The 144,179-nt window shown below is 34.4% G+C and overlaps 1 long non-coding RNA gene across 1 annotated transcript; it reads left to right on the top strand.

The window, feature by feature from the left end:
- Nucleotides 1–47,768: 47,768 nt before the first annotated feature.
- Nucleotides 47,769–120,640, top strand: LOC149550623 (uncharacterized). Its single transcript, XR_016354537.1, has 3 exons — nt 47,769–48,112; nt 49,171–49,376; nt 120,424–120,640. It is a non-coding gene; the product is annotated as an uncharacterized LOC149550623 (long non-coding RNA).
- Nucleotides 120,641–144,179: the final 23,539 nt, after the last annotated feature.

Raw genomic sequence — 144,179 nt, 5'->3', positions numbered from 1 at the left:
TCATTTCTTATATTTTCTTGTGTGCCTGATGGAGGTCTTGCAATTGGTTCGGGTTGTGGAATTTGTTCTTCTTCTTGAGGAGGGTTTTGGTTTTGGGGTTCTTGAGGGTTTTGATGTTCTTGTGGATTTTCTGGTTGATTATGAACATTTCCTGATAAAAAATCAATTGAAATTCAAATAAATAAACAAATCTAAATGAAATTTGTAAAAACCCTACAAAAGGATATAAAAAACTTACAAAACAATATGAAAAATATATCAAACAATGCAAAGTTAGGTTTATATCACTTACGACGTCGTCGTGGGTGTGCTTGTGGTCTTGGATTTCGTCGACAAGGAGGTATTTTGGCAAATGGTGGTGCAAATGTTGAGTCTTCAACTCGCGTACGCGCTGCTCGCTGTAGGAGTAGAAGAAAATGCTTATGAAAATGATGGGCTGCGGGTTTGCAGCCCATCATTTATACTTTTTATTTTTTAAAAGTGCATACGCGCTTTTTAAAATAGTAAAAAAAAATTTCCTTGTCACCTTTTTGGCACCACAACTCAGTGCATATGCCCAAAAATAGGTTTTGAAAGGACCCAAAACCTTTTACAAAGAACAAAGCAAGTGCTATAACATGAGATAAACAATAAAAGCCTAGGAGAAATTGTGCATGAACACCAAAAAACTAAACATGCCAGAATAGAAGGCCCTAAAACATGCAAAAATAAATGGACATTAAAAAGACAACAGAGAGACAACAACATGACAGTTATAAAGCTTTCAATAGGTCAGCTACCTAATCAACTAAAATATTCATGCTAATAGTAGAGGCCTTGAGCTTGTCAATTTCTTTATCATTAATTACCTCTGTTTTCTTCAAGTTTTCCCTTGTGCGTTTGTTGGGCCCTTGATCATCTTTCACCTCCTTTGTACCCTGATTTCTCCCCTACTCTAGCTTATCCAGCAAATTCCTGATATTCTCTGCATCAACTTTCAAGATGAAACATTCTATGTGCCCTCAACTTTGTTCTCCAAAATGTCCATATTCTTCTGCATGTCCTTTATTACTTGATCAGTAGCTCTATTTTTAGCTTCAAGAGGTGGGATTCTCTTCATCAAATTCTTAACTTCTTTAGTGTTCCCAATCACCTTCGAGAGCCTATCCATTAAATACTAGCCAAAGTCATCTCACCCCTATTTGTTTTGTTGAGATGCTCAAACTCCCTTCTTATATCTTGCATTTGTTCCTTCATAAAATTAATCTCCCTTCTCATATACATAGATAATATTATCAATAATGTAAAGGAATAAATATATAATAGATCTCCTAACTTAAAAATAGCTTTCTTAATTATTAAAAGATATTACCTATGATATCACAAACATCATGTAATTTACCCCTTACAATTTCGAGTTTTGTTTGTCCTCCAATTCTATTCGGTGGTCCTTCAACCATGTATAGATTACCTTATAGATTTAGAAGCACAAGTATCATGTTAATATCATATGTTCCTCTCCTTCTTTATTACCGGTACAAGCTCTTCTTTGGAATCTTCTATTATTATTCAAGGGTGATTATTCCCCCCATGACGTGATAAGCATTTCTAAATCTTTGTTTTTAGTGGTAATGGGATTGTGTATTGGTTTCACTATGCTCCTTATCTGTGTTTGTGTGACAACATCAATGTTGTCCTTGGTGTATGCTCGATTATAAATAAGAGGTTTCTATATCCCCTCGTTTTGCATAGTACTCGTTCTTATATTAATTTAACTCCATCTATATATATGGTAAGTACCATTTAATAATATTTGGCCACTACCATTGACTGTGCTATGGATGTGCTCGATAACGGGTCAAACTTTATAATCACTTCTCCTTTTCCTATCGGGTCGGCTACTACACATCCACTTGATAATGTCTCCTTATTGGTCTTGTCAATCAATGTGGCCACTATTACCACAGGGCATGTACAATCTGTCTCTGCCATTGTAGGGTTCTCAGGTGAGTTTTACGTCAACTCCTTTGTAGTCACTTATGCCTTCAATAGTTATTATTTTTGTACAACTCTTGTTTAAATGGTGATCCTTGACTGGGTAAACTCTTATGATTTCTACTCCCGATTGGACTACCATTTTTCATGTTATCCTTTGATGACAGTCTCGGAATTGCAAGACACCTCTAGTTCAAACATAGACTTCTTGATTTATGGATTGTTCATTGTGATCACTGACTTCCTTGCCTTGGCATAACTTCATCCAGTCAGCCATCCCAGTACTTATTTTCTTATATTGTCTATTGTCTTACTCTCACATCTATCTATGCTTGACATATTTTAGTTTATACTTATCTTTTCTATGTATGCTCTTCGAATGTGTCAAAATCTTATCGACTATGAATATTTCAGAGATATGATACAAATGAATAATGGATTGTCCAACCTTCTTTAATCCCTATGCACACAATTAATGTAACATTGTACATGATTAGAACCTCCACCGCCTAATCCACGTGTGCATCCCTTTAAATATATTATTTTTGGTTTATTAACTTCCTATCTACCTTATTTACATTTTATCTTCTTCCACATTGGAAATGTGCTTGTCATTTGTATATACTATAATTTTTGATCTTGCATGTATTCGATGCCCTCCCTTAGATGTTATCGCTGCTACTTTGAAACTTAAAAAAAAAAAATTTATTGGTTCCAATTTCGATATGAGTAACCTCTAATGAATTTGGCACCACTTATTTGTTTATTGGTTCTAAAATGGGATGTTGTTTTCTTTTCTCCTTGTGCTAAATGGAGGATAACTTTCAATTTTAACATGCTTTTGATGATGATTGGTATCCACTTGTATCCGATTTTCTTCCATCCACAATCCTATAATATCCATAAACTATACTTTAATTATTATCATTAACTCTTAAATTGATGAGATTTCAATATTGATTTTTATCATGAACTACTATTTTTACTCCTTATTGTACATAGGTAAGTAATGATTTTCTATGTGTTTGCAGCTTATACAATTCACTTCTTATTGTGACTAAGTTACTTGTATCTCCTTTGCAATGGGACTTGTGTTGCTCATCACTTCTTAAAATTATTCTATGTGATATTAATTATAATGATTTTATCACTCTCCTTTATTATTAAGAATGCAAATTTCACTGACATTATGGTTTACTAGTCTCCTAGCACATATATCGAGTCATTGATCATTAGCATTCAATCAAGAGGAGGTGTCACTATGTATGAGTGAGCTATAGCCTTTACATTACCCATGAATCATACTTTAGAAGGTCACGCTAGCCAGAGTCTAAGCTCAAATTTGTGGCTTGATTATTGCCAGTTTGTGAATCAAGCTTTTCAACAATCATAGTAAAAGAGGAAACTAATCCACTTGTCTTTCCAAAAAAAATTCAATTTTGATTTAAGCTCACTTAGAACAAGATTCCATCAAAGATTTTGGTCTTTGGATGACACATTTCTTTCCATCCTTGGTGCTTCATCTCACCAATTATTATTTCCTCATCATCGCACTTGTCATGCTTTATTTAGCTAAAATAGCTATCCATTCATCAACTTTTTCTCATCTCTTCAAATGGGATTGCAGGCACAAACAATAGATGTATGGGTTATGAATTGTTCTAATATTTTTTAGTGTCCCTTACAACTATTGGTCATATTATATTATGTCTTTACTTTTTAAGTTTATCCTCCTTAACTTATTATATTACTTTATGCTTCCCTCTCATTGGTGTGAATACAAATCAACCAACCCATATTCAATGATAAGTGATGAGAATTCTACTTTGTGGAGCTTCCCATACAAAAGGTTGACCTTCATAACAAATTTTGGAAGCAATCAATAAATACAAAGGTTTTGAGAAGGATGTTCTTGCATCGCTCAAAGATGCGAGACTCACTGCCTTCATCATCAATTTCTTTTGCACCACCCTAATTGAAACTAGTGCCAACCTGAACATCCCCACATATGTCTCATCAACCATGTCATAAATAATGTATAATATATAATTTTCTAGTCCATATATGTTAAATTCTTCTTTTACATTGAATATCATTGTTCACAGGCTTCACAGATGTTGACTAAACAATGATTTTGCTTTGATGAGATCTTTAATTTGATTCTCCTACCTCCTAAGCAATTTATGTTCAAAAGGATGTCAAGATAACTTATTTTATATTTTCTTGTGTTCATTATTTTCTTACATTTGCAAATTGGCTCTGATACCAAGTTGAATTTTTGGATATGCTGCAAATTTATTAACACTGCCATTTATGTGGTATATGTTTTTCAATGCATCATCCTCTCACATTTATATTGAGCATACGGCAAGAATAGAATGTTCCTTCATGGGACATGTCTATTTAATAATTAGATAATTAATGTTAATTATATATATTACAATAAACTTAATATCTCATATAAGATCAACACAAAAATATAAAAAATAAATACATCTAAATTGACTAAAACTTTAACAAGAGGCAATGAATGAAGAAATTTAACAAATAGAAAAGAACAATACCTTGTCTGACATACCTAGACCTAAGGATAAGAATGTGATTGGAAAAAAATGGATATTCCAAAATAAGTTAAATGAGAAAGGAGAAGTAATAAGTAACATGACAAGGCTAGTATGCAAAGGTTATGCACAAGAAGGTATTGACTATGGAGAAACTTTTTCCCCTATTGCAAGACTTGAAGGAGTTAGAATACTTATAGCTTATGCTAAACAAAAGGGATTTGATGCATATCAGATGGATGTAAAATAAGCTTTCTTAAATGGAATACTAGAAGAAGAAGTCTACATTGAACAACCTAAAGGTTTCATCAATCCAAGAAAAAAAGAGACATGGTATGTAAACCTCACAAAGCTCTATATGGACTAAAGCAATCTCTTAGGGAATGGTATGAAAGACTTCATGGACATCTAGTAAGAATTCATTTTGAAAAGACAAATGATAATAGTAACTTGTATATAAAGGAAGGACCATAGGACAAGATATTGCTTACAGAAATATTTGTAGATGATATCATATTTGGAGGACATAGGATGTTATGCAAGTCATTTTGTGAAGAAATGAAGAAATAATTTGAAATGTCTATGTTTGGAGAGATAAAATTCTTTGTTGGTCTACAAGTTCATCAAATGAAGGATAGCATATTCATCACTCAGTCAAAATACATCAGAGAAATATTGAAAGCATTTGGAATGGAAGATTCCAAACTAGTTGGAACACCTATGTCTACTAGACATAAGCTTTCAAAGAATGATGATTCAAAAGAGGTAAATCAGACTACCTACATATAAATGATTGGGAAACTTTAGTATGTGGTACACACCGGACTTGATATTACATTGCAGTTGGCATAGTTGCAAGGTTTTCTGCAAATCCTAAAAAAATACATGATGATAGTAAAAAGAATTTTGAGGTACTTAAAAGGAACTGGAGAATATGGTTTATGGTATAAGAAAGGAGAAAATATTGAGTTAAGAACCTTTACTGATGTAGATGGGGTAGGAAGCATTGATGACAAAAGAAACACTAGTGGAGGAGCATCCTTTCTTGGAAAGAGATTAGTATCTTTGACAAGAAAGAAGAAGAATTGTATTTCTCAATCAATAGCAGGGGCAGAGTATGTTGTTGCAGGAGTCAATTGTTCTAAAATAATATGGATCAATCAATTATTATCATGAATGAAGGAATAAATCAAGGAACCAATGGATATCTATTTTGATAACACAAGTGCAACCAATATAGCCAAAACCTTGTGATGCATATAAAGACAAAACACATTGCAATCAAGTTTGATTACCTAAGTGAATTGGTTCAAGAAAAAGAGGTGAGATTAGAATATGTGAATGCCAAGGAGCAGATAGAAGATATATTTACTAAGGCTTTACCTAAGGATGCATTTATGTATCTAAGAGGTAAACTAGGGGTTATTCCCTTATCTGATGCTCACTAAAGCACAAGATAGTGATGCATCAACCAAGTTCCATTGAAGATCTATCAAGTTGATGTAGATTATCACAATTCAAGTGTGAAATATAGAGCATATTGCATTTGAATCAGTATAAAAGGTTCATAGTAACTTCAAAGTTTGTATCCTTTGGCATTTGATGTCAAAGAGGGAGAGGTTAGTGTCAAGGAAAGGTTGATGTCAAAGAGGGAGAGTTTTGTATCTCAGAAGGAAAATATTCAAATGATAGAACTTAGCAAAGAGGGAGAAAATGACAAATGTACACAACAAAGTGATAACAGATGTAAATCTAGGAAAAATCATCGATGGAGTTAGTATGGATGAGAATTAAAATAAAACTAAGGATATTATCTAATTACTCAATGTTGATATGAGATTGTTTTGAAGTGAAGAACCTATAATGGAATTTTTTTTTTTTTTTTAATGATGTCAAACCTACTACTTGCTGGTGAGACAATTTCTTTGGTCTGAAAGCTATCATTTAGTTGATTGATGAAGAGGATTAGAAAAGAGTAGATAACAATAGCACCTAGAGAAAGGTTGAGTTATTTTTAATGTAAAAGAAGCACTAAGACTGAGTAAGACATTGATAATATAGTGTATTGTTTATCTACTTAAAGTTTGCAATGAAAGATTACTCAAGTTAAGACTAGAAGAAGGTTACGTAAGAAAAGTGTCTACCAAGCTTTGTCAAGAAGTCAGTGCAAGCCAAGCAAAAATTAGTGGAAGCCAGGTGATAAACAAGAGGTACTGAGAAAAGATGAAAAATAATGCAAGCTGAGTGATTATTAGTATATACCGAGTAAAGTTTAGTTGGTGCCAACCATCAATAAATGTTAGTGTTGGTCGAGTGACAAAATAGTATAGTTTTCGAGTGACAACAAACAGTGTTAAATCAAAGATTTGATGAATCTGATCCAACTATTTTGTTTTCTTAAGTTATGTAAAGTGTGTGGAAGATAACTATGATGAGGTGGTAGCACAAAATTCACTGTAAACTATTTAGAGGTGAATCCAAGGAAGATTGTAGAAGAAGTTTCTAGAGGAACATAATGGAATAGTGGGTAGATTCATTGTATCCTACCTAACCCTACCTAATCCTAAAATGGACAATTATGGTTAAGTGGAAAAAGACCTTAATTATCCATTTATAGAGATAGTTGGTTACAAGCAAAGGCTATCATGTGTGAGAACCTAAGGAGGAAAAGGAGTCTAGGAGGAAAAGTGACTGTAGTTGACATGCAAAGAAAGAAGGCTTAAGAGTATGAATGCTTGAAGGATGAACAAGCTATCAGAGCTGAAGTGTGTGAATGCCAAGCATAATGTAGGACTAAAATAAAGATTTGTAATCTACAAGTGAGTTGTAATTTGTTATCAGATCAAGCCTTACTGTTACTTTCTAATCATTGTATCAGAACAAGGAGATCTGCTTAATCTGAAGACTAATAAAGAATTTAATCTCACCAAACATAGATATTTCCAATTCCCTGTTCATTTGTTCTAAAAAATCTTTGCATAAATCATCATTCCCTGTAAACAAAGTATCATCCACAATATCTCTGCCAAAACAATCTTGTTATCTGGTCCTTCCTTGATATACAAGCTACTATTATCATTAGTTCTTTGAAAACCAATTTGAATAAGGTAGTTATGCATTCTCTCATACCATGCTCTAGGAGCTTGTTTCAGACCATACAAGGCTTTGTGTAACTTGCAGACCATGTCCTTCTTGTTTGGATCAACAAAACCTTTAGGTTTCTCCATGTAGACTTCTTCACCAAGAATACCATTGAGAAATGTTGATTTGACATCCATTTGATATACCTTAAATCCTTTGTATGCAACATATGCGAGTAAGGTCCTGACACCTTCCAATCTTGCAATAGGAGAAAAAGTCTCTCCATAATCAATTCCTTCTTCTTGAGAGTAGCCCTTACATACCAATCTAGCTTTGTTTCTTGATACCTTACCATCTTCATTCAACTTATTCCTGAATACCCACTTTGTTATTAGGCCTAGGTACAAGAGTCCATGTTTTTTTCTTCTCTATTTCCTCTATCTCTTCATTCATAGACTCAATCCAAATTTCATTTTACAATTCATCATTGACATTTCTAGGTTCAAAATCAACAAGTAAACAAGTACATTTTAGCTCACTTCTTGTCATAGTACCTTCAAATTTGTCTCCAATAATTTAATCTGGTGCATGATGTCTCCTGACATACTTGGCTAATACAAGCTCCTTGCCTTTTGAATGAATTGCATTATCATCCTCTTGCACTTCAACTTTAGGTTCTGGCTACTCTGACTTGGTAGGCATTATCTCAGTAGCTTCAGACTATGACTCAAGTCCTTGTGACTGGGTTGGAACTTCTTGCAACTCGGTGACTGAGGAAGACTCAGGAGTAGAAGTTGCTTGATTGATAGATGTATCTGGAAATGTATCAAGTTCAATGAAAACAAATCTCATGTAATCTTCTGGTTCCTTTTTGCTTTCTTCTTCAGTCCTTTCTGCAAACTCATCAACTTTCACATGTGCACTTTCTATGATTTTGTGAGTAGACAAATTCAAACATCTATATGCCTTACTCTTGGAAGAATATCCCAAAATTATACCTTCACCACCCTTCACATCAAATTTTCCTTTTCTAGATTATTTCAAGATGTAACATTTATGTCCAAATACTTTTAGGTAACTTACATTGGGTTTATAGCCATACCATAACTCATAGGGGGTTTTGAATGAGTCCTTCAACTATACTCAGTTCAAGGTATGAACTACAGTGCTGATAGCTTCCTTCTAGTATTTGATAGCAATGTTCTTTTAAATCATTAGAGTCCTTGCACAATCCATCATAGATTTGTTCGTCCTTTTAGCTATTCCATTCTTGTCGGGAGTTTCAAGATCTGATACCTATCTTTTGATCCCTCTTTTAATGCAAAAGTTATTGAATTCATGGGAGATGAATTCACCACCTCTATCTGATCTCAAGCATTTCATTCTTTTTCCTATTTCCTTTTCTACTCTAGCCAATTACCATTTGAATTTCTCAAATTCTTCTGACTTCTCTCTCATATACATAATAGTCATCATTCTATAGTAGTCATCAACAAAAAGAATGAAAAGCTTTTCTCTAGTATAGCTCTCAATTCCAATAGGTCCACACAAATCAGTATGAAAAATTTCCAAAATATCTTCAGAATGATTATTTTCACTTTTAAATCTAGTCTTTCCCATCTTACCAATCTGACAATTCTTGCATAGACCAACATCAGGTTTCTTTATACTAGGAATGCCTCTTACTTTTTTGAATTTTCTTATCTTTACCATGTTATCAAAGTTCACATGACATAACCTTCTGTGGCATAACCAACTTTCTTCAACTTGAGCAATAAAACATGAGCACTCACCAAGTTCAAGATAAAATAAGTTACCTTTTGTTTGTATGCCTGATCCAATTAGCTTTCCTTTGCCATCCAGCAGTCTTGCCTTTCCATGCATGAATTCTACCTTGAATCCAATATTGATTAGCTATGCTCACTCAACAAATTATATTTTAGTCCTTCAACCCAATAGGCATTATCACATACAAGTTCTTTGGTTAATGAGATTCTGCCTCTTCCTTTTATGCAACAAGGTTCATTATTTCCAAACCTCACACTACCACCGTCATAGTCTTCAAAATGTTCAAACTTAGTTTTGTCACCAGTCATATGATGAGAACATCCATTGTCTATGATCCATGTATCATTTTTTCTCACATGAGAGATAAGTGCCATCTTATCTTCCTCATTATCATCAGATTCATCTTTCACAACAATATAAACAATTTCATCTTCACTATCATCAGAATCTTTAGCCATAAAACATATTTTCTTACCTTTGTCCTTGAATGATTTGAAGTCTTTCTTGCCATTGCACTTATGACCTTTCTTTTCATCCTTGCTTTGCTTGTTTGGGCACCTAGCAGCAATGTGACCAATTTCCTCACATGAAAAATAGATTAGGGGAACCTTACCTTTGTATTTCTTTTGCCTCTAGAATATTTCCTTGCTAGTAGAGCTTCAACTACTTCAAGATCACTTTCAAAACTTTCTTCTCATTCTTCTTCACTTTTTGACTGGGATTTCTTTATTTTCTTCTCTTTTTCCTTGAGTGAAAGATTGGCTTCAAATGCAGATTCAATGTTCTTGAAAGCTGGAACATAATTATCATAGTTATCTATCTCAAATGTAGTCAATCTTCCTACTATGGCATCCAAATTTATCTTATGATTTGCTTCACATCTTCTTTCTTGAATTGCAGATACTGTAATTGCATAAATGGGAAGCAATGTTCTAAGAACTTTATGTACAACTATTTCCTCTTTGATATGTCCTCCAAAAGCTTTGATTGCACTAACACTTGCTTTGAATCTTTCAACATATTTGGAAATGTTTTCATCCTCTCTCATTTTCATCTGATCAAATTGTCCTCTTAGACTTTCTGCTTTCGCTCTCCTTACATTGCCATCATCACCATAGATATCCTTCAGCTTGTTCCACATTTCAAAGGTAGTTTTGCAGTTCTTGATATCATCAAATTCTTCATATCTTAGGGTAGATGCAATGTCTATCATCATGGTATTATGAGTCTTCTTCTCAGCAATATCATTAACAGATAGTGTGCCAGAAGGAATTGTTTATTCTTCATAAAGGTATTTCAATCCTATATCTCCAATGGAAGCTAGATGAAGTCTCACCAATCCTTGCCATGCTGAAAAGTTATCCCTATTAAGCCTTGGAATTTCCCTTTTGTAAGACATCCTGATCTTTAGCTTAGATCCTTGAAATCCTTCCTACAATCACGAAAAGCTTTGATACCAATTGTTGGAAATATAGATGGAGTAACTGCGGGGGGGGGGGGGGGGGGGTGAATCAGTTTCCACAAAAAAAAATCCACAGATACCTTAGATGTCTGATAAAACTAGTTACTATTATCACTCGATAAACATACAGAAAAATATTGTAACTTGGTAGATGCAATATATGTTGACTTGTTACTGATCTTTAAACATTCATAGTGATTGACATGCAAACATAAAAGAAATAACATGAACACATGAGACACCAGATTTAATGCAGAAACCCAATATGGAAAAAACCACCAAGTAACTAGCTACTGATTTTCACTCTTCTAAAGTGAGCTTTGTTAGGAGCCAACTTGGTTAAAGGTTACAATACACACTATTAGGTGTTACCTTGTTAGAGGATTCAATCACCCTGTTAGGAGTGGCCTTGCTAGAGGTCTTTAGAAAATTTTAATATAACTGTCACCTTGTTAGAGGATTTACAAAATGGCTATTAAACCAACTCTATTAAGAGATTCAGAAATCACTGCTATAATGGTGACAGAGTAATAATGAATAGACTTGAATGAGATGCAACTAAATTTTTGATACAGATCTCTGTTCTACTCCACTAGATCCTCTTTGATCAAATAAAACTTTTCTACTCCTGAAGGATATCTGACCATCCTTCAAAGTTTTCTCACGCTTTCTTCTTTAATCAATATAGTTGCATGCTCACTCATTACACTTTAGAATTCTCACCTTGACCTTTTATTTATACTTTACAGATTATCAAGTCAGCCCAATTACAACTTACAATTATCAATAATCATTACATCATTCGGCTACAATCATTACTTAAAACAATTAAACTTTATTTATTAAAATAATAAAATCCTTCATTGGCCGACCTTGCTTGATAAACACTATTCTAGAACTGATTTCTAGTGTTAACCAATAGAGGCTTGATTAATGCTGTGAACTCTGCAAAATCCTTTGGAAACTGAGTAAACTCGGTAAACACTGATTTTCCTTTGTTAACCTTGCAAGCTTGGTTAACATTGACTTCTACCACAAAATCCTTTGGCACCCAAGTGAGCTCAGTAGAAACTGTTTCCACAGAGTATTTTCTAGGAACGCTTGATAGACACTGAAATTTGCTTTGCTGACCAACTGAGCTCGGTAGACACTAAGAATTGCCTTGCCGAGAAACTTAGCTCGATAGACATTAATAGATAATAGATATGAAATTTGTGTAACACCAAAGACAACACAAAATTGGACAATTTTATCCAACATCAAGACCCCCCATTACAACATACATCAAGTATATACAAAAGAGAAGTATGAGAAGGACAAAACCCATAAGAGGAAAAAGTCCCCCCATAAAAGAGAAGAAGAAGGAGACAAGGTAATCCCACCCTCCCCTTAAATATAGAGTGTTGATCAGTGATAGCCACTCCAATGTAGAAACTAATCCATGACTACTGAATAATGTTTCTCCCTTTTGGAAGAAACAATGTCAGAGGTATAGGTGAGATGCTTCCCCTATGTATAGAAAGAATCTCAAAGATGAAGGGTGCCTTTGAAACTTTCTCAACTATCCCTGTGTCAATGTTGATGGTTGCTCCTTCCAATACTGCTAAAAAGAAAGAGTGCAGATCTATCAAGAATGAATGTAGAACCTATCCCAAAGAACAAACTATCTCCTCAAATGATAAAGAGACCTTCTGCAAATGTTGTACATAATGATCCACAATCATATCAACCTTTGAAGACTGATCATGTAGAGAATGGACAAGAGGGTCAGAGTGAGCCCTCATGATAATTGAAGAAGATTTTACTTCATCAAAGAGAAGATGTAGATAATTAAAGATGTCTCCGAAATATGATATGTATGACTTCACAAACAAACCTAAAATATTTGTCAAGAAGTCATCCACTGATGTTGGAGCTGGAAGACAAGGTTTACCCTGCTATGCAGGACCTATCACTGTGGCAATGGATGAAGTATTCACCTCAACAAAGAGAAGACAAATATCATCGATGATGTCTCCCACATCTTCAAGGTGAGACTCCACAAATAGCTCTACAATATCTATAAGGAAGTTGTCCCATGAAGCTAAAGTTGGAAGACATTGAGGTTCCTGCTGCACTGAATCAAAAGCATCTATGGTTGGAACTGGATCAGTAGTAGCAACATAAGCATCAAGAGGTGTGATCTCATCTGGAGAGGATGCAATTATAGATGGAGGTAAAAGATCTTTTGGGAATGAAGGAATGTGTGGATCTCCATACATATCCCAAAGATAGATCCAAATATCATATAAATCAGTTGACTTCATGTCATCAAGTGAATCCATAACCTCCATATCCATATGTAGAAAGAGGGTACAATAAATGATGGAACTATTGTCACCATTGTATGAAAGTCCTTTCACATATGGCAATGCATTATGTTGACTAAGATAAGTGAGAACCAATTGACTTCACTGCTTATAGTTTTGTGTTGTCAAGGTAATTAAATCTTCCTCATCCATGATGTACTAATCAATGTACCCCCTAAAATGCAAAAAAAAAAATCAACCCCCCTAATGTATGATTTGGTGCTCTATATATAGTGCATGTACAATAGGCCACTTGTCAAAATGTACAAAGTGGACATCTAATTTTGCTATATACAACTACCTTTTGAGGCTCACTAAGCACTGTAGCTTAGATGTACAACAATTTTGAAAAGTAATCAAAGCAATACAATGCAGAAAAGGTCCTAATGTTGAAAGTGATATTTTTATCTATATAATCCTATAATCTAATTGCAAATCTAGAAAGAAGACAAAAAAAAAACTCTTAAAAAAAATGGAACCTAAAAATGTGTCCAGATGAGTCCGTACTAAGCATTTGAAGTTAAAAAAATTGAGAATTGCGATTTGCAAAAAAATTCAAGAACATAGAGCTCAAACATCCTGCACCAATGTGTAGATCATGAAATTATACCCTAAAACAAAAAAAAATGCTCAAAAAAAGGAGTCCATATGAGGGAGGTATCATTGTTTGAAAATCACCTCTGTAATTATTTTTCCTGAATCGCTGTCGTCGTGCCTCCAAAAATCAAATGACTCTAATTTTCACCTCAGACGTCCAATTTTGGTGAAACAAAATTCAATTTGTGGGTTTTTTGACCTTTTAAATATGATGCCAATATCTAATTGGCACCAAAAAATTCCAATCTTCACCTACTAAAAATCTCTCCTCTACAGGCCTGATGGCCAAAAAAAATTTGAACAAAATATGCAGATCTGAAAAATAATGCAGAGAAATTGCAGAGACTGAAATAATAAAATATGCAGATTTGAAATTTAAATTCAGAGATCTAAAATTATCATACCAAATTTGAAAATTGAGCCTTTGGGTGTCGGTTTGCACATTTTTTTTTGCCTCAAATTCAAATATGGCCTAGGGTAGGCAAATTTATAGTCAAAATTCACTGAATCGACATTCTAGATGCAATGGAAAAGTCTGCTTTGGTTCTAGAAACTCCCAATGACTGTAATACTCTGGATATGGGTCATTGTGTCCTCCGAGAGGTGAAGCAAGAATGGTCTCGAATGATTATGTGAAGAGAAATTCCTTCAACTTTGATACCATGTAAGAATTTGGTATAGCTCTAATACCATGTAAGAATTTGGTATATCTCTGATACCATGTAAGAATTTGCCTTAGGGAAAAATCACCCAAGATCAAGGAACTCAAGCACAAGCACAACAGTAGACCAACAAGGTATGATCAAAATAACAATATCCAAAACTGATTTATTGTCATTCAATGTTTTTTCATGTACAAGTACACTAGGAGTGCCTATATATAAAGGCCTCTGGAATGCTTCTAGAATGTCTAGGAGTCAGCACACTGATAAGTCTTACAACAAAGCACATGTCCACCAAGTGTGGATTATCCTCCATTAGGCATAGGATTAAGTGCGATGATGAGAGGATAAGCCTAGAAAGGTGTATCATGCAAAATTATGTTGTAGACACCATGTGCTAAAATAGGAGTGTGAATAACTGTGTTGTCTACATGACAACTTAGTTAAATATGAAAACTCTAGTGTTGTCAACATGATAAATCATAAAAGTACACAAACTCCTAAGTGTCAAACTAATAAATAAAATAATAATTCATTGACCTAAGTAAACTTAAGTAAAGTGTAAATAGTGAATACTTATTTACACCAACACATAGACATCTCAAATTCTTTCATCATTTCATTTGCAAATGTCTTACATAATGCATTTTGTCCTCCAAATATGATATCATCAAATATTTTAGCTAGTAAATTTTTTTACCTCCTTCTATCTTCAAGTATAGATTTTTGTTGTCACTAGTCTTCTCAAAACCAATCTTCACAAGATAGTTGTACAATCTTTCATACCATGCTCTGCGAGATTGCTTCAAACCATATAAAGCTTTGTGCAATCTACACACCATTTTTTTTTGTTTGGATCAAAAAATCCTTTAAGTTGCTCAATGTAGACCTCCTCTTCTAGTATAACATTCAGAAATGTTGACTTAACATCTATTTGATAAACTTTGAATCCTTTATAAGAAAAATAAGCAAGTAGAGTTCTTACTCCTTCTAGTCTTGCAATTGAGGCAAGTGTCTCTCCATAGTCAATTCTCTCTTCTTGTGCATATCCTTTGCAAACTAACCTTTCCTTATTCCTTTTTACTTCACCATTCTCATCTAATTTATTTCTATATACCCACTTTGTTCCAATAACATTCTTATCCTCTGGTCTTAGTACTAGTGTTTAGGTTTTGTTCTTCTTAATCTGATCAATTTCTTCTTTCATGGATTGATTCTAGTCTTCATTCTCTAATGTGTACTTCACTGATTTAGGTTCATGTATGCTTAACAAACATGTTTCATTCCTTAATCTATTCCTTTTCATTGGTCCATGTTCTTTTTCTCCAATGATTTGTGCAACATGGTGATGTCTTCTGACATATTTTGATAATCTTGGCTCTGTTCTTCTTTCTTCAACAATAGGTCATTCATGAAGTTCAATCTCGGGTTAATTGTGTACTTCTCTATCAGGTAACTCAACATTCCTTTCTTGTAAAATGATCTTGGCATCAGAATGTACCTCAACTTCTAATTGTAACTCAGCTCCTGAATGCAACTCAACATCCATTGTATGTGACTCGACAGTCATTGATTCTTATTGATTAGCAACTTGGTTCACAATATCATCAACATTAGCAGACATGCCTTTATAGTAGTACATAAAGGTTTTGTAATTCTCAGGTTCCTTCTTTTGTTCATCTTTGGGTATTTTTGTATATTCATCAATTTTTACATTTGCACTTCCCACAACTTTGTTAGTGTTAGTATTTAAAAACTTATAAGCTTTACTTCTTATGGAATGTCCCAGGAATATATCTTCTTCACTTTTTTCATCAAGTTTACCATTTTTTTGTCCTTAAGAATGTAATACTTGATTCCAAATACCTTCAAATATTTGACATTAGGTGAGTATCCATACCATAATTTAGAAGGTGTGAAATTTATACCTTTCTTGACTTGTACAAGTGGTTCAAGGTATAGACAGTTGTACTGACATCTGCTCTCTAGTATTTCAAAGTAACATTCTTCTCCATCATCAGTGTTCTAGCACAATCCATCACATATTTTTTCCTCCTTTCAGCTATCCCATTTTGTGGAGGGGTCCTCGGTGTAGAAGTTTGTCTTTTGATTCCTTTGTCATTGCAAAATTTATTGAATTCATTGAATATAAACTCTCCACCTTTGTTAGAATTTAGACATTTCAAACTATTACTAGTTTCCTTTACAACTTTTGCTAGATGCCACTTAGACATTTGAAAAGCATCATATTTTCTCTCAAAAAAATCGTTGTCATCATTCTAGAGTAATCATCAACAAATAGAATAAAATATTTGCAACCTTTGTAGCTTTGCAAATAAATTGGTCTACATAGATCAATATGAACTAATTCCAAAATTCCTTTTGAGGTATGAGTCTTACTCCTAAAACTAGACTTTTTCATCTTGCCTAACTGATATTATTTGAAAATCACATCATCAGGTTTCTTCAATTTTGGAAAACCTTTGACTATTTTCATCTTACTAATACTAAACAAGTTGTCAAAATTTACATGACATAATCTTTTGTGCCATAGCCACATATCATCAAATTGTACAACAAGACAAGTAGCTTTAGTCATGTCAAGATAAAAAAGATTACCTCTTTTCTGATCACCATTTCAAATGAGTTCTCCATCAACATCATAGATCATAGCCTTCTTATGTTCAAATTCAACTTTGCATCCTGAACTATTCAATTTTGATGCACTCAACAGATTATAGTTAAGTCCTTGCACGTAGTAAGCATTATCACACATGATATTGTTTGTTAGTCTTATTGATCCTTTACCTTTTACTGGCCATGGTGCATCATTACCAAATCTAACACTATTTTTATTGTAGTGCTCAAGGGTAACTAACTTACTTTTTTCACCAGTCATGTGATGAGAACATCCACTATCAATTATCCATATCTCACTTTTGGTTACATAAGATACTAATGCAGTTGCCTCATCTTCATTTGAATCATCTTTCATAGAAACATAGACAACTTCATCATCATGATCACCTGATTCATCATTAGATTCTTCTTCAGCAATGTAACAAGATTTCTTTTCCTTGTCTTTATAGCCTTTGTTACTCTCATCTTTTCTACTTCTGGATTAGTCTTCATTTATGTTGTTTTTCTTCTCAGGACATCTTGTTGTAATATGACCAACTTCATTACAATTAAAACATATGATGGGCAACTTACCTTTGCATTTTCCTTTGCCTCTGTGAAATCTCCTAGCCAATAGTGCTTCTAGTTATTCTAGATCTTCATCATCTATTTCACTATCACTAGCAACATACTTGACCTTTTTCTTTCCTTTAGGTTCTTTGAGTGTCAATTTAGCTTTGAAAGTAGAATCAATATCCTCATATTTGAAATTATTAAAATTTAAAATTTCAAAAGTAGTGAGTCTACCAACAAGTCCTTCAAGGGTTAGATCACTACCAGGAGTACACCTTAGTTCATGTATAGAAGAGACTCTAATAACATACATAGGTAGTAGGGTTCTTCACACATTGTTGATCACAATCTCATCTTCAATAATTTCATTTGCTCCTCCAGTTGCATTTACATCTTTTATTCTTGCACAATACTAGAGTATAGTCTCACCTTCTTGCATTCTCATTTCATCAAATTTTCCTCTTATACTTTCTTCTTTGCCTCTTAGTGCATTCTGTCTCCTCCATAGATCTCCTGTAGGGCATCCCACATTCATTTAGATGTACATGTTTTGATGTCTCCAAACTTTGAATAGCTTAGGGCAGGTGCAATCTCCAACATTGCCTGATTGTGTTATTTTTTTTTATTTCAGTTGTTCAGCAGTTAGGGCTCCAACTACTTCAACATGTTCAGTGGTGATAGTTATCTATGCATAATCTCCAAGTCCTCCTAGATGTAGGTTCATCAAAATTTTCCATGTAAGAAAGTTTTCCTTAGTTAATTTGGTCACCTCCTTTCTGTACATCTTGATCTTTAGCTTCGAGTAATTTCAAACATTTTCCTTCACAAGCACCAAATGCTCTGATATCAATTGTTGAAATGATTTAGAATAAATGAGAGGGGGGTGAATCAGTTATCTAAGGTCCAAATGTACAGATAAAAATTTTCAATACTTAACAAATAGATGTGCATTCATTGATTAGATCATCCAATATCTCAAACCTTAGTATATTAATATCCTAGGTCAAATGAACTTTGTAGAAATGTAAACATGAAATACCACAAATTCAATCACAAAATTTGACACAAGGATTTTATGTGGAAACCAAATTTGGGAAAAAACTAGCAGTAACTTGCAACCAATTTTCACTCTTATGAAGTGAGCCTTGTGAGGAGACAACCCTATTAAAGGTTACAATTCACACTATTAAATGTGACCTTTATTAAAGGATTTCAATCACCCTATTAGGAGTGAGCCTTGTTAGAGGACTTTAGAACATTCCATTAGAATGTCACCCTGTTAAAGGATATAATTATGACTATTAGGTCAACCTTAATCCAAAGGATTTATCTACACTAATACACTTGTTAGAAAATAATAGTAGGACTTGATCTGATAACAAAATAACTTATTTACAGATTACGTATCTCTTATTCAGCTCTCCATACTACTTGGCATTCATTCCCCTTTGTCTTTGACTGCTTGTTCACCCTTCAAGCCTTCATGCTTAGTATGCTAACTTTAGGTTCATTCCTTCAGCTACCATATGAAGCAACACCTTGCTCACACACTTCACATAATTGCTTCTATCCTAGTATCTCCTTATATAGAGAATTTTGATCTTTTGCCACTTCATCACAATCACCCTTTTTAGGGTTAGGTTAGATTCATCTAATCTACCCTCTTTTCAATTTTGTTCCCTTCTAGAAACTTCTCTTACAATCCTCTTCAAATTCATCTCAAAGCTATTTATCTATAATTTTGTGCCACCAAGTCATCATACTTATCTTCAACACGCTTCACACAATTTAAGAAAACAACTATGTTAGCTCAGATTCGTAAAATCTTTGATTAAACTCTTTATACTGTCACTCGACAATAAAATGTTGTTTTCTCGACAATAACTATCTTCTGATGCTTGATCAACTCTAGGTTTCTCAGCATACACTAGTCTTGTTGGTGCTCAACACATACTAAACTTTCTTTTCTTGGCACATACTAAACTTACTTGACACATATTGAATTTCACTTTGCTTGACCATAGCTAACTTTTTGATTGACCTAAACTAAATTGCTTGGCTTCCACTATTTACTCAGTCAAACTTGGGAGACACATTTCTTTGCTTAGTCTTCTTCTTGTATTTGCTCAAGTATACTTTCATTGTAGCCTTATGTAGATAAACAATACACTATATCATCAAAGTATTACTTGGTCTTAGTGCTCCTTTTATACACCATATAACTCAACCTTTTTATAGGTACTCTTGTTATCCTTTCTTTTCAAATCCTCTTCATCAATCAATCAAATGATAGCATTAAGACCAAATTAACAATTTCTCACCACCAAGTAGTAGGTTTGATGTTAGTGACAAAATAATGATTGTTCCCATGATAGGTTTCTACAATATCCTTCATTTCTATACTTCAACAATCTTCTTTTTTAACAAGAGGTAGATGGAATTGACAAAAGAAGAAATCATGATAGAGCTAATAAAGGCAATTAAGAAACTTGAGCTACTAGAGGGTGATGCTAGACCACTTGCCTTCATAACAAAGAACCGGGATTAGGCCTTCTAGCACATATCATCATTCCACCTCCCCATGTAGACACATAAGATTTGACTCCAAAATATTATCAGATGAAGGAGGTCATACTGGAAAAATCCATAATGGATATTGCAAAAGTCTTGATTACCATGAGCCTCAAACAAGTGTTTTCACACCTTGACAAGGATGAATTAGAGATTTTAATTTTGCTAAAATAGAATGAATTGTTGAGGGGATACTTAAATGAAGTGGTAGGTCTGAAAGACCTTGCAAATCCTGAAATTACTCTTGGAGTTGCATTGGAAAGAAAGGAGATAGGGCCACAAATGGATTCATTTTTGGACGCTTGCCAGAGGTGGTGTCACAGTTTTGAGGAAAGGGGAGTGCAAATAATACAAGGTAAGTTGAACCTTCTGCACAGCATCTAGACTAATTATGACAAATCGGTTGCCATTATAAACTAGGATTTTGGGTTGATGGATGAAGTACATACCTAGGCCATTGATTTAAAAGCACTAAAATATATCAAAGGGCAAAGGTACTAGATGCTAATGGAGATATATTTGGAAGAGGAATTAGATAAGTTAGATGATTGGATAGAGAAGATATCTTCAGGAAATAAAGTCATGGAAGGACTATACAATGAGATTCAGCGAATAAAGAATAAGGCTCAAGAGCAATTTTTGGAGGCGGATAAATACTACAACACCGCAAGCCTTGAGATTTTTGAAGATGAGTCAAAGAATAAAATTTCCTTCATGCAAATAATTGTTCAATAATTTAGGGACTCATTTGAAAATTCTTCATCTAAAGATGATATTAGACAAGCATTCAAAATAGAAGAAGCATTGTTAGAACTAGATTCTAAGCTTGAGGATTTTGCTAACACGAGGATAGAAATAAGTAATTGCCAACAGGTAGTTTAAAATAAATATAAGTCATTAGATTTACCAAAGGCTAATAAAGTAATGAAGTTCATAGAGGAATTCAAAAGTAAGCATCCAGACATCATTTTGGTATAAAGGGGAAGAAAACCCAGATGTTGGAAATCAAGTTTTGACACTTAATTTTTTTATAGATTTTTGGGTCCTATCACCAAAGTGTGATTTTTGAAGGTGCACTTTTCCAAGGTGATTTTTTTTGTAAGGTGTGCTGACAGTGAACTTCCAGTTTCTAATTTAGAGTATTCTATGCATCGAAAACATGTTTTGACGATAGTTCAACTGTTAGAGACACCAAGAGAATATCAAGCTTTCATTTTTAGAGCTCTCACTGACTCCCAAATCATCTCATGGCTTCTATCTTCTTATATTCTTCTTCTTTTATTTTTTGAAGTCATGTAAAGGCTCATGCACCCATTAATTGAAATAAACAAGGCTGTAGACCTACTTATTTAGAGAGTTAGTTAGTATATAAATAACTTTATTTTATTAGTTTTTTTAGCATGAGTTGCATTAGAAGATATCTTATTCCTAATGCAAAGGGAGGAAATGATTTCTTTTAAATACATGGATGTAATATGTATTCAAGGCTGATATTTTGATGCAATAATATATGATATTAGTGCTTTCATTCTGAGTGAAGTAAATCTTGTTGGAGTGTGTTATTTTTGTGAATGCATGTTCATCAGTAATAATGGAGCTAATGGTTTTATTGCATCGTTATAATTGTGTGATCTTTTAGTTTTGGTGTTTGACTTATATTAAAAAATTCTTCTATTGTAACAAATTGGAGAAATGATCACTATTTTTCTTGCATAACATTTTATCTTGTGTGAGCACACTTTTTGTGGCCTCGCAATTTGATGAAACGTGAAACATCTTTTAGTTTTTATTGAAGTTCCCACCAAAAATTGCATCAATAGATTTGAGGAAGCAATGCTCCTAATTTCATTGGTTTTCTACTAGATTCTTATGATAATTCAATTCGTAGATGTGTTGTTACTTTGGTTTATGTCCGCTAGGAATTTCCCTCTCAATAATTTGCTTCAAATCTCTTGTTACTCTATCTTTGTTATTTCATTTTCAAACACTTGGTTAAAATAGGAATTCATATAGTTGCATTGATTAGAAATTGCCTTCATCATAAAATAGAAAATACAAAAATATATCTCTTTTGTGGTTACATTTCAACAAAGTTGTGTAGATTGGTGGGTACCAGAAAAGGCCTCCTTGTGAACATTCACATTTATCTTCAATTGAGTTACCCAGTAGGTTGCAAAATAGCCATCTGAAACCTCAGAGTTGGTCCTGCTCAATAGAAGTGGCACTAGGAGGGTCAAAAACCATTCTACCAAAAAACCTAAGTTGTTGTTTGAAAGTTCTGCAATTTTTGGAAGTTCTAAAATTTTCCAAGTCTATCATTGTTGGAAGGTGCAATTTTTCAAGGTGTTCTTTTTGGACGTGTGCTTTTCAGAGGTGTGATTTTTGAAGGTGTTCTTTTTAGAGGTGCACTTTTTCAGAATAAACATAAATTGGAAGATCCTGATCCACCATCTCCATTTTAGCGAGCTTTAAGTTCTTCACCCAGTGGATGCAAGTTCCTAGAACTCAGTCATTTTCACATGTTTCATAGTAATAAGGGGATACCAAGAATTCTACCACTCCCATTTCAAATTTGAGCATATTCCTCAATTCTACCCTCGAACTTACCTCCAACTATCGTGTTTCCTAATCCTCCATCCATGGATTTCTTTGAAAATGTAGTAGATTCACCAATCAATTTGCAAGGTCCACTCAATGACCTTTCCAATAACCCTAAGAAATTCTACCCAAGCTTCATCTAATGCAAAAAATAGACAACTAAGGATCACATTAAGGTTTTCAAAGATATATGCAATTGAAAATAGTTTCAACAAGAGAATTTGGTCCTTCATTTGTTCCCATGTACATTGGGAGAGGTTACATTTAACTAGTATATGAATATGCTATTGGGATCTATTTAAAACTAGGAAACGTTTGAAAACTTGTTCTTATATCAATTCAAAACATTCATCAATTTGACTGTGATACACCACCAGTTCATATCTAGTGAAAGGAATCAAACAGAGACCATCTCATGCTTCAATCATCACTTTTAGATGACATACCACAAGTTGGAAACCCATTACACCATACTAGTTGCGGCTACAATTCAGATTTATCTAAACTCTATAGACCACCTCACTATTATCTTTGTTAGGAGATTTCCTACTACATATATTGACACATTAGAAAAGGTCTTCGAAGAAGTAGTCACCTTTAATAAATAGGCTAACCTTAATGGAGGAGAGATGATGGTTCCAACTAATACCAGTATGACAGTACCACCATACCATCATGGAGCACAAGTGATGCCTATTCAATCCATCCCATTAACTCTAATACAACTAAGATAGGTGCTAGTTGTGTCAACTTTAGATATAGGATATGAACCTCCAAAAGTAGCCTTCTTTGAGAAAAAGGCAACACCATCCACTGAGGTAGAAAATAATGTCGGAAATGAGCTAGACAAATGAAAAAGAGCATTTCTTAGATAACCAATGAGCTAACTTGTCTAAAGTTTTCACAAGGGAAGAATAACAATTTCCAAAAAAACAAATGTGACCCCTTACAACAATAACTATGGTAAAAATTACAAGAAGAATTTCAACGGAAATAATAATGCAGCGAATAATTTTCACCCCCTAGATCGTAACAAAGGTTTCCAAACAAAGAATTGAGAATGGAATACCCATCCAAACAATGGAAGTATCCCAATAGACAATAATAACAATTCTCAGTTTGTGGACATCAATCAACTAGACACCAATCAAAACATATCCAATGATGGTGGGTCATTTTTCAATGAAAATGAAGAAGTGAACCAAAATTTGTAGTACACTAATAATGAGTCCCCTATTTAGTTCAATACCATGTTGTTAGAATCTTATGGTTCTCCATAGAAACCTGAAATGGGAGACCAAGTCAAAGAGGAAATTATCTTACCATTCAATCAAGAATCAAACCCCAAACCAGTAGAGATGTTTACTTTTCAGAATGAAAATCAGAATAATTACAACGTACAAAATCAAAGGAAACCCATGACCGATGGAATCCCCCTCAATTGTAGCCAACACCTCCAGACCTAAGAGTGAATAATAATTTGGCGTCTCCAAGAGCACCCTTTTTTGGACACCAAATTCAAACCAAGGAAATATACTTACAATACTAAAGAATCTTGCCTAGTCAACTAAAAAGTATAGTGCCATTGAAAAATTAAAGAAGACCATGATATGGTACAAAGTTGTCCCATTCAAAGAGGAGCTTCTTGCAATGTCATGCCATTGTCGATAGCTCAAAAGTTGGGAGTTAGCCCACAACCCACAAATCAAATAGTGATTCCATTTGACAAAACAAAAGTGAAGGTCATAGAAGTATTGAAGGGCATTCCCATATAGTTGATTATAGACCCTTGAATCCAAGATATCATAGACATACACATAGTGGAGATTCCAAAAACATACAACCTATTATTGAGCAGAGAATGGACCTGATGCCTAAGAGAATGGTTCTCAATTGACTTCACCTTGTTGTGACTACCTTGAAAGGGATTGAATGACCTAATTAAAATAGACATCAAGCCAAAACTAAAGACAATGATCAAATAGTACAATGCTCCAAATGAAGTACCATTTCTTCAACCAGACTTAGGCTCTTATAGGATAATGACTCTTGACATAGCTTTGGTTGGAAAACCTGATAAATCAGATGCGAGATGACTGAACCCTACCTCATGGGAAGAAATTGTGATTCAGTTCATAGATAGCATGGACAAAAATTTATAGTGTTTAGGGAAAGAGGCAGATCCAAATATCTTTCTCCTTATAGGATTTTGCAAGTTGCATAAGGTGAGTCATTCAAAGTTTGAATTCTTAGATTCTCAAGAAGCAATTACTTGGGCATTAACTTAGATAACACAATATACAACTGGTTAGGCCACAAGTGAAATACCCAATGGTAATTTAAGTCCTATGTGCATGTCTTAAGTCACGATAATGAAGAAGAGGTAAAGAAAGATCTAAATGTATCATATAGTGGCACCTCTTTAGATGGGGGCGCTTTATCTTCTCCTCTATTAGGGATGATTAAAGTTCTTAGAGGGAGATGCTTTGTGAAAGGCCAAGGGTGGATCTCAATGGTCATTCAACCTAAACCAAAAATTGATAAAATCACAGAGTTGATTGGAGAAATTGAAGATGAACAAACGAAATGGAAAATCACTATATCAAAGGTAAATAGTATTAACTCATCAAGCCCAACACATTAAATAATGTCATGGGTCCTGAAGAAACAATTCTTCAAAGTCCAAGTGAAAGAAAATATTCAGACAAATAAACACAAGTCAAGGAAACCAAAAGAACAACCAATATGGACACTCAGGTTTGATGGTTCTAAATGAAAATTAGGAGCTAGAGCAAGTATTGAACTAATTAATCCCAAAGGTAGGTCTTTTTATGCTGCATACTGTTTACAATTTAGGTGTACTAACAATATTGTAAAATATGAAACCTTGATCTACAAAACTTTTCTTTTCATTAGAAAAGGATGTCAAAAATCTCATAGTTAAAGGAGACTCTTAGTTGGTGGTTTGACAAGTCAAATCAATCTATTCTTGCAATGATAGAAGACTACTTGCTTATCAAAAGAGAGTTTGGGACTTGATGTAAGATTTTGAAGCCCTAAACAAAAGATCTATTCCAAGAAGAAGAAATGTAGTAGTTGATGCTCTTGGAATCTTAGCCAACACATTAAAGCATGTGGAAAGAATGAAACTCAAAATATTTTTAGTAGAGCTTGTGGCTACCCATCTATTTCAAATAAAATTACTAACTTCGAGGTCTTCCAAGATGATCATCATATTTTGGAGTTCATTATGTGCAATGGTTTATTCAAAGGACAAGAAATCGATGACACACCCAATGAAAAACCCATAGAAGATGAACTAGAAGAGGAAGACAAGATCATAAATTTGAAAACCAATACTATTCCTAAGGGGATGGTGTAGTTGGAACATATCTTTGACCAAGATGAGTCAGCACGTAGTAAGAAAACCATTGAACAAAAGAGAATCAAAGAATGTGACTCTTATAATATAGAAATAGAAAATGACCCTAAGTTGGTGAGAACTGGGAAGGCATGTAATTTCCAAGAATGAGAAAGTATGCTCCAGTTACTCAAAGAATACAAAGATGTCATTACATGGAGTCATGAAGATCTCAAGACATATGATTTTGACATCATCACTCATGATATTCCATTAAATCTTGGTGCTAATCCTTTTTCTCAAAGACAAAGACTACTAAACCCCATCATTGAATCATTGATAATGAAAGAGGTCCAGAAGTTGCTTGATGCCAAGATTATATTTCCTATTTGATATTCTACATGGGTTGCCAACTTGGTACCCATAAGAAAAATGACTAGAGAGCTTTGCCTTTGCGTAGACTTTCAAATTTTGAATCAGGTATCTTAGAAAGATAGCTACCCTTTTCCTTCACTTGATGAAGTATTACATATTGTAAATGGGTCTAAGATGTTGTCTTTTCTAGATAGCTTTCAGGATATAACCAAGTAATGGTAGACAAGGAAGATATATTAAAGACAACATTCATAACAAAATGGGATATATTTGCATACAAAAGAATGCCCTTTGGATTAATCAACGCTAGAACTAGATTTCGAAGAGAAATGTATGGGACATTTAAGGGATTGATAAAAAAATACATATAGTTATCTATATAGATGACCTAGCAGTCTTTTCAAAAGAGAGGAGTACTCATATTTCTGATCTGAAACAAGTTTTCAACCAATGTCAAAAATATGATATATCTCTTAACCCTAAAAAATGTTCATTCGAAGTTAACAAAGAAAGGCCACTAGGTTACATCATTTATGAAGTTAGTATTTCAATTTGATCTTGAAAGGATAGAAGCAAGTATAAAGTTATTGCCTACCCATAGTCACAAATAGCTTAAATCTTTCTTTGCGAAGATTAATTTTGTATGCAAGTTCATTAATGGGCTTGTTGAGATAGTTCACCCCCTTAAAGACTTACTAAAGAAAGGAGTGAAAATTGATTGGGATCCTAAAGTCAAGAAATCTTTTGAAGATATCAAAGTGGCTATTTCCACGACCCCAATACTTGTAAATCCTAATTATGAGTTACCTTTCAAAATCTATTCTTTTTCTTTAGAACACTCATGTGTAGGTATCCCCACACAAAAAATAGATGAAGAAGATGAGAGACCTATCATATTCATGAGCTTCCCATTAAAGAATTCCTAATTGAACTATTCCAATCTTGACAAACAATCATTCACCCTTTTAAAGGCAGTCAAGAAATTTCTCCACTACATACTCATGAGTAAAGTATATGCTATTGTGTCAGATGCTATAGTCAAATAATTGTTGATGTAGAATGAGTTAGGTGAAAGAAGAGGAAAATGGATGGCTATAATACAAGAGTTTGATTTGGAAATTCAAACAATGAAGCTAGTGAGCGGATAGGGACTAACCAAGATGATAGTTAACAATGAAGAACAAATCATAGTATCTCAAGTAGACACTAATGAAGGAATAATCATAGATGTTTGTACAAAGATATTGTATACTACCTCTTGAAAAATCAATACCATCAATGGATGAATAATTCCCAATGCAAAGGATTGAAAATTAAATGTGAATCCTACATGCTTCAAGATAGGAAACTCTACAAGAAAAAATATGAAGGGATTTATTTGAAATGTTTAGGATGTGAAGGAGCGAGAGAAGTACTAGAACAATATCATGACAAGTACGACACTGGACATGGATCAATGAAGGCTATGACCCATCAAATTTTGAGATCAGGATACTTTTGACCAACAATTTTCAAAGATACATTTGAACATGTATGTTCATGTCACACCTGCCAAATAATTGACAATCCCAACTATACCATTGCAACCAGTATTTGAGGTATGCCCCTTTTCCAAGTGGGGCTAGATTTATTGGACATGTAAAACAACCATCATCAATAGGACATACATTTGTCCTCACAGCTTCAAATTATTGCACATGATGGACTGAAGCTAAAACTTTGAGAAATTGTATACGAAAAGTGGTCACTAACTTCCTAGAAGAACATATTTTGACTAGGTTTGAAATGTCATTCTTCATGGTGTGTGATAATGGGTCATCTTTTGTGTCAATTTTTCATACACATGGGAATTAGACAATCAATTCATAATCAACTTCTCATCCAATTATTATCTCCAAGGGAATGGCGTGGTCGAGTTCACCAACAAGAATTTGATTTTAGTCATAAAATGCTTGCTCATGGAAAATCCAAAAGATTGGTATATCAAATTGAAATATGCATTATAGATAGACATGGCCAAGATAAAGAATACTTTGGGAACATCCCTGTATCTATTAGTCTATGCCTAGCAACTAGTGTTCCCACTCAATCTCAAGATTCTAGTGTTGAAATTCATGAGAGGGTGTGTTGAGGATACTAATAAGGTCCAAATCAGATTAATGAATCTCTTGGAATTGAAGGAGAAGAGGACATAAAATTTAGAACATATGTCAAATCATTAGGTTGTCATAAAATTTTGGTTTGACAAGAGAGTCACAATCAAATCTTTCTGAATCTCAGACCTTGTTCTTCTATGGGATAAGGAAAAGGAAAAATCATACACTCATTCAAAGTGTCAATTGTTGTGGATTGGTCTTTATCAAATTGTAGAGATTCTAGGGGATAATACATTTAGGCTAAGTAATTTACAAGGGGAATTGGTCCCATTATCAGTTAATGGCCAATTTTTGAAACATTATTTCGAAGCCTAATACACACAAAAAAAGGTTATTGTTTGTCTACTTTCAACATGTGTGTTTTCTTTTAGTTGTGCATTTGATTTCAATTGTGTGTTTTATTTGTGTTTGTGTTGTTGAATATATTGTCTTCCCCTATTGAAAGTTAGATAACTTGCTCTACACCCAAGATGGGAAACCAATGAAACTCAAACAATTGGGTAAATATTTCTTTAACCATTTTCCTCTGACATTGTCAAATGAATTTATATTTAAAGAAAAATAAATACATACACACACTTTTACCAGAAAGTTCCTAAGGATCTCTCGTGCACTATTGGGTATGGAGGTAAAATCTACAATTTCAAATATGTAAAGTGACTGAGAAACACAAAGTCTTCCAAGTATTGAACAAAACTTCAAGGAAAATTGAAATATCTTAAATGCATAAAATAGAGTAAGAACTAAGAGTATATGAACAATAAATTAAAATAGTAATCAATGTCATGAGTTATCAACACAATGTTTCACAAAGTATCTGCCACATTGAAGTTCAAACACAAAGTCTTGAACTATAATATGTATTAATAGATATATAAATGTGACTTCCAATCCCAAACTCTTAAAGTCGGCATTCACATTATCATCTTTACTTTCCACCAATTACCATTAAAAGGAGAAAATGTAATACTAATATTAAGACTATCTTATCTCTACCTAACAACTAACCCTTAATCATTTTTATGTCCCAGCATATATAGTTTTAGAATCGGATAGGCCTCCATCAAAACCCAACCATCTCAGTTACAAATAGTTACTAAACATAACCAGTTAAAATAGTTTTAAAATGTGAATTCAAAAAGGAAAACCACCATGCAACTAATTTTCTTCATCAAGATTATCATCCTCCAACATGGCCTACTTAACCAATTTCTAGCTCTGAAAAGTTCCTACACTCCTAGGCTGCATGAGAGTATGGGTTCTTTAGGCTGAATATTTTTTTACCTACAAGTGTCCTTTTTCCACTTCAGCTCCTTAATCCTTTTTCTTTGTGTAGGCATGAGTTCCTTGTTTAAATACAACATAGACTCCATGTTGGCCATAGTAGTGAAATCTCAAGAAATAGGAGTGTCACTGTCACTGATCTTGAACATTGTGTCCTTGAAACTCTTTCTTAAGGTTTCTGAATCTATGTTCCCATCCTTGAATTGTAGGATATTGGTAGGGTTAATTATCTGCATGTCCTTGAGGATTCCTTTATGCATCTCTTCGATCTCATTCTCAACCACTCACATTTCCTCTAAGGCATCTTGGACTCTTTCCAACTCATGTTTCTTTTCAATATGAAAAGCATATATAGGTCCACAGTTTTCATGTGATTTTCAGAGAGGAATTTCATCACACCATATTTTCCTACCTCATGCACTTGGAAAACAATTGTCTGACATCAAATTTGATCTATTTCCTAGATAGGAATGAGAGTTTGGATTTCTCCTAGTAGCACCTCTCCCTCTGTGTCTATAGTGGTAAGATCCAAGATGAATTTATCTACTTTCATGACAATAAGGTCCAATCATTTATTGCCTCTAGAAATAGTCTCCCTCTTTGCATCTGTTTAACCAATTTTTGGCTCTCAAAGGAGTTATGATCAAAAGAATTTGGAACCTGGATTAAGGGAAGTGTGCCAACATTCATCAAGGAATCAATATATTCATCCATAGTAATGACTAGTCACTTCAACTCTCTCTTCTCCTTGCTATCTTTTTCTAATTGATTCAATATGCGGTCAATTGAGAACTTAAAGATGTGAATGCCAATGTCCCTAGTAAGGACTTCCAAATCCATGGTGGTGACCTTAAAATATTTGGCTTCTAGTTCATATGAACCCTCTTTCTTCTTATAACTAGTCACCTTTGCTATTACCTTCTCTGTGATAGGATCTTTGGTTAGGTGAGCATCATTCTTTACCTTGTTCTTGGAAACACGAGTGGCATATTTGGTGGCTATATCTTTAACATGCATGGAGACGAGATTGAAACTATACTTTGTATTCATAGAATTAGATAGCTAGGGAGGTATGGTGTTAGCAACTATCACCCCTTCGTTGGTTCTAGGGGTAGTCATGAAACTTGACTGAATCATATTCATAGTACCAACCAACCCTATATCTATCTCTTGATTATCTAACAATATGAGATCATCTCCTTTATTCTACTCTTAATTCATAAGATTGGACCCTTGAACTAATGTCTGAACTGACATTGTAGACATAGTTTTGGACCTAGATCTAGGGGTTGTCAGTCGATTTGGTGGTATCACTCCTTTATTCCTCCTAACTATAGGAACACAACCTACATCATCGGATGAAAGGGAGATGTCAAAAATCAAAGATTTAGAGAAAAAAAAAAAATCTTTGTAGGTTTTTCAATTTGGATCACACTAGTTGATTTGGTTCTCTTTCCTCTTAACCAATTATCTATGCACTCTAGAATGGATCTAGACCTGAGGTTTATGGTCATCCTCCTAATCTTTGCTCCAATCAACCTGGGGTTGAACTTGTTCAATCTTTTCTTTATAACCTAGTTCAATGACTTCTAAACCATCTTCAATAAGCCCTTCCAAATTGAACTTCTACTTTAGTGAGGTATTCTAAGAAAATTTCATCCTTGAGTGGTCTCTTTTAGTGACCTCATGTTTATTGTTGTAGTCTTCCCACAAATCTTCAAGGTGAGGCACTGGCTGAAATTGATTTCCTATACCAAGCACTAGTCTTACAAATCTCTTCTTATCAAAAACCCCTTCTTTCTTGGTAAAACCCCAAATTAAAGTTCAATAGGTCACTCCCAATTATTGAAGCATTGATCATTGTGTTGCTAGCTAGGGAGCCCAATTTAATGGGGAATACAGTTTCCCATTTCCCTTAAGGAAGGTTGTCTTTAACTACAGAGAATATTTGTCTGCATATTTTGGCTAGGACAAAGCAATCCAAAGCATAACTCATTAACTTAATTGGTTCTTCCTCAAAACCCCCTATTCTCAAATAGGTGAACCTAGGGAACTGAATGCATAAAATTCAATAGGTTTTTAGTAATCTTTGAGCTTCTAGGGACATCCTTCACATGGGGTCTTTAGAAAGGCTGAGGTGTGTATTTCCCAAAAAAATATAATGTACTCTCCTAAAATCCTCTAATACTCAGTCTTTCCTTAGCAAGGGAAAATACTGATATATTTTTATGTCCTCACTCTAGGGTTCATGAGGAATAGCTGTGAGGTCACTAACGCATGCAAGACAATAATTTAGATAATGTAACATCCACTCTTCAAAAACCAAAACTTTAGCTGACCCTCTTGCTATGTGCAACAAAACTATCAAGTAGTGTATATTGGGTTTCATGTGATCCTTAGTGAGCACTTTAAGTAGTCTTGAACCTCCCCTATAAAAGGTTTTTGTCCACTTCATGGCCATCTGGTTATGATACTTTGAAGGGTTTTCTCAGAATTGAAGTAAAGATTGGGTAGGATTGTATCTCACAAAGGAACATTCTAGAAGTTTTAGGATAGAAAAAATGGTCTCCCTGGTAATAGACAATAAGGGTTCCACATTTTTATTCAGTATGCTCTTAGCTTTGATGTCATAATGGTCTACACAATATTGGAGTAATTTTGGGCTTAGCAATGCAGAAGGGAAAATAGTTGCTTCAAGGAGACCACTTGTTACGACTTCCAAACATCCTTTAATCTCATCTTTCTCTAAGAATCTTTCTTTTAATTTCTCAACTTCAACTCCCATTAAATTAGTATAAGAAATTATAAGGCTTTGGCACTCAAGACTAGAGGTATTTTTGAAAAAGTGCATGACGAACTTCAATTTTAACCAAAAAAAATTTCCAAATCTTTCCTCTGAAAGAAAAATGACATTACAGAAATAGAAAGGAAAGATTTTTCAACCCTTACCTTTAAGCCACTGAAAAACTAAAATACTTCTCTTTCTTCTCCCATTGTTCTGCTCTTGATTTCTCATAGAGTAGGATAGAAAGAAAAGAGCTTTAGACTTGGTTTTAAAGGAAAGAAAGCATACCGGGGAAAGTATTTCTGAATGATGGAGTTTTAATCATGATATTATAATGGGAAAGTAAACACACTTCGAGGAATCATGATGTTTCTTCATTAAATGCTTATGTGAGGGAAGTGTCCTAACCATCATTAGTATTCTTCTAACAACACGATTTAGCTTCTAATAAAATATTTGTCCTTTAGCATTTTCTCCACTTACACCGCTAGCTTGTTGCCTATACTAGGTGATAATGATTCTAAGAAGATGCTTACTTAATCATCAGGACGTAAGCTCTTATGCCTTTAGGACAGTTTTCTTGTTAGAAATTGATTACATTCTTGGGTGCCGATTCTCAGTGTTAGATTTTCTTTGAACTACTTTGAACCAAGATTTAAAGAGGTTCAAGGTGGTTATGAGGAAATCCAATGACATCTTTGGTAGGTCCCACCTACAAAGTGAAAGTTAGTTCAAAAACCTTTGGTTGAACCATTTTGAACTACTTTGAACCAAGGTTCAAAGAGGCTCAAAGTGGTTCAAGAGACTTATTCACAAGGATTTTGAAACAAGGTTCAATTTTATGTTCTTAAGTCAAAACAACATCTTGAGGGGAATGACACATAGTTCAAAAGGAAGACTTTAGCAAGTGAAAAGAAAAACAAAGGATTAATCATGGTGACTCAAAAACTAGGGCTAACAATTTGGTGTGTTTGTTTTCTTTTCGATCTAGGGATTAGGTGTAATCAAGATTCCTTCTTGATGCATAACCAGTACCACCCCATTTTGTTTCAATTTTAGTGAAGAGGTATTTCTCTATCAAAGCATTTAGATAATTTTGTTTCTTGTACCAACTAAAAAATAGGTATTACTTGCAGACATAAAGGACTTCTTTCCTTAAATTCAGAATCTAAGATTGATCGCTCTTGACTTTTTGCAAATTTAAAGTATTGATCATCTAGGTTGTCTTCAAATCTAAGTTGGTAGTATCAAGGGATAATTCAAAACTTACTGGTTCAAATAAAGGGTCTCTTCAAAGACCTATATAGATCTTTGTTTGGAATGAGAGTTTCCCAAAAAGTTCATTAAAAGTGGAATGCAAGAGTTATGAAACTAAGTATGTTCCTTGGCCACACAATCTAAATGTGGTTAGGGAGAAAAAATAATTAAAAAGGTGTCATATATAAAGAATTCCAAAAAACTATAAAGGTAATCAAATACAGCTACAAGCACATTAGAATTGCTCTCCTATTATGTACAATGAACAAAAGACTTCAAGGAAGAATCAAGTGGAAATGTGTGAGTCCATGAAGTGAGTTAAAGAAGGTTACCAAATACTCAAAGGAAAGAGATTGATAACTTGTTAAGATCCATTTGCTCATTTGGTCATGCAGTGATGAATAAATAGGTTTATGAGGATTTCTGATGTTTGTATTGATTAAGGAAGAGACTATTTCTGATTGCTAAAATACTTATGATAGATGACACCTTGAGATGCCAAAAGGAATTGGAACACCAAGCACACAATGAGCCTAAAGATTCAAGATTCTGAAGTTTTGGCTTCCAAAGGACATGAAAGTTGCTTCTAAAAATTGGGATCCAATTTTCATTGGACACATGTTAGAAGAATGCTTATTGATGAAGAAATGCCTTTTTCATTTCTTCCTTTTTGTCAAGGCTATTTTTTGTGGTCTCACACCACATGCCCCATTTTGAGTCACAAAATGGGGACCCCCTAAATTCAAAATCCTCTACGAGACACCCAGTTAAGTGCCTTGGTCATTTAGGGCCCTCCTCTAGGTCTAGGTTAGTACTCGATCCTTGGTCGGGAAATCATGAGCAATAACAAAGGGGTAAAATTTTAGTTTTAGGTTTCCAAGTGCAAAAAATGTGCACATGTGCATGTGGGCACCCTCAAAGGTGTACAATAGACCTCATGGCCTATAAATACCCCATCCCTCTGTTCTCCTCACTTGCCTTCTTCTATTGCTTCGATTAGTGCACCTCTTCAACCTCTTCTGCTCTGCATGTCTGTAGCTTTGAAGGTTCACACCCAAGCTTCAACCTTCTTAAATATTTTTAAAATTAAAACCAAAAAAACAACTTTTGGAGGTTTGTACATGCACACCCTCAATAAGTGCACACATGTACATAAGATAAACCAAGCCCCAAACACTTGCCCACACTAGAGAAACAAGTGTGTAGTTGCACACATGCACACCTTGCATATGTGCACTAAGTGCACAACCACACACTTTTATAATCATATTTTAAATGCCAAAGTTAATATATGCACTTGTACACAATGCACACCTGTGCAAGTGAATTAGTTGTGCATGTGTGCATATTAGACTCATTATGGAGATTCAACTAGTTTTAGCCTATTTTTGGTTAGTTTCTCATTAGTTTGGGTCTATTCTAAGGGTGTTCATAATTTCTTAACATCAATGATACTGACATTTTTCCCTTTTGTGTAGATATAATGGTGTCATCCTCATCCTCCATCATAGCAAAGATAGCACCAAAACTAGTAGCTTTCAAGTATCAAAGAGCACTAAAGAAATCCCAATTTCAAGATAAACACACTGAGATCCAAGACACCAAATTGGGGCACATTGACTAGAATGCCTTTCTGACCCTATGTAACAAACCTAAAGAGAGGCTAGCCATGGTGTTGACTCTGATCTAAAGTGGGTTGGTGAACATGGATTCTCACCCAACATCAGTTCAATCATTCGAACTGATCATGACCTTAGCTCATTACTATGTACTAGAAGAGAAGGTGGTCAAGAGTGTGACCAGGGATATAGTCTTAGACCTCAGGCCTTGAAATATTGGAAAGGTCTTCCATCTTCCATGGGTAGATCAATACCTTCAAATCACCTATGAGGGAAAAGATAGATGGTACAAGGAGATTGAAATAGAGACCAAAGAGTTGGTACAATCAAAGCACCTAATTGATAGGACACCCTTGGAGAGAAGAGCTATAAAGGTCGGCATGACATGTGGATATATGATTGATGATATTGGCTACTTGATAGTTCTCATTAGTAGATCCATGGTCCTTCCCAAAACAAGACATCTAGAGACATGGATGGTACACTTCAAAGAAATTATTAGGATAGGCAAGATGCTTATTGACTGGGCTACAATCCTAAGTGATTACCTAGATGAGCAGTTGATTTTGGTGAAGAACGACCCCTGCTTCTACATGACCTCATATATGGTATAAATATTGGTGGCAACAACCAAAAATTATCCATGATTATACATAAAAGGGAACATGCAAGATGCAGATGCTTGGCCCTATATCATATACCCATAGTTGGAAAAGAAGAAGCTCCCACTACAAAGTGTGGAATATTTAAGGTGGTCAATGATGGTTTTATATTTTCCATCGTCAGCTTCATTGAGGGAGATTATGAAAAGAGAATATTAGTGGAATCTACCATATATATAACATAGGTTGGTGCATATTACATACAGTTCGAGACATTCACCTATCTCCAGGCAGTGAGACCCCCTTGTGCCCAAAGAAGCTTCTGTAATATCCATCAAATATGCTTATATTATTGGAGACAAAAAGATAGATGGCCTCTACATATGATAGGGTTAGGAAGCAACATAAGAAGACTTAGACATGGCCAATCACTATCAGGGCCTTCAAGGTGAAGTAGAAGCAGGATATCACTACATTTGATTTAGAATGAGATTAATATCTGCTTGAGGACTACCAAGAACCTTGCCCATATTTTGATAAAATTAGGATGGTATAACATCTGGTTGGGAAGAAGTTTGTACTGGAAGAGGCCCTTGAATACCATTGGATGAATGTTGCAGATGACTATGATGTATGCATTCAATATTATTGTAGGATGAGTCTACAACTTGTAGAAAAGGTGTTAAACATGGAGATGCCCCTCAAAGAATGAGACAAGGATGTCCCTGAGATAGTGGATCCCTTGTACAACAAGGACAAGATTTATGAAAGGCCCATTATGAATGCATAAATTGGGTGGCAAGAGAATTATGATATTAATCAGCATAGATCATGTGGTTGAAATAACAAGAGAATGGATTAGGAAACCTTTCTAGATAGATCTAGTTTCTCAAGACCTACCTCTTCAAACTAAAGGAACAAATGTCACAATACCAACCTACCCTACCAAATCACCAGTGAGGCCAAAGACAGTACATCAACATGAGCTAGAGGTTGAGTACTTTGAGACACAAAAGGGAAAGGGTAAGAAGAGAAAGGAAGCCCCTAGTATTAGAGATCAAGACACAAGGGCTCAAGAAAAATTGGCTACTAAAGAAGAAGAAGCCCAACAAAACCCAAAACAGGTTCAACCAATATAGGGAGGAGTTCCACCACCTCAAGCCCTAACAGAAGAAGCCTCCCCATTTGTACTCAAAAGATCCAAAATAGAGATGATAGTGGTAGGTGTAATGAGGAGGAGACTAAAGAAAAAAGAGCACTCCCTCAGGCCAAGTACTAGAAACCATCTGTGAGCTGGAAGATGAGGAGGAAGGGGACCAAATAGAATGATGATATTTATCATCAAGGCCAACATGTGGTTGAACTAACAATAGAATGGATCAAGAAACATTTTTGGATGGATCTAGTTCCTCAAGCTCTACCTCTTCAGGCTACAACTCAACCAAAGAAAGGAAAAGGAGCAAAGGTCACAATACAAGGCCAGAGATGATACACTAGCATGAGCTGGAGGTTGAGTACATTGAGACACAAAAGGGAAAGGGTAAGAAGAGAAAGGGATCCCCTAGGGTAAGAAAGAAAGAGACAAAGACTCAAGAAGAACTAGCTACTCAAGAAGAAGAAACCCAACAAGAGCCAAAAAAATCTCAACTCGAGCAAGAATAAACTCAACCAACATAGGAAGGAGTTCCATCACCTCAAACCTCGATAGAAGAAGCCTCTACATTGGTACCCAAAAGAACCAGAACATAGATGATGGTGGTAGGTGTAAAGGGGAGGAGACTAAAGAAAAAGAGCACTCCCTCACCCCAAGTACCAAAAACCATCCCTGAGGTGGAAGATGAGGAGGAAGAGTAGCAAATAGAATTTTTCCCTTTTAATAAGAAGAATCTCTCAACTACCATGATTGGAGAAGAGAGGAGAAGAAGTTTGACTCAAATGTTTCCTTCTATACTAGGAGAGCCTATCCAGGTTGAGACCTCAAAATATGAGCAACAAGAGTGGGTTGAAGAGATGAAAGATGAGGGAGTAGATATTTTTGACCTCTCAAACTTTGACTTCATACCTGTGGGTACTGAGATTATGGGAGAGAGGATATGAGATACTCCTTGAAATGAACCATTATGAGAAGATTGGAATCAACTACCTCCTCTACCACAAGGACCTCTTGGCATTCCTCCCCCATCAGAAAAAGATATACCATAAGTAAGAGATCAAGGATCAATGGCCTTACCTCCTTCGACAGTTGAACCCAAGAGTCAAACTATAGAGGAAGGAGAATATATGCAGTTACATGCTGATGAATTATCCCAGGAAGGACAGGTTGTGGAAGAAAGGTAGTTCAATCTCTTCTTGATATAGAGGATACGTCCCTAGCCCAACTTGACATGAAAGTTCACTCTGAAGTTCTTCTTGGACACGAGAAGAATTCAAAGAGGAGTGATAAGGGAAAGGAAACTACAACACACCTTACCTCTTTAGCTCAATACATGTCACCAAGGGGGACACTGTCTTCATGGCTTAAGAAAGAGGTCATGTTTAGACAAAAGAGAGATATGGAATTAACAGAAGAAGAAGGCATGGCAAAGATAATAAAGGTGATTAAGAAACCTGAGCCACTTGAGGGTGATGCTAGAACACTTGCCTTCATAATGAAGAACCAAGATCGGGACCTTTTGGCACATTTCACCATTCCACCTCCCCATGTAGACAGAGAAGAGTTGACTCCAAAATATAATTAGATGAAGGAGGTCATACTGGTGGATACTGCAAAAGTCTTGATTACCATGAGCCTTGAACAAGTGTTTTAACACCTTGAAAAGGATGAGTCAGAGCTTTTAATGATATGAAAATAGAATGAATTTTTGAGGGGATACTTGAATGAAGTGGTAGGTCTGATAGACCTTGAAAATACTAAAATTTTTGTAGGAGTTACATTGGAAAGAAAGGAGACAAGGCCACAAATGGATTTATTTTTGGATGATTGCAAGAGGTGGCATAACATTTTTGAGGAAAGGGGAGCACAAATAGTACAAGGTAATTTGAATCTTTTGCACAACATCCAAACTAATAACAACAAATTGGTTACCATTATAAACCAAGATTTTGGGCTGATGGATGAAGTACATTTTTGGTTCACTATTTTACAAGCACTAAAATCTATCAAAGGGAAGAGGTACTAGATGATAATGGAGATTTATTTGGAAAAGTAGTTAGATAAGTTAGATGATTTGATAGAGAAGATATCTTCTATAAATAAAGTCATGGAAGGACTATACAAAGATATCCAATGCATAAGGAATAAGGCTTAAGAGCAATTTTTGGAGGCTAATAAATACTACAACACTGCAAGCCTTGAGATTTTTGAAATTGAGTCAAAGAATAAACTTTCCTTAGTGCAAACAGTTGTTCAACAATTTAGGGATACATTTTTAAATGCTTCATCTAAAGATGATGTTAGACAAGCATTCAAAATAGAAGAAGCATTGTTAGAACTAGATTCTAAGCTTGAGGAATTTGCTAATATGAGGATAGAAATAAGTAACTACCAACAAGTAGTTCAAAATAAGTATGAGTCATTAGATTTACTAGAGGCTAAGGAAGTAATGGAGATAATAGAGAAATTCAAAAGCAAGCATCTAGAAATCATTTTGGTATAAAGGGGAAGAAAACCTAGATGCTTGAAATTAAGTTTTGATTTTTGGGTCCTGTCACCAAAATGTACTTTTCCAAGGTGCATTTTTTGCAAGGTGCACTGACAATGTTGAAGAAGCAGTAGTGCACCAATAGTTAACTTCCTTTTGCTATTTTAGAGCATTCCATGCATCAAAAATTCATTTTGACGATAGTTCAACTCCTAGAGAGACCAAGAGAATGTTGAGCTTCCATTTTTAGAGCTCTTAGTGACTCCTAGATCATCTCATGGATTCTATCTTCTTATTTTATTGTTTTAAGTCATGTACAGGCTCATGCACCCATTAATTGATATAAACAAGGGTGGAGACCTGCTTAGCACTATTTAGAGAGTCAGTTTGTATGTAAATAACTATATTTTATTAATTTTTTAGCATGAGTTGAATTAGAAGAGCTCTCACTCCTAACACAAAGGGAGAAGATGATTTACTTTAAATATATGGATGTAATATATATTCAAGGTCGATATTTTGATGTAATAATATATGCTATTGGTGCTTTCATTATGAATGTAGTAAATCTTGCCAGAGTGTGTCATTTTTATGAATGCATGTTCATGAATAATAATGGAGCTAATAGTTTTGTTGTGTTGTTATAATTGTGCAATATTTTAGTTTTGATGCTTTCCTTATGTTAACGAATTCCACTACTGTGATGAATTGGAAAAAGTATCACTATTGTTATTGCATAGTATTTTTTCTCGTGTGAGTGAACTTTCTGTGGCCTCGTGATTTGATGAAACATGAAACATCTTTTGGTTTTTATTGAAGTTCCCATAAAAAATTGCATTAGTGGAGTTGAGGAAGTGCTACTCCAAATTTCATTGGTTTCCTACCAAATCCTTTTGTTAATTCAATTTGTAGATGTATTGTTACTTCAGTTTATGCCCATTAGAAATTTCCCTTTCAGTAATTTGCTTCAAATCTCTTGTTACTCTATCTTTGTTATTTTATTTTTCAAATACTTCGTTAAAATAGAAAATTCATATAGTTGCATTGATTAGAAATTGCATTCATCATAAAATAGAAAATACAAAAATATGTCTCTTTTGTGGTTACATTTCAGCAAAGTTGTGCAGATTGGTGGGTACCAACAAAGTCCTCCTTGTGAACATTCACATTTATCTTTAATTGAGTTACCTAGTAGGTTGAAAAATAGCCATCCAAAACCTTGGAGTTGGTCTTTGATCATCTTTTAAAGAGGGATATTTGAAAAGATTTTTGTCATTAAGCATCGCGCAAAATGACCGCTCAACAAGTACTTTATCTCATGGGGGTTTGGTATGATTTCTATGTTAATTTTAGATCTATGCCTTATCTCTTCATACTTACACATTTTCATGCACTCAAGAACATATTGATTGCATTTTCATGCTAGAGTTTTACTCTAGGTAGTTAGATATTAAAGTATTCTTACGTCATTAAGTTGCATAGCTTTTTGCATTCTAGATTCATACTCTAGATTCATGATTACTGCGCATATTATATTACACTTAATGACTCTTGGTGGAGGTGTGTAACACCAAAATAGCTGGTTGATTAAGGTAAATGACTATATAGCCACCCACATACACACTTTTCAAATTTATAAGGTTTAGAGCATAGGTTTATGCACAAATATAAGGACCACTTTCTAAGCTCTTTCTAGATCCATATTCATTTCTATAATCTAGAATTTTGGGTTGAGGATCAAGGTCATCCTTGATCTAGTATCTTTTAGTCATAGAACAAATTGAGTCTCAGCAGTTTAGAGAGCAGATATGCACCTCCAAACATTAGTTTCTAACCTAGAAAAGGGATGAGGTCATCCCTTACCTAGTGTCAAGTATGGGTTCATCCATTACTGAAGATCACGAATGAGGTCATTCCTAACTAGAGAATAATTAGACCTCTTCCCAATTTAGATTTCATATTTTCTAGGGGCTCAAAAGAATTAGGTCTTTCGAAGCTTTCAACCAACATCAAATCAGCTACTTGACCATTTTACCTCATTGATCATGAAGATGTGTACATTCCTTTCTTTATTCCTTGTCTTTTAATTCCTAGATTATATTTGTGTACTTATTATCTTATTTATCCTTGATTATGGAGGGAAATGCCAAGAAAGATCTTGAACTTGCAAAGTTGACGTCTCACATTTTTTCCTTTCCCTCTTAGTGGGTATGGTTTCTTCCTCTTGACTTTCCAATTGTAAAAGAGGATATGTACACCATTTTCCCTTTAACAAATAGATCTTGCATTTTCATCCCATCATCCTTTTGGGTTGTACAAATCAAATATGGCTAAAGGGTTGGATTTTGGTCTTCCAATGTATATAGAAAGTGGGGATCTACCATTGATCACAATTTTCTATTTTACATAATGATAACACAAACACAATATTTTTGTGGAAATTTTGAATTGGAAAAAATTGCAGTGAGAATCACACTCACTATATGAATAATATATGAAAAAATATAGGTCACATGCCCAAGAGCTCATTTCTTCTAAATAGGACTTGTAGGATAAATGATGAAGGGCCACACCACCCTACCAACTCTTAACCAAGAATGCAAGATTTGATATCAAATCACAAATCTTTATTCATAAAATAACTGTTACATGCAATGTGTCAGGCTGTAAGGCCTTCTTGATTATGGTCAAATACAATAGCAATTACAATAATAGTTCTGCAAGATCCCTCAAGATCCAATCCAAACCCAAGATAGTCCAAATCCACACTCTGGTAGAAACCTCCAAGATCTAAACTTGTGCTGGCAAGCCACCAAGCAACCTCCTTATTTTTAAACCGCAGCCACTAGCTCTTCTCCAACTTTATCCAAAATCCAATTGTAAACTACCTCACATTCAGTGCTCTGTCCACACACTCACAACTTCACCACAATTCTACTGTAAACTGCCTCACATTCAGTACTCTATCCACAGACTCAGGAAAACTCACTCCTCACTTACTTCTTTTCTCCAAGCTTCTACTAAGAAGAGATCATACCTTGAAGCCTTCACACCTTCTAGCTTTCCACCTTGAAGCTTCCAAAGCTTGATTAGAAATGCTCATATGCCTTGCTTAAATAGGCACTTACCACCTAATGCATGATTTTTCCACAACCTTCTAGAATTCCACCTACACAATATCCACAACCTTCTAGGGTTCCACCTACAAAATATCCACAACCTTCTAGAATTCCACCTACACACCTCAATAAATGGAATGACAACCATTTTTATTTTATTTTTCTATTATGCCACCTATGCACCTCAAAAATAGAAATTCTTTTTTTTAATTTTCTCCTTTTCCCTTATTTTATTTATTTTTATTATTTGTCCTTCTATTTTTGTCACTTTCTCTCTCCTCCACATTTAAAATAAATAAATAAATTTCCCATGCAAGGTGCTCCTGCATTAGACTCCCCTGCTAGATAAAAAAGTGTGTCCCACACTTGAACACCAAAAAGAAAGATCTACAACCATGTTCATCTTCACCAAAGGTTTCCACCTCAACAGGGACAAGAAAACCAACATGCAAATCTTCCACATATGCATCACTCTATCAAACACCAAAATCTCAATCATCCAATCAACATGCTCACTCCTAGGAATAAACTGAACATAATGCTTCATCAACAAGCCCTCATCCACATCATCAACTAGTGAATCCACACCAACAACAAAAAACTCCATATCAGTAGCAATATGAAGATCTCCATCAACACATACCAAACTCACAACACTAGTGGTCTCATTGCTCACAACAAGATGCTTTGCAACATACAAGTCACCACCAATAGCAACTAGGTCATCCACGATTGAGTGCTCCACAATCTCCATGTCAGACTCAACCAACGAATCATGAAAACCAACCTCTGTCCCAACATCAACAAGGTTAGGAATATCCTCAACAAAAACCTCCAGCTACTCTACAAGTTTTGTATCGAACTCCACAAATTGATCAACAAAACCAACCTCTTCCACCTTGACCTTTTCATGCCATCTCTCTCTTGAACAAGTCTCTTAACTGGCCAAACAATTCTCTTCTAGATCGGTAGACTCCAGCTCCACAAATATTCACAAAATTCTTTCCTCACCCATCCCTAACTCGATCAGCCAAGCTAGCTTCAAGCCGAGCAGTCATCTCAGAAAACCTCCTTTCCACCATATTATGGAGATTCGCAATCATCTCAGGGTCCAATCCTCTTGGAGCCATCTACTAAGATCTTCATAAACCCTCTACAACAAATCTTTCCCATGCTCCTTGTGACAACCTTGAATTGTTTGCAAGTCAGATTGCAACTTGCCACCTCGCATGAACAATCAGGGACCACATCACAAGTCTAGGACAACAGATTTGCAATCCACAAATTCTCTATGATCATACTTCAACAAGATCAATCCTCCATCTTTGCATCCATCGATAAATTTGCATGTCCTCCCAAGGTCCTGGTGCAAACTACCACAACTCTCGTGATTTGTCTACATGCTTAGGAACAACTGTGCTCTGATAAACTTTGCCCAACAAAGGTCCTGGTACAAACTACCTCACACTTTGGTGATCTACTTGTACACTCAAGAACTCTTGCTCTGATACCACTTGATGAAGGGCCACACCACCCTACCAACTCTTAACCAAGAATGCAAGATCTAATATCAAATCACAAATCTTTATTCATAAAATAACTATTACATGCAATGTGTCAGGTTGACAAGGCATTCCTAGCTACGACCAAATACAATAGAAATTACAAAAATAGTTCTGCAAGATCCCTCAAGATCCAATCCAAACCCAAGCTAGTCTAGATCCACACTCTGGTAGAAACCTCCAAGATCTAAACTTGTGCTCACAAGCCACCAAGAAACCTCTTTGTTTCTAAACTGTAGCCACTAGCTCTTCTCCAACTGTATCCAAGATACAAGTGTAAACTACTTCATGTTCGACTCTCTATCCACACACTCACAACTTCACCATAATCCTACTGTAAACTACCTCACATTTGGCACTCTGTCCACAGACTCAGGAAAACTCACTCCTCACTTCCTACTTCTCTCCAAGCTTCTACTAAGAAGAGATCACACCTTGAAGCCTTTACACCTTCTAGCTTTCCACCTTGAAGCTTCCAAAGCTTAATTAGAAATGCTTAAATAGGCACTTACCACCCAATGCATGATTTGTCCACAACCTTCTAGAATTCCACCTACACAATATCCACGACCTTCTAGGATTCTACCTACACAATATCCATAACCTTCTAGAATTCCGCCTACACACCTCAATAAATGGAATGACAACCATTTTTATTTTTATTTTTCTATTATGCCACCTATGCACCTCAAAAATGGATTTTCTTTTCTTTTCTTTTCTCCTTTTCCCTTATTTTATTTATTTTTATTATTTTTCCTTCTATTTTTGTCACTTTCTCTCTCTTCCACAATTTTATTTTATTTTACTTTTTAAAATATTTTTTCCCATGCAGGATGCTCCTGCATCAATAAACCACACAAACTTAGGGAAAGATACAAATGACTTGTAAAACTAAGACACTTGATCCTAAGGCAAGATACATGCACGTCTAAAACGTACCAAAAGAACACACTAACTTCTAGAAGGCATAGGGGAACAATTAATTAAAAAGATGTCAGATCTCTAGATTAGACACTACAAACAAAAATTTTCAATGTCAAATACTTGTATATCTTCTCTTTCACATTTGTATCACATCAAATTTTCAATCAATTCAGGCATAATCCATGTCAGTCCATGCAAAAATGAGTCCAAAATGAATGTGAATTCTATGAGGATACAATTTCTGATAATAAATTTACATAATATTTCAAAATATAAGAAACATTTAGATTCTCATTTCAAGGTGTTAAATAAATCCTATACTAAACACAAATAAGCATATACTCCTACCCTATTATACATGGAAATATGATGTAGTACTTACAAGATAATGTAAATATTATAGTGTCTTCTAAAAGAAATATAGCACCACTCTAAAATTATAGATCACTATTAATCAATATTATAGGCTTCAAATTATTTGATGTAATTTTATAATGTAACTACTAAAAATACATAAGAACTCTAGATGTTTTGACAATTTTGAACAAAGTAGGATATTTGACTCCTATATAATCTTGCATAATACCACACAATGGTTCATGGAAACCATGTAATCCCACTTTGCATTTATGTGCTCACCTCCTAAGAATATGACCTAACTAATGAATGAAAAAACTCAATTTCTTTATATATTTCATTGACTTTTCTTATTATTGGGCTTTTGATGTTCCTAACCTTTGCACAAAATCAAAATGAACATGGAAAACTCATTTCCTTTCAAATGGTTGTTATAATTTTACTGAAACAATAAAACTATTAACTTAAAATAATCAATTGTATATCTAACCATCTCTCATGAGAATAAATGGGACACTTAGCACTCATTGGATCTAGGTGATGCTCATAGGGGTGAAGCACCTGGACTTCCCGGGAGGTCACTCATCCTAGTACTACTCCAACCAAGGATAGACAGTAGCACTGGGATGAGTGACCTCTTGGGAAGTCTCGATGCTTCACCTCTGTGAGCATCACCTAGATCCAATGAGTGCTAAGTTTTCCATTTATTCTCATGAGAGATGGATTCATGTTGAATCACTACTCATGAAACATGGGTCAATGAGTTTGACTCAAAATCACACAGTTAAATCCTCATAGCAATATCACAATTTGACTTGCTGTGGAAATGATCTCCTACTTATCAATCTAAAATTATATTTAAGAATACTTAAAATCTTTGAATTAATTGAAAAATCAAAACTCATTGGTATGATCTGAACAAAAAGAATTATATTACATAAATAAAAAATATTTACATAGCAAATTTATTCACTTAATTATGAGTTTTTATTTAAAAATCAAGTAATATGATTTATAAATGTAAACTCAAAATATATAAGAATAGAAAGGTACTTACTATCTTTTAGTTTTCATTAAATGATACATAAATGATATCACAAAGATTTAGATAGTTTTATTCTCATATTATTTTTATAATCTTTTTTGAATAATTAAATATCAGTTTTAATATTTTTATCTACCTTTTCTTTGATAATCAAACTCTCTCAATATTACTAAATGTTGAAAGAAAATTGTCAACTTACAAATATTTACTTATGACATTCATAACATTAGTAGGGGGAGACCTCTTAAGACATAACATCATTTTCCCTTACAATCACTACATATTTGTAGAAAGATGTTCTTTAAAAATAAAAATAAAAACTTGACCAACCTCATAAAAACATAAGATTAAATAAATTTAATTATATTTTATTATTTATTAAACTTTAACCTAATTTAATTTACCCATAGTTTAAATAATAACAAAATCCACATCAACATTATTTCCTTTTTTCTTTTCTTTTTCTTAATCTTAATCTTCTCTTTGAATAATAACAAAATCCACATCAACACTATTTCCTTTTGTTTTTTGTTTTTCTTAATCGTAATCTTCTCTTTGAATTTCATGCTCCTCATTTTTCCTGTTCCACCTTTCCTCCCCACTCTTAGTCTATAATCAACCATTTGTCAACTTCTTAATTTCTTTCTTTAAATGCTAAAAATAACATTTACACAATTAAGCTCAAAAATATATTGAGCTTCATGACTCCATTAACAAAAACAAAAACCTAAACTAGATTCTTCGATAATCTTATTCCAGCATTTCATTGGCATCATATCTTCGTCTCCATACCGAAAAGCTTAATGTGTACTTAAGGAAAGCTAATTGAGAACATGTGGACAGAATGTTGCAATCGGGATGGCTAAAGAATGTACTAAGATCTGTGAATGTAAATAGAAAAGAGTGTGTTCAGCTGGTGTAGCCACACGAATAACTGCAACTGCCACGAGCCCGCCATGCCAGAACGTGTGCTTCACAGCAGCATTCAAACGAGTGGCTTATAAAACCCATTCAAATGTTCCTTTTGCCCATTTTGGATGTATATATATGTCTGCAAGTTCACTGTTGTAGTTATACCATACCTGTCTTTGAAGCCTAATTTGTTTTGGGAGAGGTTTGATTGTAGTCTATTAATTTGAAAGTTAGGGTATTTATACCTAAATCAACCAACACTACATTATAGAAGCCAAGGTACCAGCTGACCATTTTGTTATTATTATGTGTTTTATATAGAAGAAGAGGATTCTCACAGTTGTAGCGTATGCTATTTCCAAGCAGGCTTCTAATTTTTTATAAGACAAAAGTTTGTTATTGTTAATGTATTAATTTGGAAGAATTCTTTTTGGGTTAAACTGCTTAGATCGTTTGAATTCCTGAAGTTTGATTTCTCTGCATATAAATCAAGCACCATCTATGCTATATTATAGAAACTAATCAAAGGTGCTTATAGGAGAGGAGATGTCACAATTGTAGCACATAATTAACTGCTGTGGCATACTTACTAAAACAAGTTATGATTCTTTTTGTTTGGAAGAAATTAGTTTTAGAAGATAGAGTTTTCAAAGAATCCAACAGTTAAGGCAGTTTAGGTTGGGCATTCTTCATTCATATGATACCATAAAAGTCATTCAAAAATTTTAATTGCTATTTTGTTGTATATAACAGAAATATCATTAATATATAGTTTAGTTTTAGATGTTATTGAGATGAAATTTGGTTTAACATTATATGTTATATTTTGATTTGTTTTTATGGTCTGGACTTCTTAGGCATCATACGTTAAGGCAGCATTATACACTTAGACTTGATTCATAGATCAAAAATATTAAATAGTCAAAATTAACTTATTTTTCTAAGTTATTTCATTTTAAATATTGATTTGTTTTTATAGTTTGTTTGAGATCACATTCATAGTTGTCTTATTGCAAAAACAGTCACTTTATAAATAGATCAAAATCAATCTGAGTGCATTTATAAATTATACAGTTTTTAATAGAAATGTGTTCATTTGTTTAGATTTATATGGCGGAATCTTCTATATATTGCCTAGACTATTTTATCTCGCTTCATTTACCCGTGTTGTGACTTTGATGCCCATTAATTTGCAAGAACTTTTCGAGCTAGACAATTCCAAAACAGTTTAGGGTTTCCGTACAATTACGTCCTCAGACTATGACGTTTTCTCATTGCTTATGTTTATATGTTGTATTTTAAGGATTAGTGAGACAATATATTATTTGAATCTTCAGGTTGAAAGAGATGTTGAAGTTGAAGAGAATGCTGTATGATGATGTGTGTGGAATGGAGGAATGTTGGAAGAGTCATGGGGATGATGACGATGATGACGACGACGACGATCCTCCTGACGTGGCACCTGCAGCTTCACTACACTCCTCAGCTCAACTCAACGAATTTACTCCAATACCAATATCTATGTACTCTGGACCAAATACAGGTACCGTGAAGTTCATCTGTTTCATATAAATGCAGCTACAATCTCTAACCAATATGAATAGCATTGATTGGTATAGAGAAATCTTGCTTCACGAGCAAGTCTTTCTTTTCCAGTGTTAGGGGGAAAAAGAAAAATGTTCTCAATCCTTATAAGGGACAAGTTATTAATATTTAACAATTTTAGAATTATAGATGTTGGATTTTCAATTATATATGTGGTTTGAATAATTTTCTATGCTTTCTTATCTGAATGGAAGAAGTTAGAGAAGAGAAATAAAATGATAAATAACATGTTAATTTTAATAAATAGAATTAATATTAAGAAAAGAAAATATAAAATTATTTTATTCATTTTTCATCACCATATAAAATATTTATAATTGTTATAGATTAACCAATTTCTTACAAATAATAACTTCCTTGATATCACACTAAATCAATTGACAAAAAAATAGTGTTTATAAAGAAAGTGGAGAGAAGATTTACAAATAATACGTTGTTTTAACACATTTACGGTTTATATATTGAGTCTTATTCAAACTTTAGTTAAGACTAATGTTAACACTTCCCCTTAAAGAATAATTGGATTTTGATGGACTTGTGACATATGAGAGAATGTATTACTAATAACAAAAAATGGAGTATGGATAAACTATTCTTTAAAAAATATTTTTAGGACTACTAAAACATTTTCAAGCAACTCCCCAACTACAACAACACTCACATAGCTATTATCCAAGTTCACATCATTTGCACATGAAATGTCTCCTTGCTCTTGTAAAGGTATGATGTTGAACTTATGTTATGTGTTGCATACACGTCCCTACTTTTTGTTCGCAAAAAGTTGGGTCCCCTCTTTTCTTTTTTAGGCTTACCTTATTTGGGGTAAGTCCCTCTAGTTGGTTTCATTTTCGATCTTTTGATTTCCTTATCCTTGTCTAGATACATGACCCCTTTTGTGTGGGAGAAGGAAGTAGAGATTCCCAACCCCAAGGTCGAAAGTCTGTGGTCTTTGCAAAAGGTACTCTCAAATTAGGAAAGAACTTATTCTCGCATGTCTTTAGGGTGGGGGAGCAATTTATGTGGTCTTAAGGCTAGATGCATGACAACGTTCATCAATCGAAGGCAAGCAGAATTAGTGCACCCTTTTAGCTATCATGATCAATATGTATTTAAGACATGTAAAGGGATTAATTGTCACTTTTTTCAATATTCACAATTATGCTTTGCAAGTAAAGTTGTCGCTTTGGTCGTCACATTGTCTGAAAGTTGTTTTGTTGCTCAAAGCCCATGAAGTGGCCTTCTTAGGGCCAAGCTAGTTATGATTCATGTGCAAATAAAGATGGATTTTTGGATTGTGATACTCTTTGTTTTGGCATCCCAGGTTGGTGGTTTAGTTCCATCCTTTGTTGTGTTTCATTGCGTTTGTAGGTCATGTTCCCTAGTTCCTTTTGCAAGGTCCTCTTTTCTTTCTCTTGTTTTGTTCCTTTGTTTTTGGTCTCTTTCATTGCTTCGATATGGTTTTCTTTTCTTTTGCAAGTGTGCAACTCTTTTTTTGGTCGAGTTTGCATGTGTGTTCATCCTTATGTTGTTTGTCATTTGGGCGGAGCTACTTTGGCTTCACCCTTGGTGCATCATTCGTTTTGGTGGTGCGAGGTCTATTCCCTTGGTTTTTATGAGTGCTTGCCCTATTGAAGGTTGGTCTCCACCATCTGGGTACTCTCTAACTTACCCTATTTTGGTCCTAGTTTAGTTTTGTGAGTGAAGTCTCACTAGGTCTGTTTTTCTCTACTCGACCATGGAAGTTTATAGGTGTGCCTCCATGAGTGCCTGGGATTTGTTTTTTTTTTGGCTTTGAAAGATGAAAAGTATAGACATTTTGTCACTATTAAATGTACACGTGCAACCTCAGCCTTGGTAACATGAGCAACAACTTGCTTGGCATTGTGCCAGTGGCTCTATAACATTTAGGTGGAGGTAGGCAATGACTTTTCATTTCTCTCACTTACCTAGATGCAACATTCCTCAAGTCAAGCACCTTGCATCATTCGTGATGTATAGTATTTCAAATTTTGAATGATTCTCACATCAAAAAGTACCTAGCATTTAACAGTCCAATGTGTCATGCGAGTGGATGTTTGTTGGTAAAAAAATTTGTCACTTAGAAAATACGAGATTTAGCCCAATGGATTGTGTGGTAAATCAATTTCTCCAATAGCTGGATAGGCCCTTGATATTCGGCCTTCCTCTGCATTTAGAGGGGCAGCGCCCTCATAAGATAATTTTTTAAATTTTCAATAAAGATGATTAGAACTTAAAATATAAAAAGGAAACTATTGATAGTGAATGCACCACACAAAATCAATGTTTCCATAAAATCAATGTAAACTATTAATGAAAAAAATCAAGAACTATGCTTGAGAGCTATTACTGACACAATGTTGATTTGATAATTCATGAGCATTTGCACGGTACCATGGAAAACACCCACTACAAAGAAAGAATCAAAATTTCAACATTTCATATATGTAGAAAGAGAACACAATGTGTACTTTATTTCTTAGCACCAAGAACATAAAAAATGACAGATTACAAGAACAACAATTGTATGCACCTTTGAAAAATTGCCTTGTTATATTGAGATTTAGAAATTTATAGCTATTCTAGCATAACCAATTTTTGGAGTTTGTAACCACTCAAAAAGTTAGAGTTTGGACTACCGCAAGATGGTTCATAACCAACACTAACTTTTACAAAGTGCAAGTTAAAATTTTAACCTATGAGTGACAATGTCACTTTCACAAAACAAAAAACCAAAAATGCAATTTATTAATAAGCATGTGTTCGGTCTTGTTGAGTATCGATGATTTAGCTTTATTTGATTTCTCAAATCTCTTACTTTGTCATGATGATGAAATCATAATTCACTAGATAGTTGGATTAATAATCTCTCTGCCATAATATGTTCATCTTCATTTGTCATCAATCAACCTTTCAATGTGCCATGGGCTAGAGCATTATGTCAAACAGTTTGTGTACCCAGTAAATGTTTACATTAGATTAAACCTTGCGGGAGGCGGGTATTAGCAAGCTGCATATTTTTATTTTCATGCTGAGAAGGAGACACGAGAACGGAGGATAGTGGATATATTTGATAAGTTTACTTCACATTTGAAGTTGCACTGACTTCAGAGGTTCTAAGAGCTCCTTATCAATTCAATTTCGTGCATACCCTGCAATCATTTTGTTTCTCTCTTTGTGATGATGGCTTCCCAATGTGTTATATCCATAGTAGTGATGCATTATTTTTAATGGTAACCGCATTACATATACCAATAAAGGCACTTCAAACTCTACACTTGGCGTATTGTCAAACAGATCACATTCCAATCAATGTTGTCATTCCAAGAGTCTACACCTATAGCCTGTATTGGCTTGAAATAATAATGTCAATAGTTCGCATGCTTGTGTATGTTTGATAGAACCATTATCATATTGGGCTCGTGTACCTTGCTTTTCACATTTTCTACTGCATATTGGGAAGTTGTCTTGATTCTCACACTGCTGCTACCAAATGGCTCATGTGTATTATCTTGGCCCTCAAAGTCATGGCTTTGTGAGGAGAGGATTTAACCAAACAATTTGGGTGCATTTGGCTGTGGCTTGATTTTCTCTTGTTACACCTATCAATTACATTTGTTGGAGAATTATTATCAAATAGTTCATGTGCCTCACCTATGACCTTTCTTGTGAATGCCACTGATCTCCATTAGAAGCCGCGAGCTAGAGAAGTGAAAGAGAATATTACCAACGTTATGCACTTTGCCCATGCTTTTGAACAGATCACGTATTTTGTATATGCTTTGGATCTACCACCATTTTGAATGTTGCAGGTTGGAGGACTAGGAGAAGCTAGTCAAATAGATTGTGTGCCTTGACAATGGTGATCAACTTATATTTGCGGCTAGAAGACTTGGGTGTATGGCGAGCTATCCATCCTTGAGTGCAACTAGTTGATCATCTCTATCATGGAAATTTCGACTACAAGATTGTGCAATAATAACATTTATTTGGCTATCCAATTCAATCAAGTATGTTGCATGATAATGGTATTATCAACAACTCTACTCTATGAATCTCTTGAAAACATTATTTATCAAAGCTGATTGGTTTGAGAAATCTTGTCAAAAAGGTGCAGCCTGCATATGTTATGAATGTACTTAGTAACCATTGGTTTCTCCTACACTATGAATGACATTTCATTCTCTTGAAAATAGGAGTTCAGGTTGGGTTCTTGAAATCTCTAGGTTAAGATTAGCGCAAAAAGTTAGAGTACGCAGAGAGAGAGGATTTTTAGTATGTGGAGAGAGGTATCCAAATCCAAACTTCTTTCTACAAGTTGTAGTATGTAGAGAAAGGTAGTACGGGGAGAGAGAAGGTTTTAGTATGTGGAGAGAGAAAAGTATGGGGAGAGAGAAGATTTTTAAAATAGGTGGGAATTAACCTCTCTCTTTGAAATTAATTTAATTAACTCTCCCTTTAAAATATATGGGTAACAGCTGGCTCTATCTGGGGACAAGGACTATGTAGGACACTGAATAAACCCAAAGTTAAGAAATAGCAGTGCTTTATCAAAAGGGCTATAGAGTCACCCAAAAAGGAGATAAAATATGAAAAGGGACTAGGCACGCCAAAACTTAACCAAACAAAAGGGAGGCAAAGGCACAACAAGAACTCCTAACTAACATATGTACATGGTAGGAAACCCCTACCTCTGATAGCTCTAGCTCCAAATGATTTATGCAAACCCATTAACTGGCTAGGAAAAATATATGCCATGGTCCCTTAATAGGTGACAACTCCCCCTGAATCATGAACTTGAATGTAGGTTTGCTCTTGGATTCTGAATTCTTGATTCCTAACATGCTCCATTGCTTTGAACAAGGAAATGTATCCAAATAACCATGCCTCATTAAAAATCTTTGACTTTACGATCTAACCTTCTTCTTGTCGCATGTCATCAATTCTTTCATCTTGAAAGAATTATGGAATTAGATTCTCAAGCTTTTGAATGTATCTCTAATCTTCTCCTCTATTTTGCAAGCCCTCTACTTGAATTTCTAGTGATTGGTCATCATAAAGTCCTGAACTCATTTTTAACACCAGACATTCTTTCTTTTCCATGGGGATTATTGTGTTTGTATTCTCTATGAAATTATTCCAATATGAATGCACATCCTCTAATGAGTTTATCTGATCAGGAGAATTGATCATCGATTGATATTAATGTGAGGGAAATTCTTTTAAAAGAGCATCATCATCTATGCCTTTATCCTCACATTTTTCAATCATTATATCACAACACATTTCTTCAAAGCTAAGTATTTCTCTAGTGCAAGGTACCATCACAATGTTTTCTATGTAGTAGTCTCCACTTGTGAACTTGAATGCTTCAAATTTAGGTTTCATGCATGAGGAAGAGTGAGAGCTTGATGTGTCATCTTCTTTTACTTGAGGCCTATATTTAATTCCCATTTCCATCAATGCCTATTATTAAATTTTCATCAATGTTTTCACAAACTTGGTTCATTGATTTTGCCTAATGACCATCTTCACAAAATGGGAAAGCTTCATATTCCACTTGCATGTAACTTTGAAAAGGATTTCTCTTGAAAATGCTCTTCTACTCTTTTGATGATCATACCACTTTCTAAAAACTCCTCAACATACTCAAAAGTAAAGACTTCAATCTCAGGAGTTAATGAATATGTCAGTGAGATTTTACTTGAGGTTATTTCTTTATCAGTGGTAATGGTAGAATATTATTAAAAATATTCTAAAGAATTGACTTCAACAATAGAGTTCTCATCATTAATGATTAAAGGTGAATGAATAGGAAGGTCTTCTCCACAGAGGAAGTCATTGTCTAAAGCATTGAGGCACCAAGTAGGAATAAAAGTAGCATGAAATTCACCTTGATCCACGTTTCCCTCATCTTTAATCATATGTTGTGTAGTTCCTAGAGAAACATTTGATATTTCTTTTTCTTTCTCATTAGGATAGAGATGATTGAATATGTTTTCCTAGATTTTGAAATCTTCACAGTGATGCCCTAATACATTAGCAAACCCTTCTCCTATAGACCCCATTTCTTGACCCTCTCCTTGATTAGACATAGAATCCCCTTCTTCTTTCATGCATGAAGATTTAGATGAGTCCTTTCTAACATTTGGATTGAGAGATATTTTGTTACCAAGAAAATAATTCTTGCATGGGTCTTCTTTCTAAATCTCCCTTAGTGTTTGAAGTAAAGAAGGATGTATTTTGTGAGGATCTAGGCATACATTACCATAGAAGCTTTTTCAAAACTCAACCTGATTAAGATCAATGGAAGTTTTATATTGAAGAGCAATAGGTGTAGGCATTGGGCTACTTTTTTTACCACCATTATCCATCCTTGATTCACATGAATTATTTTTATGATCAAGGTCTTCCTTATAATAACATGTGGAACTTCTTTCTGAAAATGATTTTGGTTTGTGAGAGAAAAATTGATCATCTCTACCTTCTTCTTCATCTATCTTTTGCAATGTTTGGAGCAAAGATGGATGGATCTTTTTTGGATCTAGTTTCCATCCACCATAGAAACTCTTAAAAAAGATAGCAATGCTCAGGATCAATAAAAATCTGATTTTGTTGAGAGACATTCCCATTATTCTTCATTGTTGATTTAGATGAAAGGCATTTTTCAAAAACATCTTTATCCTTATATGTTGAACCTCTTTCAAATAAAGAATCATGATAATGAGAAAGATACCCATAATCCTTTCCATCATCTCCTTCAATCTTTAGAAAAAATTGCAGCAAGTAGGGATGAAACATTCTAGAATCTAGCCTCCTGCCGCCATAGAAATTCTTTTAGAATTCAACTTGAAGAGGCTCATCAGGAATCTGCTTCTTGGGATATGAAAAGTATTCATCATCATTAATTGCAATAGATTTCCACAATCCATGATTTTTCTACTTTCTTAGCTCTCTCTTTAACATCCTGATGATGGATCATAGAGTATGATCCAAAATGTTGACGCTAAAAAATCTTACACAATCTTACCCAAAAGCTCGAATACAGAATTCATCATCATTGTCACTATCATTGTCACTTTCAACATTTCTCTTTTACCAAACCATGTTTTGAATTTGAACCTTAGATAGAATCGCTAATATTCAATCTTCTAAATAGAGTCACCAACCTTCATTCAAGGGAAGGTACCTTATCAACCATGTTAATGGTTATTGTTCACTTGGTCTTGGATGTGGCCAAGATTTTGCCTGTTTCTTCTTGGAATAACAACTATTCTTTCAAAAACCATAACATTTTGACCAATAGGAGGTCTTCGCAAGATTTCCCCAAATTCCTCTTCTTCTTCTAGAACTTGATTCACCTAATGGTATTGTTGAGCACTTCATCTATACCTCAAGGCTGGAGTGTTAAAATTTGAAATAATATCTTCTTGTGTGTCTTGGAAGCCAAGATTCAGTTGTAGCACTAGAAACACATTCTCATGTGGCAATATGATTTTGCTTCATTATAGGCGACTAAATAATCTTTCTTGTTCAAATCCCTAGTAGAGTCACCAAAAATCTGTTGCTAAACAGATTTGTCACTTAAAAAAATATGCGATTTAGCCCAATGAAGTTTGTGGCAAATTGATTTCTCCAATAGTTGGATAGGCCCTTGATATATGGCCTTCCTCTATATTTAGAGGGGCAGCTTCCTTGTAAGATTATTTTTTTTATTTTTCAATAACGATGATTAGAACTTAGAATATAAAATGGAAACCATTGATAGCGAATGCACCACACGACATCAATGTTTCTATAAAATCAATGTAAACTGTTAATGAAAATAATCTTGAGAGCTATCACTAACACAATGCTAATTTGATAATTCATGAACATTTGCACAATATTGTGGAAAACACTCACTACAAAGAAAGAATCAACATTTCAACTTTTCAAATATGTAGAAAGAGAGAACACAAAGTGTACTTTCTTTATTTCTTAGCACTAGTAAAGAACATAAGAAATGACTGATTACAAGAACAATAATTGTATGCACTTTCCAAAAATTGCCTTGTTATCAAAACATAAGTTTTTCCTGTCTCCAAGTCCAAAAAGTTCCATATTAAATTGAGATTCAAAAATTTATAGCTATTCTAGCATAACCAATTTTTTAGGTTTGTAACCACTCAAAAAGTTAGAGTTTGGACTACTGCAAGATGGTTTGTAACCAACACTAACTTTTACAAAGTGCAAGTTAAAATTTTAACCTATGAGTGACAATGTCATTTTCACCAAATAAAAACCCAAAAATACAATTTATTGATAAGCATGTATTTGGTGAGTATCGATGATTCAGCTTCATTTGATTTCTCAAATCTCATACTTTGTCATGATGATGAAATGATAATTCACTGCATACTTGGATTACTAATCTTTCTGCCATAAAATGTTCCTCTTCATTTGTCATCAATCAATCTTTGAATGTGTTGTGGGCTAGAGCATTTTGTCAAACAATTTGCATACCCAGTAAATGTAAATTAGATTAAACCTTGCGGTAGGAGGGTATTAGCAAGCAACATATTTTTATTTTCATGCTAAGAAGGAGACATGAGAAAGGAGGATAGTGGATATATTTGATAAGTTTACTTCACATTTGAAGTTGCACTAACTTCAGAGGTTCTAAGAGATCCTTATCAATTCAATTTTGTGCATGCCCTACAATCATTTTGTTTCTCTCTTTGTGATGATGGCTTTCCAATGTATTATATCCAATAGTAGTGATGCATTCTTTATAATGGTAACCGCATTACATATACCCATAAAGGCACTTCAAACTCTACACTAGGTATATTTTCAAATAGATCACATTCCAACCAATGTTGTCATTCCAAGAGTTTACACCTACAGCCTATATTGATTTGAAATAATAATGTCAACAGTTTGCATGCTTGTGTATGTTTGATAGAACCGTTATCATCTTGGAATCATGTACCTTGCTTTTCACATTTGCTACTACATATTGGGAAGTTGCCTTGACTCTCACACTGCTACTACCAAATGGCTCACATGTCTTATCTTGTCCCTCAAAGTCATGGTTTTGTGAGGAGAGGATTTAACCAAACAATTTGGGTGCATTTGGCTATGGCTTGATTTTCTCTTGTTACACCTGTCAATTACATTTGTTGGAGAATTATTATCAAATAGTTTATGTGCCTCACCTCTGACCTTTCCTGTGAATACCATTGATCTCCATTGGAAGCTGTGAGCTGGAGAAGTGAAAGAGAATATTGCCAACGTTATGCACTTTTCCCATGCTTTTGAAAAGATTAGGTATTTATCTATACTCTAGATCTACCACCATTTTGAATGCCATAAGTTGGAGGATGAGGAGAAGCTAGTCAAATAGATTGTATGCCTTGACAATGGTGATCAACTTATATTTGCAACTAGAAGATTTGGATGTATGGTGAGCTATCCATCCTTGAGTGCAACTAGTTTATCATCTCTATCATGGAAATTTTGACTATAGGATTGTGCAATAATAAAATTTATTTGGTTGTCCAATTGAGTCAAGTATGTTGTCATAATGGTATTATCAACAACTCTACTTCATGAATATCTTGAAAACATTATTTATCAAAGTTGATTGGTTTGAGAAATCTTGTCAAAAGGGTGCACCTTGCATATGTTATGAATGTACTTATTAACCATCTGCTTCTCCTGCATTGTGAATGACATTTCAGTCTCTTGAAAATAGGAGGTCAGGTTGGGTTCTTGAAATCTCCAGGTTAAGATTAGGGAAAAAAGTTAGAGTAGGTAGAGAGAGAGAGATGATTTTTAGTACGTGGAGAGAGGTATCCAAATTTGAACTTCTTTCTAGAAGTTTTAGTACATAAAGGGAGGTAGTATGGGGAGAGAGAAGGTTTTAGTACATGCAGAGAGGTAGTACAGGGAGAGAGAAAAGTATGGGGAGAGAATATTTTTAAAATAGGTGGGAATTAACCTCTCTCTCTCTCTAGAATTAATTTAATTAACTGTCCCTCTAAAATATCAAGGTAACAATGTTGAATAATGGTCTTGTCAATCATACAAGGACAACTCAGCATCATGACCCACACCATCGAAAGTCTTGCTCGGGAAATGTGCATTTTTAGGTTTCTAAAATAAGAGAAAATGATATAATTTTGGGTTTTGAAAAATGTATACAATTTTTTTTGACATTCATAAAATTCTAGGTTCATAGGATTTGGGGAATTCTTCACCTCATTACCAATAAGATACAATTTTCATGTTCCCAAGGTATGGCTTCCAACTACCCTTTTCTTTGTCATTTGTCAATTGCTATACTTATTCAAAATTTTAGGTTCTACTTGCCTTCTCTGTGTAGCACAATTATCCTTTTAGAAGGATGGGAAGGAAAATAACCTCTTAAATCCTAGAGACCTTAAAACCTAAGTAAATAAATAACTTTTGGAAAGAGGAAATAAATGTCTGGTCTCTATAAGAACTAATGGATATTGGCTTTGGAGGACCGAAAACATTATTCAAGTATCATGGCTGTAAAAGAGGGATGCAAATTCCTAGAAAGGTAGGGCACCTAATAAAAAGGTAAACCTCTAGACAAAGGTGGGAAGATGATTCCTTGATGGGTCTAGGTTAGCTAGATCCTGAGATCCAAACCATGGAAGGATTAGCACATGAGACAAGGTTTCCCTAGAATGGAAGCCCTAGAGGCAATAGGCTAGCAAAGGGAAGGGTGCTTGCATGATTGGTACTCTGTAAAGATGGATCTAAAATGCTTATCTTCCTAGCTCAATGAGGCTTCCCCATACACTTTTGACCCTTTCGGTGTCATGAGGTGGGAGGGTATGCAACAAGGACTTCCCTACACACAAGATTTTTGGCACATGGAAATATTTGTTGCCACCTTCAATACCTGCTCAATACTAATTTCATTTGATTTTGGAGGCACCACAACTCGATAAAACATAAACCCAAGTCAGATTCCTTTTCCTCATCACTTGGTCAGGTGAACTTGCATTATGTGGTTGTCGATAGTCAGTATCTCATGCTCCAAGTTCTTTGAAATTCATTCCTTCTAATGGCTAAACAAATGCACATGAAATCCTTCCAAACCGTTCCTTTAGTCATTGATGTGGCTGATAGATTTATCAATTATGCAATAGGATATTAATGATGGAAGATAAATAGTACCCTTTTGTCAACTACATGTTTCCCTACGTACCTGTTGCATTTAAGGTTGTCAGAGGAGTGGAGTGTTCTTATTAATCTACGGGTTCCTTGAAGAGATATATGATAGAGACATGATAGAAAAGGTGTGTAAAGATCGGCATTTATGGACCAGATTTTCCTTGGGAAATCCCTTCCCTCATTCCATACTTCTTTCTATCCTCCTTTCATGGCTTTTTAAGTGTAATTTCCTTGTCCACAAGATTGTTTTGCATGAAGATGGTAGTAGATTTAGTAAATCTTGAAAATAAAGGAGCTAGGTGAATTAGTTAGGGCAAGAAGTTAGTTTCCCACCTAGTACCATTGATAGTAGTCTACAAATAAGAAGACTGCCAATTGTTCTTGGGTTGGTCAAATTGATAATTTTATCTTCCATTTCATTCTAACAACATTATTATTAATGAAGCAGTACCACCCTTTCCTTTCGCAATTTGGCTTCCTTGGATCTTTCATTAGACCATTGCTTGTTGGTATTTTAAATTGTTATTAGGATAGAGGAATCCTAGAATGCTTGTTGTGGGATTCATTTATCTCTAAATGTAGTGAGATATTTCTATTTTTTTATTATTATCTTCCATGGCTTGGATAAAACTAAATGATCTTGCTTACTTCAGTAATATTTCATTTGCAACACTTAGCAATGTTAGATTGATTGATCAAGCATGTATTGTTGATAATAATAGTGCAAACATAGACTATAGGTAGATTAAATCTTTAACTTTTTAGGTTCTTTATTATTTTCATTTGCTTTTAGTATCCCATTTGGTCCCATCTTACATGAAATTTTCCCAACCTAGTTCACATGGTTCCCTGCCAAAATCCTATGCACATAAAGACTCATTGAAGACTACTTTCCTTCTTATAAATATAGTCACCACCTTATCCAAATTTTCCTATTCCTTTCATTATTTTGACCTAATCTACAAGAGCTTGTGAGTTGAGAGTTCCCCTTTCTTCTCTTTCAAGGAGTATTGGTTGAACAATCTAGTTCGGTGGCAATTTTTACTCTGTCAGTAGTGTATGAAATAAATTTATATCAAAAGATGAATGGTGCTAGAAGGAGGGCCTATTGAGCCTTTCTATGGGTTGCTTCCATTGCATCAATGAGTCTTGGCATTGTTTGATCCTATGTAGTGTAAGAATTGGCCTAGGAAAGTTCAAGTTCATCTACTTCATCTAATTTTGGCTTCAAATTTGAAGAACTTAACTAGTTTCCACTTGAATGATAGTTTAGTAAGTATCATAGCCCCAAAACTTTGCACTAACTCATCTCTTTCTCTATGACAAGCCTTCGGCAATTTTTTTCATCAACTATCCTCACAAAGTTTGTAGAACTCAGTCTTATAGTCCAAAATAAGCAAAAAATAAGAAGAAGAATAAGAAGGGTAAGGTTGGCAGGCCTCAACCTACAATCACTATTCAGAGTGTAATTATGTCTCAATTACCACCTAGGACAATGGCTATTCCATAGTAGTTAGCATTTATTGTGGGATAGTTATCACCTTTAACAACTTTCCCTATGATGCATGACCTACCGTCCCATCCTAAGAAACTTTTCCCAAAATATGAACATTTGAGTTCTCGGACGATGAAAGAACATGTCTAGGCATTCAAGGATGCTTTGGTCTAAAATAATGTAGAACATGAAGATGTTTCTTGTCACACGTTTCCAATGACCCTCAGTCCCAATGAGTTGAATTGGTATTTCAATCTCCTCGCTAATTCCGTTAGTAGATGGGTTGATATGGAGAAAACCTTCGTCCCAACATTCTAGTTTGGGAACAACCCTACCTTATGCCATCATCAGTTTATTGGTTTCCAAAAGGAACCAAATGAGCCTTTTCCATTATTTAATAACTAGTTCCAATATTCTTAAAGTGGTGTTTGGATGTTTTTTCTCCCACATTAGAACTGGCCCTAAGGACTTATTTAGATGTTAACCCTCGAGTTGTGTCCACTTTCATCATACAAACCATACCCCAAGAAAATTGGGATACCCTGGCTAAAGTTTACGCCTTGGCCTTGGAAGTCTCCATGCAACTTACAAACTTCTCTTTTGACACTTGACCAAGTATGCCATGTGAATCCCAATCCAGAGTAGCTCCTCATCTAGATAGCTATAACACACTTCCCATGGTGGGATTACTAACTTATCCCACCTCCCATTATATTTATGCACCACATGCCATTACTACTCCAACTCCACAATATCCCCATTGGGATCAACAAATGATACCTTCGATACTCAAGACTTCATTCTCTACTTTGACCCCACAAGTCACCCCATCATACAAATTCCTTTCCTTTTTTATCCATTAGCCTGAGTGTGGAAAACCCCACTATCCATGTTGTCTCACTAGGCATGCATGTACAGTCTCCCTAACCACTTCATCAAATCACACATCTTGCAACTGATATAGAATCCTTCTAGAGGATTTTCACTAGTATGCTAATGACATGAGCTAGTTGAAAATAGACAAGACTACAACAATAAACCAATAATCTACTATCTTTCATAGGCAAAGAGGTTCTTACAACTCTGGCCCCCATACTAATAATTATGCTAATTATAATCAATAGCTAGGTAACCGATAATAGAACAACACATTAAATAATGGAGGAGTTCCCCTAGGTTAGCCAAATAACCAGGGTGCTACAGGACCTAGTCATACTACTCTCGTGGTAGAATTTTATCCTTTGACCAAGTGGTGTCAATTGTGTTACCATGCTTTTTGATACCCACATTCTAAACTTCCAAGCTAACTCTACAAAGTAAATTCTGGTTCGTTTTTAATTGCTAACGATATTTTATGAACTATGACCTGTGACGAAGATAGAATTGTGAAGTTATGTTGAAGTCAAACCATCAAATTTAGAATTTCAACTTCAACTTCAACTTCAATATCGAATTTGCAGAAGGCTGAATTATCAATACATTCCAAGGTGCAGTATATCCATATGAAGTTGAACTCAAACTTGAACCAAAGATTTTAAAGTTCAACTCCAACTTCAAGCTTGAGTTTGCAAAATCAAGGCCCAAACATTTAGGTTTAGTGATTCAAGTTTCATAAGCTCAGGCATTTAGAAATGTAATTTTGCAGTCAGCCCATCGACTCAAATGCATGGATTTGGTTCCATGCCAAAGACATGTTGCTATTACTCGAGAGTTCCTAAGTTGAAGTTGAAGTTGAACCTTCGGGACACTTCAACTTCAAATTCAAATTTCAACAAGGTTCATGGTTCAAGGTCCAGGAATTCAGTTCAACTTTTAGTTCAAAGTCCAAAATTGGGTCAGTTCAAGTTCAAAAATCTCAAGCTCTAAGTTTGAATGGCTCAATTACCAATGCATTCCAAGATGAAAATAATGGTGATTTCTCATTTTAGTGTGAGGAATATTTTAGTGAGGAATCAAATTTCAGCCATGCTCAATTTAATGGGGGAAATTAAAATGGGACTCTCAAAATACAAGGGTGCTCTCCTATGCTAAAGATATTATGACCCATGTCCTACCAAATGTTGAGAGTATAAATAAAATGATAATAACCAGCATGAATTTTTCACCATCTATTAGTTTATAAAGTTGGAATAGTAAAAACTGGTTTTTCTTATAGTAATTTGAACATAGATTTTCTACAATTAGAAAAATCAGTCCCGGTTTGGGGGCCATAACTTTTTATCCCATTGTTGGATTTTGCTCAATTTTTGATATGTTGTAGAAAAGCAAGTTTTCTAAATCTTCACTACAGAAATCTTCAAAATTTGGCCAAGGTCAAAAGTTACGATGGACTGTATGCAGGTCTCTCAACATACCAACAAATACAAATGTACTAAAGTCAGAAAAATAGTCATGTTGTGAGGTCCACAGCTTTTAATCTGACTATTGGATTGAGCTAAATTTTGGATATGTTTGAGAAAATCTAATTATCTAAATTCTCTCCAAGCCATTTTATAAAATTCATCATGGATCAAAATTTATGATTGTTTAAGTGCAACAGTATATCAATGACAGTCACAAGATCATGACAACAATTTGTTACCAACATATGCCACCTGTCCAAGAATGCACATGGGATTCATTTTAATTTTGGTAAATATATTTTTTATAATGTATGAAACTTTAAAATGGATCAACTATTAAATATTCTAAAGTGGTAGGAAGAATATTATTCTCGAGAATGATTAAAATGATTTTCAAGAAATGATTACTAGAACCGAAATGCAAGTGAAAGTTATTATTTATTGTGAAGATTTCTACACAATGGGGGTTCTTCTCTTCACCAGTAGTTTTGCAGCTACAAGAAAGGCAGAATATATTTTTATGTGCAGTGATTGTAACAAGGAGGAATAGAAGTGTTATTTTTTATTTTTCTATAACTTGACTGTAATGACAGAGATAAAATGACATTGTTATTGTTTTGTTATGCATCTGAAATAAAAGAGAGTTTCATATATTAGATTCTAAAGTCTAAATATGATTTTCTTGGATTGAAAATGGTTATACAGTCATTTCTTTCGTGTTATAGGTGCAATTTTGCATTGTCATTCATATTCAATATAATAAAATAATGTTTCTTTACACTTCCCCTATGATATGAAAGACTGGATAGATGGTCATGTGGTTGTTTGTTCATTTTTCTCTCCTCATTGTCTAGTTTATAAATCTTATAATTGTATTTATCCCATAGTGATGGGTAAATGCTAGAAAGCCTTTGTGTCTTCTGGTGAAAGACATAACCAGCTATTTAAATTCTTTGAATATCTTTCTAAGAGGGTGCTATACCTCTCAATTTAGAAGAAAGCTATCAATTTCATGATAGTATTTCCAATAGTTAGTGGAAATTGTTCTTCTATTTGGACATTTTGAGTCACTCTTTGTATTTAATTTTGAAGGGACAAATTTGTTTACTAACAAATTTTTGGTAACTCTACTAGGGAAAGAAAATGAAGTTCCAGTGCTTTCTTTTCTTGGACATCTAAAGGTTACCTCCTTGAGGACAAGGGTTGGTGACTCTAATCTATTTGGTAAAAGAAGTCCAGTACAAACATGGCCTTGACTATGATTCAATCATGGCATCCGCATTTTGGTCCTTTTGGTCTGCCTCATTTCACACTCATGCTCGTCGAATCAAAGAAATATTTTCCTGAGTATGCTAGAAGAAGAAATCAAGATTTAGATAGCCACATTCGAGCATTCAATAAAACTTGTGGAATTCTTGGTGTTTTGAAAGAAGATGTGTATGTTCATCTATTTGTTAAATCTCTTGTTGATGATGTTCCTATTTGGTTTCAGCATTTGGAAGATGGGTGCATCACTGGCTAGGGTGTGCTAGAAAATAAATTTCTTGCGAGATTTAAACTAGCCATCAATGTAGGCTCCCTATTGTGCCAACTCTTCAAAATTCAGATGAAGAGGATGAAGAGATGAGAAGCTTTGTGGATAGATTCAATCAGACCTTGACAAAGATTCCAAAAGTTGATCAGCCCAATCAAGCTAATTTATTATCAATCTTTATTGCAGTATTGCATCTAGACATCAAATTTCATCTGAAAAGGAGTAAGATACTTGACCTTGAAATTGCTAAGAGAGAGGCTATTAAAATTGAAGATTATTTAGTTTTATCTGGTTGGTTTCAAAAAGACAACATTGCAAAAGTCTCAGTTCCAGATTTTAAATTAAAAGATGAACATATAAGTGATAAATCTTCAGAGAAAGAGTTTGCCTCTATGAAGAGCAGTATCATTTGGAGGAAAAACCCAAAATGAAAAGGCTTGTCCTCAAAATAGAAAGACCAGCATCCTCTATTTCTAATTGCCAAATTACATCAGTCTTTGGTGCAAAGGATTTGGTAATGCCTCCTTCATTTGAAAGCAATCCTCACCATACAATGGGATCATATCACCTGCATGTCGAATATGATAATGATGATTCTCAAGAAGTCACACCTGAAGAAAACAATTCCTCTAATTTGATAGTGAGCTGTTGTTCACACATTGAGGATAATAAAGATCATTCCCAATCATATGATCTAAGTATGCCCCTTACAGAGAAAGAGCCAACTAAAGATGAGTTGAATGCAAGTTTACTAATGGATACCTCTCACCCCATCTTTGAATCTTCTCCTGTTGAATTTCCTCATGTAGTTTCAGCCATCAACATTAATCAAGAAGCCATGCCAAATTAGTATGAAAAAGGAAAGATTCACGAGGAAAGATTGAAAGGAATCTTTCAAGGTGATGGAGAGGTAGAATATGAAGCCTTTTTGTTTCATTTCCCTTCTTCTCGAGAAGAATGGTTAGAACTTGACACACAAAAGGACTTCTACACTCCTATGATGTGTTCAAAAACTAATTTGCAGCCTAAGGTTAGACCCTAGTCGGGTAGTCTTCATGAATCAAAGGAAATCACACTCACTCGTGACAACAAAGGTTCCCAAATGGAAGAACCTCTCACATGCTTGAGTAAAGAAGACACTCTCCAAACAATGGATGGATCCACAAGTGAGACAAAAACAAAGTTTGAAGAGTTGGACGATAGATGGACTTGGAGTGAGCTTAACCCGCTATACCTACCAACGGGGTTTTATGAAGATGTAATATCAGAGAAAATCCTCTTTTCCAAATATAAGAATCATCTTATGGTGGGAAGGATTATTTATCTCCCCTTGGAATAGAGAATACTAAAACAAATATATTGCAAGGAGAGCCACAAAGACCATTGAAGGTTTTAGAAAACACATTATCTCACATTGAAGAAGTGTTGTCCTACTTTCTGTAAGCAAGCAAGGAAGGAGTTTCTCTAATGAAAACTCCAAGTATAAGCCTTTCAAACTCCTTTTATTTAGATACAGAGTTTTCAAACTTATTAGTAGCAAAAGATGATGAACTTATCCTGACTAAGGTTGACCCTATGCTTGAAAAAGCTCACTCCTATCTTGAAGGTGTTTTCAATTCTAAAAAACCTCTTGTTGGTGCTGGTTCAAAGGGTATGCATACTAAAAATGACATAATCCCTACCTTGAAAAATTTAGAGCAAGTTTTGTTTCACTATTTTCCAAATGGAAGTGTTGGGTTGTGGCATGCTGGCACAACTCGCTATTCAGGAAAGGTTCTTTCTTCTCACAACCAGTGAATGACTTTGTGTAATTTTTTCCCTTGGCTCTAGTCTAGTGGTGAGTTCTTCTCACCTATGTACATTTGTAAATACTTTTTCTCTTTGAGTTTTTGGTGGTGTTTAGTGTAGTTGTTTGGTTGTTGTGTTGTTGGTTGCTTTGGTTGTTTTGGTGTTGTCCCCTATTCTCTCTCTCTGCAAGCAGCCCCCTTTCATTGTTCCCATGACTCTATTGTCCAATGGCTAGGCACTAGTCTTTACCATAGATTGTTGGATTCTTTGTGTCCCTCACAGCCCACATCCCTAGTCAGAGCCAGTTGTTACCATGCTTTTTGATACCCACATTCTAAACTTCCAAGCTAACTCTACAAAGCAAATTTTGGTTGGTTTTTAATTGTTGATGATAGTTTATGAACTATGACTTGTGAAAAAGATAGAATTGTGAAGTTATGTTAAAGTTGAACCATCAAATTTAGAATTTCAACTTCATCTTCAACTTCAATATTAGATTTGCAAAAGGTTGAATTGTCAATACATTCCAAGGTGCAGTATATCTGTATGAAGTTGAACTCAAACTTGAACCAAAGATTTTAAAGTTCAACTTAAATTTCAAGCTCGAGTTTGTAGAATCAAGGCCCAAACAATTAGGTTCAGTGATTCAAGTTTCATAAGCTAAACATTTAGAAATGTAATTTTGCAGTCAACCCACCGACTCAAATGTATGGATTTGGTTCCATGCCGAAGGCATGTTGCTATTACTTGAGAGTTCCTAAGTTGAAGTTGAAGTTGAACCTTCGGATCACTTCAACTTCAAGTTCAAAGTTCAGCAAGGTTCATGGTACAAGGTCCAAGAATTCAATTCAACTTTTAGTTCGAAGTCCAAAATTGACTCAGTTCAAGTTCAAAAAAATCAAGCTCTAAGTCTGAAGGGCTCAATTACCATTGCATTCCAAGATGAAAACAATGGTAATTTCTCATTTTAGTGTGAGGAATATTTTAGTGAGGAATCAGATTTCAGCCATGCTAAATTTAACAGGGGAAATTAAAATGGGACTCTCAAAATACAAGGGTGCTCTCCTATGCTAAAGATATTATGACTCATGTCCTGCCAAATGCGGAGAACATAAATAAAATGATAATAACCAGCATGAATTGTTTGCCATCTATTAGTTTATAAAGTTGGAATAGTAAAAACTAATTTTGCTGATAGTAATTTGAACACAGATTTTCTACAGTAAAAAAAATCAGTCCCAATTTGGGGGCCATAACATTTTACCCCACCATTGGATTTTGCTCAATTTTTGATATATTGTAGAAAATCAAGTTTTCTAAATCTTCCCCTAAGAAACCTTCAAAATTTGGCCAGGGTCAAAAGTTATAATGGACTATATGCGGGTCTTTCAATATACCAGCAAATACAAATGTCCTACAATCAAAAAAATAGTTATTTTGTGGGGTCCACATCTTTTAATCAAAGTGTTGGATTGAGCTGAATTTTGGATATGTTTGAGGAAACCTAATTATCTAAATTATCTCCAAGCTATTTTGTAAAATTCATCATGGATCAAAAGTTATGAATATTTAAGTGCAACAATATATCAATGACAGTCACAAGATCATGACAACAATTTGTTACCAGCATATGCCACCTGTCCAAGAATGCACATGGGATTCATTTTAATTTTGGTAAATATATTTGTTATAATCTATGAAATTTTAAAATGAATTGACTATTAAAATTTTGAAGTGATAGGAAGAATATTATTCCCGAGAATGATTAAAATGATTTTCAAGAAACGGTTACTAGAACCAAAATACAAGTGAAAGTTATTATTTATTGTGAAGATTTCTACACAATGGAGGTTCTTCTCTTCACCAACAGTTCTGGAGCTACAAGAAAGGGAGAATACATTTTTATGTGCAGTGATTGTAACAGGGACGAGGAATAGAAGTGTTATTTTTATTTTTCTACAACTTGACTATAATGACAGAGATAAAATGATATTGTTATTGTTTTTTTATGCATCTAAAATAAAAGAGAGTTTCATATATCAGATTCTAAAGTCTGAATGTGATTTTCTTGGATTGAAAATGGTTATACAGTCATTTCTTTCATGTTTTAGGTGTAGTTTTGCATTATCCTTCATATTCAGCAGAGTAAAATAATGTTTCTTTACACTTCCCCTATGATATGAAAGACTAGATAGATGGTCATGTGGCTATTTGTTCATTTTTCTCTCCTCATTGTCTAGTTTATAAATCTTATAATCGTATTTATCCCATAGTGATGGGTAAATGCTAGAAAGCCTGTGTGTCTTCTAGTAAAAGACATAACCAGCTATTTAAATTCTTTGAATATCTTTCTAAGAGAGAGCTATACCTCTCAATTTAGAGGAAAGCTATCAATCTCATGATAGTATTTCCAATAGTTAGTGGCAATTGTTCTTCTATTTGGGCATTTTGAGTCACTCTTTGTATTTAATTTTGAAAGGACAAATCTATTTACTAACAAGTTGCATGATATCAAAATACATTTGGAGGCCACTTGTGCTACCTTGGAGAAAGTAATACATATTTCCCGCTCAAACTTACAATCATGGTCTAACCAAACTCTTCGAAGTACTTTAGTAGAACCTTTTAGTTTTTCTTTCATTTATAAAATTATTTTTTATACGCATGATGAACATAAAGATGAGGAGCTTTTTCTCCAATTATTCTTCGATGATCCCATCCTTCCTACAAGGCTACTAATTTTACCAACTCACAACATCCTTACAATAGTAGGAGCCAATTCAACAAGGTCCCCTTTACAACACCAGTTCCAAGCAAGACTACTTCCATACCACTCGATCCTCATGCTAATGTGAACTCACCCCCTTTGGTAGGACCAAATGAACAGCCCCAAATCTCCTCGATGAAAGGATCAAGTTCCTCCAGACTGAAGCTTGATATTAGGTAGGTGATGTAAAGCACCAACACTACCATGTCCTTAATGGACATTCTACTGAGTTTCCCTGAGCAATAGAAAGCCCTCTTGTAGCAACTTAACCTCCCCAAAACATGACATACCATCATAAAAATGTAATCTTCAATGATGCCAATGCAACCATTTTTTGAGGAAATATAGAGGTCCCTCCCTTCTACTTAGCTTTAGGATCTATGGTAAAAATACACACAACTTCTTGGTGGACTCTAGATCTTCAAATAACGTCATGCCCTTTTCCATATGTAAGAAGCTTGGACTAGTCCCCATGCCTTCCAAAGGTGTCATCATTCAAATCAACAAAACCATCATAAAAATGGTGGGTGAGCTAAAAATGTTCAAATCCAGCTCATCCAAGAACCTTGAGTGTCTAGTGTCATCGACATCCAAGTGGTGGACATCCCCAAAACCTACGAGAATTTTTTAAGTCATAATTGGTCAAAGGCCCTGAACGGGTATATCTACATTGACTTCTCCTGCTTATGAATTCCCCAAAGAGGAGAAGAAAACTAGATCAAGGTCGATAGTGAACCAAGAATGAGGAAAACTCTCACTGATTATGGTTAGGTGAAAAATTTTTCCTATGCTCAATTGGAGCTTGGATTGTATCAGGATATGGAGACCCTAACCTTGGATTTTGTTCTAGGTTGAGCACATCACAACAAGGATATGATTATTACACAAAGAATTCATGGCCTTACTATACGATTAAAACATAATGTCACCTTTCAAGGTGACTGTGTATCTATGACCAACCTCTTTTCTAATTCATGGTGTCATGTCCATTATGAGGGGAATTCTAATTTAAAGTGTAAACCTTGTATAAATGTAGCCGCTATTAACCTTTCCAATATTTTGCATGAAGGGGAAAAAAATGAAATTCCTATTTTAATAAGCCTCCAACAATTATATCTGAAGGGATAACAATTGAGGGACCCATAGTGGTGTCACCTCCAGAGGAAATTCCCATCCTTGTGTCCCCCATCTCAGAGGACATACTAGAGTCTCCTCTACCATAAGAAGTATCCTCTACCCCATCCTTTGGGCCTTCAACTCTGGAAATTGGTCTGTGGACCCTGACATTTCACAAATTTTGGGCAAAGGCTGGAGCAGGTGTGGGGTAGAATTGAGTGACCTACGAGGAAAATATTTTCTTTCATCCTACCGAATGCAATTTGAATGCACAAACAATGTGGCCTAGTATGAAGGTTTGGTGCTAGGGGTCCTTTTTTCCCTATGAAAGAAACTCACTCACCTCCAGGCTTTGGGAGACTTTGAGCTTATTGTTAGAAAGATTGAAAGCCAGTATGCATGCTATGATAAACAACCAACAAATTAGCGCAATAGGGTATGGGATTTACTTTTGATGCCTTTGGCATTGACATCATCCTAAGAAAACAAAATTATGTTCCCAGTACCCTGACAGTGTTTTCCATCACTCTTGAGCCTATGGTCGGTTCTTGTCTTGGATGATTTTCCATGGAAATGGTAGCATCCCCATCTATCCCACATAATGTTAAGCATTTCCAGGTCTTTGGAGATGATTGACACATATTGGCTTTCCTAGCCAACAATGGTGTATTTTAAGACTAAATTATAGAGGAAGAAACCCATGACAACACAGGACAAGAAGACAATCTAGGTGAGGTCGTTGACCTATCCACCAACACTATTTTAAAAGGGATGATAGAACTAGAACATCTTTTTTATTTAGATCCTTAGGTCAAAACAAAAACTTAGTCCTTCCTTTGAAGGGGGTAAATATGAGAAGGGGATTCTTGAAATTGACACCAAAGAGAAAAACATATTTATTGGTTCCTCCACCTCCCTTGGGGAGAAGGACAAGATTCTTGTGGTCCTTCAAGAATATGTTGATGTCATATCTTGGAGTTATGAAGATTTGAAGACATATGACACGTCTGTAAAGACACACACTATACCTTTAAACTAGGTACCAAGCCATTTCTACAATGACAATGACTTGTAAACTCCTAAATTGAACCCTTGATTTATCACGAGGTGTAGAATCTACTATCTAGAAGAATAATCTTCCCCATCTAAAACACCACCTGGGTAACCAATTTATTTTTGGTTTGGAAAAAGAGTGGATGGATTTGACTATGTGTAGACTTCTAGAATATGAATAAAGCATCAATGAAGGATAACCATCCCTTACCTTCACTGGATGAAGTCTTCTAGATCGTGAACACAACACAGATGATGCCTTTCTTGGATTTATATTCCAGTTACAACTAGATTATGGTAAATCATGAAGACCAATTGAAAATGATGTTCACCACAAAGTGGGGACTGTTTTCCTATAGATGCATGCCCTATGGGCTAATAAATGTAAGTGTCACATTCCAGAAGGTGATGGATGCAACTTTTGAAGGATTGGTTAACAAAAGTATAATTATCTATGTGAATGATTTGACAATCTTTTCCTAGGATAGGAATGACCACCCTACCCACCTTGCCAAGATTTGGGAGAGGTGTTGACAATTTGGTATCTCCCTAAACCCCAAGAAATGCATGTTTGGGGTCACTAAAGGAAATTTATTGGGACATATCATTTTTGAGAAGGGAATTACCATTGATTGCAAGAGAGTGGAAGTTCTATTAAGTTTATAGATGTCTGACAACAAGAAAGAAATGAAGTCTTCCTTCGAAAAGATAAATTTTGTGTGGTGCTTCATTATGTGATTTGTTGAAGTGGTAAAACCCTTGAACAACATGATGAAAAGAGATAGTAAAACTGAGTGGATTATGGAGGCAAAACAAGATTTTGAACACATAAAATATGCAATTATCGAGGCCACTATTCTAGGGATTCGTAATTATAACCTTTCATTTTATATTTTCTCATTTGCATCTGTACACTCCACCACTACAATTTTAACAAAGAAGATTGAAGGTGAGGAGAAACCCAACACTTTCATGAGTTCCCCCTTCAAGAATGTTGAAGTGTGATATTCCCCCCTTGAAAGGTAGGTCTTCACCTTTGTTTAGACAGAAAATAAATTTAAATATTATATACTCTGGAGCGAAGTGCATGCAATTGTTCCAAACTAGGTGGTCAAATCCTTGCTTATGCAGGGTAAGTTCAGTGAGAGACATGGGAAGTGGACGACTATCCTCTAAGAATATGACTTGCAAATGCAACCTAAGAAATTGGTTCATGGAAAATGTTTGTCAAAATCTATGGCCTCAACTAACCCCTAATCAAAATGCTTGACCTATAACATTGAGGCTCTAAACTAGGATTCATGATACATCAATTTGGTATATCTCCTGCTACACAAAAAATGTCTAGAGGGACTCCTAGCCCATAAGCATGACACCCTTTAGCTAAAGAGTGAACATTTCATGATTAAGGGTGGAACCTTATTTGAATAAATTTTGAAGGCATATATCTTTGGTGCCTTGACCAAGAGCAAGAAAAGAAAATGATAGAAGAATTTCATGGAGAGTTCATGGTTAGACATGGCTCAACTAATGCCACAACCCACCAGATCCTTAAGGATGGATACTATTGGCCTTTCCTATTTTGTGATGTCCATAACCATGTGAGGAAATGTCATGCTTTCTAGACCACTTCTTCCAGATAGTGGAATCCCACAATGCATCTTCAACTGGTTTTTGACGTTGTATCTTTTTCCTAGTGGGCATTCGATTTCATTGGGGAGATTAACCCCAACTCATCCACTAGACACTAGTATGTGTTAACTATCACAAACTATTGTACTTGGTGGTGGGTATGTACACAAAGATGGGGAACCAAAAATATTCCACTTTTTGTTTTTCCCAATCTAAGACATAGTGTGTACTCACTATTTTGCGTATGCATTATAGTGTGTACTCACTATTTTGTGTAGGCACTATGGTGCGTACGCACTATGATTTGTATTGCATGAACCATAGACTTGGACAAGGCAAAACATAACATATACACACTATAGTGCGTATGTGCTATTGGGAAATAGAAAAAAGTACCAATTTTTAAAATTTAAATAGTGCATATGCACTATTTAAAAATAAGAACAAAGTGTCAATTTTTTATATTTTGAATAATGTGTATGTGCTATAGTGCATACACATTCTAGAGCATATGCGCTATGGTCTTCATTGAAGATTACCAATCCTAAGGGAAAGATTTTCCTTAAATATCCAACCCAAAGGCTTGGACATCCAAAATAGGTCTTAGATGTGATTTCCAGCAAGTATACACAAAACAACATAGATTTGGTTATGTGGCATCTATCTAGTTTTCTCATGGTTGTATAACAAGAGAATTAGGTTACACAAGATTATTAATCTCCTTGTTAGTTATCTAACCATATACATTTTTTTGAATTTGGATTATGTTAAGCCTTTTGACACTAATTTGTTTTCAATGAATATCCATTTTTTTTTACAAAAATCAACTTGTAGTATTTTGAGGATAGATTCTCACTCTTTCATCATTTCTTGCAACAAGTTATATTTTTAGAAACTAGACTCCATTCTACACACTTTAGAAAAATATTTTATTATTTTCAATTAGTATTCAATGGTTTCTAGGGGTGCCACAACAAAATTTCATGTTTTTGAGATGACTACTTAAAAAATTCATAATAAATCAAATATAGAGTAAACAATTACCAAAAAAAGTTGGGATAAACTATGTAGTGTTAGCTATCTCCTCAATAGAGTAATTAAAAAAATCAAATTTTATAAATATTTTAGTGGGAGAACACTTGACACTTTGTTATAAATTTACTCAAAAAACAAGACCACTTTGTGTGCTCCCCCTTTTTGAAGGTCTTAAGCTCCACCATTTAACAAAAACACTGATAGTTTAGAAACTATATTTAGAGGGCTACAATTTTTTTTTTTATTGTATCTTTAAATATTGAGTCCAACTATCTTCAATTTCTTGTTGAAGTTCATATTTGTCTGATTTCATAAAAAAGTGGCAACTTATACCCCCTTTTTGGTCCCCCATCTTTGTGTACTTACCTTGGTCTAAAGCCATCCCTTGCAAAAACAATACAGTGGATATAGTAATTCAATTTGTGGAGGAGAAAATTTCTACAAGGTTTGGAATGCCTTCTGCCCTTGTGTGTGATAATGGTACAATGTTTGCCTCTACCAAACTTTTAGAGTGGGCCTATGAAATGAATATTACCTTGAAATACTCAATTAATTATTATATTGAAGGTAAAAAAACTAGTAAATATACCAACAAGAACCTCGTAGAGGTTATTAAGCATCTGCTAGAGAGAAATCCATGAGACTAGTATAATAAGTTATGATTTGCTCTTTGGGTGGATCACATTTGAAATAAGCCCACCCTAGGAACTTCTTTATTTTATTTGGTCTATAGCCAAAATCTGATGTTCCCTATGAATCTACAGATTGTCGTCTTGCAACTCATGAGAGAGTTTGACAAGTGAGATAATATTGTGGAGGTTTGCCTCCTTAATCTCATTTGTCTCAAAGAATCAAGGGAGTTATCTCTCAAACATTTCACCAAACACCAAGTGGTTGTTAAAATATGGTTTGACAAAAGAGCCCACTTCAAAGCCTTTTAGAACTTGGACCTGGTCCCCCTCTAGGAAAAGGTCCAAGAGAAAAAGGGAAATCATACAATGTTCCAACAATTCTATCTTGGGCCCTACTAGATTGCCAAGATATGTGGAGAGAACACTTATCATTTTGGGGATCCATTCTTTTTTCTCCTCTCAGTGGGAATTTTATTCTTTTCATAATAGGAGATGAATTAGTTGAATCTTCCTATAGTATTTGATTATTATCCTACCCATCTAAAAAGCCCTAGTACCTTGTTTTCACCAATTGAAAACTACAAGTATGAACTCATGATAAGACCAACCTTTATTAAACCTAGAAAAATTTGCTTATGTCTACATCTAATTGGCCAACTAAGTTGGAAAGAAAAGGAAAGATAAGAATCACTATAAGAAATCAATGAATAGATCAAACCTTCTTAGAATTGATGAAAACTTAAGAGCTAAGTGATATTACGGGAGCTAGGTATCTTTTCTCCTCCACACAACCAAAAGGGTAAAAGCACTTAAGGATGGGATGGTGAAAGAAATACCCCCACAATGGGAAAAATAATTTTTTCATCTAGGGAAAGGAGCACTACCTCCTGTACCTTGAAAAGAACAAAATCAAAGTAAGGAAAGAAGAGATATCCTAACTCTTGAACAATCACACAATATCCAATAAAAGAAAAGAAAAGAAAATTCTTGAATGAGCTTGGTTTCTCTATTTTCTTTGGGAATTGAAATGATATACCCCCTTTGAAGCACACACTCTACCGCCAGACATTATTAAGGTTTAAGAGTTTGTGAGTTTGGATGTTCAGATCTAGGGTTTATGTTTAAAGGAATTGACCTCGTAAAAATAAGGCACTAGATTTTTCAAATGTTAAGTTCTGGAGTCAAATGAAAGACATTTTCCTAGTCCAGTTGCCATTTGTTATGTCTTGCATAAATGTTCCTACTTTTTTTTTGCAAAAAGTTGGGTCCCCTCTTTTCTTTTTTGGGCTTACCTTATTCGGGGTAGGTCTCTCTATTTGGTTTCATTTTCACTCTTTGGGTTTCCTTATAGTTGTCTAGATATAGGACCCTTGTCATATAGGAGAAGGAAGTAGGGATTCCCATCCCCACGGCCAAAAGTTCATTGTCTTTGCAAAAGGTATAGTTAGATCAGTAAGGAACTTATTCTTTTATGTCTTTGACGATGAGTGGGGGAAATTCTATGGTCTTAAGGCTAGACACATGGAAATGTTCATTAATGAAAGACAAGTACAATTAATGCACCCTTTTAGCTATCATGATCAATATGTATTTACAACATCTAAAGGGATTAATTAACACTTTATTCAAAAATCACAATTGTGCTCTACAAGTAAAGTTGCCCCCTTTGGTTGTCAGTTTGATTGAAACTTGTTTTATTGCTCAAAGTTTGTGAAGTTGCCTTCTCAAGGCAGAGCTAGTTTTGATTCACATGTAGATAAGGATGAGTTTTGGCATTTTGATACTCTTCATTTTGGCATCCTAGGTTAGTGGTTTTGTTCCATCCTTTGTTGTGTTTGTTTCATTTGCAAGTCGTGTTCCCCACTTCTTTTTTGTAGGGTCCTCTTTTTTTCTCATTTTTTTTTTCCTTTTTTTTTGTTCTATTTTTTTGCTTTGACACAATATTATTTTCTTTTTTCGGCACATGACTCTTCTTTTAGTCGAGAATGCATGTGTGTTTTCTCTTATGTTTTTTTTCATTCAAGTAGAGTTTCTTCGACTCCACCCTTGGTGTGGCATTCAGTCTAGTGTTTCCAGGTCCATTCCCCTAGTTTTTCTAAGCCCTTACTCTACTAGAAGTTGTTCTTCACCATCTTGATAAATTCTACTACCCTATTCTAGTCTTGTTTTATTTTTGGGAATGAGATAGGATCTCACTAGGAGAGTTTTTCTCTATTCGACCAATGAATTTACAAGCATGCCTCTATGGGTTCTTGGGTGCTGGTTTTGTAGCTCTGAAAGATGAAAAGTATGGATAAGTTGTCATTATTACATGTACATGTATGTCCTTAGCCTTGGAAGGATGAGCGACATCTTTCTTGGCATCATGCCAACAACTCTATAATATTTGGGTGGTGGTAGGTAATGGCTTTTCACTTCTCTCACTTACCTAGATGTAACATTCCTCCTCAGGCTGAGTGCTTTGTGTCATTCATAATGTATTTTCTAGTATTTTGAATTTTAAATTATTGTCATGTCAAAAAAAATTTAGCATTTAATAATCCCATGTATCACACAAGTGGATGTTGAATAGTAGTCTTGTTAACCGTATAAGGACAACTCAACATCATGACCCACATCGTAAGAGGTATAAGAGAAAATGATACAATGATGGGTTCTGACTTATGTATACATAATGTTTTGACATTTGTAAAAAATGGAGGTTCTTAGGATTCAGGGAGTTCTTCATCTTGTTACCAATGAGATGCAATTTTTATGTTCCCAAGGTATGCCTTTTGGCTACCCTTTTCTTTGTCATTTGTCAGTAGCTATACATACTTGTAATTTTAGGTTTATCTTGCCTTCTCCATGTGACAATTTTTTTTTACAATGATGGGAAGGAAAAGAACCTCTAAAATCTTGGAGACATTAAAACTTGATAAATGAATAATTATTGGAAAGAGGATCAACGTACTAAAAAATTCCAGTCAGCACAGGAATTAATGGATATTGTCTTTGGAGGAATGATAAAATTATTCGGGTATGATGGCTTGAAAAAAACTAATATAAATTTGTGGAAAGGGAGGCCATCTAATAAAAAAGGTACCTCTTGACAAAGGTGGGAAGATGATTCCCCATTGGTTCTAGGTCATCCAGATCCTAAAATTTGAACCATGGAAGGATCATATGTCAACATAGGAGGAAAGGTTTCTCCATAACAGAAGCCTTGGAGGCAACAAGCTAGAAAAGGGAAGGACACTTGTACGATCGGTACTCCACAAAGGTGAATAAAAAATGCTTATAGGTCGATGAGGCTTCCCCATCTACTTCTGACCCTTTCTATGTCATAAGGTGGGAGAGTAGGCTATGGGGAATCCCCTTGAAGAAATATTTTCAACATATGAGAACCCTTTTGACTAGTTTCAATACTTGTTCAGTGATGGTTTCACTTTCTTCTAGAGGTAACACAACTCAAAAAAACATAAACCAAGGTTTGGGGATTCCTTTTCCTCATGACTTGGTTGGATGAACTTGCATTACATGGTAGTTGAAAGTCAATGTGTCATGCTCCAATGTCTTCAAATTTAGTCCTTTTGATGCATGAATGGATGCACATGAATTCGTTCTGAACCTTGCCTTTCGTTGTGGATGTGGCTGATAGAATTATCAATTATGCATCAGGAAGTTAATGACATAAGATAAAGAATGCACTTTTGTCAACTGCACATTTCCCCGCATACCCAATGCATTTAGGGTTGTTAAAGAAGTTGAGTTTTCTTATCAATCTATGGGCACCATGAGAAGATAACTGATAGAGATATGATGGAAACAAAGTGTAAAGATCAACATTTATGGATTGGATTTTCTTTAGGAAAACCCTACCTTCATTCCCCACTTCTTTTTGTCCTCCTGTCATGGTTTTCAAGCGTAATTTCCTCTTCCACAAGATGTTTTTTGCATGAAGATGGAAGTAGATTTAGTAAGTCTCATAAATAAAGGTGGTAGGTGAATTAGTTGGGGATAGAAGCTAATTTCCTACCCAACATCATAGATAGTAGTCTATAAATAAGAAGATTGCCAACTATTCTTGGGTTGGTAAAACTGATGATTTTATCTTCCATTTCATTGTAACACCATTGTTATTAATGAAGCATTAGCATCGTTTTCTTTTGCAATTTAGCTTCCTTAGAGCTTTTCTCAGCCTAGTGTTTGCCGGTATTTTAAGTTGTTATTAGGATATAGGAATCTTGTAGTGCTTTCTATGGGATTCATTTATCTCCAAACACAATTAGATCTTTCTATTTTGTCATTGTTATCTTACTTGGCTTGGATAAAACTAAATGATCTTATTTAATTTAGAACTGTTTTATTTGCACCACTTAGTAATGTTAGATTTATTGATTGAGCATGTATTTAAGTTGTCCTACTTGTTGATAATAAAAGGTGAAAAAGTAGACTATAGGTAGATAAAATCTCTAACTTTATAGGCTCTTTATTTTCTATCATTTGCTTTTAGTACCCCATTTAGTCTCGTCTTATGACATGTGTCTGGCCTAGTTCAGATGATTCCCCATCAAAATCCTATGCACACAAAGATTCGTTAAAGACTCCACCTATCTTATTATAAATACAACCACCCCTCATCCAACTTTTCCTATACCTTCCACGATCAAGATTTGATCTACAAGAGCTTGGGAGTCAAAAGTTCCTCTCTTCTCTTTAAGGCGATATTGGTCGAACATTCCAATTTGGTGACAATTATTACTCTATTGGTAGTGTGTGAAACAAAGTTCTCTCAACAACTTCTAAATTCAGTTCTATCTTGAATTGTGTGAAGGGATCTGAAACTAAAAATAAAACTAAAAAGTACTGCATTCTAGGGAATAATTTTTTTAATAAATTTATGCATATATAGATTCAAGAACATAATTGAAATCTTTAATGACCTATAATGTAATAAATAACTATGTTAATAAATTTTTATTATCTATCATTCTCCCTTATAATGAACATTGATTAAAAAGTGCTCATTATTTTATTGTTTTATTGTTTTCTCTTATAATGAGCATTGTGGATAAACTCTCTACAAAATGTACCACTCCACTATTTGGACATAAGATCTTTTCCTAGCCATTTCCTGAAAAAAAGGGTGAATCTATATTCTAATAATCAATGTAATTGCTCAATAAAAGATTATCAAAATACAATTGACCATTATGAGTCATGAGCTTCTGGTGCTCACTCCAGTCAAGATGATACATCACCACCTATTCTCTATTTGCAATTATTGAAACTCTACAACTTTCAATCTCACAACTTGCATCCCCACAATTAGATGCAATATTAAGAATAAATCAATGCTCAAATCTATCACCAACAAAACATAGAATAATCCAACCATGTTGGAAATACACAAGCCAATAAAAATCCCCTACATCTTCAAAACACATCATAGAAATTACCCCCAACTTCACTCTTTCAAGGCAATGATTTATTTTCTATATAACAGAATGTTTTATTAAATAAAATTTTGTTCTTACTTGTTATTTTGCACCAATTTGATCCATAACTCCATGTGCAATATATTTGCATGCATCTAAATATAGTTTCATTATTCAATGCTTTACTCTAACATGTCTTTTATCCATATAAGGTACAAGGATGTAAATAAAATCATTTTTCCTCTATATACCCTTTCTTATTAGAATAAAAACATTGCATTTCTTGAAATAACTTGATAACGATTATAATATTTTTAAAATTGCTTCTATATGACTGATGGAATACACTAGACCGGCATACTTTGACTTTGTTATTGATGATACCAATAGCTCTCTCATTCCATGTTCATGTCTACCTAATCCCTAATATTTCTATCGTATTCTTTTCATAATTTTCTTTTACCAACATTATCTTCAAAACAACTTACAATAGTTGATCAATAAAATACATTATTATCACCTTGCTCACAAATAACTTCAACATAGTTAAAATTACTAGACAAAAAACATAAATTTTCAGTTTCACATGAAACATCACAAACTTGAATAGTTTTTATTGCACACTTTAATTGTGTGGTATTAATTAATTATTTTGTTCTTCTTAAAAAATAATTTTTCAATTGCCTCTTCTTTTAGACTGACATTATTTTTCTTGACCTCATCAAATAATTTCACTCTCACTTCTAACTTTATATTTTTCTAAGTAACTCTTCAAAATTTATGTTAAGATTAATAATTTCCATTGAAATTTTACTTTTTGTTTTATTCTCTCTCTCATATAACTTCTATCAATTATAAACTATAATTCTTAATCTCTTTAAACTATTCTTATATTTCTAAATTATATTTTTCAATGTCCATTAATTATTCTTAAAAATCAAATTTCTCATTCTACTAACCTATCAAACATTATCATCAGTTTGCATATTTATTATTTCTAACATACCCCATTAAGCTACACTATAGGTTCTTGGGGATCCTAGCCCGACTCTTATACCAATTAAAGTAATATAAAGCTAATAATAAAATTGAAAAAAATGTGATGCACACATAATAGATCAAATTTAAAAATAACATTGTATTATATCATTGGATACATGAACTCATTATAACATACTTTACTAACCACCTATAAACCAATAACTAATTGTATTAATCAATTTTTATTATCTTTCACCACAAGACACCAATCATCATATGGATGTATTATAACTTCCAGATGAGATATAGTTTCTCTAATCCATGAGAACCTTGTACATTTAATCATATAACTATAATTTATTGCATACCCTTTCTATCTTCAAAGTGATGGTCTCTAAATAATAGGATACATACCTCATTTTATGAAGTCATTATCACTATCATCTATTATTTTTTCTACAAACCTCATTTAACACCACACAAAGAAAAACCTCTATAAAACTTCAATGCCTACACAAAAATAAAAACCTAAAAAAATGGCATTAAATTCCTCTTTCAATACTATTGGTAAATAGATTTGTCACTGTGATAGCTACTTCTTAAACTGACCCTGTTCACCTTGTGAACAGTGATGACTATGCCAATAATTGGAGAGATTTAAACCAATCATTACCAAATTACAATCTTCCTCCGTGTTTGAGAGGGGTAGCTCCCTTGTATGATGGGTTTATTTAATTTTTCAACATAAATGAATTAAAAGGTTGAAAGATAGAGAGAAAACTATTGATGACGAATGCACCATATGACTTCACAGCTTTCTTGAATTAACTTAATTTGCTAATAACAACAATCAAGATCTATGCTTTACAATTACCATTAGCACAATGCTTATTTGAAGATTCATAAACATCTGCATAATACCATGAAAATGCTTACTGCCAAGAGAATCGACATTTTTAACAATTTAGATTTTGAAAAAAGAGAACTCAAATTACACGTTCCTTTATTTTCTTGCACCAAGAACCTAAGAGGAATTTTTGATTATGAAGACAAAGTTTGTACACACTTTCCAACTATTATCTTATCAGCAAAATTCTAACATAAGTGTTCTCATATTCCAAAGTCTCAAAAAAATCCCCTGACAAAGCTAAGACAATTCCTTATATAGAGATGGAGGTTAAGAACTACCCTTTCGCGGTCAATAACTACTTCTTAAATACATGATTTAGGATAGGTTAATTAACCTTACAAAAATTAACCAAAAATGACTTGAAACTTGGACCTTAACACCTTTGGAGAAGAAGATGGAACAATCAAACCTTGTCAATCTCCTTTTGATCTTTGAATCATTTATTCAAATTAAATCACTTTATTAATGAGCACAAATCCATCTTTCCATGAAGAGATGAAGAGCATAAGGCATATAAGTGTCCATCAAATACTGACTTTATATTCACTATCTCTCCAAGTGTTGTCAAAGATTCACTGCTTCCATGATGACGTTTATGATGATGTTTATTAAAAGGTTGGCCCTTATATAGAGGTACATACCAATACCATTGAACCTTGTATTTTTCCTGCAATCATCACATATTATGTGAGAGTATCTCATAGGCATTCCATCAAAATGATTGGGTTGAAATTTGATGGACTTCATGATTCATGCAATTACCGCATCCTCAAGAAATGAAAATCTATCAACTGATTCCAATGCATTGACTTTGGTTTCCTATACATGGAAGTCCTTGTATTCTTCAACAAATCAATTTAGCACTCAACTCTCACTCCTTCATTTGCATGGTCATACACTTTTGATTCATTTTATTACATTGTTTTACATTGCCTTCTATTTTACTAACAATATGACATGATGGAAACTTCCTTGAATGTGGACAAGCTCATAATTCAAATTGCTGATGATTCCATTGTTCACATGTATTCAACCATTTCTTTGATTCCATATCAAAGATGTATATTCATTCGAATGACTCAAATAATCTCAAGCGCCAATGCTTTGATAAATGTGCATGAAGTTTCTCCAACACTTTGATGGATGTTCAACAATTTGTGCACGACTTGGTACTTGGCATTTACGAAGGTCATAGGTGTTCTGTGTTTTAATCTCTACTTGGTATTCCACCAATAGTTTACATTCAATTTCCAATTGGACCAGCTTATGAAACACTCGGTGCATGTTCAAACTTAATCAAACACTGAGCATGATTACTTTCTCGAGCTTCTGCAAGTTTTATTATTCATAGAAGTCATTCAATAACTTCCTAAATATCATTTTAAAGCTTTCATCATTTTTGAGCTTGAAGAATGGCACATTTATCATAACTAATCTACAATATCCTGATCAATATTCATCTCTGAATATCTATTTTCACCATCCACCTGGTTTGATGACTTCTTATTGCAGGCACAGGTCATTTCTCGTATTCCTCTTAAACTTCAAACCTCAGACATTAAATTCAAACTTCAATGGCGATCTAGTATTTTGTCAAATAGTTCATGTGCTTGTCTATGGTCAAGTTGAGGATGGAAAACTTGGATTAAATAGCTTCGGTGCCTTATCTATGATTGTGAATCCATACACCTAGACCATGGTTATCTTCATGAACGCGGCTTGCATTTCATGTCATATCAATGTGCCAAAAAGTCCAAACTCTCTCCACTGACCACTCTGAATCTTTCCTATTGGTCCATCAGTTTCAGCCATGGTGGAGGTCCTCATTCATGCGACTGCTTTAAAGTGGCGCTTGATAAGCACTGTCAACATTGTCATAACTAACATTTCAATGTGCACGTAATTCATAACCAATTACTTTGCCCCTTTGGATAGCGTACTTTGGAGGCATTCTATCGAACAACCAACCATTTTTCTCATGTATTTTGAAAGCATTTTGTCAAACAGATCATGCACCTTGTCCAAGTGCCTGTGTTGAGATATTTCCAATTGCTGAGTTAATTTACAAAGCCGCGAGTTGATGGAAGTCGGGCATGTGGTCGAACAATTGATAGTATAACCAAATAGATATTGTGTTACACACTTCCTTTGGGTGGTATCAAATTTCATCCTTGTCGGGTTCGCTGCAGACCACGGGCATTGACTTCTCACAATCTAATTCTTTGTATTCTCCCTTCAATTGGTCATATACAAGCCATAAGCTGACATTACGTAAAATAGATGATGCTTAATGCTTTGTTTATTGTGTGAGCAATAAGACATTCTTTTCACAGAATTTCTAAGTCATTGGGAAATGACATATCGCAGGCTAGAGATTGAAGCTTGGATTATCACTCATATCCTTCTAGATTTCAAAACCATGTCAAAGATATACTGCAGAAACATATTGAACAAATAAATCATGCCCATTATCTGTCATCGCATAGAAATTTTGAACCTTGGAGAGCCACATGTAACTGGATGGAGCACCAAATTCAAGGTTGAACGGATTTGTAATGATTCACCTTTCAATTCTCATCTTTTATTAACTTGATGAGAGAGGTTGATAACCGCTTTTAAAGTATGTGATTTCATCTTGAATCTTAATCTTTTTAGATGGAGATGTTGAGATTTTGAAGTCAAACACATGTTTCGGAAACTTATCTTAATCTTTTAGGTGGAGAGGTTAAGATTTCAAGATGAAACATGTGTTTTGGACCCCAAACCTTAACCTTTTTAGATGAGGTTAATGGTTAATGATTTATTTGAAAACACATATTTTAGAAACTTATCTTAACCTTTTTTATGGAGAGGTTAAGATTTTAAAATGAAATATGTATTTTGGGATGCTTCATTAACCTTTGATAACTTAAGACTCAGGAACCGGATTTCAAAAATTTGAAGTGCTGGATAGAGGCAGGGACAAAATGGGTGCATCAAGATGAGAAATGGAAAATTGGCCCTTTTAAAGATTGAAGTTTGATACGTTTGAACTTGTTTTGATTCAAAATAGAGACAAATTTTTTGCAATTTGGTGGGTATAAGAATCGTGGCAACAAATACTCAACCGAGAACTTTTGTCTTTCTCATTGGTTGGAGCACATAGGTACCCCAAGTCATAGGGAAAGAATAAAGATGCATGTTTTAAATATGTTCAAGCTCACATTCTCCATCAGACATATATCCATGAAAGCAAGTGGTGGTGAGATACTTACTTGTTCCCTAAGACGACTCACTAAGTATCTTCTTGACTAATTTTGGTGGTAACTTCCTTTGATAGTACTTTTCTTTATTATTTTTTCTAAAAATCTCTTCACTATTAACTAGCTATCATTTGTTATTGATAACAATTGTGGAGTTATTGGAAATCATTTCTCCCATAATAGAAAAGAAAAAGGAAAAGAAATCAATTGAAATGGCTCTTGTTTCTACAACATGGAGTGTCTCCTCAAACAAACACCAAATAGAATTTAAGAAGCGAATACCTATAGAATGCCATATCAACAAAGAGAATTGAGAAATTATTTTATTATTTAATTTATCAATGAATTGTAATTCTTTAGTTGTTGCAAACTTGAACCAAGTACAATTTGATAGCAAACTTGACCAAAGCTTTACAAATAACAAATTCTTTGTATTGACTCCTATTCAAACTTAGTAGCACATGTGCAATTATTTATAACTTATTTTAACAAGTAAAGAATAAGAATGCAATAATATGAAAACTTTGAGAGAGAGGGGTACCAAATTTCATCTCAAAATTATTGATTTCAAAAAATGAGAAATGGACAAAATTCAAGTATAAAATAAATAAACTCAAAAAATACTAAGGATAAAAGAACAATATTCAGACTACTTGAATTATAAAGGTACTCATTTACAATAAAATTGTATAGAAAGGAATATATTGTGCATGTGTGTGCACATGCATGTAAAATATATTTAAAATTATCTATCTACATCTAACAAAATAAAATGATATTAATAGATTGTTAGTAAAAAGATTTGTCATTGTGAAATTACCTCTATCAACTTACAATCTCCCTTTGCCTTTGAGAGGGGTAGCTCCCTCGTATGATATGGGTATTTGGGATTTTTGTGTAGTTTTCACTTGAAGCACAAAAGGAGAGAAAACAAAACTAAAATAAGATAGGAATATGAACTTCAATAGTAGACATATGACTACTGACTGAGATCCTTAAAGACAATGATTTACAAAGGGGGTTGGGAATCCAAATGTAATGATGGTGCAGGAAGTATAATAAATCCTGACATATGAAGTGATAAGCTACATAAACACATCTAGAGTAAGATACTGTGAAATGAACATGTTCCTTTACACAAGCTAAATGCTCTACATGAATTCATAAGAAAAATCACTAATTTAACATATGGTGAATTAATGATCACAATTAGAAGAATATTTTGGACATACAAACGAAGAATTCTTCATTATCTTCTTGAGAGTATAACTCAAAAAACCATTATACATCATATGAAACTAAAAATTATTCAAAGTTCCTATGAGAATTTCTCCAGAGTCTACCCTTTGCTAAAAAGTCTCCCCTTTTTACATTGCTATAATATTATATTTATAGACTCCTATTACATAACTGAATTTCTGGTTTCATAACTACTTCAAATCTTAGAGTGTAGATATTCAAAATGCATATTACAACCAGCTCCAACTTTTTACAAAGTCAAAGTGAAAATTTTAACTTATGGGTCATAACAATGGATATGCCACTTTTACAAAACCAAAACTCAAAATATGGAATTTCAAAGAAAATCATATGATTGGTTTTGTTGAAGTAGCCTTCTATCTTCATCTGTTTTCCTTCTACTAGTATAATGATCCCACCATCAACACTCTACCCATACCACAAGGTATAGCCATACATCAAAATATTTGTCTTCAAAATTGATGCATCTATAGCTTTTCTCACCAATTTTCTTATCATTAAAATATCGTATATGACCACACTTCAATATGTCCATCAATTTATTCTTTGAAATACTCTTTCAAGTGTTATAACTATTACTCACACTCTGGAATTGGACAATTAACAACTTTCTAAAGCCATCTTTGTATTTACCTATAACATCTCATTTCCATCAGATAACACGTCTTTAGCATTTTATCAGATGATTCATATAATTTCATAAAAAAATTCATCTTTCCTTGAAACCTTCAACTTCAAAATATGAACAACAATAAAGTGATGAACTTCTCAAGCATAACGGGGTCCATTGCACATTGTCACTGACTCCACATTTTGTATGTCCAACCTGAGGTATTTGGTCAAACATTTAGTTGTATTATATAGGATTTGTCTGGATCGACTTCAGAAGTTGGCTGAATCGGCCTTCATTGTAGCCAACTGCATTTGTTTGATAGTTATAAGGCCTCACAGTTATATCCAAACGAAAACATATCCTAGAATCATCATAAGGCATTCGGTCCAAACAAAGAAGAAATTTCATTCTTGACTCCCATTTGGTGTACATCCTCGAGTACTCATTTTATCTAATCTAATCCTTGAGATGACATCTCATTGAGGCATTTTGATGAACAATCTGATTTGATGGATCAATACAGTAACCAAAACTCCATGTTCAGCGCTTAAGGGTTGCTGAGATAACATTGAGAAAGTTGGAGGAATTCAGTGTTAAACCTGTCATTAATAGTAAGATATCATGAAATGATCATGTTTCTTTACACCAAGCTAAATGTTTCACACGAATTTATAAGAAAAATCACTAATTTAACATATGATGAATTAATGATCACAATTAGAAGAACATTTTGGACATGAGAACAAAGAATTCTTCATTATCTTCTTGAGAGTATAACTCAAAAAACCCTTATACATCATAATGAAACTGAAAATTATTCAAAGTTCCTCTGAGAATTTCTCCAGAGTCTACCCTTTGCTAAAATGTGTCCCCTCTTTACATTGCTACAACAATGTATTTTATAGACTCTATTACATAACTGAATTTTCAGGTTTGTAACTACTTCAAAACTTAGGCCCTGTTTGCTTGTAGGCATAGGAATGGAGAATAGGCATGTAATATTGGGAATAGGAATGGCTATTCCAATAACAGGTATTTTTTGGAATGGGTATAAGCTTATTTTAGAGGCAAAATGAGAATACGTATTCCTATTCCCTATTCCAAGTGACGAACCAAACAGAAAATGGAAAACGTATTCCAACTTTTCTATTCCTATTCCAGCAACTAAACGGGCCCTTAGAGTTTAGGGTCCGTTTGGCGAGTGGAATACAAGCAGAATAGGCATATGTAAATTCCGAAATTTTTGAATTCCTCATTTGGATGCACCAAAATGGAATTGGAATACAAAGTAAAATAGGAATATGTATTCCAATTTTGGCCCAAAAATGGGGTTTTGCAATTCCACCCAAATAAGTGTTATTGGAATACGTATTCCTATTCCACTTTTTTTATTTTAGAAAACATAAATTTTGGAGTCCGCGAATTCCCATCAAATATTGGCTGAACCAAACAGCGAACAGGAATATGTAGCCCCATTTTCTATTCCAGAATACGTATTTCAAAATCGTATTCCTATTCCCCTATTCCTATTAGAATTTTGATATGCATATTACAACCAGCTCCAACTTTTTACAAAGTCAAAGTTAAAATTTTAACTTATGAGTCATAACAATCGATATGCCAGTTTTACAAAGCCAGAATTCAAAATATGAAATTTAAAAGATAATCATATGAGTGGTTTTGTTGAAGAAACCTTCTATCTCCATCTTCTTTCCTCCTACTAGTATAATCGTCCCACCATCAACACTCTATCCATACATCAAAGTATTTGTCTTCAAAATTGATGCATTTATAGCTTTTCTCACCAATTATGTTATCATTGAAATATCGTCTCCGACCACACTTCAATATGTCCATCAATGTGTTCTTTGAAATACTCCTTCAATTTTCATAACTATTACTCACTCTCACACTCTGGAATTGGGCAATTAGCAACTTTCTAAAGCCATCTTTGTATTTACATACAATATCTCATTTCTATCAGATAGCACATCTTTAGCATTATTTCAGATGATTCAGGCTGGGCTTAACCGGCAGACTCGAAGCGCTGACCACACTGAGGTGGCTGGTGTAGGGCTCATCCGTAATCTGTCACGTTAACGATTCTAACAGAAGGCATTTGATGGAAGTCGATAACTTCAAATTTTAAAACTGCATCACCTGCCCATCCGACATGACAAGTTGCCACAGTGCTGAGCAAATGTAAATGCAGGTACAAGTCTAGTGACATATTTTGTATACAAAATGTAGAAACAAATAAGAGGCACTGAACTGTTTGTCCGAGGCACATTGTGATTGAAAAATTTTCTGAAAAAGGCATTCGAAAGTTTTAGGCAAATGTGATTTGCAAGTGTAAAGACACACTCCTCTACTCAACCCTTGCCACCATCTGCCGAAATGGGAGACTTGGAATAGAAATCAGCGTGAGCTGACCACAAAGAATGCAGTGTTTAATCTTCTATTTCTATATCTATATGTTTGCAAAATGTGCAAGCACAGACTAAACACACCAACTGTTTGACAATATACTTCCAACAAATTTAGTGTCATTTCTCATTGTATTATTGCAATAAACCAAATGGATTTTTTGACAAAGAAATGTTTGAATTATATGGACAAATTGCCTAGATGATCCCTGTTATCTGAGAGAGAAGGCTAAATCACAAACCAAATGATTAACTATTAGAACGGTAAATATATGAATTGTATAATCCGTTGGTGACCACCTCAAAATTGGTCACATGGAGCAATCTAGGATGTGGAGTTATTTTTCTTTATCCATTAAATTTTTCTCCATTTTATTCAACATTTTTGTTACGAGGTGCTCACAACTTATTTTGTAGAAATGGTAGTTTTGGATTTTTATTTCAAGCTTCTTGTAAGAATGGTTTAAGGTTCGATCTTTTTTTAAAAGTTGTACTTCTTGGTTTTCAAGAGAGGAAGAGAATGTGATGTGCAATAGTTTTAGACTGATTCAATGAAAATAAATATTATTTGGTGTTATGAACAATTGATGATTTAATTCATTAAAACAATTAGACATCTTTTATGCTGAGAATTTTATTGGTTAAAATAATAATAATTTAGGTGATTTATTTTCATTATTTAGAATTCAATTCTAGTTTTCAAACCAATATGATTTTTTTCATAAAATTCTTTAATCTTTTGTCAACATATAGTATAGAACTATTAGATTTGGAACAACAAAATATCATGTGATTTATTATAATAAAAATTTCAGATCAAGGCTTTCTTTCTATTTTCCTTTTGTAATCATTAGCATTATGATCTAATTTAATATGGTTATAACATTTCAAAATTGCTTTGTAACATACCAGTCCTAGCTGGCTATGGCAGTTTCCCATAATCTCCTCTGTTAGCTGTTTCCTAGTTGGGCCAAGCCCTTCGTAACTCATCTTCCCTGTAGTTGGGAGGAAAATTCCCCACTCCTTCAATCCCTCATGTTTTGTTTCCTGAGAAAGTGTTGGGTAATTATTTGACTGCACCCTCCTCCAAAGGCAAAAGTTCTTGCCTAGTCTTTGACCATACCATCTCTATTCCTAGGATGAGGTTATTGATGGAACAATGAATGATTTGAGGCTTACCCTTATTGGGAAATTCCCCTTGTTTAGACCTTTTGTAGAACAACTCAGGCAATGGGCAGGTTCGACCTGGTCTCTAAAAGGGAGTATTAAAATTAATGCCTTGGTTAATGGATTGTTTACATTTTCTCATTCGTGTGCCAAGAGGACCTCTCTCTTGTCCTCACAAATGGCCCTGGGACTCTAGGAGTGAACCCAGGAAATATCCATAATATTCGCAAGTGGAAACCTAAGCTAGACTCGACCATCAACTTGGGGAATCTTGCTCCAACATGTGTATGATTGCCAAGTTTGTCCCTAGAGTTTTGGAATAACGAGGTTTTCAAAGATATAGCAGACTCCTTCGGATCACTATAGGCAGTTGACAAGGTCACCCAAACAAAAGCTCGCCTCTTGTTTGCCAGGATTTGTTTTAGTGTGACAATAAATCAAGTTCTTCCTTTGGAGGTCGCTATTGATTCCAAGCTGAGGTCCTACATCCAAACCTTGTTCTATGAAAAAGAAAATATGATCTATTTAAGATGTAAAAAGTTTGGGCATTTAGACATGACATGTGATGCCAAGATGTCAAAGTTGGAGTCTCCTTATATGGTCCTAGCTAATAGATCTGGGAAATATGATTCTAACCCTTACTTGTAGAAGGAGAACCCCAGCGTAGGCCCGATTAGGAAGGAGGGAATGAAGATTCTCCACAATCTGGATCCCAAGGTTTTGGAGTCTATCCATCAACCATTTGAACCCTGAGTGTTCAAGGGTTTGAATATAGGGATTATGATGCTCTATATTCCTCTATGTGTGTGGTTTCTCCCTCAAAAGGAGGTGGAGGTTTTGTGTTGACCTTATCACAATAAAAGACTTTGGACATGTCAGCAGAAGCTTCCTAGGCCTCCTCCTCTAATGTATTGGGGTGTTAAGCCCATCATCCCTTGACCTATCTTTTTCTAGTGAATCTTGTATCTCTATGGTTATCCCTAGGCCAATGTCCTCTTTTGGAGTGTCTTTTAGAGGTCTTGTTTCCTTGAACATGGCAGAAACTAATCTGGTTTCCCCTAAACCAAGATTGGGATTAGATGGGGATTATGAGTCTGCTATGTTGGAGGAGGCAGTCTGGATAGTGGTTGATAAGAAAAACAAAAGAAAGAATAAATTAGATGTGGGTAGAGATAGGACAGTGGGTAAGCCTCCAGGGGTAAAAGGAACCACTAAAGGGCCCTCTAGGGTGTTAACTGTTATATTAAAGGTTAATTACCTTTATCTACTTTTAAGATTTCACTATTGCTTTTACTATATAGTCACGATTGAAGTTTGACTTTTGTCTCCTTAATGTGGATGACATTCAAAGTGAATCATGTGGGTAACATTTAATAAAAGTTTCCTTTTATTAAATGTCATATTATCTCTTTAGGGTTAGGTCAACTTTAGGGTTGGTTGATTAATGTGAATGTTTTCTTTCACTTGAAAAGTTCCCTTCTCTTCTCTTGCTTCTCTCTTCCTCGTAATAGGTTATTTGCTTGCAAGTGTTTCTAATGACTCCTGTGAAGTTGGGTTTTACATGTATCTTGCACACCAACTCCTACATTAACTATGTGTTCGAGTTGAAGGGTTATAATGTGTTGGAAACTAGAATGGTTTCACCTTTTTAATTATGGTTAGAATACTTTCCTAGAATGTTTGAGGAATGAATGGTCACTTTAAACAACATATACTAAAAAGTGCCTTACTTTATTCTAAAGTTGATATGGTGCTCATTCAAGAAATAAACATGAGTAAAGAAAACTTGGACAAGGCAATATCCTACATCTAGCCGCTATCCTCTTAGGTCTCTCAAGAGGCCAATGGTGCTTCTAGAGGTTTGGCTATCCTCTAAATTGTGAACAAAATATTAGGTAGTATTTTTTTTCTGATACGAACTCCATTACTTTAGTATGCCATGACATTATTAATGGTTGGTATTGGAATATGGTGAATATTTATGCTTCGAACTCAAAAGGGAAAAGAAAGAAACAATGGGACTTCCTTGAAAATATGAGGCATAGTAACTAAAATGTTAGATGGATGTTGAAGCATGAGATTTGAACACTCCTCTTCACCCCTTAGAGAAACAAGGGGACTCAGAGGACTTCACTGATAGTATGAAAGACCTACGATAGATTTTTTCCAAGCGACTAGTTTCTTAGATCTAGACCTCAAAGGGATGAGGTTTACCTGGTCCAATCAGAGATAGAGAAAAAGCCTTATCCAGGTCAGATTGGATAGGTTTTCTCTGTCGTCCAACTGTAGTAATATTGAGGCTAAACCTAGAACTGGGTCAGACCATAGTAGGCATAACTTTAAGAAACCCCTCTCCAAAAAAATATGTAAAATGTAGGCGAATTCAAGATTTAATATGAAGGAAACTTTTCATATCAAGGGTGATTTTTCTATTCAAGGAAAGGAAGAAAATTATTTTCTATTGACGAAAATTTCCTTTCTGTATCAAAATTTAATAATAATTATGGTTAATTAAATTATTATTATTTTGCACGCAAATAAATGTAGGCAATTTTTTTTGGTCATAAATATTTTTGTAATGTAAGAGGTGAATTAATTGTTATATAACACAAAACATTAATATAGTTGGCTAATTTGTTAGTTGCTACAGAGAGATTATTTAATTTTATAGTGAATTTACAAAGTCATGGGTGTGACCCATATGCCAAGCGTATAATGCCCAATGTACTTCTAGTCTATCATTCCATTAAGATTAAATTAATAAAGTGTCATTTCTTATTGCCAACTTGGTCAACGTCATTATGCATGTTATCATTGTTATCGTGAAAGGAATTGATGTAGACCATTGATGTAAGATAGATCAATGGCCTAAACACTATTTTGGGCGTAATTTTAAATGTTAGAACATAAACTCTAAATTTTCCCAAAATCAAGGCATGTGTCCCAAAGTCCAAAATATAAAATAGTTGGCTAAACTAGGGTAGTTGGAGACATGCATTGGTAAAATGGTAGGCGATGCTCGGCCCCATGCAATATATTATTATATTGTAACTTGGACAAAATGACATTATCCAATAAGAAGAAATTAGGTGAAGGCTAGCGAATAGTTTAAAATAAATATGTCCTAAATGTATATTACATTGGCGATTGAACCAAGATTTGGGACCAATTATGAGTAAACTAATCAGTGATTAGCTCCTAGGATTTGGACACAAATTATTTAATATCTTGGTGACCTATTTGACCTTGTATGTAGGCTTTATTCGCCAAATTGTGATTTTCCAAAGATATAGGATAATCATTTGGTTAAGATTCACCACTAAAAAAATCACTGGATCATAGTGTTATGCTCATGGAATGGAAAGCTAGTCCTTTTAGATTTGAGATAACGTGGCAATCCAATGGAAAGTTTAGAGACCTGATAAATTGATGGTGAAAGACACTGGCCAAGTATTCTCCTCTATTAAACTTTAACTTGAAGCTACAAGTTATTAGAGATAAGGTAAATAAGTGGAATAAACTGTCCTTTGGTAATATATTTGAGAAGAAAAAGGACTTGTAAAGTAAAATTCTAATCTCCCAGAAGAAAGTTGATGATAATCTGAATGATCTAGACTCCCAAGAATTGGAAAGATCCTATAGATACCAATGACTCTTTGATGGAGTTATGCTCTAATACCACTGACGAAGGTACGCTCTAATACCACTGATGAAGGGCCACACCACCCTTACCAACTCACAACCAAGAATGCAACAATATGAAGACAATGAGATGACAAAATGTTTCAAACAATTTTATTATACTTGAAAATCCAATAGCAATTACAATAACATTTCTGCAAGATCTCTCAAGATCTAATCCAAACCCAAGCTAGCCTAGATCCACACTCTGGTAGAAACCTTTGAGATCTCAACTTGTGCTCGCAAGCCACCAAGCAACCTCCTTGTTTCTAAATCGCAGTCACTAGCTCTTCTCCAACTTTATCCAAGATCCAAGCGTAAACTGCCTCACATTCGGCGCTCTGCCTACACTCACAACTCCACCATAATCCTGCTGTAAACTGCCTCACATTCGGCGCTCTATCCACAGACTCAGGAAAACTCACTCTTCACTTCCTCCTTCTCTTTCACACCTTGAAGCCTTCCAAGCTTTCCAAGCTTCACCTTCCACAACTTTCACCTTTCCAAGCTTTCCTTCCAAAGCTTCTACTTCTTGAGCTTCTCCTTCTCAAGCTTCTCCTTCTCAAGCTTCCACTTCTCAATCTTCCACTTCTCAAGCTTGATTAGAAATGCTCATATGCCTTGCTTAAATAGGCACTTACCACCCCATGCATGACTTATCCACAACCTTCTAGAATTCCTCCACAACCTTCTACGACTTCCATAATCTTCTACAATATCCACAACTTTCTACATTATTCATAACTTTCTAGAATTCTTCCCACACACCTCGATAAATGGAATGACAACCATTTTTTTTTAATTTTTTTCTATTATGCCACCTATGCACCTCAAAAATAGAAATCCCCTTTTCCTTTCTTTTCTCCTTTTTCCCCTTTTTTATTTTTATTATTATTTCTCCTCTAATTTTCGTCACTTTCTCTCTCCTCCAGATTTATTTATTTATTTACTTATTTATTTCCAATTTTTTTTTTTTCATTTTTTTTTTCAATAATTTTCCCATGCAAGATGCTCCTGCATCACTCTTTATCTTGGCCTATGAAGAAACCTTCTGGAAGCGAAAATCTAAAATCCAATGGCTTACAGAAGGTAGTAGGAACACTAGATTCTTCTGTCATACCACTTTGCAACACAAGAGTAGAAACATAATCAAATCCCTTATTGCGGATAATGATAGGGTGGTTACTAATGAAATTGATATCAATTCTAAAGCCATTAACTACTTTTGTCAAAGGGGAGCTATTGATGATGGAGCCGAAGACCCCCATGATCTATAGGAATGCATTCCTCAAATTGGCTCTCTTGAGGCAAATGCTACTATGACACAAAAAGGTTGATTGGAAAGGAAGTCAAAAATATTTCTTTCTCCTTCCAAGGCATCAAATCTTCAGGCCACGATGGGTTCTTCCTAGCTTTCTTCCAAGAATATTGAAACATTGTGGGAGAGGATGCTTTCAAAGTTGTTTGTCACTTTTTTAGAAGTAGTAATATGGTGAAAAAACTAATCAAACCTACATTGTCCTCATTCCTTAAAAAATTGACCCCATTTGTATGGAAGAATTTTTCCCTATTAGTCTTTGTAATACTATTTACAAAATTATAGCCAAGGTTTTAATAAACATGATGAAGCCAATGTTGGGAAAAATCATTTGAAAAAATAAAAGAGACTTTGTTGGTGGGAGGAATATTATGGATGTGGTCATTACAACTCATGAAACCTTACATTCTATGAATTCCAATGTTAAAATGGCCATAGGTCTCAAGCTCGACATTTCTAAAGCTTATGATATGGCGAAATGGTCTTTTTTTGCTAAATTGTTAACCAAATTTGATTTCTATAGTAAATTCCACAAGATTATTATGAACAATTGTCACCTCAACGAGCTATGTTGTTCTTGTTAATGGTGCCCCCTCAGGATTTTTCACTAGTGGTAGAGGCCTCAGGCAAGGAGACCACCTCTCCCCTTATCTATTTATACTTGTGGCACATGTCCTAAGTAGGAAGCTAAACATACTTAGAAAACTCTCCAGATTTCTCTGTGGTGTTAAAGTGGCCTCTAATATCCCCACTAATACTCATGAGAAATTCATGGATGATAAGTTGTCATTTTTCGAGAAGCTATCATTTTTTAAGCTAAGGCTTGGAAGCCTCTATTAGCTAACTATGCCAAATTGTCTGGCCAATATATTAACTTTCATAAGAGAAAGCTCTTATTTTTTAACACTCAACAAGACATGCAAAGAAACATTTATGTCAAACTAGAATTCCAAAGCCAAAGTCTCTCGAATATGTATCTCAGTCTTTCTTTCTCCCCAAAAAAACCCAACCATAATTACCGGATAGTGTCATTGAGAAGTTTCAAAATAAACTTGCTGGATGAAAAGGAAAACTATTGAGTTTTGGGGGTTTGTTCCTTCTTCTTAAAGCGTGCCTCTAAAGTATTCTTGTGTACTTTATGTCTTTTTCTTTAATGCTTATGAAGGTGGCAGATATCTTGGAGAAAATCCAAAACAAATTTCTACAGTCAAGAGTGGATAAAAAGAGGAAAATATCTCTTGTCAACTAGAATCAGGTTTGTAAATCCAAAGAGAATGATGACCTATATGTCAGGAATCTCAAAAGTATGAACAAAATATCTTGTCTCTAAATTGGGTTGGTTAACTTTAGAAGGAGTTAAAGATTGGACGAAAATCGTAAGGGCTAAATACTTATCTTAAGATCTTTTTTGTTCATATCTGAGCAAGAATAATTCCAATGGTAGCTTTGTTATATGGAAGAACATTTTAAAAACCAAAGGCCTAATCAGAAGAGGTAGTTGTACCCAAATAGGAAATGGTAGAAAAATCTTATTGTGGGAATAAATTTGGAAGGATAAGGTGTCTATCAAGGAGGAGGTGAATGACCAAGGTTTGATTGATTGGTTGAAGGTGAATGTGGTTGAGAAAGTGAAAAACAACTTAGAATGGGAGAATGGTAATGCCAGATGAAAGGACCTTATTAATCTGTGGCATATCCAATGTGAAGCTAGAAGAACTACTTTGTAATATATACATCACAAATCGCATAAATAATTTCTTCTTCATCTTCCTCTCTCTAATATAACCATATATTCACTAGTTATACGAACATTTTAGAAACTTCTCTTAATTTTGACATGGGAGGTGACTCTTTGTCCATGACATCTCCTCATGGTACTTTTGCACTATGTAAGAATTCATTAAAACCAAAAGGTATTGTCAGAAGAGGGAGAAAGAAAATTATTGGTAATGGAAGGAACACTCTATTCTGGTTTGATTCTTGGGATACTAGTATCCCACTTCAGGATTGGATAGCTAGTCAAGACCTTAAGAATTGGCTCTCGAATACTATTGACATCAAAGTGGAAAACTACATTGTTTGGAGAAATGGTAAGGTTGAATGATTAGATCTTGAAAGTCTCTAGTTGAGACAAAGGGAGGAAAGGAGGATTGTTGGTATTAGAAGAGGGGTTGTTTTCAATCTTAATTTTTTCTTCTAAACCCTTCTTTGTTTGATTTGATGCAAGAGGACATATGAATTTGGAAACATAACAGCAATGGTCTCTTCTCCGTCAAGTCTGTATATACCTCTATTGATCTAGTGGGAGATGCTATCCAATTTTGGAAAGAGGTTTGGATCCCTAATCTCACCTCTAAGATTAATTGCCTCTGGTGGGCAGTTGCTCATGAGAAGATCTTGACTTTAGATAACCTCAATAAAAGAGGGTTTAGTCTTGCTAACATATATGTTTTATGTGAGAAAGATGTTGAAACTATTGACCACATATTTATTCATTGCTCCTTCACTAAAGATCTCTAGAGTCTTGTTTTTCTAGAGACCAAGATCAACATGGTAATGCCTAGCTCTGTCAAACTTCTCATACCTCAATGGAGTAATATCCCTCAACTCCACGCAGTCCTGAAAAAATATTTGGCTTCACATTCTTCCTACTATGGCTTGGGCTATTTGGAAGGAAATAAATAACAAAATATTCAAAGAAGGAAAAAAGGAGATATTTCCTATTTTTTGTATTACTAAGAGAATAATCAGGGAAATTATCAATAATGCAAGCTTCCCTAAAGGGTTGGCCTTTCCTAGTTTGACATACCTTAGAATCAAACATAATTGTCCAATGTCGCACAAAGTTTGATAAATTTGAATTGGAATAGTATTTGGAAAAGGAAGCATTGTATATGGAAACCTCAAGAGGGCAATTGGATTAAGTGTAATGTGAATAGTTGTTCTAAAGGAAACCTAGGAATAGCAAGGGTGGGTGGTATCATTAGAAACATCAAATGACTTCTTATCTTGGAATTCACTAAAAACATAGGAATTAACTCTAACAACTATGCCAAAGGAGTTGTTACATGGTATGGAGTGAAATTGTTACAAGATTATAGAGTTGTTAATGTTGAAATAGAAGGGGACTCAAAACTTATCACTGACATTCTTTTAAACAAGGCTAGTTTCTCTTAGCACATTTAGAGTCTCATGAGTGACTGTAAAAGATGCCTCCAATCATTCTACTAGGCCAAAATTTGCCATACCTTAAGAGACGAAAACAAATTTACTAACTTTATAGATAATTGGTGTATAAAATTTTCAAAATTGGAACCATGTGTCCACTTTTGAAAGCTTGAAGGAGTTAAAATCAATAGTTTTAAATGAATAAATAAATGTTTAAGCTCAAGGTTAGGAAGGATGAAAAAGAGTACCCTAATGCCATCAAGAACAAAGGCAAAAGGAACATAAGAATTTACATTTTATTTATGTTATTAAAGTTATCCTTTTTATGGATATTCAAGAGAAGTTCCAATAAGGTTTGAGTGAGAATATTAGAGATAATGATTATTTTTATACTACTGATCGGTATAAAGTTAGCTTTGCTAAATTTATTGTTCAAGCACCTTTTACCTATTAATCATGAAACTTTTGGCATATAAAGTTATGATGTTTAGGACTATGACACATACTAATGACATTATTTCCAAACCTAATAAAATCTTGAAGAATCATCAAAAGTACATACTCTTTTTATGGAAAGGGGAATTGGAGTAATCTATAATAATGACTCTTATCATTTCAAGGGCCTAAATGTTGCCAATTGTAAAAGTGAGGTTTTCTCAAGAAAAGTGGAAGCTTGTGATACAAGTACAGTCTTTATTTTAAGTTCTTGGAAAGATATTCATTACAACACTACTCAAGTGGCTCTTTGACTCTCTAATCTCTTAGACTCGATTTGTCTAGTTTTCTTAGGAGGCTTGAGGAGTGAATGTATAATGCAGAAAGACATTGTCAATCTGGCAACTATGAGGTTTAATTATGATCTTCTTAAAGAAGCCTACGTTTTTTATAAGGCTTACACTATGGGAGGTCCTCCAAAGCAAGTTGAGCCAAGAAGCTACAAGGAATTTTTGTAGAACCAGGAGATATGGGACTACTTTTTGAGGACAAGTATGAGAAAATACATTGAGGCTATGAAGGGCCATAATTCTATGCTCTACAAATTTTGGAAACTCCTGGTACAGAGGCGTGGTCACTATTGGTAGTGTTAATTTTTTTGTGACTCCCCAGTTGATTGGCGATTCCTCTTAGTCATCCCATCAAAATTGATCTTTTTATCCATCACGAGGGTAAGCATTCCCCAAAAATATCATCTCTTTCTCATTTAGAGGGCTTGATAGGAGTATAGATATAAAATCCAAGGCTCCACATTTGTGTTATAGTAGTATCATCATTAGAAATAACAATATACCTCGTTTAATATTTACAATTGAAGACTACAAAATGATATGTTTTCAAGAAACCCTTTGAATTTAGAGAACACCAAAAAGGAAGGGTAGGCCACATCTCAAAACAACCTATTGTTAATTTCTTTCCAAATATTGTAGGCAAGATGGGGGAGAGAAAGAGAAAGAAATGAAAGAGTAGCATTTGAAGGCATAGAAACCCATTGAGAAAAGTGCTTAAGAAACCCAACTATTTTCCCATAAATCTAGAAAATTACTCCAAACCTCACAAAGAAAGGAACACTCCAAAAGGAGGTGATCAACACTTTCAAAAGTCTTCACAACATAACAAATTAATGTTAGCAATATAGAAACATCTTTTGCAAAGATCATCCAAAGTGAGAACTTTGGTCTACAATAAGATCTAAGAGAATCTATTGATATTTGAAATCAATTTTGAGTTCAAAGTAAATGCCCAATAGGGAGATAGATGAGGAAAACTATACTACAAAGCCACACCAAAGGAAACATAAGAGATACACGAAGAAGAGCCCAAACCTGAGAGTCTAAACCGATTGAAATTTTAACCAAGTTGAAGGAGTGCAACCAAGACAATTGTTAACTTCGATAATACATATGTTCATAATAAAAAAACAGATACACTTTTAAAATTATTTGCATAATAAACTATACATAGAATGTGAGAAATATGTGGTTAAATAGAGGATGAACTTCGATCAATTATAATAAAGAATATAAAACTACATTATATATTAAAATAAAAATAAATGTTAACTCTATTTGTTGACTTTTTAGCATTTAAAATAAGATGTGGGGTTATTATTATTGAACTAAAAATCCTATTTTTGTCAATCAGTTTTCCATCTAGTCTTAAGTTGAATGGTTCTAAACAAATAAACTCCCAAGAATCAAATATTATTGATTAGAAGACACTAACATCATAAGAAATAAGATAACAAATTAAATTTGAATAAATGATTATCTATAAATCTTTTACCTCTCGATTAAGAAATTTCACCTTGCTCCAATCAAGTAAAATCTTCTATCATTAAAAAAAAAAAAAAACTAGCCCATAAGTCCAAAAATAAATATAAAAATATTGAGGTATCCTTCTCCGACCCGGAAAATGTCAAGGGCGTGTTTTGGTAATGGCATCAAAGCTGGCGGAGAGAATGATGTGAGAGAATTAATTGGTTTATTAGAACCCAAATTCATCTCTGTTGCACTCCACTGAGGCAAAATTCCATTTACAGGTTGAGGCAAACAAGACACTTCAATGAGTTCCTTTGAAAGAGAATAAGAGAATAGAAAAAAAATCTGTTATGCCAGAGGAAGAATAATTTTGATCGTGTTGTACCAATCTTTGACAAGGCGATGGTTACAAGTTCGAAGCTTTGCACAGGCACCTTGCTCCTATCTCTGCTCTTTCAAGACCATAGCGAGAATAACCACCTTTCGCATTTATTATTGTTGACAAAGGCAAGCGAGCGCGTATCATTTCTGCGAATGAAGTCGGAGTAGTTTCGAAAACCAAATCCTACGATTAACAATTTTAGAGCAGGTGTATAGATTGTTTGGCAGAGTGCTTCGAAATGGATGAGTATGGAGAGAAAATGTTTAATAGAATGTTTAGAAGAAAAGAGATATGATATGATATGGTATGATAGATTTTAATCATATTTAGGAAGTTAAAGTGGTCATGTTGGTATCAAAATGGTAGTTTTTAGTTAAATTTATATTTAACATATAGTACTAAATTAATTTTTAATTTAACTATTAAAAACAATAACTTGTCTTTTTGATGCTGACATTGGCAAGTAGCTTATAGGACCTACGTGATCACCCCTTAAAGTAGGCGTGGAACTAATCTTGTTTTAGAGTTTTGGTTGACTTGTCTCTCCTTTGCTGAAGTTTGATAATCAAAGCCCTGTTGTCTTCAGATAGAAACAAAAGATTAAACGATGCATTTTTTGTGGGCAGTTGGTGTTGATTTCTATTCCAAGGCTCCCATTTCGGCACGGTACAGGCAGGGAGGATGGTGTCAAGAGTTGAGTAGAGGAGTGTGTCTTTACACTTGCAAATCATATTTGCCTGAAACTTTTGAATGTCCTTTTTAGCAAATCTTGCAATCACAACATGCCATGGTCAAACAGTTCAGTCCCTCTTATTTGTTTCTACATTTTGCATACAAAATATGGGCGTTGGCTAATCTCCAGACAAACTATACTAAAGTAAAAAAAAGTCAAATATTTTTTTTTTCCAGAATTTTTTTCAAAATTTTTGTTGTTTTCGATCATAAAATATACAAATCATGAAGATCAAATGCTGAAAATCAAAAAAAAAAATCACTGACAATAGCCACATCCCAAATATGTCACTAGACTCTTACCTGCATTTGCATGTAGTGTGATAACTTTTCATGCCATATGTGTTGGGTGTATATGTGAAGCCCAATAGTCACTCTTTTATTTTGCACATTTTATTATTGTTTTCCTCCAATTGTTCATCTCTTCATTTCCTTTGAGACTCAATAAATATGTTTTGGAGGTTTATTATTATGTATTGTAATCGAAGAGCTAAAGCAACCACTGTGATGTAAAGTTGAAATATTTACATTAATAGAGATCTTCCCTGCAGTGTGGACGTAGCGACAAATTGTGATGAACCATGATAAAATCGTGTGTTTGCATTTTCTATTTCTTTTGCTTGTTTTGTTCTTCTAGTTTGCACTTTCAGTGAACTTCACAATTGGTATCAAATCTTGGCGTAGACGTTGAAATCGATTTCAGTGTTTGAAAATTCGGAGCCATCGAAGATTTGCAAGTGCAAAAATTCTCGGGACAGAATTTTAGTTTGTGGAAAGTTTAGATGCGTTCGTTGCTAGTCAAGCAAGACTTGGCAGTAGCAATTGATGGAAAAGCAAAGAAACCAGCTACAAAAAAGGATGAAGAGTGGGATAAAACAAATGAGAAAGCAAAGGCAACCATATTTCTTTCTTTATCATAGAACATTTTATTCAATGTTCACAATGAATCTTCAACAAAGGAAGTTTGGGATAAACTTCAAAGTATGTACGAAACGACCTCAGCTGCAAATAAAATATTTATTATGAAAAAGCTCTACAAGCTGAAAATGAAGGATGGAACTGTGATAGAAAATCACATAAATGATTTGAACACTTTATTATGCCAAGCAACCTCTATTGGCATGACACAAGATGATGAATCTAAAGCTATCATCTTGTTGTGTTCATTACTAGACAGCTGGGATTCTATTGTTACAATAGTTAGTACTTCTAACTCCTCAAAGAAGAAGCTGGTCTATGATGAAGTGATGGCAACTCTACTTAGTGAGAATATGCGGAGAAGCAATAAGGAATCCTTGTCCGGTGAAGCCTTGATGATGGTTAGCACTAAAAATAGAGGAAGAAGCCAAAATATAGGAAGGAACAATCATCATAAAAAATCAAAATTAGCTAAGCGCTCGAAGTCAAGGGAAAAGAAAGGAGGAGACTGTTGGTTTTGTGGAAAAAGTGGTCACATAAAAAAGGATTGTAGAGGTTATAAGAGAGCACAAGAACGAGTGCAAGAAAGTCAAGCCAACACCATCTATGACAAAGATGATAGCATGCTGATTTTATCTACAACTAAGACCACTTCAGCCTCATGGGTTTTGGATTCTGACACATCATTTCACGCCACTTCATGTACGAAATGCTTCTCGAATTATCAAGAAGGTAAGTTTGGTGAAGTATACTTGGTTGATAATAAGGCATGTGAAATAATAGAAAAAGGAGATATTTTATTATCTTTGAAAGGAAGCATTAAATGGCTATTAAAAGATGTGTGTCATGTTCCAAAACTAAATAGAAATCTGATTTCTGTAAGTCAGCTATATGCACAAAGTTTTCTCACTTCTCTAACCGATTCATGGAAAGTCACAAAAGGATCCATGTTAGTTGCAAAAAGAGACAAGATTGGGAGCTTGTATATTGTAGAAAATATCAGTGAAGTGGGGGCTGCCATGTTATTTGAAGATGGCAATTCAGAATTTTGGCATCAAAGGCTTGGTCACATGAGCAAAAAGGGTCTTGTTGTTATGCATAAAAGGGAGCAATTACTAGGGCTGAAATCAGTTGACTTACAATTTTGTGAACATTGTCTCTATGGAAAACATAAGCGGGTCAACTTCTTGAGGACTGGACATGAAAAGAAAGGTACTCCTTTGGCTCTTGTTTATTCTGATGTGTTTGGACCCACCGAGGAAAGTTCTATTGGAGGAGAAAACTTCTTCGTCACCTTCCTTGATGATTGCACAAGAAAGGTATGAATTTACATATTGCATAAGAAATTTGATGTTTTCAACAAGTTTAAAATCTTGAAGGCTTTAGTTGAGAATCTATCTAGCCACAAAATAAAGTGCTTGCAAATAGACAATGGCGCAGAGTTTTGTTCATTCGAGTTTGATTCATTTTGTGTGGATAATGGCATCTGTAGAATTAAGATTGTTCCATTCACCCCACAAGAAAATGGAGCAGTGGAGAGGATGAATAGAACAATCCTTGAGAAATCTCACTATATGTTTTCTAATGTTGGCTTAGGCAAGGAGTTTTGGGCAGAGGCATGCAATATAACAGTATATTTAATCAACCAAAGTCCCTCTTCTTGGTTGGACTTTGGCATGCCTAAGGAAGAGTGGCTGGGAAAGAAAATCTCATATTCAGACATTTGGGTATTTGAATGCGAAGCTTATGTACATGTTCCGAAGGAGAAAAGACAAAAACTTGATCCAAAATCACAAAAAGGCATTTTTGTGGGCTATGGTGAAGATCAATTCGGTTTTAGAATATGGGATCCAATTGGGAAGAAAATCATTAGAAATAGAGATGTCGTCTTCAATGAAAAGGCATTTCCAACATTACACAAAGAAGCAAAAATGGTATGTGAATATGCCCCTTTCTCCATTTTTGATAATGCTGATAGAAATCAGAATATTGTTTCTCCAAATGACAGTGTTAGCCCTTGCCCATCTATCATCTTCTTCTACTAGTATGTGGGATCAAGATCAGGAACATGGTGAACAAAATTCAGATTATCACAGTCAGAGTGATAACAACTCTTTCTCAAATCCAAATCAGAATAGAGAACATAACTCTCTGCTTGAGTACAGTGAAAATGGCAACAATTATACTAAACAAGGCACTCCCCCTGCCTATACACTTGGTCACAGGAATTCTTGTGATAAGAACCTACCACTCATAGGTGAGGTGGACTCCATATAGAAGTCTCACCCGTGGCCGACTCTACACCACACTATACTTGGTCAAAGACTCTCTCACATCATTCCTATCTCCAATGCAGCTGGCCATGCAGGAGATAATATTGAAGAACGTGTTGGCAGAGAACATGCCCCACCTGACGGCTTGCTCACTCACGGCTCTCCAGCTCCCCATCATGTTTTGTAGGATGCCAAAACAACTCAAAAACTGTCGCATGAGGAGGTCTCTGGTACTAAAGCAAGCCGCGCAAGCGATAGGCAATTGATTTACCATCAGCATGAGCCAAACCTCCCAATCGTTGTAAGAACACGACATAATCACTCCAATCTGCAATTCATTCCCAAACTTGGTCTCGCAGTCGTAGAGAATCTCACCCATGTTCGAGTCCAGCAGGATTTCTCAATTGCGGATAGGGACATTCAAAAGAATGTTGATTCCCATGGCGTCAAAATAGCTATGCTAGCATAGGCCACCCTTCCCTCTTCATTCCATGGGTCTCTTATAAATCCATGACAAAACCATGGCACTGGTTTAGTAACAAATCCCGATAATCAAACTCACATGAGGACTATTCTTGGCAGAGGCAAGGGTGACTGTTGCGGTTCTAATTGCTCACATCGTGGTCCCTCTGATCAAGATCTTTATAATACTCAGTTGTAGGTTCCCCATCATCATACAGTTCATACTTTTACTCAATCATAGGTTCCCCATTATCAAGATCTTGATAATGCTGATAGAAATCAGAATATTGTTTCTCCAAATGACAGTGTTAGCCCCTGCCCCTCTATCCTCTTCTTCTACTAGTATGTGGGATCAAGATCATGAACATGGTGAACAAAATTTAGATTATCACAGTCAAAGTGATAACAACTCTTTCTCAAATCCAAATCAGAACAGAGAACATAACTCTCTGCTTGAGTACAGAGAAAATGGCAACAATTATACTAAACAAGGCACTCCCCCTACCTATACACTTGGTCATAGGAATTCTTGTGATAAGAACCTACCACTCATAGGTGAGGTGGACTCCATATAGGAGTCTCACCCGTGGCCGACTCTACACCACACTATACTTGGTCAAAGACTCTCTCACATCATTCTGATCTCCACTGTAGCTGGCCATGTAGGAGATAACATTGAAGAATGTGTTGGTAGAGAACATGCCCCACCTGACGGCTTGGTCACTCACGGCTCTCCAGCTCCCCATCATGTTTTGCAAGATGCCAGAACAACTCAAAAACTATTGCATGAGGAGGTCTCTGGTCATAAAGCAAGCCACGCAAGCAATAGTCAATCGATTTACCATCAGCATGAGCCGAACCTCCCAATCACTATAAGAACACAACATAATGACTCCAATCTGCAATTCATTCCCAAACTGCCTATCAGTCGCAGAGAATCTCACCCATGTTTGAGTCCAGCAAGATTTCTCAACCGCAGACAGGGACATTCAAAAGAATGTTGATTCCCATGGCATCAAAATAGTTATGCTACCATAGGCCACCCTTCCCTTTTCATTCCATGGGTCTCTTATAAATCCATGACAAAACCATGGCACTGTTCTAGTAACAAATCTCGATAATCAAACTCACATGAGGACTGTTCTTGGCAAAGGCAAGGGTGAGTGTTGCAGTTCTAATTGCTCACATCGTGGTCCCTCTGATCAAGATCTTTATAATACTCAGTCGTAGGTTCCCCATCATCATACAATTCATACTACTATCAGATCTACAAGAGAATTGGATAATTCTCATTATGGCACTGGTCTAGTAACAAATCCCGATAATCAAACTCACATGAGGACTGTTCTTGGCAGAGGCAAGGGTGAATGTTGTGGTTCCAATTGCTCACATCGCGGTCCCTCTGATCAAGATCTTTATAATACTCAGTTGCAGGTTCCCCATCATCATACAATTCATACTACTAACAAATCTACAAGAGAATTGGATAATTCGCATTATGGGTTAAGTCCACCCATGAGTCAGCATGAAGTTAGGGCTCAATTTCCAAGTGAGCAAAGTCACTCTCACACCAGCAATTCAAATATGGGGACTGTGCATTCAAATTTTAAGAAGAGTCATTACACATCTTCTAAAGGTAGTGATTATGAGTCAATAGGAAAAATTTCTCATCACATTGACAAGGAACATGCTGATGACAGTATACAAAATGGGCATAATTTTTAGGGGCTGAGAAAATCAACAAGACAGAGAAGGCTTCCTACCTAATTCTCTGATTATGAACTCTTATACTCCGAAGAAGCAAAATTAAAACTTTTTCTTTTAGACCAAGTTGAATCAACAAGCTTCAAAGAAGCTTGCAAAGCATCGGATTCTCATAAATGGGAGGTAGCAATGCAGGAAGAGATGGATTCTTTGTTGCAAAACAAAACTTGGGATTTGGTTCCTTTGCCACCGAATCAGAAAGCACTCAAAAATTGATGGATTTATTGGTTGAAAGATGAAGGCAAAAGTCAAAAGTGGTATAAAGCTAGGTTGGTTGTTAAAGGTTTCGATCAGCAAAAGGGCACAGACTTTAATGAAATCTTCTCTCATGTGGTCAAGATGACTGGGATTTGGGTTATTGTTGGTTTAGTTGTTGCTCATGATCTTGAACTTGAGCAGCTGGATGTCAAAACAACATTTCTCCATGGTGATTTGAATGAAGAAATCTACATGATGCAGCTGAAGGGATTTATCAAATGTGGTAAAGAAAACTTATATTGTAGATTGAGGAAGAGCTTGTATGGTCTCAAGCAAGCTCCGAGACAGTGGTACCTCAAGCTCGATCGATTCATGACTGAACATAATTTCATTCGATGTGAATCTGATCCATGTGTCTACTACAAGAAGTTACCTGATGGTTCATTTATTCTTTTATTGCTCTATGTTGATGACATGTTTGTCACCGGTTCATCTATGAAGCTGATTTTAAAACTGAAAGAAAAGATGTCAGAAAGGTTTGCCATGAAAGACTTAGGGGCAGCAAAATGGATACTTGGCGTGGACATTATTCATTATAGACACAAGAGGGAAATAAAGCTTTCTCAAGAACACTATGTTCTCAAGGTACTAGAAAGATTTGGCATGGTGGATGCCAAACCGGTCAGCACTCCACTTGCTGATCATTTCATATTTTCTTTAGCCATGTGTCCCAAGACACAAGAAGAACAAGACTACATGAAGAACATCTCATATTCTTCAGCAGTGGGTAGTCTTATGTATGCAATGGTTTGCACTCGTCTGGATATTGCCCAAGCAGTGGGGGTTGTCAGTAGGTTCATGAGCAATCCGAGTAAACAACATTGAGATGCAGTTAAGTGGATCTTAAGATATCTTAAGGGCACTCCTGATTTTGTATTTTGTTTTGGTGGCAAAGACACTTCACTCAAAGGTTATATGGATTCAGATATGGCTGAAAATTTAGACAATAGAAGATCTACTACTGGTTATGTTTTTACATTTGTTGGAGCGATGATCAGTAGGGCATCGAAGTTGCAACAAGTAGTCTCACTTTCTACTATTGAGACTGAATACATTGCTCTTACTGAAGGAGCAAAAGAGTTGATTTGGTTGCAATGTCTATTTGGTGATTTTGATTGTCCTCAGCAAGATCAACCTTGTGTTGTGATAGCAAAAGTGCCATTGACTTAGCCAAAAATGCAGTGTTTCATAGCAAAACTAAGCATATTGAGGTTCACTATCATTTCATTCGAAGTAAACTTGAAGAGGGAAAACTTCAAGTCTTGAAGATTAACACTAAGGAGAATCTAGTTGATGCATTAACTAAGGTTGTTCTACCAGAGAAGTTCGAGTTCTGTTGAGCTTCTCTTGGCATTGTAAAGAAATAACAGTAGGGGAATTCAGGGAGACTCATACATTACCATTGTTGGACTTCAAGTGGGGGTTTGTTGGGTGTATATGTGAAGCCCATCAGTCACTCTTTTATTTTGCACATTTTATTATTGTTTCCCTCCAATTGTTTGTCTCTTCATTTCCTTTGAGACTCTATAAATATATTTTGGAGGTTTATTATTATGTATTGTATTCGAAGAGCTGAAGCAACAGCTGTGATGTAAAGTTCAAATATTTACATTAATAGAGATCTTCTCTGCAGTGTGGATGTAGCCACAAATTGTGGTGAACCACGATAAAATCATGTGTTTGCGTTTTTTATTTGTTTTGTTTGTTCTATTCTTCTAATTTGCACTTTCAATGAACTTCACAGGATGGATGGGAGATGTAATTCTAAAAATTTAAAGTTGACGTGATAGATTACGGCTGGCCCCACACTAACCACCTAAGCACTTCAAGTGTGCCAGTTAATCCCAGCCGGTGATTCATCTAATTTCATTAAAAAAAATCATCTTTCCTTGAAGCATCATATTTAAACCTTCAAATTCAAAATTTAAACAACAATAAAGTGATGAACTTTAAAGCATAATGGGGTCCATCGTACATCGTCGCTCACTCCACATTTTGTATGTCCAACCTGAGGTATTTGGTCAAACATTTGGTTGTATTTTATAGGATTTGTCTGGATTGACTTCAGAAGGTGGCTGAATCGGCCTTCATTGTAGCCAACTGCATTTGTTTGATAATTATAGGGTGTCACAGTTATATCCAACGAAAACATATCCTAGAATCATCATAAGGCATTCGGTCCAAACAAAGAAGACATTGCATCCTTGTGTCCCATTTGGTGTAAATCCTCGAGTACTCATTTTATCTAATCCTTGAGATGACATCTCATTGAGGCATTTTGATGAACAATCTGATTTGATGGACCAATACAGTAACCCAAAATTCCATGTTCAGTGCATAAGGGCTGTTGAGATAGTATTGAGAAAGTTGGAGGAATTCGATGTTAAACCCGTCATTAATAGTATTTTTGAATTTTTGATAGACAATAGTTCATGATATTGTCTTTCATTCCACACATTTTGTATATATATAGTTAAACCACACACCACCGAAAGTACTCTCCATGATGCTTCGATGAGTTTCCCTATCTTACTCCACAACTTCATTAATAGTCACAGTGGAGAGAGTATGCTTAAATTGAAGGTCTACGTATGCTCTGCAATGCCTTTGCAATTTGTTCTACCACCGTCTACAGATCATCTGATCTTTAGTGGAGTACACGGTAATAGCTGTAGTAGGAAATGAAACTCGCATGAAATTACGAACATATTGTCAAATGGCATGCGCTGGATGGACTTTAATAGGATATCCATATTAGCATGAATTGTTGCATCCTACTATTCTGTCAAATGGGTATCGCTCAATTTATAATTTCACACTCTACATGCCCATTTACCAATGCAAAAACAACATAACCATACGATTCATTGTTTTTAACAAATACTGGCACCCTATTTTGAAGCTCCAATTTGTGGAATGTGGAATGTGGAATGTGAAAGTTCTATTGCTCCTCCTTGCTCGATGGAGTTCCTTCCTTCCAGCTTTCCACCACCGGAATGATCTTCTCAAAAGTTCTTTGCGTAAGATGATCAAGATATATGTCACCAGCTCCATTATAATCAATTCATGTTAGTGTAATAGTCAATCACTGCAGTATATCCTCGATATGACACAGGCATGAAGAGCTCTGTCAAACACTTCGGCTGACCTTTGTGATTCCACATTTTTGGACACCTATCTGCTGCAGCGTTTATAATTGTAGCATCAACCAATTACATTTGCCTGAAAGTTTCTAAAGCTCTTTAAGGTATTATCTATTATGGAGAGCCTTTTACATTCCACACTCAAGCCCTTACAACTAAAACCTCTGATATAACTCCCTGTCCATTTGTTCGAGCTTGTAAGAAATGAATAATGTTGAGCAAGGAACGAGAAACAATCCAAGTAAGTTAAGTGTGAAACAATGTTACCATGAGATAAGCAACTCCAAGAGCATACACCAAGATGGTTCAACAATGGAGACAAGGATTTTATAAGGGGAAAGCAAAGAAAACCCCTTGTGAGTTATTATGAATGAAGGCAAATGCCTAAAGAAGAGAGAGAGAGAGTGTTGGAGCAAAGGTAGCTCAATACAATAACATCAAGTGCTTAGAGTGGTGTGTAGTTGTGAAGAAAGAAGGAGGAGCATCTCTTATATAGAGATGAGAGAGGAGTTGCATTTGTAACTCCCATTTCTATGAATGCCACATTCATAATAGGTGTGTGCAAAGTGTCACAATCCTCTTAAGGAGGATAAACTAAATAAAGAAATAAACAAGAGTTGTCCTTACATGTGGAATAATGGACAAATAATGACATGTCCTCCACATGTGTACAAGTGGACAAATTACATGTAGGGACCCTTGGAATATCCCAATTAAAATATATCCAAGGAAAGATTAACCTTTCTAACACCCCCCCTTAAGCTTTACTTGGGGAGTGTACTTCAAGGGGTTGCAAACCCAAATTTTTACAATGGAACTGAAATCTCTCTTTAGAAAGTGGTTTGGTTAAGATATCAGCCACTTGATCTTCTCCTTTACAATAAAGAAGAATAATTTGATTGTCTTCAACTTGTTCTCGAATGAAGTGATGTTGAAGTGAAATATGTTTAGTGCGAGCATGATATACTGGATTCTTTGCCAAGGCAATAGCACTTTGATTGTCACAATGTATAGGTGTAGGTGATTGTTGAGGTAGACCAAAATCATCAAGAAGTCTTCGAATCCACAAAGCTTCTTTAGCTGCATTGGTACAACCTTTGTATTCAGCTTCCGTTGAGCATAGGGAAATAGAGTGTTCCTTTTTGCTTTTCCACGAAATTGGACCTGAACCAACAAAGAAAACATAACCACAAGTGGATTTCCCATCATTGGGATCTCCACCTAGATCGGAATCAGTATAGCCATGTAAAATGAATTCAGAGTTTGGATCATAAAATAAGCCTATATTAATAGTTCCTTTAATATACCTTAAGATGCGTTTAGCAACTTTAAAATGAGTTTGTTGAGGGTTAGACATAAAATGAGACACTAAACCAACACTATAAGCAATATCAGGTCTAGTAAGAGTTAAATAATTTAAACTTCCTACTAATTGTCTATACAAAGTTTCATCAACAAAAGGAGTATTCATATCATTTATTAATTTAGTTCCTAATTCACATGGAATTGAAACATGGTTAGAGTCATTCATCTTAAATTTTTCTAAAAGATCATAAGCATACTTGCTTTGAGAAACAAATATACCATTAGGAGTTTGAAAAATTTGCATACCTAAGAAGTAATGTAAGATACCTAAGTCGGTCATTTGAAATTTTTGTTTAAGTTGGAATTTAATATCAGAAATCAAAATGTCTAAACTAGAAGTGAGAATTAAATCATCTACATAAACAATAACAATGATAATATCATCGGTAGTATGTTTAATAAACAAATTAGGATAATTTTTGCTTCTAGTAAAACCTTGAGAAATGAAGAAAGAATTAATTTGAGAATACCATTCTCTAGGTGATTGTTTAAGACCATAAATAGATTTGTTCAATTTGCAAACTAGATTTTCACTACCTTTCTTAACAAATCCAGGAGGTTGAGCCATATAGATTTCTTCATGTAACTCACCATTTAAAAAAGCACTTTTAACATCCATTTGATGAATGGGCCAATTCAGTTTAGATGCTAAAGCAAGAACTAATTTGATAGTAGGCATTTTAGCAACAGGTGCAAAGGTTTCATTATAGTCTAAGCCTTCAATTTGGGAAAAGCCTCTAGCAACTAGTCTAGCTTTAAATTTACTAATTTCATTATTAGTATTCAATTTTGTTTTATATAACCATTTACATGAAACTAGATTTTTGCCAGGAGGTAATGTGACTAAGTCCCAAGTGTGATTAGCAAGTAACGAATCATATTCCTCTTGCATGGCTTTCTGCCAATGAGGTTGAGAGTTAGCTTGATCAAAAGACTTAGGATCGTTAGAATTCATAATAGTAGTCATCAAAGCATAATTACAATAATTAATCCTTCTATGTTTAATTCCACCAGATTTAGAAATATAATCATCAGCTTCATTGATGAGATTTTGAGCCCATTTAGGTTTACGTTTAGTTGTAATGGAATTATCACTAGAGGAAGAATCATGAGTAAGAACGGTATCATTAGTATCTATTTGAGTATCATGAGATGTAGGAGTAGAAATAACCTGTGGTACTTGATTAAAAGAAAGAGTAGGGTTAAGAGAGGGAGGTTGATCCTCCACTAGCACAATTTTAGTGCCACTGAATTCTTCATCCGTTGTAGTAGAGCAATCATGAACTCCAGTTTCTGCAATACAGACATCTCTAGCAACTTGAACTTTGTTAGTAGTGGAATCATAAACACGATAACCCTTAGTGTGTTCATCATAGCCAACAAACATATAAGGAGATGACTTAGCATCTAATTTATGCCTTTTCTGTTTAGGCGTATGGACATAAGCAGTAGAACCAAATATCCGTAAATGATGTAAATTTGGTTTCCTACCAGACCAAGCCTCTTCTGGAGTGATAGCTTTGAGAGCTTTGGTAGGAGTCCGATTAAGAATATAAGTTGCACAAAACATGGCTTCAGCCCAAAATTTATAATGCAAATTCTTAGCATGCAACATGCTTCGAGCCATTTCAACAATGGTCCGATGCTTTCGTTCCGCTACACCATTTTTTTGTGGTGTATAAGGAATAGTAAGCTCGTGCTTAATTCCACATGATTTCAAATAAGAATGAAAAGCATTATTCACATATTCTTTCCCATTATCAGTTCTAAGAATTTTAAGTTTATACCCAGATTGCCTTTCAACATATAACTGAAATTCAATAAATATATCAAGAACTTGATCCTTGCTATGCAAAAAATAGATCCAAGTTCGTCTAGAAAAATCATCAACAAAGGTAAGTGCATACCGAGAACCTTGGATGGAGGTATTCTCCATGGGACCCAAAAGATCACTATGGACAAGATGCAACTTATGAGTTGCTCGCCATGATTTTCCACTTGGAAAGGGCTCCCTATGCATCTTACCACTCATACAACCTGTGCAGGTAATCTTGGAAGGAATAATGTTAGGCAAGCCATCAACCATATTATGCTTTTGCATGAAAGTAATATAATCAGAATTTAAATGACCAAGTCTTTCATGCCATATATTGAAATCAATAGAAGTATGTAAAGAATATCATGAACTAGCAAATTCATGGAATTTAAACAAATTGTCATTATCCATTTTAGCATAAGCAATGACTTTAAGAGTTTGAGGATCTATAATATAACATGTATCTTTGTAGAATTCAACTTTATAGTTCTGACATAGCTGTGAAACAGAAATTAGATTAGTTTTCAAGTTAGGGACATATAGAACATTATGCAATTTACCATTAGGAATAGTAACATCACCTAGTCCTTCAACTTTACAAGTCTGATTATTAGCTAACTGAATAGGAATGTTAGCAATATCAGGTTGTAAGGAATCAAAAATTTCTTTATGAGAGGTGACATGTTGGGATGCACCACTATCAACAATCCACTCTAGAGGTTTACAAAGATTAAAGCTACAAGTAAAAGCTTGACGAGAATTAGAACTAGTTGAATTACCTTTTCTATGGTTTGAGGTTTGATGATTGGTACTATGATTCATAGGTTTTCTATCATTTTGTTTTTTAAAACAATTATTGACAAGGTGACCATCTTTGCCACAATAAGAACAATGAGGTTTGGAATTGGAATGGTTCCTCTGATTAGTATTACGAGTATTATTAGGGTGATGGGTATTATTATATTTGGGATGAAATTTATTGTTAGTGTTATTTGAATTAGATGGCTTGTAATTATGATTATTGGAACGAGAATTATTAGTTGAATTTCTAGAGACAAATGCATGTTCAGTTGATTTGAGAGTACCAAACTGGATTAGCTTAGCTTCTTCCTGTCTTAATAAAGTTTGGAAAATAACATAAGTTAACTGAGAAGATAAAGTAGGAATAGCAAGTTGTGCATGAATATTGGTTATAAACTGTTGAAACTGTCTTGGAAGACATTTTTTAAGAATAAGATGGATTAAACGAATATCCTCTAATTGAACACCTAAAGCCATAATTTGACTTTTAAGAGAATCAAATTTTAAGAGGAATTCATCCATACCTTTAAAATCTACATACCTGAGATCTTCGAGTTGATCTTGCAATTGTATTTTGCGATATTCATCGCCACTGTCATACTTGGTCTTCAAGATGGACCACGCATCATGAGCTTTAGAATAGTGAGCAATTAAGACATATAAATCTGGAATAATAGAAATACCAATTAACCCTAAAGCTTCTTCGTTTTTAGCTTTCCAGGTATCTTTCTCATCTTGAGTAGCCGCTGAACCGGGCTCAAGAGAAGGGTCAGTGGCTATTTCAAAGAGATGTTTAAAACGAAAAATAAATGAGATATGAGTTTTCCAAGAATGATAATTTGAATAATTAAGTTTGATTTCTGGAATTAATGTTGACATGATTGGAAAAATTCTTCGCTTCTTTTTGATTAAAAAAATGCCCTTAATTTTAGAATCAAATGATTTGGAGAAAAAAAAATTAAAATTTTTATGAATTGAACAAAATTGTTTTTTTTTGTTATTTTATATTTTATTATTTTATGTTATTATTATTATTATTATTTTTTAAGAATATTTGATTTTTTTTTTTTAAATTATTTTAATTATAACTAATAGTGATAGTGAAAATTAAAAAATAATTAAAGTTGAATTAAAATGAGAAAAGAAGGAGGGGGAAACGGTTTGTTTAAATCAAAAAAATGGAGGGAAGCGAGCGGTGGCTGCCGCGTGGCAAGAGAAGGGCCGTGGTCGGTGGTCGCCGCATGTGTGGAGCGGCGAGCCGCGGGCGGTGGTTGCCGCGTGGCGGGAGCGGCCAACGTCGGTGGTCGCCGCATGGTGGGAGCGGAGGAAGCGGTTGTGGGGGGTTTTAAAACCACAGAGTGCGCGGCAAGGGTTGCAGAGGTGGCGACGGCGGAAGTTGTAACCGGCGGCTGTTTGCGCGGCGGCGAGAATGTTGGCGCAGCGGCGTGAATGTTTGCACGGCGGCGCGATTTGTTTGCGCGGCGGCGTGATTTGCGCGGCCGAAAATGCTTCGGCGGGTCCGGGCCAAAATGTGGAACAGTGCCTTCGGCGATCGGCAGGTGGCTGAGGCACGGGGTGGCGCGCGGGTGGCGCGGCCGCCTTAAAAAAATAAAAGAAGTTTTTTTTATTATTTATTTTTTTATATATATAAAAACTTTGTACTATATGTTTTGTTTTTTTTTTTTTTTTAAATAGTAAAATATATTATTTTTCCTAAAAAAAAATTTTTGATAAATAAAGTAAGAGGAAAAATAAAGAGATAAAAAGCTTCACTATTGTAATATGTTTTGTTTTGGCGGCATGCCGTCCAAAACAAACCAAAAAAAAAATTACTAAGAAAACCCTTTGGCGGCAAGCCGTCCAAAGAGGGTTAGAGAAGAATAAGAAGCTTTATAAGAAAACCCTTTGGCGGCAAGCCGTCCAAAGAGGGTTAGTAAAAAAAATGAAGCTTTGCAAGAAAACCCTTTGGCGGCAAGCCTTCCAAAGAGGGTTAGTAAAAAAAACTTGCATGCACAAGATTAGTTAAAATGAGCTAAGATCACAACACAATCTTCTTCTCTCAATAACGTCTCCAAATAAGGTGTGCTCCAATGAATGGCAACCTTCACCACAAAACTTAAAACAAGGATTAGATAACCAAGCTCTGATACCATGTAAGAAATGAATAATGTTGAGCAAGGAACGAGAAACAATCCAAGTAAGTTAAGTGTGAAACAATGTTACCATGAGATAAGCAACTCCAAGAGCATACACCAAGATGGTTCAACAATGGAGACAAGGATTTTATAAGGGGAAAGCAAAGAAAACCCCTTGTGAGTTATTATGAATGAAGGCAAATGCCTAAAGAAGAGAGAGAGAGAGTGTTGGAGCAAAGGTAGCTCAATACAATAACATCAAGTGCTTAGAGTGGTGTGTAGTTGTGAAGAAAGAAGGAGGAGCATCTCTTATATAGAGATGAGAGAGGAGTTGCATTTGTAACTCCCATTTCTATGAATGCCACATTCATAATAGGTGTGTGCAAAGTGTCACAATCCTCTTAAGGAGGATAAACTAAATAAAGAAATAAACAAGAGTTGTCCTTACATGTGGAATAATGGAAAAATAATGACATGTCCTCCACATGTGTACAAGTGGACAAATTACATGTAGGGACCCTTGGAATATCCCAATTAAAATATATCCAAGGAAAGATTAACCTTTCTAACAGAGCTTTTCTTTAAAACCTTTGGATGGATTCCAGAAGCATTACAAACTATAATATCTGACAAAACCTCTTTCATCAATAGTTTTCTCATTGGCTTTAATGAACCATTCGATTTACACGTGCAACTGCATTTCTTTAAAGTTTTCATCAATGGGATTTAGGATTAGCGCATAACTTTGGGGCAGAATTCAAATATAACTCAAATTTGTTGAAAAGTAGAGGTTTGAGAAAAGAGTGAATATAAATTTGGGGAGAGAGAGTGAAAAGGGTGACCATTAACTTGAATTTCCCAAATCCAATTTTCTTACCTTTTCTTAAAAGTTATGGTTCCAAAGCAGAGTGAATATAGGTTTGGGGAGAGAGTGCCAAGTTGTGGTTTTAATTTTCTTTGTTCATTTGACTTAAAATTTGAAATTTCGACCTTGTAATTACCATGACAACATAGAATATATTTAATGATAAATATATTTATCAAGTAGTATTATAGAATTAATGTAATGTTATTATGAACAAAAACAAATTCCACTAAATTAATTTAATATACTATATAATAATGATCCTATCAAATGTCATATTTGTATTTAATAAGTCTATCATATGCTATATTTATTTTTCATAAGTATATCATAGTTTTACATATATATTCTTTTTGAAAAAATTGTTTCAAAGAATTTATAGTTTTAAAGAAATCGTATGAGCTTAAACTATGTTATAATACTAGCTTATATATATTTTACATATATATAAAATAAGTCGAGAGATATCCTCGAGGTGCCATCGCATATTTATTGAGTCTAAGAGGTGTGAGAAAATGATTCGAGACTCTTGATCTACTTCATTTTTATTTCCATTTCCTCTCTGTAATTTTCATGATTTTAATTATAATTATATTTAATCTATTTCTATTTTATTTTTCTGACATGTAAATGAACGTCAATTTTTTTTCAAAATGGAAAATGTTTACATTGAAGATTGCTGCCACTGTAGAAAGCCTCTCGGCTTAATTAATATTGCATGCTATTTTTAATTCATCATTTTTTATTATGTTTTAAATGTTATTTTTTAATATAATATAATATTTATTGATTAAATATATATTTTTTGAAGTGTTAATAATATTTCTTGTGTGTTTGATTATAGTTTAAAATATAACTATAAAAAATTGTCAATTATATGCTTGATATTTAATAGTTTTAGATTTAATATAATATTGTCAAAAGAGTTATATTTTAACTTGATCTATTTAATAATCATTATTATAGTTATAATCATTTTATTTAATAATTTTATTTGATTGACCTTTTTTAATCTTGTTTTACAGGATAGGATAGATATTGGAGAAAAAAAAAATGATGTAGAAGAAATTATAAAGAAATAGGCAAGTGATAACATACTAGTAATGAGAGATGTATGCTTAAATTTTGTCACTGTAATCATGACATTTGATCATTCATATCAAATTTATATGGTGAATGATATAAATTTTACAAAGAAGATTACTAAATAATTTTATATTTTTCGCTTTATGATCATTTATATGTTGAATGGTATAAATGGTGAATGATGGTTTAACTAGATCTTGTCTTTTAATGTTCACATGGAATGCAATTAGTGAACTTAATATTCTACAAATTATAACATGGGGACTTTGAAAATGTATTACAATATTTTTTGATGACCTAATATATTGAGTGTGTTAGTTCTTTTAGAAGTTTGATTTTTCCTTCATGAGATCTTTCTCTTGGTACATGGTATGTCATTTGATGGTATGTTTGTTCATTCTTTTACATTATGAATTTTGATTTTTTCCCATGAGAATTTTCTCTTGGTAAATCATATGTCATTTTGACGGTATGCTTGTCTATTCTTTTACATTAAGAATTATGAATACTTAATTTGTGTATTTTATCTCTTAGAATTATACAAAATGTTTATTGTAGTTATGAATTTCCTTTCATTCAATAAAAAAATTGGTTATCCATCTATGGAGGATTTCCTCGGTACTATGGTCCATTTTGGCATTTTAACTTAGATTCCCAATCAATGGGATCATTGTGAGTGTGTCATAATATCTAGAAGATTTTCCCTCCAAAATTGTTTAAATATGTGAATTTTTTAAGGAGTTCTATTAAGAGGTCAAAATTTAGTAATGTTCTTTTTTTTTGAAAAGGTGGAAAGCCAATAATATGTTTATTAATAATAATAACTTGTTCAAGAGTTCTTGGAGGAAGGAAATAGTAAAGAAAACTTCCATTCCTTTTCTAAATAATAAAATAATTAGGGCTTCAATACTATTCCCCATTTAACTCCAAGTGCAATCAAAAGAGCTCCAAAATTAATAACTCTAGCTATTTAGAGTACGATTGCATTTGTAAAAGAGAAAGGTATTGGAGATACATACAATCCCAATCCATTTTTTGCATTACATAACATGAAACATTGATCTACCCTTCATCTACCTATATTTTCATTCTCTAGCTAGAAGACCACATGTATCTTAGCTTAGTGTCTAGATCTATGGATTAATGATAACCTACTACGAATGTCCATTTCCAAAAAAAATTGTATCCTTGATGCTCGCAATATGAAAAACCCATTAATGGAGGTAGATTGGCATCTTGTATAAAACCTAATAACATCCTTTTTCCTTTGGATCCCATCTTTTATTTCAAAAATTTGCCCAAGGCACAAAATAATGCAATTTATCTTCCATCTATTTAACATACTATGCCAAGATAGGGCTTCTTCATCTCGCAACCCTATTCCTAGATATTAAAAATTTCAATGAAGTAACTTATAAACTTATTAAATTGTTGATAGCTAAGAGAGTATAAAATTGGAAAGGTTGCATATAATTTCATTCTTCCATTGGTTGAAACTTCATGTCATCTTACTTACTAGTTATGTCCACATTATCATTCACATTCAGATCTTGAAAAGAAACTATGAGCATATTCTCTAAATTCACCAAGGATGTAGATGGGGATGTAGAAAATGGTATTTCTTGAGCAAAAATACCTTTTAGGGGATCATTTTCTTGAAGCCATGAAGTTGTTGGGATATGGTGACTCAACCTTATCATGATTTATTGGTTTTTTATTTACGCATTTTTGGAAGATACTAAATGAGACCAAATCTTCTACACAGATATACTTGAAGCAAAAAATAGAAAGTTTATTTTTTGGGCTTTATTTTGTATTCTTTATTTTTTATCGAAGAATTATGTATAAAGGAACTTTCTAAATAACTTGTAAATACATTGAATGTAGACACTTTAGAAATTATTTCCTTTTGTATGAAAAGTCTATAAATACAATGAATTGTTGAATATATGTAAGAGAGAGATGAGAAGTTCTTTACACAGGGTTATGTCAAATTTTCTCTAGAATGGAGCAAGATGTAAATATCCATGGGAAGGCTAAAAATGTATTGTAACTTGTTAGCTTGATGGTTTGGAGGGTGGATTTTTACCTAGAAAAGTTTTCTCCACATATATATCTATGTTCTCTATTTTTTCTCATTCTTCTATTTCCATTAGTGTAGAATAATAATCTGTATGGTGTAATGTTTCTGAATTTTGTTTAGATCAATAAGTTGTAATCACTTTCCTATAAGGTTTCAATTATGGAAAATCAACTATGTTTGTTTTCTCTTTTATGGCATAGTAGTACATATATTGACTGTGTGAGTTCTTTTGGAAGTTTAATTTCTCCCTAATGAGATTTTTCTCTTGGTACATGGTATGTCATTTGATGGTATGTTTGTTCACTCTTTTACATTATGAATTTTGATTTTTCCCCATGAGAATTTTCTCTTGGTAAATCATATGTCATTTCGACGATATGCTTGTCTATTTTTTTACATTATGAAATATGAATACTTAATTTATGTATTTTATTGAGCTTAGAATTATACAAAATGTTTATTGCAGTTATGAATTTCCTTTCATTCAATAAAAAAAATTGGTTATCAATCTATGGAGGATTTCCTCGATACTATGGTCCATTTTGGTGTTTTAACTTAGATTCCAAATCAATGGGATCCTTGTGTGTATGTCATAAGCTCTAGAAGATTTTCCCTCCAAAACTATTTAAATATATGAATTTTTTAAGGAGTTATATTAAGAGGTCAAAATTTAGTAATGTTCTTTTTTTTTGGAAAAGGTGGAAAGCTAGTAATATGTTTATTGATAATAATAACTGGTTCAAGAGTTTTTGGAGGAAGGAGCTAGTAAAGAGTACTTCCATTCCTTTTCTAATAAAAAATTAAGTTGCACTTCAATACTATTCCCCATATGACTCCAAGTGCTTATCTAATACATATTATTTATTTATTGGGCTTTATTTTGTATGCTTTATTTTCTATGCAAGAGTTGTGCATAAAGGAACTTTCTAAATAACTTGTAAATATATTGAATGTAGACACTTTAGAAATTATTTCCTTTTGTATGAAAAGTCTATAAATACAATGAGTTGTTGAAGATATGTAAGAGAGAGATAAGTTCTTTGCATAGGGTTAAATGTTAGATTTTCTCTAGAATGGAGCAAGATGTAAATATCCATTTGAAGGCTAAAAATGTATGGTAACTTATTGCTGAATAATACATTAGCTTGATGGTTTGGAGGGTGGGTTTTTGCCTGGAAAGGTTTTCTCCACACACACACACACACACACACATGCACACATGTTCTCTATTTTGTCTCATTCTTCTATTTTCATGAGTGTAGAGTAATAATCTATATGGCATAATGTTGTTGAATTTTGTTAAGATCAATAAGTTGTAATCACTTTCCTTTAAGTTTTCAATTATGGGAAATCAACTATGTTTGTTTTTGCTTTTATGGAATAGTAGTATGTACTTGTATTTTCTTATTAGAAGTTATTCAAGAAATTATTGGATACAAGATGTGTATATTGATCTTAGATGAAATTCTAGGGTGCTCTCATTTCCCTTCAATTGGTATCAGAGCTCAATTTTGTGAGTTGCATGTAGCTTGCATGTGATGATTCATTGTGTTTTTGGTTCTGGATATTTATATTGTTAATATGTCTTAGCTTGCAAAGCTTGAAGAATTTTGTTATGAATAAATTGGCTAATAGTAAATCCTTTGATGAGTAGAAGTCTTCCAGTTGATTTATTTTTTCAGGAGACAATACACATTTCATGAAGGATGCGGCAAAGACAAAGAAAATAGAGTTACTCATGTTGAGATGACATTGATTTCAAGTTTTTGGTTGACAACAAAATATTTATTGATGCATGGGTATTGGAAGGTGTTTCTTTGTTACCTATAATGCATAGAGGTTATGGATTTGATCATTGGATGATCTAGAAGCTTCTGGATAACCTATCTCTCTTAGATGCATGTACTAGTAGTGGTTGTGGAGCTGGTTTAGAAGTAGGTCTAAAGTTCCTATACAACTTTTTCCTCTTTAGATGCTTCTACATGCATGGCTTGGATTCTTGTTCATTTCATCTAAGGGGTTTATAGATTTTCCTTAAAAATGTATGGTGATACTCATCTATGATAATCCATTATTCTTGTTAGTGTAGTTTTTTATTTTTCCTATTTTGCTAGGTTTTTCCTACACTTTTAATAATCTTGCTTAGGTTAATAAAGCATGTCTTATTAGGTCAATGGTTGTGAGGTGTCACCTTCCTAAATGTGAGCATCCATTAGCTATCTTGAGAAGATACTTTGCTATCTTTAGTCTGATAGATGGTTGCTCCTCATTGGTTGGTGTTGCCACCTCCTCCCTCTTCCTAGCCTATATAAGCATGCTACCTGGCTTGTATTTGGATATCTCTTGTTTTTGCGTCCTCTTAATGCTATTTTGCTTCCAGCATTTGCATTACTCTCTTGTAGACTAACTCTATGATGCTATTTTGATTTTGTATCATTTGCATTCATAGTTTAGATATTTACTCTTTGCACTAGTTTTCTGGGTTATTAATCTTTTCAGATTCTAACATGGTATCAGAGCACAAAAAAATAGCTAAGTTCATAACAAGAATCATCAAAATCAGAGTTCGTATGAGCAAGAACGAGACATTTGAAAACTGCATTCAAATCTGCGGCTGCCAACGAAGAGGGGTATGGCTGTAGCTTTGCATGCTCGATTTTGAAAAATATATAGCTTGCATGCAAAATCTAAAAGATACCCAGATGATTTTTCGGGGCTGCGAACAAAACCCAGAAAGCGTTTTTCTTGCTGTTGAACAGAAGATGTTGTTGTAGTGTAAATCAGATGCCTTTAATAGTAAAAAACGGCTCCAAAAATCAAAAAATGACCCCAGAAACTAGAATATGACATGCAAATGCTAGATCAGCTTCCTAAGTCCATCAATGGCATGCTGGAACCTGCAAAACTGATTGAAAACTCCAAATATGCAAGTTGGTTGTCGGATTTGAGATTGAAACCCTAGAGAAAAACCGTTTTTGTCAAAACTTTTCTGATTCTCAGGATCATCCAAAGATGCAAGAGAAGAGCATACTTCATTTTTCAAAAAACTACAATAAAGTTTATTTGCCCCCCCCCCCCCCCCCGAATCTCTCAAAAAAGGAAACTAAAATCTACTCTTGCACATAGAAAAGCTCTGATACCATGTTAAAATCTGAAAAGATTAATAACCCAGAAAACTAGTGCAAAGAGTAAATATCTATACTATGAATGCAAATGATACAAAATCAAAATAGCATCATAGAGTTAGTCTCCAAGAGAGTAATGCAAATGCTGGAAGCAAAATAGCATTAAGAGGATGCAAAAACAAGAGATATCCAAATACAAGCCAGGTAGCATGCTTATATAGGCTAGGAAGAGGGAGGAGGAAGCCTCATGAAAGGACTGTGGATTTGAGGTAGTAGCAATGAAGATATGCAGGAAGAGTATAGTTCCTAGATGAGGAACCACACTTGGGATCTTGTCCCTTTTTCTAAGGGAAGAAAAATTGTTCGATGTAAGTGGATCTACCGAACAAAATTTGCAAGCTTTGCTGGGGGTATGGGATGCTTCATCTTTTGGGAGGGTTGCTTCCTCTCACTTGGAGTCTTAATTTTCTTTGGGGAGTCTCTTTTCTCTCTCTTTTGGGGGAATTTTATGTACATGGGTACCTCATCAGGCTTGACTTGCCGGGACCCATTTCTACATCCACCTAAGCTTTGCTTATGGGGGGGTGTTAGTGTAGTTTTTTATTTTTCCTATTTTGCTAGGTTTTTCCTACACTTTTAATAATCTTGCTTAGGTTAATAAAGCATGTCTTATTAGGTCAATGGTTGTGAGGTGTCACCTTCCTATATGTGAGCATCCATTAGCTATCTTGAGAAGATACTTTGCTATCTTTAGTCCGATAGATGGTTGCTCGTCATTGGTTGGTGTTGCCACCTCCTCCCTCTTCCTAGCCTATATAAGCATGCTACCTGGCTTGTATTTGGATATCTCTTGTTTTTGCGTCCTCTTAATGCTATTTTGCTTCCAGCATTTGCATTACTCTCTTGGAGACTAACTCTATGATGCTATTTTGATTTTGTATCATTTGCATTCATAGTTTAGATATTTACTCTTTGCACTAGTTTTCTGGGTTATTAATCTTTTCAAATTCTAACAATTCTGGGTTGAGTTTTTTGGTGTTTATAGACTTTTGAGTCTTCCAAATGAGAAGTGGGTGTGGATGTGCATGGGTGTTCTTGAACATATTGGTTTTTCATGATCAAGGAAAAAAATTGTGATTTATTGTGGATCTATTGAAGAGCTATTTTCTAGATGCTAGTTCTTTCAAGGTGTTACTGGATGAGATAGTTGTAGCTCTACATGCATGCATTTTTTATGCATGGTAAGAGGAGGTGTGTTTCTTTCTCTACATAGAGATTTTGGTACATGGTCAATCACTGAACATTTTTGCGATGATTCTTTTTAAGGATTCTAGGACTATGGTTCTTGATGTGGACATAATTGGCAAATCAAATTTGTGCTTGATTTGGTGTTTGAGTCATGTTGTCTACATGATTATTCCCTTTGATCTCATTTTTCAAATGTCACTAATGTGATAGTGGTTTTGCATGTTGCAATGATTGGATCTAAAATTTATGCAGTCATGTGGGTAGGCCACCCTTTTAATTGTAGTGGGATAACTTGGATGTTGAATGTCTATATCCATGAAATTTGATTTAGTGTTGGTGAATACTCTTTAGCTGGCCTTGTTTGTGGTCACTTGTACATTGGTGTGGTTGCTTTGGGATGAGAGGATGAATGATAATTTAGTACTTGGATAATCAAATATGGATTCCTATAGCATGATGAATTTCCTTAGTCTGAAATCTTGGTATATATTCATGATATTATTCTATGTTTGATCTCTTGAGCTTGAGCAATTTTGGATATTGTTGTGGCTTTTCTCTTGGGGTTGTGAAGGAGATCATATTTGGCATAATTGACATTTAGCGGTGATTGTGTAAGGACATGCTACATGCCTATAATTTGCACGTTCTCTCTTTAGTCTTGGTTATCTTCTTGGATGTTTGGGTTCACATGACATTGGTTTTTGAGATATGTTGGAGTTATGATGGACATTTTTTGTGGTCATATGTTATCACTTGTATTTTGTTGTTTTTTGGTGATAACATGGGGGTTCTTTTATCTCTTTTCTTTGTTGGATGGAGAACATGGGAGATTTGTGGAGACTAGATAAGAGATATGTTTCTTGTAGTGGGTATGTGCACAGGATCATGGTAAACCAAACTATGACCTTAAGTAGCAATGAAAAACCAACAAATCAGGGTTATGTTAAGTTGACACATAATTTTAAAGTAGTTATGGGCTTTATATTAAATGGTTGTAATAAAAGAATATGTAGGAAATTGAATGTAGTCTCTAAACTACTAGGCCTTATCTAGATAAAAAATTATGTGATTTTTCAAAATTTTGGATTTTAATGCAGCACTATAAAAATTTTAGGGTGAAAATAAAAAGTAGATCTATATGTCTAACCACCTTAATCAAAATCAAATGATAATATTTTTTAATATGATTATAGATAAAAAAAATAGACTCATGCTCGGATGTGACGCATATTTTTGGGTATTTTAATTTCAAATAAATAATTAAATATGAGTTTTCTACTATAACTTTTCAGAATTAAAAAGCTCATGTGTCTAACCAGCTTAACTAATTGAAAACTTTACCAAAAAATAAAATTCTTATACTAGGCGAAGCATAGAATGTGACGCAACTTTTGGATTTAAAAATGTTATATTGTTTGAAAGTTATAGCTATTTTTTAATCAGTATGTCAATCAACATTTTATAGACATCTTCATTAAAAATTAACTAGTAAATACTTATCGAACTCATAATTTGACAATAATTATATTGATGGAATCTTCAGAGTGTTATAAAAAAAACTATGTTTATTTAATTGAATTTGGATGAAAAAATATTGTCAGATGGCTACTCAAAGTCTAAATGTCACAGAAACATGTCTCAAACATATTTTTTGAGTTGAACAGAGAGGTTTGGTAAATAACAAGCGTAATCGGGTACTTGAAATGTGGCAGCAAATTTTTTTTTTTCAAAAATTGAGAAGGTGGGAAATAATTGTACATTTTAAACAAAAATTTAACAAACATATTTAAATATGTTTTTTTCACATTTAGTTAACAAACATATTTAAAATATAATGATATATTTGAATATTATTATTTTTATTATTCTTATTTTATATTATATAACAAATTTTATGCTTATAATATTATATATGATATTAAATATGATTAGATAGTATATTAGTATCATACTAGTATATAGTATTATATAGTCTTATACATTATCTATAATATTATAAATATTATCTATATTATTATTATATTAAATATATATTATTACATAGTATTAGAAATCATCACATAGTATTATATATTTTATTAAATTGCAATATGATTGATTACCTTATGTCCCTAGGGGTTGTAGGACCCCTAGGGACATAGGGTAATCGATGCAATAGGTCAAATGGGGTCGTAGGCTAGCCCATGTTCGACCCATTGCATCGCGACATGTGTCCCTACGAGTCCTAGGACCCCTAGGGACATTGGATAATCGATGTTATGAGTTGAATAGGGTTGTAGGCCAACCCACAACCCCTTTGGACATACTGCATCACGACATGTGTCCCTAGGGGTCCTAGGACCCCTAGGGACATAAGGTAGGCTATGTTATGGGTCGAATGGGGTCGTGGGCTAGGAAAATAGGGTAGTGGATGCTATGGGTCGAATGGGGTTGTCAGCTAGCCCACGACCCCATTTGACCAATTGCATCGCAACATGTGTCCCTAAGGGTCCTAAGACCCCTAGAGACATAGGGTAATTGATGTAATTGATCCAATGGGGTCGTGCGTAGGACCCATTACATCATGACATGTGTCCCTAGGGCCTATGACCCCTAGGGACATAGGGTAATCGATGCAATGGGTCAAATGGGGATCCATTGCACCATGACATGTGTCCCTAGGGATCCTAAGACCCCTAAGGACATAGGGTAATTGATGAAATGGGTCGAATGGGGTCGTGGGCTAGCCCTTGGCCCCATTCAACCCATTGCATCGCAACATGTATCCCTGGAGGTCCTAGGACCCCTAGGGACATAGGGTAGACATAGGGTAATCGATGCAATGGGTCCAATGGGGTTGTAGGCTAGCCCATGACCCCATTGGACCCATTGCATCGCGACATGTGTCCCTAGGGACATAGGGTAATGGATGCTATGGGTCGAATCGGGTAATGGGTTAGCCCATGACCCCATTGGACCCATTTCATCATGACATGTGTCCCTATGGGTCTTAGGACCCCAAGGGACATAAGGTAATTGATGTAATGGACCGAATGGGCCCATGACCCCATTGAACCCACTGCATCACAACATGTGTCCCTAGAGGCCCTTGAACCCCTAGGGACATAAGGTAATCGATGTTATGGGTCAAATGGGGTCATCAGATAGCCCATGACCCCATTGGTTCCATTGAATCGATTACCCTATGTCCCTAGGGATCACATGTTGTGATGCAATGGATCCAATAGGGTCATAGGCTAGCCCACAACCACATTGGATCCATTGCATTGCGACACGTGTCCCTAGGGGTCCTAGGAACCCTAGGGACATATGGTAATTGATGCAATGGGTCATGGGGTCGTAGGCTATCCCACAACCCCATTCGAACCATTACATTGTGACATGTGTCCCTAAGGGTGCTAGGACCTCTAGGGATATAGGGTAATTGATGCTATGGGTCGAATGGGGGTCGTTTAGTGGATAGTTTTGAGGGGGTACTAGATCGTTTGGTGGAGGGTTTCAAGGAACATTATTTCCTAGCTTGTGTCATCATTTGGATCAGCCATACCTACTAAATTGCAAAACAACATTTCTATTAAAAAAAACTAATTTTGAACAATGTCTATTAAAAAAAAACCTAATTTTCAACTATTTCTATTTAAAATACCTAATTTATATTAAAATTCATTCAAAATCATAAAAGAATACAAAAAAATTGTTACCTATATCATGTACCCATTCTTATATTCGATACCTGAAATAGAGGCAATACAAAGCAAGCTCAAAAACAAATGCCTAATTTGATCTTGATTTTTTTTTCAAATTCCTTGTCCTAGGTTTCAGGTATCTGATCTTATATCAAATACCCAATTTTGTATTGGATACCTGATATGATATTAGGTACCCAATAAGGTTTGGCCCAACCTTTTTGCCCTGGTATCAGGATGGGTCAAAAAATGTTAGAGTGGATTTTGAAATGTTTTAAGATGTTTTCAAACTCCACTTTTTTCACATCACCTCTTTTTGGCACACCATGATCCTGCACATACCCTAGTGTTTTTGCTACAAGATTTGCATGTCTTTGTGGATGGTCCTTGGTGATACATGGTAACACTTTCTTTTTTTTGTTATTAGCAAACTTTATATGCCTTTGATCTTTCAAATTTGACATTACCCATGTAGTGGGAGTTCTTATATGTGTTTGATCTTCATTGATTGGTTTGCACATAGAGCTTGACGTTGTAGTTTATGGGTTGGTTATGTTGCTAGCATGAGTTTTCTAGTATTGGATACATTTGAGGTATGGGTGATTGGATGGGTTAGCACTTGTCGTGGATATTATATTTCAATCTTGTGGGTTTATTAGTTAGATTGGAGCAACTAATTTGGTTGTTGTTTTGGCTAATGTTTTTTTTTTTCTTTTTTTCTGGAGGATTAATTTGCAAGTGTGTTGGGCTAAGAGGTTGATGTTTTTGATACTTATGTGTAGCTCATGAGCATAGTAGAGTGGTGGCAATTCTATGTAGCTTTTTTTATCACTGGGATCTTATGCTTGTGCTATTTGGACAAGTGTCTAGTTGGAGCACGAGAGCATGTGTTAAGATTTATGTAGTTTCATGTATGGTTGTAATGATATAGTTTCATCAGTTAGACTCCTATAAGGTCTTTATCAAGTGGGAGATTGTTGAGATATGGTGACTAAACCTTATCATGATTTATTGGTTTTTTATTTATGCATTTTTGGAAGATGCTAAATGAGACCAAATCTTCCACACTAATAGACTTGGAGTAAAAAATAGAAAGTCTATTTTTCGGGCTTTATTCTATGTGATTTATTTTTTAATGCACTTGAGTTGTGTATAATTTTTTTTAAAAATAACTTGTAAATAAATTTAATGTAGACACTTTAGGAACTATTTCCTTTTGTATAAAAAGTTTATAAATACAATGAGTTGTTGAAGAGATGTAAGAGAGAGATGAGAAGTCCTTTGCATAGGATTATGCTACCAATTTTTCTCTAGAATGGAGCAAGATGTAAATATCCATGTGAAGGTTGCACATATATTGTAACTTGTTGTTGAATAACACATTATCTTGATGGTTTGGAGGGTGGGGGTTTTACCTAGAAAGATTTTCCACACTTATATTTGTGTTCTCTATTATGTCCCATTCTTCTATTTTCACGATTGTAGAATAATAATATGTATGTTGTAATGCTACCAAATTTTGTTTGATAAACTATATTCACTTTCCTTTAAGGTTTTTATTGTGGAATAAAAACTATGTTTGTTTCCACTTTTATGGCATAGTAGTATGCACTTGTATTTTCTTATTAGAAGTTATTCAAGAAGGATGTGCATATTGATCTCAGGTGACTTTCTAGGGTGCTCTCATTTCTCTTTGAAACTATATAGTGGAAGACTTTTAGTTGATGGGGTTGGTTCTTCATCTTCATTCCCCATGACATACATAATGACATGAATATTTGTAAATATTTCACTCAACAATTCCAAGTTGAAAACCCTTTCAACATTATAGGCCAAGAGTTGGAATGATTGTAGACTCTTTTGTTTTAGAAATCTCTTAATACTCACATATATTGTAAAAAATCCTTCCTTACTCTACAAATGGTACCTTGGGAAGATCTCTCTTATAGGATCCTATCATTCCACAAATCAAATATTTGGATTTCTTTTAATAGTGTGTCGCCAAATAGATATTATTCCTTGTCGAGTTTTATTATACGATTATCTAACATCCTCCAAGATTGTAGAATGACAAATAGATTGGAAAGGTAGATAAGGACTAACTAAGATGGAAAGATGAATCTTTTTTCCATTAAATACCAATTTCTTCCCCTAATATGTGCTTAATAATTCTTTTGCAATGTTGGCAATTGATGTTAAAAGATTAGGCAAGTTGCTCATCATTAGATGGTATTTGAATGGCCTTTTCCCCTTTTGTAATTTTCAAGTAGACCATAATTAGATACTTATTAGAATGATCTAATATTATTATGTTAAATTATCATTGAAAATAAAATCATTTTTCTTAATTTTATTAATATTTTATGTATGGGATATAGAGTTTGATGTTACCAAGGAGAGGTTTGTCTAAGTCCAAGCAATTGGACCTTTCTCACAAGATAGAGTAGGGGTCAAAAACTCATGATCCTTTGGGACATAGGCTTGGACCTGTAAAATTTTAGGGGGTCCATTTGCACATTTAGCATCTAGGAAACTTGGATAACATCTATACTTTCCGATCCTAAATTCAGATAATAACATCTACTCTATCTTTCACTGATTTGAAATAATAATACATGACTAGATATATAAGAATTAATGTTACTCCCTATATGGCCAATAAGAGAAGGTAGTGTTGTTACCAAGGAGCAACTTACCTTAATCCAAGCGATTGGATCTTTGTCCCAAGATAGGGTAGGGGTTAGTGACTCGTGATATTTCAAGACACAGGCTTGGTCTTGTAAACTTTGTGCGAATCCATTGCACATTTAGCATATAGGAAACTTGGATAACATAAAATCCTTCCATCTTTTTAGGTTTACATGAGTGTTAAAAGATGAACACATTAATTCTATTAAAAAATTGGCTTGCAATAATTTATCATAACTTGCATTTTCTTTGGAACTTATATACACGTGTACGAATGATCACTTGTGGTTGCAGGATTCTATTAAAGAAGTAAATTTTGTAAATCATCTTCTTGACTTTAATAAGGCATTAATCAAGAATGCATGTGTCATGTTTCTACATCTTGTCTACTTTGTGTTTGCATGTCTTCATGTGTTTGCTCCATGATTTTATGTGTTTGTTTATGTTTTCAAGCATCCATATGTCTACTTTGTGTATGTTGTGTGTTTTCATGCATTATGATATATACTAAATCTTCTTGCACCCAATTATATGATTCATATGATGGTTCTACAAAAGTCATGTATAAATAGTTATTGCTTGAGGACAAGCAAATTTTGAGAGGGGAGGACTGTGATGTCCCCCATTTCAAAAGAGGTTTTCAAACCCTTATGATAATATAAATATTATCATCTATTATAAAGTACAAATATTATTTAGTACATGTATCTAATATATGGATAAATAAATATATTATTATAATATTATTGAATATATAATAATAAATATTATTATTATTAAAAATAATAACATTAAAGAAAACTATAATCTATTATAGATAATGTATATATTTGCAACAATATATAAATATATGAAAAATCAATATAATTAAATATTATATATAGTTGATCTTAAAGTATATTAATATTACAATATATATTAAAAATAATATAGAGTTCACAAATATAATTGTATCAATATTAATAATATTTGATAATATAATAATATTAATATAATAATTATAATATTAATAATATAATAAAATAATGCAATGGAAAGACACACCCTTTCTTACAAAATTATATAAAGGAAGAGATATTATCGCACATATTCGAAAAAAGTTTGATATCAAATAAGACCAAAAAAATAAAGATTGGGAAAGGGACATTACATTTATTCACTGAGTGACTACAATGTTGACCGAGTAGTTTGGCAAAGAAAGACGAAATTCACTATTTCCCAAGCAAGTCTACTATTGACCAACTGATATATTTCTCAAGAATTTTTTTATGTTCATTGAGTAACAGGTGGAAGAACAAGTTTGGAGAATTAGAATCTAAGGCCGACTTTTGATGGAAATATGGAAAGTTTCAAATGTTCAAATGTTATGGTCAGAGTATGTTACAAGATCTATGACTAGGAAAATTCAATAAGGATCTAATGATGGAGATTGAAGAAGGATAAGAATGACTACAAAGTTATATTTTCTATGTGGTTAAGTACATTGAATCTAAGATTGATGATTGTAATTAAGCGACAATAGATGGGAGAATTTGGAAGCACAAAGAATATTATTTAAGAAGCAGAGAAAGACATTTTTGTTGTTGACCATGTTTCTTATGCTATTGATGTTGGTATTGTTGTGAATAAAAAGTATTGAGAAGAAGAATAGAGAAAGGTGAACATAGCAAAGTAGAGGAAACTAAGGAGCAAAGTTAGTAAAAGTGAAAGTGTGAATCAACCAAGTGAGAGGATAGTTCAGGACAAAGAGGAAAGAAAAAAGATTTGAACAAGCAAAGGTAGTTGCTATATTTAATAGATCATTTCTAATACTACCTTCTAATTGTTGTAGTAGAAAATCTCATAAAATTGAGTGGACCTAACAACTTTTTGAAATCCTATATGGTAACATCAATTAGTGATGTTTGCAATTCCTTTATAGTAGGCACTACTATATTTGGGCCTAAATTGTGATGACAAACTATCATGATTATGACAGATACACGTCGCTCAACTAACAGAAAGAGGAATTGGCTCTTGTCGAATGAGGGTAAAAAATTTTTCATCACAATTTGCGATAGAAAGGGTGACCGTCGCAAAAGCAATGGATACAACTGTCATAAATTGGGCCAAGTCATTGGCAAAGAGCTCATTTTCATTGTCCTAATTGTGATGGAAAGCTATCAAAGATGCCATCGCAATGGCAATGTGTTTGTGATAGAAATGTTATGGGACCCATGGAAAGCCATCAGAAATGTCTGTCTCAATTGCTCTCATAGATCACAATAGATTCACATAGTTAGTTATCATGCAATTAGAGGTTAATATTGAACTTCACTTGGTTTCAAGAATAGTTTAATATTCTCTACTAATTAGGGCCAACCACATGAAGGTGAAAGCTCATTTGCCCTCCACCCCTCCCCGCCACAACCCACCCCCCGCTCCCCCACCAACATCTAAATTTCCCGTTAACATCTAAAATATTTAAGAAAAGGATCAATCTTTAAAGTACTTGGAATGTCCTCATCACCTCTTGCTACTCTTAGGGGAAGTCCATCTTCATTGCTCACAAGAAATTTATCACACGTGTACATCTAGGAATGTCTTCAGTGCCTCCTGCATAAAATGAATCTAATATTAGAAAATTCCCCCTAAGAAATAATAGTTCAAGTGAAATAAGCACATGAAAAATGAGAGAGAAAAAGAGGAATCTACTTACCAATAGGCATTGTCATTGCATATGTGACCATGCTACCTGTTGAATGAGTTTTATTGTTTTTCTGTTGTGCCAAGATCTCTCTATTTATATATATACATACATACATATACATATATACATACATATACAAAGATCACAAGGGCATGACAATGAGATGTAGAGATCATAAGGGCACAACAACAAAATATAGCAATCACAAGTGCACACACATATATATATACACACATACATATATACATACATACATAAATAAATACATACATACATACATACATGCATATATGCATATATGCATACATGTATGTATGTATGTATGTATATATATAGAGATCTTTTTTAAGCTGCTAAGTGACTTACCTCAATATCCTCCACAAAAGTAATGCAAACTAGGAAAAATGGGAAGAGTTTGCAAGAAATTTTACAAAAACATACCATAGAAAATATTTTTAGAAAGAAAGAAGCCATAACCCAGTTAAATGGGTCTAGTAGCTATATATATATATATATATATATATATATATATATAACTGGGTTATGGCTTATGCAAGGGAATGAGTCTCGTGATTATGGCATTTACACAGAAGCAGAACTTGCATCTTCAACTCCTTACACTTAACTCTTCACGGTAGTTATTTTTCCAGTAGTGAGAATAGCTACTACAAATTCCTAGGAGCCAAGGGACCCTGAACCTATGCTACATTTTCTAGAGACATGGGAGAAGTTACTACTGGCTTTAGTACTTCATAGCATTTTGGATCATATGGTGATGTCCAAATTAACAACAACAATAGATACTTGAGATCCTCGCAAGGAGAGTGTGCCAGTACATGCATGGTTACATCCTTGGCTTCCATTTTTGGGCCAGTGTATGGAACCTTTATATCCAACCATTCATTATAAAATGGGGAATGAACTTCATGCCTAGAATTCAAGTGATGCAACTGCATATGCAATTTTATCACCTTGGAAAACTATATTTGATCCTGCTAGCTAGGAATAGATGGTTGTTTATTTTATTGTACCTAATCTAATGACAATTCTACAAGAATTTGTCATTAAACCAGATAATCAAAAACTAGACCAATTTAACTAGGTTATGGATTGGGCATGTGCTATTCCAATTTATCATATAGTTTCAATGTTGGAGGCAACATTTTTTATTTGTGCAGGATATGGAGGAAGAGCAGTGGTGTTTGCAAACATGAAAATTTAATAATGCGAAATCACCTTGAGGAACTTGTGTATGCTCTTGGCAAACATGTCATCAAAAATGTCCATCATGACCTTTTTTGCTTCTATATGTTTTTGCATGGAGCCTTCACACACCTAGTGCTAAAAAATGTCTACTTAAGAATGTATGTGAACTTGCAATGCACTGCTATGTGGTGAACTACGTAGAAAATCATATAATCCTTCATCACACAAGGTCTTTCACTTGGTGTGCTCATTCATTAAGTTAAGCACTCAAGTTTGCATTTCAAATCATGATTTATCTATTTTGGGCTTCATAACAGGTACAACAACCTAGAAAGAGTACCTAAGAATAGATGGATCTCACATTTATTCATTAATAAAATATAGCATTCAGTCATTATCACATGAAGTCAAAAACAATTATGAGCATCCATAAAATAATTTTAGAATGTCCAAAGCCAACATCTAACATTAGTTCATCCTTTAACATTCATTAACAGTAGCACATAAACACATGTAACATTTAATCACATGTGAAATAAGGTATTTAAACATGTGTCAATCAATTATGATTTAATTTTGGATCACCTACCTAATTAGTTTGGAATTTTGTTCTCACTAAAAATCATAAAATGGAAGAAAAAAATTGTGCCAAAAAGAGCGTAAAAAGATGATTATCATGCACCAATCATGTTTTAAAGCTATTTTGGCACAATCATTCTTACATTTTTTTGGATCAATCTCCAACTAGTCAGTATGTGTTTTGAAAAATTATTATTGGATTGTGAGTCAGGAAAAAGAGAAATATTAAACTTGAAAAAGATGTACATAAATGTGCAATTAATTTTTAAACTTCAATTTTATAAACTTACAAAGAGAATCGTAGAATTATAAGAAACTATTGTGGTTTGCACTATTTGAAAATTATAGTTACAAGTGATAAAGTTATATACCTTTGATTCAAAGAGCGCAAATAATGGAAATGAAGTATTGCAAAAGGTGCAAGCTCAACTGTGCCCCCCCTCTTCCCCCTAGCCATGTGGATGGCACTGTTAAGTAGAGAATAGTTACATACATGCATACATGGTTAAGTGCTACCTAACTATGTCCAAGGCTACCTAACTATGTCCAAGGTGTCTAAACATCGGAGGCATACTTCACCTACTAGGCTACCTACATACCCATATCCATAGGATCAAGACTCACATTCATTCATTAATAAAATATAGCATTTATTCATTATCACATGAGTAAAAAGTGATTATGAGCATCCATAAAATAATCTCATAATGTCCAAAGCTAGCATCTAACATTAGTTCATCCTTTAACATTCATTAACAGTAGCACATAAATACATAACATTCAATAACATGTGAAATAAGGTATTTAAACTTGCCTCAACCAATTATGATTTACTTTTAGATCACCTACCTGGTTAGTTTGGAATTTCTTCTCAACAAAAATCATAAAATGTAAGAACAATTATGCCAAAAAGAGCGTAAAAAGATGATTATTGTGCATAAATCATGTTTTAAAGCTCTTTTGGCACAATCATTCTTACAATTTTTTGGCTCAATCTCCAACTAGTCAGTATTGTTAGTTTGTGGTGACTGATCAGGAAAGTACTATACATACTTCATAAATTCTTTGAAAAATTTTCTAGGCCGTGGCCACCATTGTGGCTGACATATGGCTGACATGTTGTAACCTTAAGGCAACATAGAATTACTTGTATAAAAGGGCTTAGGGTTAGGTATTTTTATTAAGTTTTGATGTGAAATTGGTTCTTGCGGTGGTATTGAGCTATAAGCGATTACAGATTGTAATCAGGTTATAATCACTGGATCATAATAATATTGGACTTGTTTTTTGGTGGATGTAGCCCAAGGATTGGGTGAACCACGTTAAATCTTGGTGCCTTGTGTTCTTTTATGTGTGATCTATTATTTTTTGTTATTGGTTATATTTGCATGTAATTATTGTTTTGTCTATGGTTTAATCCTAAAAAGTATGTGTTTTGAAAAAATTATTCTTGGACTATGAGTCGAGTAAAAGAGAAGTATCAAACCTAAAAAATATGTACATAAATGCTAATAATTTTTAAAATTTAATTTTATAAACTTACAAAAAGAACCATAGAATTATAAGAAACCAAGGTGCAAGCTCAATTGCGCCCTCCCCCCCCCCATGTGGATGGCATGATTAAGTAGAGAATAGTTACACACACACACACACACACACACACACACACACACACACACACACACACACACACGTGTTTAAGTGCTACCTAACTATGTCCAAAGCATTTGCACACTCGAGGCATACTCCACCTACCAAGTTGCCTACATACCCATACCCACAGGATCAATACTCTTGACCTACTCACTCTAACTAATATATAGTTTTGGTTTCTAATTTTTTTGATGTAGTTGTATTCCTATAAACATTGGTGATCTTTACTTGTCTAATACAAGTCTTTGTCATCATACACCCACTTGGGCGAATCAAGCAATTTTCTATAATTGCAATACTGTAATACCCTAGTGCAACCTTTGTGTTATAGTTTACAGTTAATGTAAGATTAACCTATATATGTCCTAACTCACTCCTTTTATAGTTATGTTTAAAACCTTGTGACAATAATCAATGGGTCTAAATAGACTAGTCAAGTTAATGCTAGCTAGGAAAAGCTGATTGTTCATTTTATTGTACCTAATCTAATGGTCTAGTTCTACATGAATTTGTAATCAACCCAGCTAATCAACAACTAGACCAATTGAACTAGGTTATGGCTTGTCACTTAGTACAGGTTGAGTGAGTTTTATTATTGTATTATTTGGATTTTGGAATACGTATACAGCTAGAACAATTTTGTTGTTGTGCTAATATGTAATAAGCACCTTAAAAAAGATCTCTCTGTATATATAAAGACTACAAGTTGCGCAATTTTTCATGTATTGCATATGCATTTGGTTTGCCATTTTTAAGTTATAAGATTGTTTCAAGGTTGGGAACCACTTCAACATCCTTGACATGGTTTAGAGGTAATGTCATTGTGGCAATGAGAATAACTTTAGTGAAGAGTTGAGTATAAGGAGTTACTACCTTGAACCTGTGCTACAAATTCTTGGGAGCCAAGGGACCCTAAACATATGCTACATTATCTGGAGACATGAGAGAAGTTACTATTGGCTTCAATACTTTATAACATTTTGGATCATATAGTAATCAAACTAGAGGAAATCATTAATAAGTCAAACATATAATGAAGAGGAAACTTGAAAACTTGAATGCTGAAATGTTGAAATAAAAACTATTGAGGATCAAATACCTATGCCAAAGTTACAACACAATGTGAAGTTGATTTTAGATATAAATAAGAAAAAGAAAACTTGACATAAATCATTCCTCATTTGTTTTGATTGTGGAGAGCTGTGTGTGAAAGAGGGTGGAGAGCTCTGAACGTTGGTGGAGATTTATTATTTTTCTGTTGTGCCAAGATCTCTTTGTTTATATACATACACACACACACACACACACACACATGTATGCATGTATGTATATACACACATACATACATGTACATATACAATGATCACAAGGCTACAACAACGAAATCCTAGATCTTGACTAATCTCTATAATCTACAAGATATCTCTCTCTCTCTATATATATATATACATACATACATTTACATACATACATTTGCATATGCAATTTTATCACCTTGGAAAATTGTATTTGATCCTGCTAGCGGGGAGCATCTAATTGTTTGTTTTATTGTACCTAATCAGAAACTAGACCAATTTAACTAGGTTATGGCTTGTTTCTTTCTAAAAATATCTGCTATGATATATTTTTCTAAAGTTTCTGGTGAACTCTATCCATTTTTCTTGGTCTGCATTATTTTTTTGCAGGATCTTGAGCTGAGTCACTTAGCACAGGTTGAGTTAGTTTTATTGTTTTATTATTTGGATTGTAGAATATGGGCTTTGTGTTATCATTGGCTTTGTTCAAGTCCCAATTTTAATGAAGTAACAAAGTGCTTTTTAGGGTGGAAAGGACTATATAATGAAGAGGAAACTTAAAAACTTGAATGTTGAAATGTTGAAATGAAAGCTATCGTGTATCATACATCTATAGAAGAGTTACAACACAATGTGAAGTTGATTTTAGATTAAAAAACAAAAAACAAAAAAATACAACATAAGTCATTCCCCATTTGTTTTGATTTTGGAGAGTTGCATGCGAAAGAGGGTGGAGAGCTTTGAATGCCCTTGTCATCACTGCATTTCATTATTGTGCCCTTATGATCTCTTCATTTTGTTGTTGTGCCCTTGGTGGAGATCAGTGGAGATCTATAATTTTGTTGTCATGCCCTTGTGATCTCTACATTTCATTTTCATGCCCTTGTGATCTTTGTGCCCTTGCTCTATGATTTTGTCATGTCATACCCTTTTGATCTTTTTTCCCTTTACAGCTATATCACTTGAACATTTGGGGTTGAATTGTGATGACAATTCACGACGGTGGTGTAATTTGTGGTGTATTCAGGCTCAAATGTAGTAGTGCTTGCTATGTGATTTTCTTCAAGGGGAGAAGAGGTACCTATGTAAATGTTCTTCTCTTTTCCTTCTAAACATGTATCTCTTTATATTTCCCCCAACAGGTGATTAGAGAAGCTTCTCTTTATGTATATGTATGTGTATATATACATACATACACACATATACAGAGATCACAAGGGCATGACAACAAGATGCAGAGATGCATATATACATACATACATGCATATACACATACATATACACATACATACATACATACATATATATATATATATATATATATATATATGTGTGTGTGTGTGTGTGTGTGTGTGTGTGTGTGTGTGTGTGTGTGTGTGTACATACGTACGTACATTTGCATATGCAATTTTATCACCTTGGAAAACTGTATTTGATCTTTACTCAATCAACGAGAGATAATATAATTTGTAAGTACACGTTTTTGCATACTTAGTTTGGTATGAATAGTTTCGATTGAATTCATCTGAGAGTGAGTCTACTCATGATGATAATGACTCCATGTATTGGGTCTTTAGAGGAGAGAGACTTACAGAAGATTAGATGTTGTTTATGGATATGGGATGATTTGTTTGTGATGTCAATATATCCTCCTCCATATTGAATTTCTATGTCATCAATTTTCTAAATACAAATCACTTGACTTGGTCTTTTGAAATGGTGGGACTAAGATATAAACCTCAAACAAGGGTTTTGTGCTTTGGTGGGGTAGGAGGAAGATGGTTGTGTGAATGGTTGATCGAGCAAGTTGCAAAAAATTAGGGTGTTAATTGCAAGTAGTTTCATTAATTTGATAAAGGAATCAGCTTTGGAATCAGGATGATCAAAATTGGCGTGTCCATCCTTATGCTAGATGTCTCTATCTTAGGACAAAAATATAATTTGGTGGAAAAAGCCATGAGCTATGTGGCTCCACATTGTGGCTATTCCATTGTCTAGTAGTGGAAACTCTTCATGTTAAATATGAAGATCTTAAAATTAAAAAAGATATCTATATTTTTGTTTTAGTGATAAAAAATATACAGTCTAATTTTAAGAAAAATAATAGTCTTAAATGTATATAATTAAATAAAATAAACAAGAGTACTAGTTGTAGTTGTATAATTCTAGTATTACTTATTATGTTAAGTAAAATGTTCAATAAAACAAGTATGAAGTAACATAAATGGATCATCTGCTCGATCCTATTATGATTTAATGTGAATGCATTCAATCATTACCTAGATGATATTATGCACAAGATCTTTACTCAATCACTAGGAGATAATATAATCTGTAAGTATAGATCTCTGCTTACTTAGTTTGGTATGAGTAAATTCGATTAAATGAAAGGATAATTTCTTGTGTGAATTCAAGACATGAATGATTAATTTAATTTAGCACAAGTACTATGCAAGTGTGTCTGTGTGTGCGTGTAAAGCAGTTCACATAGTGAACTGATTTACATGCATACAATCATCATAATCAATTATCCTTGAATCTCACCAAAGCTATTATATATGAAAAAGAGATGCATGTTTAGAACACTAGTACATTTGGGTCCAATTTTTGACTTTTATTGGTCGAATTTTTGACCCAATTTTTTACCAACTTTCAACCAAATTCGACCAACCCATTGGTCGATATTTTTCTGGTCAAAATTTTGACAAAATCACTGGTTGGTCAAAATTTCGACCAATCTATTGGTCGAAAACCCACCAAAACCATTGTCTAAGGTCATACAAGGATTGGTCAAAATTTCAACCAATGAAGGTCAAAATTTTGACCAACAAAGGTAGAAAAAATATTTGAGTGGATGAAGGTGGAAATTTCAACCAACAAAGGTAGAAAAAAATTCAAGCGTTGGTTGAAATTTCGACCAATGAAGGTGGAAATTTCGACCAACAAAGGTAGAAAAAAATTTAGGTGTTGGTGGAAATTTCGACCAACAAAGGTCGAAAAAAATTTAAGCGTTGGTGGAAATTTCCACCAACAAAGGTCGAAAAAACCCAGGCGTTGGTGGAAATTTCCACCAACAGGAAGGTGTAAATTTTTTTCAAGCATTCTATAAAATAGTTCACATGTCTTGCCTATGATACGATATTTTACATGCATCCTACACTCTCTCATTTGGCTGATGATGGATTACGTAGAGTGATCTGAAACCATGATTCTAAAAACCACACACAATCAAATCCAAAATGAACTTGCACTACAAATGGATTATGGAAATCTGATATTGTTAATTTTGCATGCATGTCTACCAGGATAAATATATGTTTAAGTTGTGATTGTCCTGGTAGACATTCGTGCAATTTTACCAATATCATATTTCCACAATCCATTTGTAGTGAAAGTTCATTTTGGAATTGATTGTGTATTTTTTAGCATCATGGTTTCAGATC

Source organism: Cupressus sempervirens, chromosome 7, assembly GCF_028749045.1.
Source record: "Cupressus sempervirens isolate cs-2001-9-10 chromosome 7, ASM2874904v1, whole genome shotgun sequence".
NCBI lineage: Eukaryota > Viridiplantae > Streptophyta > Pinopsida > Cupressales > Cupressaceae > Cupressus > Cupressus sempervirens.
The sequence above is the reverse complement of the archived record's forward strand: the minus strand, read 5'-3'. Positions and strand labels throughout refer to the sequence as shown.